The following is a 144,179-nucleotide window of genomic DNA, read 5'->3' as shown; positions in this document are numbered from 1 at the left end:
CTCCCCCGTTGGCACCCGGGACCACCCGTTGGCACCAGAATCCGTGCTTAGTCTCCCTGCAACAGTGAAGCGAAGAGCGAGGCTCGCTCGCTCAGCAAGACGGGGAGAGGGGGGCGCCCTGCACCACGCCCCAAAGCAGCCCCCCAAATAAAGGACGAGGGCAGAGGAGGAATCGCCCACATGCCCCCAGGACCAGAGTGGGTCCTGGGCGGGAACGGGAGCAGAGCGGGTCTCGTGACGCCTTGGCTGCGCATCCTCGCCCCGAGGGGCTCCTCGGCGCCCAAAGCCCACCCAAGCACGACCAGCCTCCCGAGGGCTAGCTGCCTAGCCAACACAGTCTCTTCCTGTGTGTGTGTGTGTGTGTGTGTGTGTGTGTGGTGTGTGTGTCTGTTTCTGTGGTGTGCACCTGTGGCTCTGTCCCTGTCCGCATCCAGGTCAGCTTCCGCGTCTGTCTGTCTTGGGGCCAGAGCGGGTGTGTGTGTTGGATACTCTGTCTGTGTCTCCCTCTGTGTCTGTCTCTTCCTCTCTGTCTGCATCTCCCTCCGTCCGTGCCTCTGTCTTTCCCCGTGTGTCTGTGCGTCTGTCTATGCCAGCCGGCTTCTCGTGTCCCTCAGTCGGGTCCTCTTGTCGGTGGGTGGGCAGGGGACGGGTGGCGGAGGAAGGGCGACGGGGTTGGGCTGATGAGGAGGGTCCCTGGGGCCGCCGGTGGCTCCGGGTTGGCTTGGAGCCAGGCGGGGTGGAGAGGCGGAACGGCCTGGTGGCGGGCCTCGCTTGCCCTAGGGCGGCGGGTGGGGCGCCTGGGGTGGGGGGGGCGCGGAGAACACCGCGCGGGCCACGCCCCCCGCGCCCCGACGCTCCCCTTGGCCATCTCGGGAGCCAGGCGGCGGTGGCTGCGACGGCGGCGGCGGCGGCCCCCGGGTCTGGAGAGTATCCGGCCATGAGAGCGCTCGGACTTCCGCGAGTGCGGGGCGCTGGAGGCGCCACGTCCTCTGGGCGGTTTGGCAGGCAGGCAGGTACAAGGCACAGGGCAGGCGTGGGGCGGTTGGGGGCTGAGGAGGGGCACGGCTGCGGCCGGGAGGCGCAGAGCAGGCTCTTAGGGCGCCCAGCGGCAGCCGCACACGTCTACGGCCATACCACCCTGAACGCGCCCGATCTCGTCTGATCTCGGAAGCTAAGCAGGGTCGGGCCTGGTTAGTACTTGGATGGGAGACCGCCTGGGAATACCGGGTGCTGTAGGCTTTTTTCTTTGCCTTTTCTTTCCGCTTCGGCCTCCCTTCCTCTCCCTTTGCCGCCACCGCCCCCCACCGCCCCTTGCCCAACAAGGCGTCCTCCAGACGCCCCGTGCCCCCCGGCCCCTCGCCACCCGCGCACCGCACCGAGGGTCCCTGTCTCGCAGCTTGTGCCCGCTGCACCGGCAGGCAGCCCCCAGGCCTTCCACCTCACAGCCACCACGCCCACGCACAGCCGATCCAGAGGGGCGGGCTGGGTGGGCGGAGGCGGCGGCTTCGGAGGGAGGGAAAGGGGGAGGGCGGCGAGGACCGCCCGCGGGGTTGGGGCGGGGGCAGCGCGGGCGGGACGGCACCCCGTCTCGGGCAGGCGTGCCCTCCCAAGGTCCTGCGCCTCGGGCCCTCATCCCCGGAGCCCCTAGCCATTCCCTTGGGCCGCCCCGAGTGCACAAGCGCACCGGGCAACCGGCCCCGCCTTAGGCCTGGGCCCGCCTCCACCTTGTCCCCAGCAGCCCTGGGCTGCGCTCCCACGCGCGCGGGCATTCCCTTCCTTCCCGCGGAACACCGTCCCTTTGCCCCCAGGCCGGGGGTCCCCGCTCCGTGTGGGCAGGACACAAGATGGCCCACCGCCCGGGGCCTCCCCCGTTGGCACCTGGGACCACCCGTTGGCACCCGAGTCCGTGCTCAGTCTCCCCGCAACAGCGAAGCGCACAGCGAGGCTCGCTCGCTGGGCAAGGCGGCGGGAGGGGGGCGCCCTGCACCACGCCCCAAAGCGGCCCCCCAAATAAAGGACGAGAGCAGAGGAGGAATCGCCCGCACGCCCCCAGGCCCAGAGTGGGTCCTGGGCGGGAACGGGAGCAGGGCGGGTCTCCTGAGGCCTTGGCTGCGCGTCCTCGGCCCCGAGGGGGCTCCTCGGCGCCCAAAGCCCACCCAAGCACGACCAGCCTCCCGAGGGCTAGCTGCCTAGCCAACACAGTCTCTTCCTGTGTGTGTGTGTGTGTGTGTGTGTGTGTGTGTGTGTGGTGTGTGTCTGTTTCTGTGGTGTGCACCTGTGGCTCTGTCCCTGTCCGCATCCAGGTCAGCTTCCGCGTCTGTCTGTCTTGGGGCCAGAGCGGGTGTGTGTGTTGGATACTCTGTCTGTGTCTCCCTCTGTGTCTGTCTCTTCCTCTCTGTCTACATCTCCCTCCGTCCGTGCCTCTGTCTTTCCCCGTGTGTCTGTGCGTCTGTCTATGCCAGCCGGCTTCTCGTGTCCCTCAGTCGGGTCCTCTTGTCGGTGGGTGGGCAGGGGAAGGGTGGCGGAGGAAGGGCGACGGGGTTGGGCTGATGAGGAGGGTCCCTGGGGGCGCCGGTGGCTCCGGGTTGGCTTGGAGCCAGGCGGGGTGGAGAGGCAGAAAGGCCTGGTGGCCGGCCTGGCTTGCCCTAGGGCGACGGGTGGGGCGCTGGGGCGGGGGGCGCGGAAAACACCTCAGGGGCCGCGCCCACGGCGCCCCGACGCCTCCCTTTGCCATCTCGGTAGCCAGGAGGCGGCGGTGGCGGCGGCGGCGGCGGCGGTGGCGGCGGCGGCCCCCCGGGACTGGAGAGTCCCCGGCAGGGAGAGCGCCCGGACTTCCACGACTGTGGGGCGCCGGAGGGGCCACGTCCCCTGGGCGGCTGGCAGGCAGGCAGGTGCAAGGCGCAGGGCAGGCGGGGTTCGGGTGGGGGCTGAGGAGGGGCACGGCTGGGCCCGGGAGGCGCAGAGCAGGCTCTTAGGGCGCCCAGCGGCAGCCGCACACGTCTACGGCCATACCACCCTGAACGCGCCCGATCTCGTCTGATCTCGGAAGCTAAGCAGGGTCGGGCCTGGTTAGTACTTGGATGGGAGACCGCCTGGGAATACCGGGTGCTGTAGGCTTTTTTCTTTGCCTTTTCTTTCCCCTTCGGCCTCCCTTCCCATACCTTTACCGCCACAGCACCCCACCCCCTTGCCCAACAAGGCTTCCTCCAAACGCCCCGTGCCCCCCGGCCCCTCGCCAGCCGCGCACCGCACCGCGAGTCCCTGGCCCGCAGCAGGGGCCCCCTGCACGGGCAGGCGGTCTCCAGCCAGCCCTTCCGCCTCCAAGCCACCACGCCCACGCACACCGGATCCAGAGGGGCGGGCTGGGGGTCGATGGGGGCGGGCTGGGTGGGCGAAGGCGACGCCTTCGGAGGGAGGGAAAGCGGGAGGGCGGCGATGACCCTGGCACGGATGGGGCGGGGCCAGCGCGGGCCGGACGGCACCCGCTCTGGGCAGGCGTGTCCTCCCATGGTCCTGCGCCTCGGGCCCTCGTCCCCAGATCCCCTAGCCATTCCACTGGGCCGCCCGGAGTGCACAACCGCACTGGGCAACTGGCCCCACCTTAGGCATAGGCCTGGGCCCGCCTCCACCTTGTCCCCAGCAGCCCTGGGCTGCGCTCCCACCCGCGGGCATTCCCTTCCTTCCCTTGGAACACCGTCCCTTTGCCCCCGTGCCGGGGGTCCCCGCTCCGGGTGGGCAGGACACAAGATGGCCGGTCGCCCGGGGCCTCCCCCGTTGGCACCCGGGACCACCCGTTGGCACCAGAATCCGTGCTTAGTCTCCCTGCAACAGTGAAGCGAAGAGCGAGGCTCGCTCGCTCAGCAAGACGGGGAGAGGGGGGCGCCCTGCACCACGCCCCAAAGCAGCCGCCCAAATAAAGGACGAGGGCAGAGGAGGAATCGCCCACATGCCCCCAGGACCAGAGTGGGTCCTGGGCGGGAACGGGAGCAGAGCGGGTCTCGTGACGCCTTGGCTGCGCATCCTCGCCCCGAGGGGCTCCTCGGCGCCCAAAGCCCACCCAAGCACGACCAGCCTCCCGAGGGCTAGCTGCCTAGCCAACACAGTCTCTTCCTGTGTGTGTGTGTGTGTGTGTGTGTGTGTGGTGTGTGTGTCTGTTTCTGTGGTGTGCACCTGTGGCTCTGTCCCTGTCCGCATCCAGGTCAGCTTCCGCGTCTGTCTGTCTTGGGGCCAGAGCGGGTGTGTGTGTTGGATACTCTGTCTGTGTCTCCCTCTGTGTCTGTCTCTTCCTCTCTGTCTGCATCTCCCTCCGTCCGTGCCTCTGTCTTTCCCCGTGTGTCTGTGCGTCTGTCTATGCCAGCCGGCTTCTCGTGTCCCTCAGTCGGGTCCTCTTGTCGGTGGGTGGGCAGGGGAAGGGTGGCGGAGGAAGGGCGACGGGGTTGGGCTGATGAGGAGGGTCCCTGGGGCCGCCGGTGGCTCCGGGTTGGCTTGGAGCCAGGCGGGGTGGAGAGGCGGAACGGCCTGGTGGCGGGCCTCGCTTGCCCTAGGGCGGCGGGTGGGGCGCCTGGGGTGGGGGGGGCGCGGAGAACACCGCGCGGGCCACGCCCCCCGCGCCCCGACGCTCCCCTTGGCCATCTCGGGAGCCAGGCGGCGGTGGCTGCGACGGCGGCGGCGGCGGCCCCCGGGTCTGGAGAGTATCCGGCCATGAGAGCGCTCGGACTTCCGCGAGTGCGGGGCGCTGGAGGCGCCACGTCCTCTGGGCGGTTTGGCAGGCAGGCAGGTGCAAGGCACAGGGCAGGCGTGGGGCGGTTGGGGGCTGAGGAGGGGCACGGCTGCGGCCGGGAGGCGCAGAGCAGGCTCTTAGGGCGCCCAGCGGCAGCCGCACACGTCTACGGCCATACCACCCTGAACGCGCCCGATCTCGTCTGATCTCGGAAGCTAAGCAGGGTCGGGCCTGGTTAGTACTTGGATGGGAGACCGCCTGGGAATACCGGGTGCTGTAGGCTTTTTTCTTTGCCTTTTCTTTCCGCTTCGGCCTCCCTTCCTCTCCCTTTGCCGCCACCGCCCCCCACCGCCCCTTGCCCAACAAGGCGTCCTCCAGACGCCCCGTGCCCCCCGGCCCCTCGCCACCCGCGCACCGCACCGAGGGTCCCTGTCTCGCAGCTTGTGCCCGCTGCACCGGCAGGCAGCCCCCAGGCCTTCCACCTCACAGCCACCACGCCCACGCACAGCCGATCCAGAGGGGCGGGCTGGGGGAGGTGGGGGCGGGCTGGGTGGGCGGAGGCGGCGGCTTCGGAGGGAGGGAAAGGGGGAGGGCGGCGAGGACCGCCCGCGGGGTTGGGGCGGGGGCAGCGCGGGCGGGACGGCACCCCGTCTCGGGCAGGCGTGCCCTCCCAAGGTCCTGCGCCTCGGGCCCTCATCCCCGGAGCCCCTAGCCATTCCCTTGGGCCGCCCCGAGTGCACAAGCGCACCGGGCAACCGGCCCCGCCTTAGGCCTGGGCCCGCCTCCACCTTGTCCCCAGCAGCCCTGGGCTGCGCTCCCACGCGCGCGGGCATTCCCTTCCTTCCCGCGGAACACCGTCCCTTTGCCCCCAGGCCGGGGGTCCCCGCTCCGTGTGGGCAGGACACAAGATGGCCGGTCGCCCGGGGCCTCCCCCGTTGGCACCCGGGACCACCCGTTGGCACCCGAGTCCGTGCTCAGTCTCCCCGCAACAGCGAAGCGCACAGCGAGGCTCGCTCGCTGGGCAAGGCGGCGGGAGGGGGGCGCCCTGCACCACGCCCCAAAGCGGCCCCCCAAATAAAGGACGAGAGCAGAGGAGGAATCGCCCGCACGCCCCCAGGCCCAGAGTGGGTCCTGGGCGGGAACGGGAGCAGGGCGGGTCTCCTGAGGCCTTGGCTGCGCGTCCTCGGCCCCGAGGGGGCTCCTCGGCGCCCAAAGCCCACCCAAGCACGACCAGCCTCCCGAGGGCTAGCTGCCTAGCCAACACAGTCTCTTCCTGTGTGTGTGTGTGTGTGTGTGTGTGTGTGTGTGTGTGTGTGTGTGGTGTGTGTCTGTTTCTGTGGTGTGCACCTGTGGCTCTGTCCCTGTCCGCATCCAGGTCAGGGTCCGCGTCTGTCTGTCTTGGGGCCAGAGCGGGTGTGTGTGTTGGATACTCTGTCTGTGTCTCCCTCTGTGTCTGTCTCTTCCTCTCTGTCTACATCTCCCTCCGTCCGTGCCTCTGTCTTTCCCCGTGTGTCTGTGCGTCTGTCTATGCCAGCCGGCTTCTCGTGTCCCTCAGTCGGGTCCTCTTGTCGGTGGGTGGGCAGGGGAAGGGTGGCGGAGGAAGGGCGACGGGGTTGGGCTGATGAGGAGGGTCCCTGGGGGCGCCGGTGGCTCCGGGTTGGCTTGGAGCCAGGCGGGGTGGAGAGGCAGAAAGGCCTGGTGGCCGGCCTGGCTTGCCCTAGGGCGACGGGTGGGGCGCTGGGGCGGGGGGCGCGGAAAACACCTCAGGGGCCGCGCCCACGGCGCCCCGACGCCTCCCTTTGCCATCTCGGTAGCCAGGAGGCGGCGGTGGCGGCGGCGGCGGCGGCGGCGGTGGCGGCGGCGGCCCCCCGGGACTGGAGAGTCCCCGGCAGGGAGAGCGCCCGGACTTCCACGACTGTGGGGCGCCGGAGGGGCCACGTCCCCTGGGCGGCTGGCAGGCAGGCAGGTGCAAGGCGCAGGGCAGGCGGGGTTCGGGTGGGGGCTGAGGAGGGGCACGGCTGGGCCCGGGAGGCGCAGAGCAGGCTCTTAGGGCGCCCAGCGGCAGCCGCACACGTCTACGGCCATACCACCCTGAACGCGCCCGATCTCGTCTGATCTCGGAAGCTAAGCAGGGTCGGGCCTGGTTAGTACTTGGATGGGAGACCGCCTGGGAATACCGGGTGCTGTAGGCTTTTTTCTTTGCCTTTTCTTTCCCCTTCGGCCTCCCTTCCCATACCTTTACCGCCACAGCACCCCACCCCCTTGCCCAACAAGGCTTCCTCCAAACGCCCCGTGCCCCCCGGCCCCTCGCCAGCCGCGCACCGCACCGCGAGTCCCTGGCCCGCAGCAGGGGCCCCCTGCACGGGCAGGCGGTCTCCAGCCAGCCCTTCCGCCTCCAAGCCACCACGCCCACGCACACCGGATCCAGAGGGGCGGGCTGGGGGTCGATGGGGGCGGGCTGGGTGGGCGAAGGCGACGCCTTCGGAGGGAGGGAAAGCGGGAGGGCGGCGATGACCCTGGCACGGATGGGGCGGGGCCAGCGCGGGCCGGACGGCACCCGCTCTGGGCAGGCGTGTCCTCCCATGGTCCTGCGCCTCGGGCCCTCGTCCCCAGATCCCCTAGCCATTCCACTGGGCCGCCCGGAGTGCACAACCGCACTGGGCAACTGGCCCCACCTTAGGCATAGGCCTGGGCCCGCCTCCACCTTGTCCCCAGCAGCCCTGGGCTGCGCTCCCACCCGCGGGCATTCCCTTCCTTCCCTTGGAACACCGTCCCTTTGCCCCCGTGCCGGGGGTCCCCGCTCCGGGTGGGCAGGACACAAGATGGCCGGTCGCCCGGGGCCTCCCCCGTTGGCACCCGGGACCACCCGTTGGCACCAGAATCCGTGCTTAGTCTCCCTGCAACAGTGAAGCGAAGAGCGAGGCTCGCTCGCTCAGCAAGACGGGGAGGGGGGGCGCCCTGCACCACGCCCCAAAGCAGCCCCCCAAATAAAGGACGAGGGCAGAGGAGGAATCGCCCGCACGCCCCCAGGCCCAGAGTGGGTCCTGGGCGGGAACCGTAGCAGGGCGGGTCTCCTGAGGCCTTGGCTGCGCGTTCTCGGCCCCGAGGGGGCTCCTAGGCGCCCAAAGCCCACCCAAGCACGACCAGCCTCCCGAGGGCTAGCTGCCTAGCCAACCCAGTCTCTTCCTGTGTGTGTGTGTGTGTGTGTGTGTGTGGTGTGTGTCTGTTTCTGTGGTGTGCACCTGTGGCTCTGTCCCTGTCCGCATGTAGGTCAGGGTCTGCGCGTGCCTGTCCTGGGGTTAGAGCGGGTCTGTGTGTTGGATTCTCTGTCTCTCTCTGTGTATCCCACTTGTCTCTCTGTTCCCCTAGTCTACATCTCCCTCCGTCCGTGTCTCTGTCTTTCCCCGTGTGTCTGTGCGTCTGTCTATGCCAGCCGACCTCTTGTGTCTCTCGGACGGGTCCTGGTGTCGCTGGGTGGGCAGGGGAAGGGCGGCGGAGGATGGGCGACGGGGTTGGGTTGATGAGGTCGGTTCCTTGGGACGCCGGTGGCTCCGGGTTGGCTTGGAGCAAGAGGGAGTGCGGAGGTATAAAGACCTGGTGGCAGGCCTTGCAGGCCCTAGGGCGGCGGGTGGTGCGCGCGGGTGTGGAGAACACCGCGCGTTCCGCTCCCCCGAGTCCCGCCGCTCACCTTTGTCATCTCGGGAGCCAGCCTGCGGCTCCCAGGGCTGGATAGTACCCCGCCGGGAGAGCTCCCACACTTTGGCGACTGCGGGGTGCCGGAGGCGCGTGACCCCTGGGCGGGCTGGCAGGCAGGCGGGTGGAAGGCCCAGGGCAGGCGGGGGCGTGTGTGGGGTGAGGTGCGGGACGGCGGGGGTGGGCAGGCGCAGAGTAGGCTCTTTGGGCGCCCAGCGGCAGCGGCCCTCCGACCCTGAGCGCGCCGTATCTTGTCTGATCTCGTAAGCTAAGCAAGGTCGGGCCTGGTTAGTACTTTGATGGGAGACCGCCTGGGAATGCCGGGTGCTGTACGCTTTTTTTCTTGGCTTTTGTCTTTTCCAGTACTTTCCCCTTCAGCCTCCCTCTCCCTTTGCCGCCACAGCCCACCTCCCCCCGCTGCCCAGCAGAGTTCCTCCAAACACCCCCCAGCCCCCCTGGCCCCTCGCCCCCTGCGCACCGCACCGCGGGTCCCGGGGCGCTGCGGGAACTCGCTGCAGGGGCAGGGGGCCGCCAGCCAGCCCTTGCACCTCACAGCCACCGCGCCCAGGCACACCTGATCCAGAGGGGCGGGCTGGGGGGCGGTGGGGGCGGGCTGGTGGGGCGGAGAGGGCGCTTTGAGAGGGAAGGCAACGGGGAGGTAAGGGAGCATTGCGGCGGTGTTGGGTCTGAGGGAGCGCGGGCCGGCCGGCACCCCGCATCGGCAGGCGTGCCCTCCCATGGTCCCGCGCCTCCGGCCCTCATCCCCTGAGCCTCTAGCCATTCCCTTGGGCCACCCCCTCCAATGTCCCAGCGCAACGGACAACCGGCTCCACCTTAGGCCTGGGCTCGCCTCCACCTTCTCCCCACCAGCCCTGGGCTGCGCTCCCACACAGGCGGACAACCCTTCCTTCCCGCGGAACACCGTCCCTTTACCCCCAGCCCGGGGTCTCCGCTCCGTGTGCGCAGGACACAAGATGGCCGACCGCGGGGACCTCAGCTGTTGGCCCACCGGACCACCCGTTGGCACCCGAGTGGGCGGTCAGCGTCCCCGCAACAGCTAAGCGAACAACGAGGCTCGCTGGCCCAGCAAGCGAGGGAGGCGGGCGCCCAGCACCACGCCCAAAAGCGGCCCCCCAAAATAGAGGAGGAGAACAAAGGAAGTTTGCTCTGGCCATTCCCACCCTCAGCGCGCCCGATCTCGTCTGATTTCCCAAGCTAAGGGGGGTCCAGAAGCTAAATAGTGTCCAGCATATTGGCCAGATATCTCACAAATTTTGGCCCTAGATCTTGCTGGCTGGGCCAGAGATCACATGAGATTTTGTTTTTTTAATGTCATGTTAGTCACCATATAGTACATCATTAGTTTTTGATATAGTGTTCAGTGATTCATTTTTGGGTATAACACTCAGCACTCCATGCAATACATGCCCTCCTTAATACCCATTACTGGGCTAAGCCATCCCCACCCCACTCCCCTCTGAAACCCTCAGTCTGTTTCCTGGAGTCCATAGTCTCTCATGGTTCGTCTACCCTCTGATTTCCCACCTTCATTTTTCCCTTCCTTCTCCTAATATCCTCCATGCTATTCCTTATGTTCCACAAATAAGTGAAACCATATGATAATTGTCTTTCTCTGCTTGACTTATTTTACTTAGCATAATCTCCTCCAGTCCCATCCATGTTGATACAAAAGTTGGGTATTCATCCTTTCCGATGGCTGAGTAATATTCCATTGTATATAAGGACCATATCTTCTTTAGCCATTTGTCTGTTGAAGGGCATCTTGGTTCTTTCCACAGTTTGGCTGTTGTGAACATTGCTGCTATGAACATTGGGGTGCATATGGCCCTTCTTTTCACTACATATGTTTTTGGGGTAAATACCAAGTAGGGCAATTGCTGGGCCATAGGGTAGCTCTATTTTTAATTTTTTGAGGAACCTCCATACTGTTTTCCAAAGTGGCTTACCAACTTGCATTCCCACCAATAGTGTAAGAGGGTTCTCCTTTCTCCACATCCTCGCCAACATTTGTTGTTTCCTGCCTTGTTAATTTTTGCCATTCTAACTGATGTAAGGTGGTATCTCAGTGTGGTTTGGATTTGTATTTCCCTGATGGCTAACGATGATGAACATTTTTTCATGTGTCTGTTAGCCATTTGTATATCTTCTTTGGAGAAGTGTCAGTTCATGTCTTCTGCCCATTTTTTGACTTATTTGTTTTTTGGGTGCTGAGTTTGAGAAATTCTTTATAGATCTTAGATACCAGCCTTTTATCTGTAGTGTCATTTGCAAATATCTTCTCCCATTCCGTGGGTTGCCTCTTGGTTTTGTTGACTGTTTCCTTTGCTGTGCAGAACCTTTTTATCGTGATGAAGTCCCCAAAGTTCGTGTTTGCTTTTGTTTCCCTTGCCTTTGGAGACGTGTCTTGAAAGAAGTTGTTGTGGCCGATGTCAAAGTGGTTACTGCCTATGTTCTCCTCTAGGATTTTGATGGATTCCTGTCTCACATTGAGATCTTTCATCCATTTTGAGTTTATCTTTGTGTATGGTATAAGAGAATGGTGGAGTTTCATTCTCTGTATATAGCTGTCCTATTTTCCCAGCACCATTTACTGAACAGACTGTCTTCCACTGGATATTTTTTCCTGCTTTGTCAAAGATTAGTTGACTATAGTGTTGAGGGTCCATATCTGGGCTCTCTATTCTGTTCCATTGGTCTATATGTCTGTTTTTGTGCCAGTACCCTACTCTCTTGGTGATCATAGTTTTGTAATATAGCTTGAAATCAGGCAATGTGATGCCCCCAGGTTTGTTTGTCTTTTTCAACATTTCCTTGGTGATTCGGGGTGTTTTCTGGTTCCATACAAATTTTAGGATTGTTTGTTCCAGCTCTTTGAAAAATGTCATTGGTATTTGACTGGGATGGCATTGAAAGTATAGATTGCTCTGGGCAGCACAGACATTTTAGCAATGTATATTCTTCCAATCCATTAGCATGGAATGCTTCTCCATCTTTTTGTGTCTTCTTCAATTTCTTTCATAAGTGTTCTGTAGTTTCTAGAGTATAGATTCTTTACCTCTTTGGTTAGGTTTAATCCTAGGTATCTTATGGTTTTTGGTGCTATTGTAAATGGAATCGATTCCCTAATTTCTCTTTCTACAGTTACATTGTTAGTGTATAGAAAAGCAACTGATTTCTGTGCATTGATTTTGTATCCTGCCACATTACTGAATTGCTGTATGAGTTCTAGTAATTTGGGGGTGGAATCCTTTGGGTTTTCCACATAAAGCATCATGTCATCTTCAAAGAGAGAGAGTTTGACTACTTCTTTGCCAGTTTGAATACCTTTTATTTTTTTGTTGTCTGATTGCTGGTGCTAGGACTTCTCATACTATGTTGAACAATAGTGGTGAGAGTGGGCATCCTTGTCGTGTTCCTGATCTTAAGGGAAAGGCTCTCAGCTTTTCCGTATTGAGAATGATGTTCACTCTGGGCTTTCATTCATAGATGGTTTTTATTCAATTGAGTAATGTTCCCTCTATCCCTACACTCTAAAGAGTTTTAATCAGGAAAGGATGCTGTATTTTGTCAAATGCTTTTTCTGCATCAATTGAGAGGATGATATGGTTCTTGTCTCTTCTCTTACTAATGTGTTCTATCACATTTATTGATTTGAGAATGTTGAACCTCCCTTCCATCACCGGATAAATCCCACCTGGCTGTGATGGATAATCCTTTTTTTTTTTTTAAGGATTTTATTTATTTATTTGACAGAGAGAGACACAGTGAGAGAGGGAACACAAGCAGGGGGAGTGGGAGAGGGAGAAGCAGGCTTCCCGCAGAGCAGGGAGCCCAATGCGGGACTTGATCCCAGGACCCTGGGACCATGACCTGAGCCTAAGGCAGATGCTTAATGACTGAGCCAGCCAGGCGCCCCTGGATAATCCTTTTAATGTACTCTTGGATCCTATTGGCTAGGATCTTGTTGAGAATTTTGGCATCCATATTCATCAGGGGTATTGGTCTGTAATTCTCCTTTTGGGTGGGGTCTTTGCCTGGTTTTGGGATCAAGGTAATGCTGGCCTCATAGAATGACTTTGGAAGTTTTCTTTCTGTTTCTAGCTTTTGAAACAGCTTCAGGAAAGTAGGTATTATTTCTTCTTTGAATGTTTGGAAGAATTCCCCAGGGAATCCATCAGGCCCTGGACTCTTGTTGTTTAGGAGGTTTTTGATTATTGCTTCAATCTCATTACTGGTTATTGGTCTATTCAGGTTGTCAATTTCTTCCTGTTTCAGTCTTGGTAGTTTATAAGTTTCTGGAAGGCATCCATTTCCTCCAGGTTGCTTAATTTATTGGCATATAGTTGTTGATAATAATTTCTGATAATTGTTTCTATTTCCTTGGTGTTAGTTGTGATCTCTCCCCTTTCATTCATGATTTTATTAATTTGGGTCCTTTCTCTTTTCTTTTGGATAAGTCTGGCCAGTGGTTTGTTGATCTTATTAATTCTTTCAAAGAACCAGCTTCTAGTTTCATTGATCTGCTCTACTGTATTTCTGGTTTCTAATTCATTGATATCTGCTCTAATCTTAATTATTTCTCTTCTCCTGCTTGGCTTAGGCTTTATTTGTTGTTCTTTCTCCAGTTCTTTAAGGTGTAAACTTAGTTGGTGAATTCGGGATTTTTTTTTTTTTTTTTTTTTTTTGAGTGAGGCTTGGATGGCTATGTATTTCCCTCTTAGGACCGCCTTTGCAGTATCCCATAGGTTTTGGACTGATGTGTGTTTGTTCTCATTGGTTTCCATGAATTGTTTAAGTTCTTCTTTGATTTCCTTGTTGATTCTTAAGCGGGATGGTCTTTAGCTTCCAAGTGTTTGAATTCCTTACAACTTTTTTCTTGTGATTGAGTTCCAGTTTCAAAGCATTGTGGTCTGAGAATATGCAGACGATAATCTCAGTCTTTTGGTATTGGTTGAGACCTGCTTTGTGACCCAGTATGTGGTCTATTCTGGAGAAAACTCCACGTGTGCTCAAGAAAATGAGTATTTTGTTGTTTTAGGGTGGAATGTTCTGTATATATCTATGAGGTCCATCTGGTCCAGTGTGGCATTCATAGCTCTTGTTTCTTTGTTGATTTTCTGCTTAGATGGTCTGTCTATTGCTGAGAGTGGAGTATTGAGGTCTCCTACTGTTAAAGTATTATTATCAACATGTTTCTTTATTTTGGTTAACAGTTGGCTTATGTAGTTGGCTGCTCCCATGTTGGGGGCATAGATTTTTATAATTGTTAGATCCTCTTATTGGATAGACCCTTTAAGAATGACATAATGTCCTTCTGTATCTCTTACTACAATCTTTAGCTTAAAATCTAATTTGTCTGATACGAGAATTGTTACCCCAGCTTTCTTTTGAGGTCCATTGGCATGAAAAATTGTTCTCCATCCCCTCACTTTCAGTCTGGATGTCTCTTTAGGTTCAAAATGAGTCTCTTGTAGACAGCATATGGATAGGTCCTGTCTTTTTATCCAATCTGCAACCCTGTGCCATTTCATGGGAGCATTCAGACCATTCACGTTGAGAGTGATTATTGAAAGATATGATTTTATTGTCATCATGTTGCCTGTGAAGTCTCTATTTCTATTGATTGTCTCTGTAAATTTCTATTCTATATCACTCTGGGAGTCTTTCTCCTTCTATAGAATCCCTCCTTAATATTTCTTGCAGGCCCGGCTTAGTGGTCACATATTCTTTCAGTTTCTGCTGGCCTTGAAAGCTCCTTATCTCTCCATCCATTCTGAATGACGTCCTTGCCGGATAAAGTATTCTTGGCTGCATGTTCTTCTCGTTTAGTGCCTTGAATATGTCTTCCCTTTCTGACTTGCCAGGTCTCTGTGGACAGGTCTGATGTTATTGTGATGTTCCTCCCTCTGTATGTAAGGAATCTCTTCCCCCTAACTGTACTTAAGATGGTTTCCTTGGTTCTGAGATTTGCGAGTTTTACTATTACATGCTGGGGCATTGGTCTGTTCTCCTTGATCTTGGGAGGGGTCCTCTCTGCCTCTTGGACACAAATGCTTGTTTCATTCCCCAGATTGGGTAAGTTCTCAGCTATGATTTGCTCAAATATATCTTCTAGTACTCTCTCTCTTCTCTACCCCTTCAGGGATCCCAATAATTCTGACATTGGAACATTTCATGGCATCGTCTATTTCTCTAATTCTGTTTTCATAGATTTTAAGGTGTTTGTTACAGGCTTCCTCCTGTTCCTTCTTTTCTATCAGTTTGTCTTCTAGATCACTAATTCATTCTCCTGCCTCATTTACCCTAGATGTTAGATAATCTAGTTTACACTGCATCTCATTTATAGCATTTTTAAGTTTGGCTTGATTAGCTCTCATTTCTGCCCTTAGAGAATCTATGTTGCTGTTAATGGTTTTCTCCAGTCTAGCTCTTGTCTTCATAACTGTTACCCTGAAGTCTATTTCTGATATCTTGGTTATATCCCTATCCATTATGTTTGCAGGAGAGGCTATTGTTTCTGGGTATTTTCTTTGTTGGGAGTTCCTCCTCCTAGTCATTTTGTTGAGTTGTGGTTGAGGGGATGTACAGTTGAAAATATCAACCACAATCCAGGAAGGGCACCCTGGGAAAGTTCAGCGCAATCGGAAGCCACCACCAAAAAAACCCCAGCCAAAATGAAACCCAAGAATAAGATCTATAAAGTACAAAAGCCAAGCAAACAAAATGCACATCCCCCCAAAAACAACAAAAAGGGGGGGGGGTTGAAGGGAATGTAGCTATAATCCCTCTATGTGGGCAAGGTAGAGTGTTTCAGCTCTTCCTGAGTGTATTTTGTTCACTTTGTTAGAGAACACTACTTCCCAGAGATACAGGGAAATTAAAACTGGTATATATATAAAGGTAGTATTGAGTAGGGAAAAAAGGATTACATTGAAACTTATATCTGTATATATAAAAAAAGAAAAAAAAAGTATATGTGTGAAAAAGTTCAAGTTAAAAAGTTACTATGGAATATGTTGTATTAAACATCTGGCTGAAATGATAAGTAGGTAAAAAAAAAAACAAGAAACATGAGAAAGAATTTTAAAAAAAGAGAGAAGGGGCACCTGGGTGGCTCAGTCATTAAGCGTCTGCCTTCAGCTCAGGTCATGATCCCAGAGTCCTGGGATTGAGCCCTGCATCGGGTTCCCTGCTCTGCGGGAAGCCTGCTTCTCCCTCTCCCATTCCCCCTGCTTGTGTTCCCTCTCTCGCTGTGTCTCTCTCTGTCAAATAAATAAATAAAATCTTAAAAAAAAATAAAATAAAAAAAGAGAGAAAAATTGTATCTAAGAAATACACAGGTTGTGAGGCAACACCAAGAGCTTAATATACTAATTTTCCCCTGGTGTTGGGATTTTACAGCTTTATGGGGACTCTGGGATTGTTGTCCTCTTGTTCTTCCAGCTTGTCTTCTGGGGTAGGGGCCTGCCCCGTTGTTTTTCAGTCAATCCTGCTTGGGCAGATTTGCCCTGCCCCCTATCAAGGGGCTGGGCTCCATCGAAACTTTTTTTTTTTTTTTTGGCTTTTGTTCTCTGGTGGCTTTTCCCGACTTTTAGGGGGGGGGTCAGAGCAAAGGAAAATGTCCGCACCCAGACGTCCACCCCAGAGGAGAGAAACCACAGTCTGCTCCTCTCTGAACCTTCCAGAACACACAATTGCCCCCTCTGTAAGCACAGCTGAAAACCGCAGCCTCCCACAGGCTGCGCCCCCAGTGATCCTCTCAGTGGTGGACCCCGGCCCACTGTCTCTGCCCCCTCTGCCACCCAAATCGCAAGTGATCCAGTCTAGGTGGCCCAGCCCGGCAGCAGCGGTGGCCAGCCCTGGGTCTGCGGGCACAAGTCCATGCTGGGTCCTCTCCAGCGAGGGTGCAGGCCCAGGTGGTGGTGGCAGCCAGGGCGCTGTGGTCGCCCAGTCCCAGCGTTTGCCCCTTAAGCCCCTGTGTTCTGTTTGAGTGCTGTCTTCAGTCCCTTCCCTACCCTCGACCACCACTCTTCAAGCTATCATGGGTCCCCAGGCACAGGATGCTTTCGCACTGAGGTATTACTTTCCAAAGGCTAACTTCTGGTGGTCCCCTCCCCCTTCTGTTTATCCTCTGACATCTGTCCAAGCAATCACAACTCCCGTCCTTCATACCTCTCGACTGATGATCCTCTGCCTCTGTAGACACCCAGACATATAATCTTACATCTCAGGCTGATTTCATGGGTGTTTAGAGTGGCTTGTTAGATAGCCAGCTAAATTCAGGGGACTGGTTGAAACAGAGTACCCCACTCCTCCACCATCTTCAAAATCCTGCTGAGATCTCATGAGATTTGGGTGAGATCTCAGGGGAGTTGGATTGAGATCACATGAGAGTTGTTCCAAGATCATGTGAGATCTGGCAAAGTGAGGAGGTGGCTTATTTCAGCAGGTAGCGAGTTTCAAAGAGACCATCCTGAAATATCAAAAGCACCTGTGTGCTCAGATGTCCAGCTCCAAGGCACATTGCTTCTTCCTTCTCCTCCTGCCCTCCTGTTTCTATCACCTCTGGTTTATATACCACATCTTTATCCATTCATCAGTTGATGAATACTTCGACTGTTTCCATAATTTGGGTATTGTAGAAAATGCTGCTATAAACATCAGGGTACATGTATCCCTTTGAATTAGTATCTTTATATTCTTGGGGTAAATACTTAGTAGTGCAATTACTGGATCAAGGGTAATTCTATTGTTAACTTTTTGAGGAACTTTCATACTGTTTGCCAGAGTGGCTGTACCAGTTTTCCTTCTTTCCAACAGTGCAAGAGGGATCCCCTTTCTCCACATCCTCGCCAACACCTGCTGTTTCTTGTGTTGTTAATTTTAACCATTCTGATAGATGTGATGCAATATCTTATTGCAGTTTTGATTTGGAGTTCCCTAATGATGAGTGATGTTGAGCAGCTTTTTATGTGTCTGTTGGCCATCTGGATGTCTTCTTTGGAGACATGTTTATTCATGTCTTCTGCCCATGTTTTAATTGGTTTATTCTTTTTTGAGGTATTCAGTTTTATAAGTTCTTTATATATTTTGGATACAAACCCTTTATCAGATATGTCATTTGCAAATATATTCTTCCATTCAGTAGGATGCCTTGTAGTTTTCCAAGAAACGGGAAAGAGTAGCAGATTTGAAATTTTCCTGTTGATTATGATTATTAATCTGACTACATAATTTGTGGGGGCCCAGTGCAAAATTTGAAGACAATTATAGCAGAGTATTACAGCAAGCAGACACCCTTTTGAGCAGAGGGTCTTGGGCGGGTGCAGAGGTCACATACCCACGAATCCAGCCCTATTAATGGAACATCAAGATTAAAAATAAAGATTATAGATTAAAAATTTTGATTCTTACACCTAATACACTACTCTCAAAAAATGTTTAGTTTATTTCCATTTAGAAATGACTTACCATATATTTGTTGCAAATAAATATAATATGCATTGATATTTTTTACATAAATGTTTATAGGAGCTTTATTCATAATCACCAAAAAATGGAAACAACCAAAGGATCTTTTACTGGGTGAATGTAAAACAAATTGGTATATCCATATTGGGGAACACCAAAAAGGAACAACATGGATGAATCTCAAAGAAAGACATTATGCCCAAATAATCTCAAAGAAACCAGCCTCTAGCAGTCACATCATGCATGATTACATTTATGTGACACCTTAGAAAAGGCAAGTACACAGGGAAGAACAGATTCCTGTTGGCAGAGGCTTGGGTGGGCCAAGGGCTTGACTACAAAGGGCAAGCATGAGAGAATATTTCAGAGTATGGAACTGCTTTGTGTTCTGATTGTGGAGCTGGTTACCTAAAACCATACATGTTTCAAAACCCTTAGAATAGGGGCTCCTGGGTGGTTCAGTTGGTTAAGCATCTGTCTTCTGCTCAGGTCATGATCCCAGGATCCTGGGATCAAGTCCCGCATTGGGGTCCCTGCTCAGTGGGGAGCCTGCTTCTCCCTCTGCCTGCCGCTCCCCCTGCTTGTGCGCTCTCTCTCCCTCTCTGACAAATAAATGAATAAAATCTTTTTTAAAAAACCCTTAGAACTATTAATTTTGTAGTGTGCTAATTTCATAGTATATTAATTTAGGAATTTTTTAGTGAAAAAATATATATTTCCAAATAAATTACTCTTAAAAAGTACTTTTTTAAAAAAGATCTATTTATTTATTTTTAAAATTTTTAAATTTTATTATGTTATGTTAGTCACCATACAACATCATTAGTTTTTGATGTGGTGATCCAGGATCCATTGTTTTTGTATAACACCCAGTGCTCCATGCAGTACTTGCCCTCCTTAATACCAAGACAGCATGGTACTGGCACAAAAACAGACATATAGACCAATGGAACAGAATAGAGAACCCAGATATGGACCCTCAACTCTATGGTCAAATAATCTTTGACAAAGCAGGAAAAAATATGCAATGGAAAAAAGTCTCTTCAATAAACGGTGCTGGGAAAATTGGATAGCCACATGCAGAAGAATGAAACTCGACCATTCTTTAACACCATACACAAAGATAAACTCAAAATGGATGAAAGACCTCAATGTAAGACAGGAATCCATCAAAATCCTAGAGGAGAACATAGGCAGTAACCTCTTTGACATCGGCCACAGCAACTTCTTTCAAGATACATCTCCAAAGGCTAATGAACCAAAACCAAAAATGAACCTTTGGGACTTTATCAAGATAAAAAGCTTCTGCACAGCAAAGGAAACAGTCAACAAAACAAAGAGGCAACCCACAGAATGGAAGAAGATATTTGCAAAGGACACTACAGGTAAAGGGCTGGTATCCAAGATCTATAAAGAACTTCTCAAATTCAACACCCAAAAAACAAATAATCAAGTCAAAAAATGGGCAGAAGACATGAACAGACACTTCTCCAAAGAAGACTTACAAATGGCTAACAGACACATGAAAAAATGTTCATCATCATTAGCCATCAGGGAAATTCAGATCAAAAACAAATTGAGATACCACCTTATACCAGTTAGAATGGCAAAAATGGACAGGGAAAGAAACAACAAATGTTGGAGAGGTTGTGGAGAAAAGGGAACCCTCTTACACTATTGGTGGGAATGCAAGTTGGTACAGCCACTTTGGAAAACAGTGTGGAGGTGCCTCAAAAAATTAAAAATAGAACAACCCTATGACCCAGCAATTGCACTCCTGGGTATTTACCCCAAAGACACAGATGTAGTGAAAAGAAAGGCCATATGCACCCCACTGTTCATAGCAGCAATGTCCGCAATAGCCAAACTGTGGAAAGAGCCGAGATGCCCTTCAACAAATAAATAGATAAAGAAGATGTGGTCCATATATACAATGGAATATTACTCAGCCATCAGAAAACATGAATACCCAACTTTTGTATCAACATGGATGGGACTGGAGGAGATTATGCTAAGTGAAATAAGTCAAGCAGAGAAAGTCAATTATCATATGGTTTCACTCATATGTGGAACATAAGGAATAGCATGGAAGACATTAGGAGAAGGATGGGTACTATTTATTTTAGAGATGGGGGAGGAGCAGAAGGAGAGGGAGAAAGAATTTTAAGTAGACTCCGCATTGAGCGCAGAGCCCAAGGTGGGGCTCAATCTCACAACCCTGAGATCACAACCTCAGCTGAAACTAAAAGTTGGGCACTTAATCAACTGTGCCACCCAGGCGCCCTTAAAAAGTACTTTAAAAGGCCATGGAATATTACTCAGCCATCAGAAAGGATGAATACCCACCATTTGCATCAACATGGATGGAACTGGAGGGGATTATGCTAAGTGAAATAACTCAAGCAGAGAAAGATAATTATCATATGGTTTCACTTATATGTGGAACATAAGGAATAGCATGGAGGACTTTAGGAGAAGGGAGGGAAAAATGAAGGGGGGGGAGGTGGTGGGGGGGATGGGTTAGCCCAGTGATAGGTATTAAGAAGGTCACGTATTGCATGGAGCACTGGGTGTTATACACAGTGAATCATAGAATATTACATCAAAAACTAATGAAGTACTGTATGGTGACTAACATAACATAATAAACAAACAAACAAACAAACAAACATTAAAAACAATAATAAAATAAAATAAAAGACATTTTTCATCTGGGTTTCTGCCAGAAAGGCAGCATTGGGGGGCTCTGCCATATCAACCCTGATATTCTGTGGGCCTGTTTTCCCATCTATAAAATGAGAAGATCAGTCCAGAGCAGTGATTTTTTTTCATTCATTTTTCTCCCCAGTTGCATCCCTAGGCACTCCCTTTGTAGAAGTGGGGCAGAGGTATGTTTGGAGGGAAAGAATATTCAGCCTCCACTGGGCTCTGGGCCCACAGCACTGCATCAGTTGGAGTAGTTGTACCTTTCTTTGTCTCGGATATTGTTTGTCTGCAGACCTCTTGATTAGAACAGCTGATCCCAAGCCACATCTCCAGGTACCTGGGAGTGTGAACAATCCCAGATTCCAGGGCCTAGTTGGTGGGACCAACTGGTTCGTACCTTAGGCACATGCCTCCATGGATCTTAGTGGTTAGCCAGACTGGTGCACTAATTCTGGTGGTCAGTGATTCTAAACAAGACATTTGAGGGGGAGCCGGAATCATGCTTCTTACCCACAACCCTTGGATATACATGGATTAAACACAATGGGGACTCTGAAAAAGCTGCAGAGTCTAGGCTTCCCCTTCTATAGGGTCTGAAATGACATTAAAATTTTTACCTCCCATGTGATGATTTTCTAGAAGAGTACTTTGTAAACAATAAAGAACCATGCACAGATGGGGGAAACACTGTTATATGGATGAGTATGCTGACCACAGACCAGAAGGGCCTGAGAACATCATTAATTGCAAGAGTCATACGTTATTTTAAGCAAGTGCCTCGTGCCAGGCATGCTGCCAATGATTGCTAATCCTCACAACAACCCTGTGAGGGAAGGGCTGTCATTGCTTTGATTGCTAAGGAAACTATAGCTCCAAAAATCTCCAAATCACATGAAGAGGAGATGACAAAGATGACAGAGCTGGGCCCACAGCTCCAACCTTCTGAGCCAAGGCCTGTGCAAGGAAACCTTGAGGCCTGACATCAAGCCCGCCCTCTCCACACATGCCCCAGAGAAAGGGACTAACACACTTTTCATCAAAGGCTGGTGGGAGGTCACCCAAGTCACCCTGAGATTTTGCCATCTGGAATACCACTCAAAACTTTTTTAAATTTCGTATAAGGAAATACTTTCTTTAAAAACTATTTTTTGCTTAAGTCCATTCTATAAACCCAGAGTTAAGTCACTATGGTTGAAGTTGAGGGCAAGAGTGGCCTGAGGCTCCAAGGGCTCCTGGAGTACCATTTGAAGGTCACTTATGAAGTAAATTGGTGAAAGAAGTAAGCTGTGAGACATAAAGAAGGTGCTGGCTTTAGTTTCCAAAGAATAAGATGGGATTCTTGCTGACTTGCTCCTGCATAGTCAGCCTGGGGGAGGGCTGTGGAATTCCAGGCCTGCCACATGCATTGAACTTTGAAGTGGACAACACCTCCTCTGTGGCTAGGCCCCAGCAGTCATGCCCTGGCACTCACTGGTAGGAAACATTTTCACCATCTTAGGTTTAGTGAGTTTTATTCTTCAAAGAAGTGGATTATAAGGTTAAAAACTGCAGTATCCCTTCCTTTTTTCTTGCCCTTATAAAAGCCATCAGCCGATTTTCTGTATCAACAAAAGTAGAATGCTCAAGTTCAGATCTTGGTGTAGGATCAACGGCAGATCCGCACCTCTGACCCCGGGGGCAGGGGCTAGCCAGGATGGCTCACCGTTTGGCTGCCATCAAACCGACCTCCTTCTCATAGGCGCCAGTGATCATGCCCACCATAGAGGAGCTGACCATGTGCGCAGTGTTCTTGCCAAACTGCTGGAACTGTCCGTGGCTGTTAGTGGCTCAGCTGTTCCTGAAAGCCGTTGTTGGGCAGGAAGCTGGACAGCAGCACCACCTGGTTCAGGCGTGGGAGTCAGCAGGACTGTGGCTGGTAGGCTTCCAGAGGTGCCGGGTGGAGGGCGGCAAAGGAGCAGAGCGGAGATAGTGACCCTGTTTCACCTCCACATGATGGGAGCACTCAGCAACGGGGCCCTCGAAGTCGCAGGGGCATGAGATGAGTGCGTCGGTCACAGGCACCTGCACGTACTGGATGTCCTCGTATGAGGTGTTCTCTGCCTCCACCGAGACGTTGATGACTGTGGTGATCTGGCTGCCGGACAGCTTGAGCTTGTTGCTGCGGCCACACCATTGCTGATGTACGGGCTGCTGGTGATCTGTGAGGGGCCGTTGGCCCAGGCTGCCGGAACCGAACTGGGAGGGCACCCAGGCTGCGGTCACCAGGGCGGAGGGACAGCGGCCAGCAAGGAGCGAGGGCTGCGACTTTCTGTAGGACTGAGTCCTCCAAAAACTCTCAACGGTCAGCGGGGGGCTGATTCAAGGCGTAGTCGTGCCATCAGTTCTCAGGAAAGGGTCCGGGGGAGAGAAGACAGGTCATGACCTTGCAGCCACAGCTCCTACCGGCAGTGCTCTGGTTTCCAGGGTAGGCACAGATAGGCTGTGCCTGGTGGAGGTTGAAACCCCGGCCTCTGCTCCCTGGCCGGCACCACCCTCCCCGGCTCACCTGGTTACACGCCCACGATCCCGCAACCCCACTGCAGCCCTGATGGAAATCGAGACTGAATTTTGTCGGGCATTTTAAATAAAATTAAGTACTTCCTCCAACTTTCTTAAAGAGTTGAAATGCAGGTTGCTGATTCCTCTAAGCACAGAGGAAAACTCATTTAGTCTATGGTATTAGACATTAAATTCGAAACAAAAACTATTGCAAGTAGGAGCGTTTCACTTCGTAATGGATCTTAAAGAGAAATCGCTCTCTGAACTTTAAGATGGGACTTCAGTAAGGTCTATCTAAACAGCTCTATGAGAGTTGGGCCCCAAGAGCCAAATGAAAGACTCCCAAAAAGCAACCCAGAAGTCAGAGAAAATATCCTCAACTACACAGAAAGTTTTACTACTTTTTAAGAGATATCTGTGTCTCCATAAAAGCAAACACCTCCATTAGCTCATTGTTCTCAAGTGCCTGGATAGTTCATCACTGCCTGCTGATGTTACTGATGTCATTCAGGGTTCATGATTCACCAGACTGCAGCCTAGAGGCTTCTGAGGGAATATGACCCTGCCAACAACTTGATTTTGGACGTCTAGCCTCCAGAACTGTGAGAGAATAAATTTCTGTTGTTTTAAGCCATCCAGTTTGTGTGTGATACTTTGGTACAACAGCCCTAGGGAACTCATACACCTTCCAGTCTTTCACTCATGAAAGCATACCTTACTCCAAGCAAATGAGAGGGATAGTAGTAGGAAAAGCTTTGAATTCACTCTTTCAAACCAACATTATTTCCCAAACATCACTATTTTAAGTATAATCTGTAACAAATTACTGTGACACACTTTGCAACCAATTACAATACCCCGGAGCAATTTACTGCCTGAGCTAGGAACTGTTAACCCAACACTTTCATTCTACTGAGGAAATGGAGCACCAAAGAGGCCAAGTGGCTAACCAAAGGTGACATCGCAATTTAACTGTGTTCCTTACCATGCCTGGCCCACCATGTTCTAGCCAAGTTCCTTGAGCACAGGTAGAAAAAGACCACCTAAGGAATGTAGAAGATACCTCACCATTGTTCACATCAGTCTCCAAATTTCACCATCTGACTCCAGTTTAAATCATTTTGTGCAGGATGGGTGAACACTGAGACTTCCGTAAGGAATTGTGCTCTCAACTATGACTCTGAAGGCTGATAAAGTGATTTATTCAGGCTGCCATGGAAACTGAATACCTGCTCAGTGTCTTGAGGATTAGGATGTGATACAATATCTTGTGTCAAGTCATAGACCTTGGGCAAGAGAGGAAGAGCATCACCACTTTGATATTGCTACTGAAAGACTCAATTATTATTAAACCCTCCTTGAATAGAAAGACTAAGAGTGAGTTTATCAATAAGCCTGCTATATAATTTTGAAGTGAGTGATTTCTTTGAACCTCAAATAAGAATCTAATATAGGCCTCAAAAGGTAGCCAAAACAAAATGTCAAAAATCAAAAAAGAGACTTATAAGTGCAGTTAACTAATATTTTTAGCTTCAAAAGATGTCCTTTCTGTTAGGGTGCTTGCCCAACAAGACGACTTTGCTGAACTAGACTTCTCACTGTAATAGTCCTATTTGCTTCCTGCTGATATATAAGTGCTAATTTAGTTCTTATTGATGTTTCACAAAATAATATATCTCTTACTTTTGAGACATAACAGTTATAAGAAACTAACTGCTCTGCCAGTAAAAAGTTCCCATCTACTGTTTCTTAGAAGAAATTGAAGAATTACATAGGTAAACTAAACATTCAAATAACACCTCAAAGGGGAGTCCAAAAGTCATCAAATAATCTAATACGGGAGTTTGGGTCTAAATACCTGAGTTAAAGTGTGATAACACCCACGAGGCACTAGATGGAGAAAGAGTCAGGGGGCAATGCTGAAAGATGTCAAGGGTCCAGAAAAGCCAACAGATCTGCCTTCTAGCCAAATGTGTTGCAGTGGTATCTATATGAGAGAAAAAGTGAGGGCTAGGAACCAAGCAGAAAGAAAGCCAAGAATAAAATAGAGAAACAAGGAGATTCTAGGCAATTTAATAAAACTGAAAATGAAAAACATTCCTAAAATGTCAGTGAGTCAAAGTGGACTAAAGATATGATGAAGTGTTTTTCTTAATGCACACAACTGACTTTATTTCTATATTAAACAAGAAGGGTGATTTGGTCAAAAAAAAGTTGGTCTTCTCAAAACCACTTACCTCCTTAGCTGGTCACATTACTGTGACTTAGTCTAGTCTGTAAATATACCTTCCTTGTCCTCAACCCTGAAACAGTGTTATCCATTGCAGTATCCAGTACATGTTATCCATTATAGAATTGCTGTAATTGACTGGATCAGTAGGAAACAAAAGGACCAAGACCTGGCAATCCATTGTCTAGCCAGCAGCTAATCAAAATACTTCCTCAAGAATTTCGATTAATAGATATCCCAACTGTACTCAGTGGGTAGAACATTAATTCAACTAAAGAGCCATGTGACTTTGAGCTCATTGTTTTGGTACAGACAGATGTGTCAATAGTGGACACTAACCTGCAGGAAAAGAGAATGGATCAACATAAAGAAAGAGGCAAACACTTGAGAGCCTGTGATTTAAGAAATCTTGAAAGGGAAAAATGGGAAGAGTACCTGTCTTGGTAACTGATGGCATAACATTTCTCCATTCTATCACCGTATGTCTTTTGATAGGAGCATTTAGTCCATTTACATTAAGGGTAATTATTTTTAAATTTTATTTAAATTCAATTAATTAACATATACTGTATCATTAATTTCAGAAGTAGAGTTCAGTTATTCATCAGTCGCATATAACACCTAGTGCTCATTACATCACATGCCCCCCCTAATTCCCATCACCCAGTTACCCTATCCCCCCCACCACCCTTCCAGCAACCCTCAGTTTGTTCCCTATAGTTAAGAGTCTCTTATGGTTTGTCTCCCTCTCTGTTTTTATCTTATTTTTCCTTCCCTTCCCCTAAGTTCATCTGTTTTGTTTCTTAAATTCCACATATGAGTGAAATCATATGATATTTGTGTTTCTCTGACTGACTTATTTAACTTAGCATAATACCCTCTAGTTCCAACCATGTCATTGCAAATGACAAGGTTTCATTCTTTTTGATGACTGAGTAATATTCATATATGTATACACACACACACACACACACACACACACACACACACACACACACATCTTCTTTATCCATTCATCTATCAATGGACATCTGAGTTCTTTCCATAGTTTGGCTATTGTGGACATTGCTGTCATAAACATTGCGGTACAAGTGCCCCTTCAGATCACTATGTTTGCATCCTTTGGGAAAATACCTAGTAGTGCAATTGCTAGGTCTCAGGGTAGCTCTATTTTTAACTTCTTGAGGAACCTCCATACTGTTTTCCAGAGTGGCTGTACTACCTTGCATTCCCACCAACAATGTAAGAGGGTTCCCCTTTCTCCACATCCTTGCAAACATCTGTTGTTTCCTGACTTATCAATTTTAGTAATTCTGATGGTGTGAGGTGGAATTTCATTGTGCTTTTGATTTGTATTTCCCTGATGCCAAGTGATGTGGAGCATTTTTTCATGTGTCTGTTAGCCATTTGTATGTCTTCTTTGGAGAAAAGTAGAAAAGTCTGGGGTGCCTGGGTGGCTCAGTCATTAAGCGTCTGCCTCCAGCTCAGGTCATGATCCCAGGGTCCTGGGATCGAGCCCATCAGGCTACCTGCTCAACGGGAAGCCTGCTTCTCCCTCTCCCACTCCCCCTGCTTGTGTTTCCTCTCTCACTGTGTCTCTCTCTGTCAAATAAATAAATAAAATCTTTGAAAAAAAGTAGAAAAGTCTGTTCATGTCTTCTGCCCATTTCTTGACTGGAGTATTTGTTTTTTCGGTGTTGAGTTTGATAAATTCTTTATAGATCTTGGATACTAGCCCTTTATCTGATATGTCATTTGCAAATATCTTCTCCCATTCTGTAGGATGCCTTTTAGTTTTGTTGACTGTTTCTTTTGCTGTGCAGAAGCTTGTTATCCTGATGAAGTCCCAATAGTTCATTTTTGCTTTTGTTTTCCTTGCCTTTGGAGATGTGTCTAGCAAGAAGTTGCTGTGGCAGAGGTCGAAGAGGTTGCTGCCTGTGTTCTCCTCTAGGATTTTGATGAATTCCTGTCTCACATTTAGGTCTTTCATCCATTTTGGGTTTACCTTTGTCTGTGATATGAGAAGATGGTCAAGTTTCATTCTTTTTATGTTCAGTTAGCCACAATATAGTACATCATTAGTTTTTGATATAGTGTTCAGTGATTCATTAGTTGCATATAACACCCAGTGCTCATCACAACATGTGCCCTCCTTAATACCCATCACCCAGCTACCCCCATCCCTTCTCCCCCTTCCCTTCTGAAACCCTCAGTTTGTTTCCTGGAGTCCATAGTCTCTCACGGCTTGTCTCCCTCTCTGGTTAACCCCCTTCAGTTTTCCCTTCCTTCCTCTATTGTCCTCCATGCTATTCCTTATGTTCCACATATGAGTGAAACCATATGATAATTGTCTTTCTCTGCTTGACTTATTTCACTTAGCATAATCCCCTCCAGTTCCATCCATGTTGCTGCAAATGGTGGGTATTCATGCTTTCTGATGGCTGAGTAATATTCCATTGTATATAGGGACCACATCTTCTTTATCCATTCATCTGTTGAAGGGCATCTCAGCTTCTTCCACAGTTCAGCTATGTGGACATTGCTGCTATGGACATTGGGTGCATGTGCCCCTTCTTTTCACTACATCTGTATCTTTACATCATTAGTTTTTGATGTAGTGATCCACACTGTGGGCTTTTCATAGATAGTTTTTATGATTTTGAGGAATGTTCCCTCTATCCCTACACTCTGAAGAGTTTGAATCAGGAAAGGATGCTGTATTTTGTCAAATGCTTTTCCTGCATCAATTGAGAGGATCATATGTTTCTTGTCTTTCTTTTATTAATGTGCTCTATCATGTTGATTGATTTGTGAATGTTGAACCACCCTTGCATCCCAGGAATAAATCCCACCTGGTCGTGGTGAATAATCCTTTTAATGTACTGTTGGATCCTATTGGCTGGGATCTTGGTGAGTATTTTGGCATCCATGTTCGTCAGGAATATTGGTCTGTAATTATCCTTTTTGATATGGTCTTTGTCTGGTTTTGGGATCAGGGTAATGCTGACCTCATAGAACGAGTATGGAATTTTTTCTTGCATTTCTGTTATTTGAAACAGATTCAGTAAGAATAGGTATTATTTCTTCTTAAATGTTTGGTAGAATTCCCCTGGGAAGCCATCTGGCCCTGGACTCTAGTTTCTTGGCAGGTTTTTGATTACTGCTTCAATTTCCTTGCTGGTTATTGGTCGGTTCAGATATTCCACCTCTTTCTGTATCAGTCTTGGTAGTTTATAAGTATCCAGGAATGCACCCATTTCCTCCAGATTGCCTAATTTGTTGGCATATAGTTGCTCATAATAAGTTCTAACAATTACCTGTTTTTACCTGGCATTGGTTGTGATCTCTCCCCTTTCACTCATGATTTAATTAATTTGGGTCCTTTCTCTTTTCTTTTGGATAAATCTGGCCAGAGGTTTATCTTTCTTACTAACTCTTTCAAGGAACAAGCTTCTAGTTTCATTGATCTGCTCTACTATATTTCTGGTTTCTAAATCATTCATCTCTGCTCTAATCTTTTTATTCCTCTTCTCCTGCTTGGTTATTTGCTGTTCTTTCTCCAGGTCATTTAGGTGTAAGGTTAGCTTTTGTATTTGGGATTTTTCCAATTTTTTGAGAGCGCCTTGGATTGCTATGTACTTCCTTCTTAGAACTGCCTTTGTAGTGTCCCATAAGTTTTGAATTGAAGTATTTTCATTTTCATTAGTTTCAATGAATTGTTCAAGTTCTACTTTAATTTCCTGGTTGACCCATTCATTCTTTAGCCTCCAAGTGTTTGAGTTTCTTCCAAATTTTTCCTTGTGGTTGAGTTCCAGTTTCAAAGCACTGTGGTCTGAAAATATGCAGGGAATAATCTCAATCTTTTGGTATCAGTTGAGACCTGATTTGTGATGCAGTATGTGATCTATTCTGGAGAAATTTTCATGTGCACATGAGAAGAATGTGTATTCTGTTGCTTTAGGATGGAATGCTCTATATATATCTGTGAAGTCCTTTTGGTCCAGTGTGTCATTCAAAGCCCTTGTTTCTTTGTTGATGTTCTGCTTAGATGATCTGTCCAATGCTGTGAGTGGGGTGCTGAAGTCCCCTACTATTAATGTATTATTATCAATATGTTTCTTTACTTTGGGCATTAATTGGCTTATATAATTGGCTGCTCCCAAGTTGGAGGCATAGATATTTATAATTGTTAGATGTCCTTGTTGGATAGACCCTTTGAATATAATATAGTGTCCCTCTACATCTCTTACTACAGCTTTGGTTTAAAATATAATTTGTCTGATATAAGTATTGCTACCCCAGCTTTCTTTTCAGGCCCACTAGCATGGTAAATTTTTCTCCATCCCCTCACCTTCAATCTTGAGGTGTCTTTAGGTTCAAAATGAGTCTCTTGTAGACTGCATATGGTTGGATCCAATCTGAGACCCCATGTCTTTTGATTGAAGCATTCAGCCCACTTACGTTTAGAGTAACCATTGAAAGATATGAATTTAGTGCCATTGTATTGCCTGCCAAGTCCTTGTTTCTGTAGATTGTCTCTGTTACTTTCTGGTCTATGTTACTCTTGGGGTCTCTCTTCTCTTACAGTATCCCCCTTAATATTTCTTGCAGGGCTGGCTTGGTGGTCACATATTCTTTCAGTTTCTGTCTGTCCTGGAAGCTCTTTATCTCCCCATCTGTTCTGAATGACAGCCTTGCTGGATAAAGTATTCTTTGCTACATGTTCTCATGTAATACCCTGACTATATCTTGCCAGCCCTTCCTGGCTTTCCAGGTCTCTGTGGATAGGGCTGATGTTATTCTGATGTTCCTCCCTCCATATGTAAGGAATCTCCTCTCCCTGGATAGTTTCTTTGGCTGTAAGATTTGTCGGGGTGTTGATCTGTTTTTATTGATTTTTGGAGGGATCCTCTCCACGTTTTGGCCATGAAAGCCTGTTTCCTTCCCCAGGTTAAGGAAATCCTCAGCCATGATTTGCTCAAATATACTTTCTGACCCCCTCTCTCTCTCCACCCCCTCAGGGATACTAATAATTCTGACCTTGGAATGTTTCATGGCATCATTAATCTCTCCTAGCCTACTAGCTGCCTATCTCTGTTTTCCTCACCTTCCTTCCTTTCCATCAGCTTATCTTCTAGATCACTGATTCTCTCTTCTGCCTCATTTACCCTGGCTGTTAGAGTATCCAGTTTAGTCTCCATCTCATTCATAGAATTTTTAAGTTCGGCCTGATTAGATTTCATTTCTGCCCTTAGAGATTCTACATTGTCACTAATGTTTTTTCAAGCCTAGCTATTGACTTTATGATTGTTATCCTGAATTCTATCTCTGACATCTTGCTTCTATCCATATCCATTAGTTCTGTGGCAGAGGACTTTTTGTTGAGAGTTCCAGCCTAGTCATTCTGTTGAGGGATGGTTGAGCAAATGAACAGAGTCCAAAATATCAACCATGACCCAAGCAAGATGCACCGTAACAAAATCCAGAGTGGTCAGAAGCCACCATCGAAAAACAAAGCCAAAATGAAACACAAGAATAAAATTTAAAAATAAAAAAAAAAAAAAGAAAAGAAAAAAAAAGGGCAGAGGGGAAGAGGGACTATAATCTCTCAATGTGGACAAAGCAGGGTGTTCCATTTGTTCCTCAGTGGATTTTGGTCTCTGTGTTAGAAGATACTACATCCCAAAATTGCAAGGGAAGTAAAACATATATATATATATATATATATATATATATATATATATATATATATATATATGGATAAAATTGAATAGAGTGAAAAAATGACTAAAGTGAAGCATATATCTATAAAAAATATAGGTTTGAAAAAATATGTTAAAAAAGCGACTATGAAATATAAGTTGATATAATAAACATCTAGTTGAAATGAGAAAAAAGTAAAAAGAAAAAAAAACATAAAAAGCATAAGAAAAAGAAAAAAAGAAAAAGAAAGGGAGAATTTTATCTAAGACTAAACAAGTTGTGAGGCAACACCTGGATTTCAGTATACTGTTTTCCCCTGGCTTTGGAATTTTACAGTCATGTGGGATCCATAGGGTTGTAATCCACTTGTTCTTCCAGACTGTCTTCTGGGAGCGGGGCCTGCCACACTGTTTCTCAGGTAACCCTGCCTGTGTGGAGTTGCCCAACCCCCTGTCAGGGGAATGGGCTCCGTGGAAACTCGTCCTCTGTGTGGCTTTTTTTTCCCTGGAGGCTTTCTGCTCCTCTTCAGAGGATCAGAGTAAAAATGTCCACACCCAAACCTCTGTCCCAGAGCAGAAAAACCGCAGTCTGCCCTCTTTAATAAACCCTGTAGCACAAACAGTCTCCTCTTCTGTATGCCCACCAAGAACTGCAGTTCTCCCGAGGTGTGTGCCCACTGCAACTCTCTCAGAGGTAGTCCCAGGGGCCCGGGAGTGCCATGCCCTTTGTTATTCTAAAACCATGAGCGGCCATGGGCTCACATAAACACCTGAAGCTCCTGGATCATATCTGGTGCCACTCCAATGTCTTTTCCAGGCCACTACCGTCCTCCGAGTTTTGCCTGGTTGGGCACATGTTCCAGACTTTTTCAGGTTGCTCAGGAAAAGAGCAATTACCAACCAGCCTGGCTCGTGCTTTATGGCGATCAGAGCTGAGATTCCCTTCCTGGGCTCACTGACCATAACTTGCTTCCTGGCTCCACTGCTCGGGCACTACCATTTCAGGCACCCCCTTTCACTCTGTGGGTCCTCATATCCTGAGACCATAATGCCCTACCTAGAATTCTGCCTTTTCATTTCCAGAGCCCCTTTCAGAGTGGGATGTTTCTTACTAGAGCAGATTTCTAAGGGCTCTGATTTTATATCATTTTCTGGTAGCCGGCTTATGGAGTCTCCCTCTCCCCTCTGTTTATCTTTTGATATTTCCCTGCAGATTCACGATTCTGCACCTCTTACCTTGCAAGAAGCAGTCGTTTTTCTGCTTATAGAGTTCCAGATATATTTTCTTACATCTCAGGCTGAATTTGTGTGTGTTCAGAATGGCTTCATAGATATCCAACTAAATTTGAGGGACCAGATAAAATGAGGTCCACTACTCTGCTGCCATCTTGCCTCCCCCCTAGCATTTCCTTTTGATTCTTTCCTATCCACCTTTCTAATTACATTACCCATCTGTTCTTGCATGTTGTCCACTTTTTCCTTTACAGCCTTTAGTATATTAGTTATAGTTATTTTAAATTCCTGGTCTGATAATTCCAAAATTTCCACCATTTGTGAGTCAGGTTCTGACACTGTTTTGTCTCTTCAGACTGAGTTTTTTTCTTGCCTTTTAGCATACTTTGTAAATTTTTTCTTGAAATCCTGATAAGATATGTTGGGTAATAAGTACTGAGGTAAACCACACTTTAGTGTGAGGTGTTATGTTTATCTGGCAAGGGGTTAGGCTGTGTTTAATGTTTCTTAGAGCTGTGTCAGCAGCTCAATTTTCTCTAGTGTCCTTGCTTTTGCCTTCCCTTTTGTCTTTGAGTTTCCCTAGAAATTCCTTCTTAAATAGAGTCTTGTAGCTCTCTCAGTCGTAATCCCCTTTTATACTGGGGCACTGTTAATGTGTTAGTAAGATATTGAGGAGGGAAACCATTCTATAAAGTTATGATCAAGTCTGTTTTAGTGGACCAGTGTACCTGGGTGTGACCTTCAGAAAGTTTCTTAGCCTTTTTTTCTTGATTTTATGTGCAACAGGAAGGCTAGAAGGGGATGATACTGCTGTCTAATTGCCCCTTCCCTATATCAGATAAGGCTCTGGTAAAGTAGACAGAATATTCTAGGCTTATTTCAAAACGGTTACTTCCTACATTCCCTCCCCCCCCCCCCGCTTCCTACATCCCCCTGTGCAGCTGGGATCAAGAAGCTATTTTTCTTAGACACCTGGTTGGCTCAGTTGGTTAAGCATTTGCCTTTGGCTCAGGTCATGATCCCAGAGTCCTGGGATCCCCTGGGGTCCCTCTGCCCCTCCCCCCACTTATGCTCTCTCTCTTTTGCTCTGCTCTCTCTCTCAAATAAATAAATAAAATATATTTTTAAAAAGAGGCTATTTTTCTTTGTTCTTTCCTGGGAGAGCCTGGTGAGACTCTTGGAAGTAAAGGAGATCCCCTAACAATCCTCAGAGGTTTTTAACCCTCAAGCTAGTCCACACTCAGCCTCCAGCGATTTGTCAACTACTGTTTAAGTGTTCCTACTAGTTGTAGCTTCAGTGGATTTTGCTCCTGATAGGCTGTGACACTCTGTGTTCACATGTCTCCCTAGTTTTCAGGGCAGTGATCTGCCTTGAGACTTCAATTCTCTGATTAATCTAAGAATAGTGTTTATTTTAATTTTGTTCAGCTTTTTTCTTGTAGGAGAACAGGAGAGATGACTTCTATGCCCTTCATATGTTAGAGCTGAAACCAGAAGTCTAGTACATTGATTTTTGAATGTCAAATCTATTTTGAATTCCTGGGAAAGATATCACTTAGTCATGATTTATTAGTATTAGTAGGATTAGTATCAGTATTATTTCTGGACTCAATTTGCTAGCATTTTGCTCAGAACTTTTGTGTTCATAATGAATATTGGTCTGGAGCTTTCTTGTAAATATTCTTTTCAGGTTTTTAAAATCAAGGTGGGGTGCATTCTTTCCTGCTCTGTTTTCTGAAAGGGTTTATGTAAGGTTGGTATTATTTCACTTTAAATATTTAGTTCAATTCACATATGAAGTTCATTATTCTTCTGTTATTCCTTTCCTACCTTCCTTGGGTGAGTTCACATTTTATTATTAAATTTTATTTCATGTTTTGGCCTTTTAGCTATATATTTTTTAATACTTTTAAGGAGTGCTGTATCCCAGAGATTACAATGTGATCTAAGTTATTGTTGTCTGTCTTCAAATAATATCATACTACCTGACAAATAGTATAAGAATTCCAAGTCTTTTTCCACCCCTCTATTTTATTCTTGTTGTCTTATATTTTACTTCTACATATGTGATAATTCCCATAATGCTTGGTTGATATTTTTAAAAGCAATTTATCCTTTAAAAATTAAAAATATGCACATATACACACTCACTTCACTGTGGTCTGTGTTTTTTCTACAGATTTAGTATTATATCTGGTATCATTTCTCTTCAGCTTGAAGAACTTTCAGTATTTCTTATAGCACAATTCTGCTGAAGATTAATTTTGCTTTTGTCACTCTGACAATGTCTTTATTTCACTTTCCTTTTTAAAGGATTTTGTCTCCTGATAGAGAATTCTAGGCTGTGTGTTTCTGTTGTTCATTTATCACTTTAAAGGTGTTGTATTGTCCTATGTCTTTCATTGTTCCAGGTAACATGTTGACTATTATTTATATGGATTTACACTGTACATAATGTGTCTTCTTCTTTTTCGTCTCACTCTGCCTAAAAGCTGAAAATCTACTTTTAAAATTTACTACTTAGCTTTGTTTTTTTCAGCAATCTGGATTTTGTGTTTGAATAGGTGTGATGTTTGTGTTTATCATAGTTGGGGGTCATGGAGCTTAAAAGGTCTGTGGATTGCTACCTTTCATCAATTTTGGAAAGTTTTAACTATCTTTTTGAATACACTTTCAAATAGTTGTTCTGTCATATATATTAAGCCATTAAGTTTTTGGATGGTTTGTTATACAACCAAAAGGAACTGAGAGAGAAATTGGTACCCAGAAATGGGATGTCGTTTCAATAAATGCCTGAAATGTATAGTATTATTTTTAGAGCTGGCTGGTGGTGGGAGGTTGGGAAAATGTTGAGGAAACTACTACAAAGACTGAAAAACTGGCAACCCATTTGGTGGTATTTTGTGGTATTTGGAACGTACTTAAACAAAGTTTGGATTTGGGCAAGGAGATCTCCCAGTGAAAATTTAAAAACACCAGCTGCCTCTAGCTGCATATAAGATAACACAAACAGGAAGAACTCAAAAGAATTGGCCGGTTTGCAATTTGAATCATACCAGATTCAAACCTAATATTGTGTTTGATAAAACTTTTGAGGGTCCTGCGATGGGATGAGCATATGTTTCAAATGGAAGAAGCATGAATAATTCTTGTCTCTTGTGGACTTGTGGTATATTATTTTACTGACTTCAATCTTCACTCCTTCCTATAACTATGCTCTTTGTCATGTAAATTTCAGTACTTTCCCACTCTGACTCTGGGCTTGGTCATGTGACTTTCTTTGACACTATATGGTTGAAATGCCAGCACGCCAGTCCTAGCTTAGCCTTCTAAAGATTTTGTTTAATGCACTTGCACTCCTTCAACTTTGCCATCACCACAGGAAAGTCATGCCCAGGTTAGTTCACTGGCCCCCTGAGAAGCATAAAGTCATATAGTTTAGAGCCAACATAAAAACACATAAATGAATTAGATAAACCACATGAGTGAGTGAGAAGGCCAGCCAAGATCATCCACATTTAGCCTAGATCAGCAGAACACCTCAGAAGTATGAAAAATATGTTTGTTAAATATCATTGAGACTTTGTGGTTGACTAATAGATAGCCATTTTGTAGCAATAGCTAACTGATGAAGGGAGTATCCTGAGAGTTTAGAGAAACCTTCTGTAAATTCTGAGAAACTAACAAATTGTAATGCTCCAGGCATGTGCAGTGCACAACTACCAAGTTTGTGCCTTTGAAAGCAACTCCCCTTCCTTATTTTTTGACTGTTGATTTGCTGATGTGCTTGAAATTTTACCATTTAGGCTAAGGCACTGCCTTCCTATAGTCTGCTATTAAAATAAAAATACCCCATGAAAATTATAACATATTAAGCCATTATTGACAAGTATTGCACATCCATTTATCAGATAACCCAGTTGGAAGAAGGATTATACAGAGTTTGGTCATGGGCAAATCGGTAAGCCAGGAAGAGTTGGGCAGTGGTGGAGAGGTGGGCAGAAGCTAAAAATAAATATTGCTTTTCACAGTTTTGTCTTAAGAACTACCTGTCTTAGGGGGTTAATTTAATGAATCAAATAGTATTAAATATAATTATGTTTACATAATATAATTTAAAGCATTGTTATATATATTTCACTTTATAGACTATGAAACAGTTCTAGCGATCTATAAAGACTGGTAAGGAACAATCAAACTACTGATGCACTTGAAAGTATGATGAGGCATTGGCTTGAAAAATGATGAATTATTGAAATCTATATCTGAAACTAATGATGTATTATATGTTAGCTAATTCAATTTAAAAAAATTTTAAAAGGAATTGGTTTGGATTTGAACACAGCAACTTTGTCCCTCGTTCTCCAGGATATGGCTGCAACATAGATTTGTAGTATTTATTTTATTTTATTTTACTTTATTTTATTTTATTTTATTTCTTACTAAATTTTTCTCTTCTCTTATTTTGGGGGGGCACTGCCAGTGTTTTGTTTTTCTTAACTGTTCAACAATCTATTATCTGGGTGTCTGCTTATTAGCTCAGATCAGAAATGATGTTGTACTCAGTTTGCTCATGGTATGAGACATGAGGTGCTCTGACTGACCCTGCCTTACTTGATCAGTCAAATAAGATGTCATGAGAACTGTTGCCCTTCTGGTATGTCCACTGTCCAGGACTCTTGGTATCTTAAGCCAAAGATCAGGTTAAGGTGCTCCTTGTGGTTTTCTAGATCTTTATGAGTTTATCCTTCAACCTCTCTGAGCAGAGGCAAATGACTGAGCTGTGTATAAAATAAGAATCACTGGGGTACCTGGGTGGCTCAGTTGTTAAGCGTCTGCCTTCAGCTCCGGTCATGATTCTAGGGTCCTGGGATTGAGCCCCTCATCGGGCTCCCTACTCAGAGGGAACCCGCTTCTCCCTTTCCTTCTGCCCTTCCCCTGCTTGTGCTCTCTCTCTGTCAAATAAATAAATAAAATATTAATAAAATAAAATAAAATGAAATAAAATAAAATAAAATAAGAATCACAAACATTGACAAAATAGACAGTGTTTCTTCCCCCAACAAATTCTATTTCTTTTCCTTCTAGGATAATATTAAAGAATACTTGAATTTTACCCACACTATTTTTTCAGTCATCCACTGGTGAAGTCCCTTTCCTTGAATAATTTATACATCAGCAATAGGGACTACATTCATGGTTTGCTCATGGTTAAGCTCCATGAATATGACCTTAGATAATATTCAGAATATTCTTCATTATTTTGAGTGTGAAGGGACAGAAATAAAAAACGATATTATATCAGTGGAATTTGAGATCATTATAAGCAATTGTTATCTGTGGATGAAGCTAGCTACAGTCTTCCCAAGGGGAAGAGTTTAGCTTGTCCCATTTAACACCAATGAATTTACCATATTTTATATGGTTTTACATGCAGATGTGCATATGTACATGCAGTTTATTCAAGAGTACAATTTTGATAATTTGTCCTTAGCATCCTCCCTTTCCCCAGAATTTTCTTTCTCTAGAAGACAGTTCTGCCAACCCAGTGGCCATCTGATAGTAGTAGGAATGTATTTGGGGAATAACTAATTGTGATGTTCTAGCCAAGTTTGTTTTGGATACAAAGGCATTTAACAAAATGATACAGAAATTTCATTGAAACAAAGTACCTACAGATATTTCGCACAAATTGTGACTGAAAAAGTGAGGGGATAGAGAAACATCTATCATACAAGTGGATATCAAAAGAAAGCCAGAGTAGCAATACTGATTTTGGATAAATTAAGCTTTGAAACAAAGACTGTAACAAGAAGCAAAGAAAAACACTGTGTGATAATAAAGAGGACAATCCAAAAAGAAGATATAACAATTGTATTTGTGCACCCAACATAGGAGCACCCAAATACATAAAACAGTTAATAACAAGCATAAAGGAAACTTACTTCAATGGACAGATTACCTAAACAGAAAATCAACAAGGAAAAATTGCTTTGAATGACAAACTGGAAGAGATGGATTTTACGGATATATTCAGGACATTCCATCTTAAAAACAGCAGAAGACACATTCTTTTCTTTTTAGTTTCTTTTCTTAAATATTTTTTTTTTATGTTATGTTAGTCACCATACAACACATCATGGGTTTTTGATGTGGTGATCCACGATCCATTGTTTTCGTATAACACCCAGTGTTCCATGCAGTACGTGCCCTCCTTAATACCCATCACCGGACTAACCAATCCCCACCCCCCCCAAACCCTGTTTGTTTCTCAGAGTCCATAGTCTCTTATGGTTCATCTCTCTCTCCAATTCCCCCCCCCCATTTTTCCCTTCCTTCTCCTAATGTCCTCCATGTTATTCCTTATGTTCCACAAATAAGTGAAACCATATGATAATTGACTTTCTCTGCTTGACTTATTTCACTTAGCATAATCTCCTCCAGACCCAGCCATGCTGATGTAAAAGTTGGGTATTCATCTTTTCTGATGGCTGAGTAATATTCCATTGTATATATGGACCACATGTTCTTTATCCATTCATCTGTTGAAGGGCATCTCGGCTCTTTCCACAGTTTGGCTATTGCGGACATTGCTGCTATGAACAGTGAGGTGCATATGGCCTTTCTTTTCACTACATCTGTGTCTTTGGGGTAAATACCCAGGAGTGCAATTGCTGGGTCATAGGGTAGCTCTATTTTTAAATTTTTGAGGAACCTCCACACTGTTTTCCAAAGTGGCTGTACCAACTTGCATTCCCACCAAAAGTGTAAGAGGGTTCCCTTTTCTCCACAACCTCTCCAACATTTGTTGTTTCTTTCCCTGTCCATTTTTGCCGTTCTAACAGATGTAAGGTGGTATCTCAGTGTGGTTTTGATTTGGATTTCCCTGATAGCTAATGATGATGAACATTTTTTCATGTGTCTGTTAGCCATTTGTATGTCTTCTTCAGAGAAGTGTCTGTTCATCTCTTCTGCCCACTTTTTGACTTGATTATTTGTTTTTTGGGTGTTGAGTTTGAGAAGTTCTTTATAGATTTTGGATACCAGCCCTTTATCTGTAGTGTCATTTGCAAATACCTTCTCCCATTCTGTGGGTTGCCTCTTTGTTTTGTTGACTGTTTCCTTTGCTGTGCAGAAGCTTTTTATCTTGATGAAGTCCCAAAAGTTCATTTTTGTTTTTGGTTCATTAGCCTTTGGAGATGTATCTTGAAAGAAGTTGCTGTGGCCGATGTCAAAGAGGTTACTGCCTATGTTCTCCTCTAGGATTTTGATGGATTCCTGTTTCACATTGAGGTCTTTCATCCACTTTGAGTTTATCTTTGTGAATGGTGTTAGAAAATGGTCGAGTTTCATTCTTCTGCATGTGGCTGTCCAATTTCTCCAGCACCATTTATTGAAGAGACTGTCTTTTTTCCATTGCATGTTTTTTCCTGCTTTGTCAAAGATTATTTGACCATAGAGTTGAGGGTCCATATCTGGGTTCTCTATTCTGTTCCATTGGTCTATATGTCTGTTTTTGTGCCAGTACCATGCTGTCTTGGTGATCATTGTTTTGTAATATAGCTTGAAATCGGGCAACGTGATGCCCCCAGCTTTGTTTTTCTTTTTCAACATTTCCTTGGAGATTTGGGCTCTTTTCTGATTGCCATACAAATTTTAAGATTGTTTGTTCCAGCACTTTGAAAAATGTCATTGGAATTTTGATTGGGATGGCATTGAAGGTATAGATTGCTCTGGGTAGCATAGACATTTTAACAATGTTTATTCTTCCGATCCATGAGCATGGAATATTTTTCCATCTTTTTGTGTCTTCTTCAATTTCTTTCATGAGTGTTTTCTAGTTCCTAGAGTATAGATCCTTTACCTCTTTGGTTAGGTTTATTCCGAGGTATCTTATGGTTTTTGGTGCTATTGTAAATGGAGTCCTTTCTCTAATTTCTCTTTCTACAGTTGCATTGTTAGTGTATAAGAAAGCAACTGATTTCTGTGCATTGATTTTGTATCCTGCCACATTACTGAATTGCTGGATGAGTTCTAGTAATTTGGGGGTGGAGTCTTTTGGGTTTTCCACATAAAGTATCGTGTCGTCTGTGAAAAGAGAGAGTTTGACTTCTTCTTTGCCAATTTGAATACCTTTTATTTCTTTTTGTTGTCTGATGGCTGTTGCTAGGACTTCTAGTACTATGTTGAACAACAGTGGAGAGAGTGGGCATCCTTGACGTGTTCCTGATCTTAAGGGAAAGGCTCTCAGCTTTTCCCCATTGAGGATGATATTTGCTGTGGGTTTTTCATAGATGGATTTTATGAGCTTGAGGAATATTCCCTCTATCCCTATACTCTGGAGAGTTTTAATCAGGAAAGGATGTTGTATTTTGTCAAATGCTTTTTCTGCATCAATTGAGAGGACCATATGGTTCTTCTCCCTCCTCTTATTAATGTGTTCTATCACATTGATTGATTTGCGAATGTTGAACCACCCTTGCATCCCGGGGATAAATCCCACTTGGCCGTGGTGGATGATCCTTTTAATGTATTGTTGGATCCTATTAGCTAGGATTTCGTTAAGGATTTTGGAATCCATATTCATCAGGGATATCGGTCTGAAATTCTCCTTTTTGATGGGGTCTTTGCCTGGTTTGGGGATTAGGGTAATGCTGGCCTCATAGAATGAGTTTGGAAGTTTTCCTTCTGTTTCTATTTTTTGAAAGAGCTTCAGTAGAATAGGTATTATTTCTTCTTTGAATGTTTGGTAGAATTCCCCAGGGAATCCATCAGGCCCTGGACTCTTGTTTTTTGGGAGGTTTTTGATCACTGCTTCAATCTCGTTACTGGTTATTGGCCTATTCAGGTTGTCAATTTCTTCCTGTTTCAGTCTTGGCAGCTTATAGGTTTCCAGGAAGGCCTCCATTTCATCCAGATTGCTCAGTTATATTGGCATATAGTTGTTGATAATAATTTCTAATAATTGTTTCTATTTCCTTGGTGTTAGTTGTGATCTCTCCCCTTTCATTCATAATTTTATTAATTTGGGTCCTTTCTCTCTTCTTTTGGATAAGTCTGGCCAGTGGTTTATCAATCTTATTAATTCTTTCAAAGAACCAACTTCTAGTTTCATTGATCTGATCTACTGTGTTTCTGGTTTCTAATTCATTGATTTCTGCTCTAATTTTAATTATTTCTCTTCTAATGCGTGGCTTAGGCGTCGTTTGTTGCTTTTTCTCTAGTTCTTTCAGGTGTAGAGTTAGTTGGTGAATTCGGGATTTTTCTGTTTTTTTGAGTGAGGCTTGGATGGCTATGTATTTCCCCCTTAGGACCGCCTTTGCAGTATCCCATAGGTTTTGGACCGATGTGTTTTCGTTCTCATTGATTTCCATGAATTGTTTAAGTTGTTCTTTGATTTCTTGGTTGACCCAAACATTCTTGAGCAGAGTGGTCTTTAGCTTCCAAGTGTTTGAATTTCTGCCAAATTTTTTCTTGTGATTGAGTTCCAGTTTTAGAGCCTTGTGGTCTGAGAATATGCAGGGAATAATCTCAATCTTTTGGTATCGGTTGAGACCTGATTTGTGACCCAGTATATGGTCTATTCTGGAGAAAGTTCCATGTGCACTCGAGAAGAATGAGTATTCTGTTGTTTTAGGGTGGAATGTTCTGTAAATATCTATGAGGTCCCTCTGGTCCAATGTATCATTCAAAGCTCTTGTTTCCTTGTTGATTTTCTGCTTAGATGATCTGTCCATTGCTGAGAGTGGAGTATTGAGGTCTCCTACAATTAATGTATTGTTATCAATATGACTCTTTATTTTGGTTAACAGTTGGCTTATGTAGATGGCTGCTCCCCTGTTGGGGGCATAGATGTTTACAATTGTTAGATCTTCTTGTTGGATAGACCCTTTAAGAATGATATAGTGTCCTTCTATGTCTCTTATTACAGACTTTAGTTTAAAATCTAATTTGTCTGATATAAGAATTGCTACCCCAGCTTTCTTTTGAGGTCCGCTGGCATGGAAGATGGATCTCCATCCCTTCACTTTCAGTCTGGATGTCTCTTTAGGTTCCAAATGAGTCTCTTGTAGACAGCATATGGATGGGTCCTGTCTTTTTATCCAATCTGCAACCCTGTGCCATTTTATGGGAGCATTTAGGCCATTCATGTTGACAGTGATTATTGAAAGATATGAATTAATTGTCATCATGTTGCCTGTGAAGACGTTGTTTTTATAGATTGTCCCTGTAAATTTCTGTTGTATATCACTCTTGGGGTCTTTCTCCTTTTATAGAACCCCCCTTAATATTTCTTACAGGGCCGGCTTAGTGGTCACATATTCTTTCAGTTTCTGCTGGTCGTGGAAGCTCTGCATCTCTCCATCCATTCTAAATGACAGCCTTGCCGGATAAAGTATTCTTGGCTGCATGTTCTTCTCATTTAGTACCCTGAATATGTCTTGTCAGGCCTTTCTGGCTTGCCAGGTCTCTGTGGATAGGTCTGACGTTATTCTGATGTTCCTCCCTGTGTACGTAAGGAATCTCTTCCCCCAACTGCCCTTAAGATGGTTTCCTTGGTTCTAAGATTTGCAAGTTTTACTATTACATGCCGGGGTGTTGGCCTGTCTTCCTTGATCTTAGGAGGGGTCCTCTCTGCCTCTAGGACTCGAATGTTTGTTTCATTCCCCAGATTAGGGAAGTTCTCAGCTATGATTTTCTCAAATACATCTTCTAGCCCTCTCTCTCCACTCCCTCCAGGATTCCAATTATTCTGCAACTGGAATGCTTTATGGTGTCACTTATTTCTCTGATTCTATTTTCATGGATTCTGAGTTGTTTTTCCCTGGCTTCCTCTTTTCCCTTTTTGTCTATTATGTTGTCTTCCAGGTCGCTTATTCTGTCTTCTGCCTCGGTTACCCTAGCTGTTAGATTATCTAGATTGGATTGGATCTCATTGATAGCATTTTTAAGTTCTGCTAATTCACCTTTTATTTCTGCCCTTAGAGACTCTATGTTGCCATTAATTGATTTCTCCATTCTAGCCATTGTCTTCACAATTGCTAGCCTGAATTCCATCTCCGACATCTTGGTTATATCTGCATCCATTTGTAAATGCAGCATGTCATAATCTCTGAGTCTTTTCTGTTTTGGGGGCTCCTCCTCCTAGTCAGTCTGTTGATGGGTGTTTGAGGGAATGTATAGAGTCCAAATTATTGACCAGAACCCAAGCAAGATGCACCTGTTTTCTTGGGACCTTAGGGTTGCTGGCCTCTTGTTTTCCCAGCCTGTCTTCTGTGGGAGGGCCCTGCCACGCTGTTACTCAGGCAACCCTGTTTGGGCGGAGTTGCCTTGCTCCCCTGTGGTGGGGGATGGGCTCAGTGGGAATCAGTTTTGGGGGCTTTTGTTCTCTGGCTCCTTTCCCTGGTGGCTTTCCGTGTCTCTTCCACGAGTCAGAACAGAAGAGACGGTTTCCAACCCTCTGCTTCAGAGCAGAGAGATCGCAGTCTGTTTTTCAGTGAGCTCTCCAGGCCACACCGTCTCCGTTTCTGTCCGTGCTGGTATAAACTGCATCGTCCTGGGTTGGGTGCCCCTCTGCAGCGCCCCCAGTCCTGCCTCCAGGTCAGGGCACCTCTCTGCCCTTTGTGCTTCTAAAACCACCAGCCGCACCCAGTTCACGTGCATGACCCCGCTGCTCCGGGTTTCCACTGCTGGGGCTGCAGTTTGCAGGCGCCACCCCGCCGCTCCAGGTTTCCACCCCAGGTGCTGCCCTAAAGTCCTTTCCCAACGCTACCGGTCTGCGAGTCTGTGCCCATCCGCAGCGCTGGAGGCTGTCGCTCACCGGCGGTGTAGGATCCCCACAGCCAGGCTCCCTCCTGCTGCTGTTTATCCTCTGATATCTGCCCGCGGAATCACGGCTCCCTGCTTCCTACCTCAAAACCAACCGCCTGTGATATTCTGTTTGTAGAGATCCAGATCTTCTTACATCTCAGGCTGGTTTTGTGGGTGCTCAGAGTGGCCTGGTAGATATCCAGCTCAATTCCGGGGACCAGTTGAAATAGGATCCCCTACTCCTCAGCCATCTTTCTCCTCCTCTACACATTCTTTTCAAGTGCACACAGAACATTCTCCAGAATAGATCACAAATTAGCCCACAAAACCAGGCTCAACAAATTCAAGATCAAAGTCAACCTATGGATCTTTTCTGACCACACTATGAAACTAGAAGTCAACCACAAGAAAAATTCTGGAAAGACAACAAATACATGGAGGTTAAACAATATGCTACTAAAAATGAATGGCTCAGGGGCGCCTGGGTGGCTCAGTCATCGTGCGTCTGCCTTCAGCTCAGATCATCATCCTAGTGTCCTCAGATCTAGCCCTGTGTTGGGCTCCCTGCTCTACCGGGAGCCTGCTTCTTCCTCTCCCACTCCCCCTGTTTGTGTTCCCTCTCTTATTTTGTCTCTCTCTGTCAAATAAATAAAATCTTAAAAAAAAAGAATGGCTCAACCAGGAAATCAAACAAGGAAATAAAAAAATACATGGAGAGGAGGGAGTAAAGATGGTGAAGTAGGGGGACCCGAAGTTCAGTCCCTGGAATTCAGCTAGATAGTTATCAAATCATCCTGAACACCTGAAAAATCAATTGGAGATCTGAGAAAAGAAATGCTGCAATTCTCCAAACAGAAAAGCGACCACTTTTTGGAAGGTAGCAAGTGGGGAGACTTGAATCCAGGGTGATATAACAGAGGATATGGCAGAGGGAAGGGAGCCTGCTTAAGGAGGTTTCTGCAAAGTATTATAAGCAGCAGAGTGCAGAATCAGAACTTTTAGAAGTCTGCTACAGTGGGGGACAATTCTGGCTTAAAGGTGATCAGGTAGTGAGCTCGGTGGAATCCCAGGTGGGACAGCATGGTCTCAGGATCCCCTGGGTCATCAGAAGAATGGGGGTGCCTCAGTGTGACAAAGTTCCCAGACATAGGAGCAGGGAAGCCAGCTGAAAACAGAGAGTCTAGGTTCCGGCTTTCTGCTTGGTGTTGCCATAAACTGTCAACTGCTACAAAGTCATGCAACTGCTTTCCTGGCAAGGGTCCAATAAAAGGCAGAAGCATGTTGGGGTCCCCCTCCCTCCCTCTGGAGCAACAGTGCAGGTCTGAGCCACAGGAGTCCATAGATTTGGGAGTTTTAAAACTCATGTGCCTGAGATTAAAAACAGTCACAGGCCAGGTGAATACAGAGTTCTGACAGAAACCAAGGAGATGAGTGATGGACTGCTTTTCTCTAAGGGCTCACTGAAGAGTGGGGGGTACCAACATTCAGCTCCTGGGCTAGAGAGTAGGATGTTGCCATTTTCATCCCACCCATCCATGCTGAGAACTTTCAGAGAGCAAAACAGCACCACATAGTGGAATCCAGAGCTGCTTACATTGAACCCAGCCCCTGGCAAGGGAGGTGCATTTCCACTAGAGCAAAGGCACCTGAAAATCAACACAACAGACCCTTCCCCCAGAAGACCAGCAGGAACAACTGACTTTCACCAAGTTTACTGATCACAGAGGGCTGCAAAGCCTCAACAGCTGGGGAAAACAGTATATAGCGTTCTTTGTTTTTTATTCTTTAGTCTTTTGGTATTATTTTTTCAGTTATTTTCTTACTTTTTCAGTTCTTTTTTACTCTTTTTAAATTTTTATTTATATATACATTATATATTTTTTACATTTTGCTTCCTTTCATTGTATTTTATTTTTGTGTATATATATATGTATGTATATGTATATACATGTTTCTTTCTTACTTTTTAGAATCTAGATTTTTTTAACAAGCAGACCAAAACACACCCATGATCTGGTTTTTTGTTTTGTTTTGTTTTATTTCTTGTTTATTTTTTCATGTTTTGCATTTTTTTTTTCTGGTTTGTTCTGGTTTTTTTTTTTTTTTCTGTTTTCTGTTGTCATTGTTGTTTTTACTCCTTTCTTGTATTCTTTTCTGTACAAAATGACAAAATGAAGAAATTCACCCCAAAACAAAGAACAGGAGTTAGTACTCACTGACAGGGATTTCTTTTTTTTTTTTTAAATAAAGACTTTATTTATTTATTTGAGAGAGAGAGAGAACACACAAGCAGGGAAGAGGGGCAGAGGGAGAGGGTGTAGACCCCCTGCCAAAGAGGGAGCCCAATGCTGGGCTCGATCCCAGGACCCTGGGATCATGACCTGAGCCAAAGGCAGATGTCCAACTGACTGGGCCACCCAGGCACCCCCACTGACAGGGATTTAATCAACACAGACATAAGTAAGATGTCTGAACTAGAATTTAAAACAATGATTATAAGGATACTAGCTGGGCTTGAAAAAAAGCATAGAAGACACTAGTGAATCCCTTATTGTAGAAATAAAGGAAATAAAATATACTCAGGTCAAAATTAAAAATGTTATTACCAAGATGCAGTCCCAAATGGAGGCTATAAAAACAAGAACAGATGAGGCAGAAGAGCCAGTGATATAGAAGATAAAATGATGAAAAATAAGGAAGCTGAAAAGAAGAGAGAAAGAGGGAGGAGGAGCAAGATGGCGGAGGAGTAGGAGACCTAAATTTCGTCTGGTCCCAGGAATTCAGTTGGATAGGGACCAAACCATTCTGAACACCTACGACAGGAGATCAAAGAAAAGAATAGCAGCAACTCTCTGAACAGAAAAGCGAACACTTTCTGGAAGGTAGGAGGTGCGGAGAAGTGAATCCGAGGTGATATTCCGGAGGATAGACGGCAGGGGAGGGGCCTCCGTTGGCTGCTTCTGGCAAGTGATAGAGCCGTGGAGCACAAAATTGGAACTTTTAGAAGTTGGCTCCGCTGAGGGACGTCATTCCAGTGGCTAAGCAGGGGGTGGAACACTCGCTGGGACAGTGTGGTCTCAGGACCCTCAGGGTCACAGAAAGACCGGGGGTGCCTGAGTGCGGCAGAGCTCCCAGGTATCGGAGCAGGGAAGCCGGCTGCAGAGACAGGGCCGAGGCGCGGGCTCTCAGCTCGGGGTTGCCATAAACTGTGATTTGCAGCACAGTCGGGCCACTGTTCTTCCAGCAGGGTCCCAACAAGTGGCAGGTCTTGGGAGACTCCCCTCCCTCCCCCAGGAGGAGTGGCGTGGCAGCGCACCGCAGGGATCTGCTGGGTTTGGAGACTCCACATGGGGTCCTGAGCCAGAGATAGAAACGCTCAGTCACAGGCTGGGTGAGTACAGAGTGTGGCCGGAGACCGGGGAGACGGGAGTGATTGACTGCTTTTGTCTGGGGGCTCACTGAGGAGTGGAGCCGAGTTCTCAGCTCCTCTGGGCAGAGATTGGGAGGCTGCCATTTTCACTCTTGTCCTCCAAAGCTGTACGGAAAGCTTGCAGGGAACAAAAGCTCCCAAGAGCAAACCCAAGCAGATTACTTAGCCCGGCCTGGCAAGGGCGGGGCAATTCCGCCTCCTGCAAAGACATTTGGGAACCACGGCAACAGGCCCCTCCCCCAGAAGATCAGCGAGAACAGCCAGCCAAGACCAAGTTTACTGATCAATGAGAATGGCAGAATGCCAGCACTAGGGGAATATTGCACATAGAATTCATGGCTTTCCGCCCCCCTCCGAATCTTTAGTCCTTCTAAGTTAATTTTTTAAATTTTCTTTGCTTTTTTCTTTTTCATTTTTTTAGTTGAATTTTTCTTCTTTCCTTTTTTTTTAAATTTTATTTTATTATGTTATGTTAGTCACCATACAATACATCACCAGTTTTTTATGCAGTGATTCTTTCCTTTTTCAACCAACATCTTATCAATTCCTTTTTAAAAATCTTTTTAATTTTCATTTTTACAGTCATATTCTATCCCTTCATTGTATTTAACCTTATTTTTTTTTTGTATATATATAAGTTTTTCTTTCTTTAAAATTTTGGGATACAGTTTCTTCTAACAGACCAAAATATACCCTAAATCTGGTGTATGGCTTTGTTCTAGTCTCCCACCTGATCACATTCTCTCCTTTTTTTGTTTTTTTTTTTAATTTTTCTTCTTTCTTTTTTGACCAACTTCTTATCAATTCCTTCTTTAAAATCTTTTTTAATTTTCATTTTTATAGTCATATTCCATCCCTTCATTGTATTTACCCTAATTTTTGTATATATATAAGTTTTTCTTTAAAATTTTGGGAGGCAGTTTCTTCTAACAGACCAAAATACACCCAAAATCTAGTGTGTGGTTCTGTTCTATTCACCAGCCTGATCAAATTCTTTTTTTTTCTTCTTTTTTCTTTTCCCCCTGGTTTCAGGTCTCTTCTGATTTGTTTAGTGTATATTTTCTGGGGTCACTGTTATCATTTTAGCATTTTGTTCTCTCATTCATTTATTCTTCTCTGGACAAAATGACAAAATGGGAAAACTCACCTCAAAAAACAAAAAAACAAAAAAACAAAAAACAAGAGTCAGTACTGACTGCCAGGGACCTAATCAATACAGACATTAGTAAGATGTCACAACTAGAGTTCAGAATGACAATGATAAAGATACTAGCTGGGCTTGAAAAAAGCATAGAAGATACTAGAGAATCCCTTTCTGGAGAAATAAAATCTAACCAAGTCGAAATCAAAAAGGCTATTAATGAGGTGCACTAAAAAAATGGAGGCTCTAACTGCTAGAATAAATGAGGCAGAAGAGAGAATTAGTGATATAAAAGACCAAATTATGGAGAATAAAGAACCTGAGTAAAAGAGATAAACAACTACTGGATCATGAGGGGAGAATTCAAGAGATAAGTGATACCATAAAGTGAAAAAACATTAGAATAATTGGGATCCCAGAAGAAGAAGAAAGGGGCAGAAGGTATATTGGAGCAAATTATAGCAGAGAACTTCCCTAATTTGGGGAAGGAAACAGGCATCAAAATCCAGGAGGCACAGAGAAACCCCCTCAAAATCAATAAAAATAAGTCAACACCCTGATATCTTACAAATCTCAGAGACAAAGAGAAAATCCTGGAAGCAGCTCAGGACAAGAGGTCTGTAACCTACATTGGTAGAAACATTAGATTGGCAACAGACTTATCCACAGAGCCCTGGCAGACCAGAAAGGACTGGCATGATACATTCAGGAACCTAAACAAGAAAAATATGCAGTCAAGAATACTATATCCAGCTAGGCTGTCATTGAAAATAGAAGGAGAGATAAAAAGCTTCCAGGACATGGGGAGCCTGGGAGGCTCAGTCGTTAAGAGTATGCCTTCGGCTCAGGTCATGATCCCGGGGTCCTGGGATCGAGCCCCGCATCGGGCTCCCTGCTCCACAGGAGGCCTGCTTCTCCATCTCCCACTCCCCCTGCTTGTGTTCCCTCTCTCGCTATCTCTCTCTCTGTCAAATAAATAAATAAAATCTTTAAAAAAAAAAAAAAGCTTCCAGGACAAACAAAAACTAAAAGAATTTGTGATCACCAAACCAGCCCTACAAGAAATATTGAAAGGGGTCCTCTAAGCAAAGAGAGAGCCTAAAAGCAACATAGACCAGAAAGGAACACAGACAATATAGAGTAACAGTCACCTTACAGGCAATACAATGGCACTAAATTCATATCTTTCAATAGTTACCCTGAATGTAAATGGGCTAAATGCCCCAATCAAAAGACACAGGCTATCAGATTGGATAAAAAAACAAGACCCATCAATACACTGTCTGCAAGAGACTCATTTTAGACCCAAAGACAACCCCAGATTGAAAGTGAGGGGGTGGAAAGACATTTACCATGCTAATGGACATCAAAAGAAAGCTAGGGTGGCAATCCTTATATCAGACAAATTAGATTTTATTTATTTATTTATTTATTTATTTATTTTTAAAGATTTTATTTATTTATTCATGAGAGACAGAGACAGAGAGAGAGAGAGGCAGGCTCCCAAGGAGCAGGGAGCCCGATGTGGGACTTGATCCCAGGACCCTGGGATCATGACCTGAGCCGAAGGCAGACGCTTAACCATCTGAGCCACCCAGGCGCCCTGGACAAATTAGATTTTAAACCAAACACTATAATAAGAGATGAGGAAGGACACTATATCCTACTTAAAGGGTTTATCCAACAAGAAGATCTTACAATTTTAAATATTTATGCTCCTAACATGGGAGCAGCCAATTATATAAGCCAATTAATAACAAAATCAAAGAAACACATAGACAATAAATCAATAATAGTAGGGGACTTTAACACCCCCCTCACTGAAATGGACAGATCATCTAAGCAGAAGATCAACAAGGAAATAAAGACTTTAAATGACACACTGGACCAGATGGACTTCACAGATATATTCAGAACATTCCATACCAGAGGAACAGAATACACATTCTTCTCTAGTGCCCATGGAACATTCTCCAGAATAGATCACATCCTGGATCACAAATCAGGTCTCAACTGGTACCAAAAGATGGATTATTCCCTGCATATTTTCAGACCACAATGTTTTGAAACTAGAACTCAATCACAAGAGGAAAGTCGGAAAGAACCCAAATACATGGAGGCTAAAGAGCATCCTACTAAAGAATGAATGGGTCAACCAGGAAATTAAAGAACAATTTAAAAAATTCATGGAAACAAATGAAAATGAAAACACAGCTGTTCAAAATCTTTGGGATACAGCAAAGGTGGTCCTAAGAGGAAAGTATCTAGCAATACAAGCCTTTCTCAAGAAACAAGAAAGATCTCAAATACACAACCTAACCCTACACCTAAAGGAGCTGGAGAAAGAACAGCAAATAAAGGCTAAACCCAGCAGGAGAAGAGAAATAATAAAGATCAGAGCAGAAATCAATGAAAAGAACAGTAGAACAGATCAACAAAACTAGGAGCTGGTTCTTTGAAAGAATTAACAAGATTGATAAACCCCTTATCAAAAAGAAAGGAGAAACGACCCAAATAAATAAAATCATGAATGAAAGAGGAGAAATCACAACCAACACCAAAGAAATACAAACAATTATAAGAACATATTATGAACAACTATGCCAACAAATTAGACAATGTGGAAGAAATGGATGCATTCCTAGAGACGTATAAACTACCAAAACTGAACCAGGAAGAAATAGAAAACCTGAACAGACCCATAACTAGAAAAGAAATTGAAGCAGTAATAAAAAATCTCCCAACAAACAAGAGCCCAGGGCCAGATGGCCTCCAAGGGGGAATTCTACCAAACATGTAAAGAAGAATTAATACCTATTTTTCTGAAACTGTTCCAAAAAACAGAATGGAAGGAAAACTTCCAAACTCATTTTATGAGGTCAGCATTACGTTGATCCCAAAACCAGACAAAGACTCCATCAAATAGGAGAATTATAGGCCAATATCCTTGATGAACATGGATACAAAAATTCTCACCAAAATACTAGCCAATAAGATCCAACAGTACATTAAAAGGATTATTCACCACGACTAAGTGGGATTTATTCCTGGGCTGCAAGGGTGGTTCAACATGCACAAATCAATCAATGTGATACAATACATTAATAAAAGAAAGAACAAGAACCATATAATACTCTCAATAGATCCAGAAAAAAAGCATTTGACAAAGTACAGCATCCTTTCTTGATCAAAACTCTTCACAGTGTAGGGATAAAGGGAACCTACCTCAATATCATAAAATCCATCTAAGAAAAACCCACAGCAAATATCATTCTCAATGGGGAAAAACTGAGAGCTTTCCCCTAAGATCAGGAACACGGCAGGGATGTCCACTGTCACCACGGCTATTCAGCATAGTACTAGAAGTTCTACCCTCAGCAATCAGACAACAAAAAGAAATAAAATTCGTCTGGATTGGCAAAGAAGTCAAACCCTCACTCTTTGCAGATGAAATGATACTTTATGTGGAAAACCCAAAAGACTCCACCCCAAAACTGCTAGAACTCATACAGGAATTCAGTAAAGTGGCAGGATATAAAATCAATGCACAGTAATCAGTGGCACTTCTATACACCAACAACAAGACAGAAGAAAGAGAAATTAAGGAGTGGATCCCATGTACAATTGCACCCCAAACCATAAGATACCTAGGAATAAATCTAACCAAGGAAGTAGAGAATCTGTACTCAGAAAACTATAGAATACTCATGAAAGAAATTGAGGAAGACATAAAGAAATGGAAAAACATCCATGCTCATGGATTGGAAGAACAAATATTGTGAAAATGTCTATGCTACCCAGAGCAATCTACACATTAAAAGCAATCCCTATCAAAATACCATGAACTTTTTTCAAAGAAATAGAACAAATAATCCTAAAATTTGTACAGAACCAGAAAAGACCCCAAATAGCCGGAGGAATGTTGAAAAAGCAAAGCAAAGCTGGTGGCATCACAATTCCGGACTTCAAATTCTATTACAAAGCTGTAATCATGAGGATAGCATGGTACTGGCACAAAAACAGACACATAGATCAATGGAACAGAATAGAGAGCCCAGAAATGGACCCTCCACTCTATGGTCAACTAATCTTCGACAAAGCAGGAAAGAATGTCCAATGGAAAAAAGACAGCCTCTTCAACAAATGGTGTTGGGAAAATTGGACAGCCACATGCAGAAGAATGAAACTGGACCATTTCCTTACACCACACACAAAAATAAACTGAAAATGGATGAAAGACCTAAATGTGAGACAGGAATCCATCAAAATCCTTGAGGAGAACACAGGCAGCAACCTCTTCAACCTGAGCCGCAGCAACTTCTTCCTAGACACATCTCCAAAGGCAAGGGAAGCAAGGACAAAAATGAACTATTGGGACTTCATCAAGATAAAAAGCTTTTGCACAGCAAAGGAAACAGTCAACAAAACCAAAAGACAACCAACAGAATGGGAGAAGATATTTGCAAATGACACATCAGATAAAGGGCTAGTATCCAAAATTTATAAAGAACTTATCAAACTCAACACCCAAAGAACAAATAATCCAATCAAGAAATGGGCAAAAGACATGAACAGACATTTTTCCAAAGAAGACATCCAAATGGCCAACAGACACATGAGAAAGTGCTCAAGGGGCACCTGCGTGGCTCAGTCGTTAAGCATCTGCCTTTGGCTCAGGTCATGGTCCCAGGGTCCTGGGATCGAGCCCCACATCAGGCTCCCTGCTCAGCGGGGAGCCTGCTTCTCCCTTTCCCACTCCCCCTGCTTGTGCTCTCTCTCTTGCTCGCTGTGTCTCTCTCTGTCAAATAAATAAATAAAATCTTTAAAAAAAAAGTGCTCAACATCACTGGGCATCAGGTGAATACAAATCAAAACCTCAATGAGATACCACCTCACACCAGTCAGAATGGCTAAAATTAATAAGTCAGGATATGACAGATGTTGGCAGGGATGCGGAGAAAGGGGAACTCTACTACACTGTTGGTGGGAATGCAAGCTGGTGCATCCACTCTGGAAAACAGTATGGAGGTTCCTCAAAAAGTTGAAAAGAGAGCTACCCTACAACCCAGCAATTGCACTACTGGGTATTTACCCCAAAGATACAAATATACAAATGTGGTGATCTGAAGGGGCACATGCACCCCAATGTTTATAGCAGCAATGTCCACAATAGCCAAACTATGGAAAGAGCCTAGATGTCCATCAACAGATGAATGGATAAAGAAGACATGGTACACACACACACACACACACACACACTGGAATATTATGCAGCCATCAAAAAATGAAATCTTGCCATTTGCAATGATGTGGATGGAACTAGAGGGTATTATGCTAAGCCAAATAAGTCAATCATAGAAAGACAATTATCATATGATCTCACTGGTATGTGGAACTTGAGAAACAAGGCAGAGGATCATAGGGGAAGTGAGGGAAAAATGAAGCAAAATGAAACCAGAGAGGGAGACAAACCATAAGAGACTCTTAATTTCAGGAAACAAAGTGAGGGTTGCTGGAGTGGAGGGGGTGGGGTGGGAGGGATAGGGTGGCTGGGTGATGGACACTGGGGAGGGTATGTGCTATGGTGAGTGCTGTGAATTGTGGAGGACTGATCACAGACCTGTACCCCTGAAACAAATAATACATTATATGTTAAAAAAAAAAAAAGAAGAAGAAGAAGAAGAGAGAAAGAAAACTACTGGATCATGAAGGGAGACTTAGAGAACTCAGCAATTCCATAAGGCAAAATAATATCTGAGCAATAGGGGTTCTAGAAGATGGAGAGCAGGGGGCGGGGGAGAAGTTTTATTTGAACAAATTATAGCTGAGAACTTCCCTAATCTCGGGAAGGAAACAGGCATTCAAGTCCAGGAGGCTCAGAAAATCCCCCTCAAAATCAACAAAAATAGGTCAACACCTTGACATATAATACTTGCAAATTTCAGAGATAAAGAGAAAATTGTGAAAGCAGCTTGGGCCAACAGGTCTTTAACCTACAAAGGTAAACAAATAAGGCTGGAGCAGACCTAGTCACAGAGACCAGGCAGGCCAGAATGGACTGGCATGATATATTCAATGTGCTAAATGGGAAAAATATGCAGCCAAGAATACTTTATCCAGCAAGGCTGTCATTCTGAATAGAAGGAAAGATAGAGTTTTCAGAACAAACAAAAACTAAACAAATTTGTGGCTATTAAACCAACCCTGTAAGAAATATTAAAGGGGATCCTTTTAGCAGAGAGAGAGCCCCAAAATAACAAAGACCAGAAAGGAACAGACACAATCTACAGGAACAGTGAATTTACAGGTACTACATGGAACTAAATTCATATCTTTCAATAAGCACTCTGAATGTAAATGGACTAAATGCTCCAGTCAAAAGACATAGGATATCAGAATGAATAAAAAAAAAACAAGACCCATCAATATGCTGCTTACAAAAGACTTATTTTATTTTATTATTATTTTTTTTTTACAAGAGATTCATTTTAGACCCAAAGACACTTCCAGATTGAAAGTGAGGGGGTAGAAAACCATTTATCATGCTAATGGACATCAAAAGAAAGCTGGGGTGGCACTCCTTACTTATATATATATTTTTTTTTTTAAAAGATTTTTTTATTTGACAGAGAGAGAGAAAGTACAAGCAGGGGGAGCAGCAGGCAGAGGGAGAGGGAGAGGGAGAAGAAGGCTCCCTGCTTAGTAGGGAGCCCAATGTGGGGCTCGATCCCACAACCCTGGGATCATGACCTGAGCTGAAGGCAGATGCTTAACTGACTGAGCCACCCAGGTGCCACTCAAATTATTTTTTAAACCAAAGACTGTAATAAGAGATGAAGAAGGAAAGGACACTATATCAAAACGAAAAGGTCTATCCAACAAGAAATTCTAACAATTGTAAATATTTATGCCCCTAAATTGGGAGCAGCCAAGAAATACACCAATCAATAACAAAATTAAAGAAACACATTCATAACAATACAATAATAGTGGGGGACTTTAACAACCTACTAATAGCAATAGACAGATCATTTAAGCAGAAGATCAACAAGGAAACAAGGACTTTGAATGACACACTGGACCAGATGGACTTCACAAATACATTCAGAGCATTTCATCCTAAAGCAACAGAATATACATTCTTCTTGAGTGAACATGGAACTTTCTTCAGAATAGGTCACATACTGGGTCACAAATCGGGTCTCAAGTAGTACAAAAAGATGGAGATTATACCCTGAATATTTTCAGACCACAATGCTTTAAAACTTGAAGTCAACCACAAGAAAAAATTTGGAAGGACCACAAATCCACGGACATTAAAGAATATCCTATTACAGAGTGAATGGGTCAACCAGGAAATTAAAGAAGAATAAAAAAAAATACATGGAAGCAAATGAAAATGAAAACATGACAGTTTTCCCTAAACTGTCTTTGGGATGCAGCAAAGGCAGTCCTAAGAGGGAAATATATAGCAATACAAGCCTTTCTCAAGAAACAAGAAAAGTCTCAAATACACAAGCTAACTGTACACTTAAAGGAGCTGGAGAAAGAACAGCAAATAAAGCCTAGAACCAGCAGGATAAGAGAAATAATAAAGATAAGAGCAAAATTCAATGTTATAGAAATAAAACAGCAGCAACAACAGTAGAACAGATCAACAAAGTAGGAGCTGGTTCTTTGACAGAACGAAAATCGAAAACCCCCTAGCCAGACTTACCCAAAAGAAAAGAGAAAGGACCCAAATAAATAAAATCATGAATGAAAGAGGAGAGATCACAACCAACACTGAAGAAATACAAACAATTATAAGAACATATTATGGGTGACTATATGCCAACAAATTAGGCAATCTGGAAGAAATGTATGCATTCCTGGAAACTTATAAGCTACCAAAACTGAAACAAGAAGAAATAGAAAACCTGAACAGATCCATAACCAGCAAAGAAATTGAAGCAGTAATAAAAAATCTCTGAACAAAGAATAGTCCAGGGCCAGATGGCCCCCCAGCAGAATTATACCAAACATTTAAAGAATTAATACCTATTCTTCTGAAACTGTTTCAAAAAATAGACATGGATGGAAAACTTCCAAACTCATTCTATGAGGCCAGCATTACCTTGATCCTAAAGCCAGAGACCTCATCAAAAAGGAGAACTACAGACCAATATCCCTGACGAACATTAAAAGGATTACTCACCACAACCAAGTGGGATTTATTCCTCGGCTGCAAGGGTGGTTCAACATCTGCAAATTTATCAATGTGATACACTACATTAATAAAAGAAAGGACAAGAACCATATGATCCTCTCAATAGATGCAGAAAAAGCATTTGACAAAATACAGCATTCTTTCTTGATAAAAACTCTCCACCATGTAGGGATGGAGGGAACATACCTCAATATCATAAAAGCCATATACTGAAAGCCTACAGTGAATATCATTCTCAACAGGGAAAAACTGAGAGCTTTTCCTCTAAGGTCAAGAACATGTTGTTCAACATAATACTAGAAGTCCTAGCCTCAGCAATCAGATAAAAAAAAGAAATAAAATGCAACCAAATTGGCAAAGAAGAAATCAAACTCACTCTTTGTGGACAACTTGGTACTCTATGTAGAAAACCCAAAGACTTCAAACAAAAATTGGTAGAACTGATACAGGAATTCAGCAAAGTTGCAGGATACAAAATCAATGCACAGAAATCAGTTGTATTTCTATAGACTAACAATGAGACAGAAGAAAGAGAAATCAAGGAATCAATACCATTTACAACTGCACCAAAAACCATAAGACACCAAGGAATAAACATAACTAAAGAGGTAAAGGATCTGTACTCTGAAAACTATAAAACACTTATGAAAGAAATTGAGGAAGACACAAAGAACTGGAAAAATATTTGTGCTCATGGATTAGAAGAAATATTGTTAAAATGTCTACGCTACCCAGAGCAATCTACACATCCAATACAATCCTTATCCAAATACCATCAATATTTTTCACAGAGATGGAACAAATAATCCTAAAATTTGTATGGAACCGGAAGAGACTGTGAATAGCCAAAGGAATGTTGAAAAACAAAACCAAAGCTGGAAACATCACAATTCCATACTTCAAGCTATATTACAAAGCTGTAATCATCAAGACAGTATAGTACTGGCACAAAACCAGACAGATCAATGGAATAGAATAGAGAACCCAGAAATGGACCCTCAACTCTATAGTCAGGTAACCTTCAACAAAGCAGGAAAAATGTCTAATGGAAAAAAGACAGTGACTTCAATAAATGGTATAGGGAAAATTGGACAGCCACATGCAGAAGAATGAATGGGACCACTTTCTAACACCATACACAAAAATAAACTCAAAATGGTTGAAAGACCTCTATGTGAGACAGGAATCCATCAGAATCCTTGAGGAGAACACAGGCAGCAACTTCTTCGACCTTGATCACGGTAACTTCTTGCTAGACACATCTCCAAAGGCAAGGGAAACAAAAGCAAAAATGAACTATTGAGACTTCATCAGGATAAAAAGCTTTTGCACAGCAAAGGAAATAGTCAACAAAACTAAAAGACAACCTACAGAATGGGAGAAGATATTTGCAAATGCTATATCAGATAAAGGGCTAGTATCAAAAATCTATAAAGAATTTATCAAACTCAACACCCAAAACACAAAAAGTCCAGTCAAGAAATGCACAGAAGACATGAACAGATATTTCTTCAAATAAGACATACAAATGGCCAACAGACACATGAAAAAATGTTCAACATCATTCGGCATCAGGGAAATATAAATCAAAACCACAATGAGATACCACCTCCCACCAGTCAAAATGGCTAAAATTAACAAGACAGGAAACAACAATGTTGGCGAGGATGCAGAGAAAGGGGAACCCTCTTACACTGTTGATGGGAATACAAACTGATGCAGCCACTCTGGAGAACAGTGTGGAGGTTCCTCAAAAAGTTAAAAATAGAGCAACCTTAGGACCTAACAATTGCACTACTAGGTATTTATCTAAAGGACATAAATATAGTGATTTGAAGGGGCACATGCACCCCAATGTTTATAGCAGTAATGTCCACAACAGCCAAAATATGAAAAGAGCCGAGATGTCTTTATCCATGTGCGTGTGTGTGCGCGCGTGTGTGTGCGCGCGTGCATGCGCGCGCGCGCGCACACACACACACACACACACACACACACACACTCACGGTGGAATATTACTTAGCCGTCAAAAAGAATGACATCTTGCCATTTGCAATGACGTGGATGGTACTAGAGGGTGTTATGCTAAGCAAAATAAGTAAATCAGAGAAAGACAAATACCATATTATTTCATTCATATGTGGAATTTAAGAAACAAGGCAGATGAACGTAGAGCAAGGGAAGGAAAATTAAAATAAGATGAAAAGAGAGAGGCAAACAGTAAGAGACACTGAATTCTAGGAAACAAACTGAGGGTTGCTGGAGGGGAGGTGGGTGGGGGGTGGGGTAATTGAGTGATGGGCATTAAGGAGGGCACTTGATGTAATGAGCACTGGGTGTTATATGCAACTGATGATTCACTAAATTCTACCCTGGAAACTAATAATACAGTATACATTAACTAAATTGAATTTAAATAAAGATTTTGTTTAAATAAAAGTAAATAAATAAAAGAATCACCAGTATCCTGAGTTTTCCAAACAATCTTACCCTGGTGCATGATGGTGGTTTCAGAACCAAGGACAGCACCCGCACCCCACCTCTCCTATACTGTATTTTATTTTCTAATTTCCTGTCTTTTCCTGTCTATTTTCTATCTACACCTGTAGGAGTGGTGTGATCAGATTTAGCCAGCCACATATCAAGATACACCACTCTAATAATACTACCAGTACAATAATAGTAGCAATACCTTACATTTAGAGCTTAATATATGGTATGCATATATTGTTTAATTTAATTCCCATAACAACCCTATAAGGTATTTTTATTATCCCCAATATATAGTTGAGAAATTCAGGACAAAGATGTCAAGTGGCTTTACCAAGGTCACATGGATAGTAAAAATCAGAGCCAGAACTGGAATCTAAATTAGGTATTTATTATTATTCAATTTGACATCTCTAATTACATAACTCTTTGCCAAAACTATTCTTATCCTGAATAATTTTTTATAATAAAGCACTGTTTTCTAGTAATATTATCAGAAATATGTGCCTTTCACTATAATAACACTGATGATCATTATTTAATTAATCTTGGGACATTGAGGTCCGATGGAGTTCCCAGCAAGGAGTCATACTGAGAGGCGGTAGCAGGTGCTCCCTAGTTAGCCACTGCCTTCAGTCTTAACCTGTGAGTGATGCAGTTACTGCTACCAATAGGGAGGAATTAAGAAAGGGAATAGTCATGGAAAATTACTGTTTTTCAGGGACTTTGTTAGTCATTTTTGCAATATGTTGAAATTTGATATTCACTTTTGAAATTAGGGCTTATTAGTTTTTTCAACTATAAATACATACTCAAGATAAAAATAAAATCAAAGGAAAAATTAACTCATTTTCAAATGCCTAAGTATAACCTCTTTCTATTTTTGTGTATTTCTCTGTAGCCTTTTCTTTATAAAGTTAATTTTATCAATTCAGGGAGTAAGTGGGTTAGGATCCTGGCCCTAGACATCCCTGCTCAAACAAAACTGGTAAGGGGCGCCCGGGTGGCTCAGCAGTTAGGCGTCTGCTTTCGGCTCAGGTCATGATCCCGGGGTCCTGGGATCAAGCCCTGCGTTGGGCTCCCTGCTCGGCGGGAGGCCTGCTTCCCCATCTCCCACTCCCCCTACTTGTGTTCTCTCTCTCGCTGTCTCTCTCTCTGTCAAATAAATAAATAAAATCTTAAAAAACAAAAAACAAAAAACAAAACTGGTAAGCATTTATCAACTAAACCTACTGGGGCCCCAACTAAACTCTCATTCAAAGAAAAGATATTGTTAGTTTTTAAAATTAAATTTCAAAAAATTTATCTAGTAAGGATTTTAGATAAGATTATGGATATTTTTGAGTTGAGTTTCAATTATAAACCACAAACATTTGTAGCTGATGTAGTAATCCCATTGAAGGAATCTCAAATCTGAGGATTTCCTGAACTTCAATATCAACTTGCTATCTACATAAACACCACTAGGTGGTACTAGGTGATTTATCTTTTTAATTCAAGTAATAAAGTTGTGTGTGTGTGTGTGTGTGTGTGTGTGTGTGTGTGTGTTTTCCTACCTCAGGCCTGTTAAAAACAGTGAAAAAAGTGCAAATTGGCTTGAGGAACAGTTTGGGGGTAATGGAAAATTCTAAAACTGAATTGTAGTGATGGCTCACAAATTTAAATCTCAAATTTACTAACAAGTCTTGAATTATACCTCAATAAAATGTAAACGGGTAAAAAAATTTTTCCATACATAGTATATCTTGATAGCATTCATATACATTGTCTATATATTCATGAGAAAGCTCTCTGCTTAGCAGCAACTTAAAATTTTAAATTCATTTATATAATGTGAACATATTCCCACGATGGTACTTTTAACTCCTTTAATCTGCATCCTTTCAAAACTGCCTAACAACATCAGAAAACCATCATAATTCTGCAAATAACTAACCTGTATAATTAAATACATATTTAAAATCTCCATTCCTGTGTTATATTGTACACTAAATAGAGACTATTCAATTTTTAGTTCTGGCCTTTTAACTTCTTTGTTTCTTTTTATTTATTTATTTATTTTTAGATTTTATTTTATTTATTTTAGAGAGAGAGTATGCGTGTGAGCTTTGGGTGGGGAGGAGCAGAGGGAGAGGGAGAGAAAGTCTTAAGCAGACTCCATACTGAGCGCAGAGCTGACATGGGGCTCAATCTCACAACCTGAGCCAAAACCAAGTCAGTCCCTTAAACAACTGTGCCACCTAGGTGCCCCTCTCTATTTCTTTTTAAGTTGTATTTATTATTATTTTTCTTAATAATCTCTATACCCAACCTAGGGCTCAAACTCATGACCCTGAGATCAAGAGTCCCATGCTCCTCTTACTGAGACAGCCAGTTGCCCCTGGCCTTTTAACATCTTTAACATGCAGAATATCTCCATGAAGAGTAAAGTTCATGAACATACATTTTTAATTTGGATAGTATTTTCAGCATTTGATTGTAGGTGTTTTTTTCTACAAGTCAGTACATGGTATAGCATATTCTTACTAATCCAGACATCCCTTATCAGAGAACTTAGAGATTTGGGAAGTAAGCAAATCTAGTGTGGTAGTTAAGCACCTTGGCCTCTTAGATCTAGGTTGAACTTCTTGTAATAAAATCTGAACATTGGTAAGTTGCTTAACCTCTATAGACCTTTTCCTAGTCTATAAATTTGAAATAAATTTTTTGGGGAACATGGAAAAGATGGTGGAGGAGTAGAGGACCCTATATCAACTGGTCCCCTGAATTTAGTTGGATATCTACCAAACCATTCTGAACACCCACAAAATCAGCCTGAGACCTAAGAATTTATATCTGGATCTTTACAAGCAGAAAATCTCCGGGGGTCTCAAGGTATGAAGCAGGGAGCCATGATTCTGCATGCATGTATCCGAAGATAAACAGAAGGGGGAGGGAGCCGCCATAAGCTGGTGCCAGGAAGGTGAAATAACACAGGAGCAAAAAAGTGTCCTGCACTGGGGACCGGGCACAGACTCGCAGAATGGTAGGGGCAGGGAAAGGACTTTAGTGCAGCCCCCAGACAGGATCCAGGAGCTCTAGGTACACTCGTGCGTGGGAGCGAACTGGGGGAAGCTTGCAGTTTTAGAAGCACAATGGGCAGAGATGCCAGGCCCTGGGTTCCACCCCTGGGAGTGTTACTGTGGGGTGCACAACCAGAGAGGCTGTGGTTTTTAGCAGCACAGACAGAAATGGAGGCAGTGTGGCCTGGAGATCTCAGTGAAGAGCAGACTGCAATTTCTCTGTTCTGAGACAGAGGTTTGGATGAGGTCACTTCTGCTCTGACTCTCGAAAGAGACACAGAAAGCCACCAGGGAAAGCTGCCAGAGAATGAAAGCCCCCCAAAAACGGTTTTCACTGAGCCCACCCCCACCACAGGGGCAGGGGAACTCTGCCCAAACAGGGTTGCCTGAGTAACAGCGTGGCAGGCCCCTCCCCCAGAGGAAAGGCTGGAAGAACGAGGAGAAGACAACCTAAGGTCCCTATAAAACAGGTGCATCTTGCTTGAGTCGTGGTTAATACTTTGAAATTCTGTACATTCCCTCAACACCCCCCCCCCCCGCCCCCGGCCCAACAGAATGACTAAGAGGAGGAACCCCAAACAAAGAAAAGAATCAGACACTGTGGCCTCTGCCACAGACCTAATGGATATAGATATAAGCAAGATGTCAGAAATGGACTTCAGAGTAACAATTATGAAGACAATATGTAGGCTTGAGAAAAATATTAGTGGCAATGTAGAATCTCTAAGGGCAGAAATGAGATCTAATCAGGCCAAACTTAAAAATGCTATGAATGAAATGCAGTCTAAACTGGATACTCTGACTGCCAGGGTAAACGAGGCAGAAGAATGAATTAGTGAGCTAGAAGGTAAGATGATAGAAAAGAAGGAAATCGAGGAGGCATGGGAAAAACAGATTAAAGCCCAAGGGATCAGACTGAGAGAGATTAATGATGCAATGAAACGTTCCAAAATCAGAATTATTGGATCCCTGAGGAGGTGGAGAGAGAGAGAGGTCTAGAAGATATATTTGAGCAAATTGTAGCTGAGAACTTCCCTAATCTGGGGAAGGAAACAAGCATTCGTGTCCAAGAGGCAGAGAGGACCCCTCCCAAGATCAAGGAGAACAGACTGGTGCCCCGACATATAATTGCACAATTCGCAAATCTTAGATCCAAGGAAACAATCTTGAAAGTGGCTAGGGGGAAGAGATTTCTTATGTACAGAGAGAGGAACATCAGAATAACGTCAGACCTGGGACGCCTGGGTGGCTCAGTCAGTTAAGCGTCTACCTTCAGCTCAGGTCATGATCCCAGGGTCCTGGGATCAAGTCCCGCATAGGGCTCCCTGCTCAGTGGGGAGCCTGCTTCTCCCTCTGCCTCTGCCCCTTCCCCTGCTTGTACTCGCTCACGTGCTCTCTCTCTCTGACAAATAAATAAATAAATAAAATCTTAAAAAAAAAAAAAAAAGAATAACGTCAGACTTATCCACAGAGACCTGGCAAGCCAGAAAGGGCTGACAAGACATATTCAGGGTACTAAATGAGAAGAACATGCAGCCAAGGATATCTTATCCAGCAAGGCTGTCATTCAGAATGGATGGAGAGACAAGGAGTTTCCAAGACTGGCAGAAACTGAAAGACTATGTGACCAGCAAGCTGGCCCTGCAAGAAATATTAAGGGGAGTTCTATAAAAGAAGGAAGACCCCCAAGAGTAATGTAGACCAGAAATTTACAGAGGACTTCACGGGCAACAGGATGGCAATAAAATCATGTCTTTCAATAATCACACTCAACATGAATGGCCTAAGTGCTCCCATGAAATGGCACAGGGTTGCCGATTGGGTAAAAAGACAGGACCCATCCATATGCTGTCTACAAGTGACTCATTTTGAACCTAAAGATACATCCAGACTGAAAGTGAGGGGATGGAGAATCATTTTTCATGCCAACAGACCTCAAAAGAAAGCTGGGGTAGCAATTCTCATATCAGACAAATTAGATTTTAAGCTAAAGACTGTAGTAAGAGATACAGAAGGACACTATATCATTCAGGAAGATCTAACAATGGTAAACATCTATGCCCCCAACATGGGAGCAACCAACTACATAAGCCAACTGTTAACCAAAATAAAGAAACATATTGATAATAATACTTTAACAGTAGGATTTCCTCAACACTCCACTCTCAGCAACAGACAGATCATCTAAGCAGAAAATCAACAAAGAAACAAGAGCTTTGAATGACACACTGGACCAGATGGACTTCATAGATATATACAGAACATTCCACCCTAAAACAACAGAATACTCATTCTTCTCAAATGCACGTGGAACTTTCTCCAGAATAGACCACATACTGGGTCACAAATCAGGTCTCAACTGATACCAAAAGATTGAGATTATTCCCTGCATATTCTCAGACCACAATGCTTTGAAACTGGAACTCAATCACAAGAAAAAAGTTGTAAGGAATTCAAACACTTGGAAGCTAAAGACCATCCTGCTTAAGAATGTTTGGGTCAACCAAGAAATCAAAGAACAACTTAAACAATTCATGGTAACCAATGAGAATGAAAACACATCGGTCCAAAACTTATGGGATACTGCAAAGGCAGTCCTAGAGGGAAATACACAGCCATCCAAGCCTTACTCAAAATAATAGAAAAATCCTGAATACATAAGCTAACTTACACCTTAAAGAACTGGAGGAAGAACAACAAATAAAGCTTAACCCAAGCAGGAGAGGAGAAATAATTAAGACTAGAGCAGAGATCAATGAATTAGAAACCAGAAATACAGTAGAGCAGATCAGTGAAACTAGAAGCTGGTTCTTTGAAAAAGTTAATAAGATTGATAAACCACTGGCCAGACTTACCCAAAAGAAAAGAGAAAGGACCCAAATTAATAAAATCATGAATGAAAGGGGAGAGATCACGACTAACACCAGGAAATAGAAACAATTATCAGAAATTATTATCAAAACTATATGCCAATAAATTAAGCAACCTGGAAGAAATGGATGCCTTCTTGGAAACCTATAAACTACCAAGACTGAAACAAGAAATTGACAATCTGAATAGACCAATAACCAGTAATGAGATTGAAGCAGTGATCAAAAACCTCCTAAAAAACAAGAGTCCAGGGCCTGATGGATTCCCTGGGGAATTCTTTCAAACATTTAAAGAAGAAATAATACTTATTCTCCTGAAGCTGTTTCAAAAACTAGAAACAGAAGGAAAACTTCCAAACTAGTTCTATGAGGCCAGCATTACCTTGATCCCCAAACCAGGCAAGGTCCCCATCCAAAAGGAGAATTACAGACCAATACCCCTGATGAATATGGATGCCAAAATTCTCAACATGATCCTAGCTAATAGGATCCAAGAGTACATTAAAAGGATTATCCATCACGACCAGGTGGGATTTATTCCTGGGATGCAAGGGTGGTTCAACATTCTCAAATCAGTCAATGTGATAGAATACATTAATAAGAGAAGAGACAAGAACCATATCATCCTCTCAATTGATGCAGAAAAAGCATTTGACAAAATACAGCATCCTTTCCTGATTAAAACTCTTCTGAGTGTAGGGATAGAGGGAACATTATTCAATTGAATAAAAACCATCTATGAATGAAAGAATGAAAGCCCAGAGTAAACATAATTCTCAATGGGGAAAAGCTGAGAGCCTTTCCCTTAAGATCAGGAACACGACAAGGATGCCCACTCTAGCCACTACCGTTCAACATAGTACTAGAAGTCCTAGTATCAGGAACCAGACAACAAAAAGTAATAAAATGTATTCAAATTGGCAAAGAAGAAGTCAAACTCTCTCTCTTTGCAAATGACATGATACTTTATGTGGAAAACCCAAAAGACTCCACCCCCAAATTACTAGAACTCATCCAGCAATTCAGTAATGTGGCAGGATACAAAATCAACGCACAGAAATCAGTTACTTTTCTATACAGTAACAGTGTAACTGTAGAAAGAGAAATTAGGGAATCGATTCCATTTACAACAGCACCAAAAACCATAAGATACCTAGGAATAAACCTAACCAAAGAGATAAAGGATCTATACTCTGGAAACTACAGAACAGTCATGAAAGAAATTGAAGAAGACACAAAAAGATGGAAAAATATTCCATGTTCATGGATTGGAAGAATAAACATCGTTAAAATGTCTGTGTTTCCCAGAGCAATCTATACTTTCACGCCATCCCAATCAAAATACCAATGACATTTTTCAAAGAGCTGGAACAAACAATCCTAAAATTTGTATGGAACCAGAAAACACCCCAAATCACCAAGGAAATGTTGAAAAAGAAAAACAAAGCTGGGGGCATCACGTTGCCTGATTTTAAGCTATATTAAAAGCTGTGATCACCAAGACAGCATGGTACTGGCACAAAAACACATAGATCAAGAGCCCAGATGTGGACCCTCAACTGTATGGTCAAGTAATCTTTGGTAAAGCAGGAAAAAATATCCAGTGAAAAAAAGACAGTCTCTTCAATAAATGGTGCTGGAAAAATTGGACAGCTATATACAGAAGAATGAAACTCCACCATTCTCTTATACCATACACAAAGATAAACTCAAAATGGATGAAAGATCTCAATGTGAGACAGGAATCCATCAAAATCCTAGAGGAGAACATAGGCAGTAACCTCTTTGACATCGCCCACAGCAACTTCTTTCAAGGCACGTCTCCAAAGGCAAGGGAAACAGAAGCAAAAATGAACTTTTGGGACTTCATCAAGATAAAAAGCTTCTGCACAGCAAAGGAAACAGTCAACAAAACTAAGAGGCAACCCACAGAATGGGAGAAGATATTTGCAAATGACACTACAGATAAAGGGCTGATATCCAAGATCTATAAAGAACTTCTCAAACTCAGCACCCAAAAAACAAATAATCAAGTCAAAAAATAGTCAGAACACATGAACTGACACTTCTCCAAAGAAGGAGATACAAATGGCTAACAGACACATGAAAAAAATGTTCAACATCACTAGCCATCAGGGAAATTTAAATCAAAACCACATTGAGATACCACCTTACATCAGTTAGAATGGCAAAGATTAACGAGGCAGGAAACAACAAATGTTGGCAAGGAAGTGGAGAAAGGGGAACCCTCTTACACTATTGGTGGGAATGCAAGTTGGTACAGCCACTTTGGAAAACAGTGTGGAGGTTCCTCAAAAAGTTAAAAATAGAGCTACCCTATGACCCAGCAATTGCACTACTAGTATTTATGCCAAAGATACAGATGTAGTGAAAAGAAGGGGCACATGCACCCAATGTCCATAGCAGCAATGTCCACATAGCTGAACTGTGGAAGGAGCTGAGATGCCCTTCAATAGATAAATGGATAAAGAAGATGTGGTCCCTATATACAATGGAATATTACTCAGCCATCAGAAAGGATGAATACCCACCATTTGCAGCAACATGGATGGAACTGGAGGGGATTATGCTAAGTGAAATAAGTCAACAGAGAAAGACAATTATCATATGGTTTCACTCATATGTGGAACATAAGGAATAGCATGGAGGACATTAGGAGATGGAAGGGAAAACTGAAGGGGGTTAACCAGAGAGGGAGACAAGCCATGAGAGACTATGAACTCTGGGAAACAGACTGAGGGTTTAAGAGGGGAGGGGGGTGGGTTGGCCTGGTGATGGGTATTGAGGGCACGTATTGCAATGAGCACTTGGGTGTTATACACAAACGATGAATCATGGAATACTACATCAAAAACTAATGAAGTACTGTATGGTGACTAACGTAACATAATAAAAAATTAAAAGAAAGAAATTTTTCTTATAAAGATTTTGTGAGGTTTAAATGGGTTTGTCATCGCAACATAAAGGAGGAAAATGGTACTAAAATCATTTGAGTTAAACTAAATCTATGTTCTTCTATTTACAGATAGCGCTAGGAAAGAGGGAAAAAAAAGACTAGTGACTATAGTAACTATTTATTTTTAATAAATTCCAGGAGATGGTGTGGAGTAAAGGGCAATTTAAGGCAAGAATATTTAATATTCTATTCTGTTTGCATTACTGCAACGTAACCAAGTTTTCAATTCCCCAGCCTTCCCTCGCCTGCTATACAAATGCCTTGTGTGAGTAGTTTGAGAGTAAATCAAGAAAAAAGAGCTGAGTCCCACTCCTGGCTTTGTATGGAGCAGAAAGAGCAGTTGTGGAGACAAGATGAAATGCTTGGCGGAATACACACTTGGGGCTAGTTCCTATTAAGCACAAGCCCTGGAGAAGTATATTGAACTTCCTATAGGATGTGGGATAGATTGTTCTAACCAATCATGCTTAGACCCCAAACTAAAAGAATTGAGTTATAAATGGTTATAATATGTAAATTACTTAGTGCAGTGGCTGATATAAACACTCTCATTCTGTGTGTGTGTGTGTGTGTGTGTGTATGTATATATATATATACATACACACACACACAGTTGAGCATAACTATTCATGGATTCCATATTTGCAAATTCACCTACTCAGTAAAATTTACTGTAGCCTCAAATCAATATTCATGTCATTTTTGCAATCATTTGTGGACATGCAGAGTAGCAAAAAATTTGATTTGCCTGATGCACACATTCCCAGCTGAAGTTGAACAAGGTAGTGCTCTGCCTTCATTTCAGTTCTCATATTATAAATGTCTTTTTTGTATTTTATTTTGTGCTATGTTTTTGTATTTTTGTGCCTTTTTTTGGTAATATCATTGTTTAAATGGCCCTTGAGCAGGGCTGAACTGCTATCTAGTGTACCTGAGAAGAAGGCTGTGATGTGTCTGACAAAGAAAATACATGTATTAGATAAGCTTTGTTCAGGGATGAGTTATAGTGCTATTGGCCATGATTTTGATGTTAATGAATCAAATATATATATATATACACACACACACATATATTATATATACTTTTAAATATATATTAAGATGTCTTTAAACAGAAACACACATTAAGATACTGCCACACAATCCTGACACTAACCACTCAGAGTTTAGCATCACACTCCACAGGTTAAAGGACAGTCTCCAATAAGACCGTTCTTACTTCAGACTTCAGCCACAAGTTTGAGTGCGTATACATGGATATCACCTTTAAAAAACTCCACGGAGAGAGTATGACTATAAGCCAGGTCACAGTGATGCATTTGACATCACTGGAGGGCTGTGAGTAGAAGCCACAGTAAGGAGAGAGAGGGGGTACTAAACTGACAATAAAACAGCACATTCAAGTTCAAATAGTATTTTAGAATTAAGTAGCTCTTGCACCTAAAAACTGAACCGAAAGTACTAGTTCAATTAAAAAAAATAGTTTCATCAACTGGAGGACAGTATCTACAATATGTAATAGAAAGTACATGTCCTTTGCATAATTTTTGTCATAGAAACATAACAGTTTATATACACTTGAAAGAAAATCAACTGACATTCAAGTCATCACCAAGGAAGCCCATTAAGACAAGATTGCTTAGGATACCATGTGGTGTATATATACAATGGACTATTACTCAGCCATCAAAAAGAATGAAATCTTGCCATCTGCAATGACATGGACAGAGCTAGAGAGTATTATGCTAAGTGAAATAAGTCAGTCAGAGAAAACAAATATCATGATTTCACTCATAAGTGGAATTTATTTTTTTAAAAGATTTTATTTATTTGAGAGCAGAAAGAGAGAAAGCATGAGTGGGGGGAGGGGTAGAGGGAAAGGGAGAAGCAGATGCCCTGCTCCAGGATCATGACCTGAGCCAAAGGCAGATACTTAACTAATTGAGCCACCCAGGCACCTCCATAGGTGGAATTTAAGAAACAAATGAACATAGGAGGAAAAAGGAGGTAAACCAAGAAACAGTCTCCTAACTATAGAAAACAAACCAATAATTACTGGAGGTGAGATGGTTGGGAGGATGGGTTAAACAGGTGATGGGGATTAAGGAGAGCACTTGTGATGAGCACCAGGTATTGTATGTAAGTGATGAGTCACTGAATTCTCCACCTGAAACTAATATTACACTGTATGTTAATTAACTGGAATTTAAGTAAAAACTTGGAAAAAAAATAAAAGATCGCTTAAAATACCAAACCATTCCCCAAATAACATATTACTACAAATTGAGGATGGCAACACTGTGAGACTACCTAGAGGGTTCTATCTAGGGGAGGTTGGGTGGAAACCTGGGTGAAATTTTTAAAAAAGGGAAAACAAATGAGATTTTAAAATTTGCACATGCTGCTTATCCTGCTGCCTCTGTTCTGATCAACAGAATTAATGCCCACATTGTACACTTGATCTGACATTGCTGCCTGATGAAAACATAGACCATGACAAGCCAAGACTCAATATTTTCGTGCCCTATATGAGTTGGTCTGAGATTGGAGCATGTGGTTGATTGCGTCGTGCCCTTCCTCTGTAGCTGCCCACACTAACTGGATTTGGCAATAATAGCAAACTTGACTCAATCAGCTTGAAACCTGTTTGCATGTTTCATCATCTTCTCTTGGACCCCCACCACCACCACAAGAAAATCCTGGGGCTAGCCTGCTGAAAGGATGTAAGACATGTCATCCCAGCCATCCTAGACTAGCTCACAACCCACCTCCCAGCCCCCAACTCAGCTGACCGGCCAGCTGACTGTAGAAACATGAGTAAATCTAGCCAAGATCAGCAGAATCACCCAACTGACTTGCAAATCCATACAAATAATAAAGGACAGTTGTTAAGCCACTTACATTTTAGGATGTTATGCAGCAATAATTGCTGACAGAGTGGTCAGGCTAGCCCATTACTGAGATTGGTCTCTGTCTCTGGCATAACCTGGATGGGTTAGAGTCGACCATAATAGGGAGTGGCAAATGGAAGTTAAGACTGATGAGAACTAAAAGTTATGGTTTCTTTACAAATCCACAAAAACAAAGATATTCTTTTAACTGGATCAAAGCCCTATAAGCTATAAATTAAGCCTATTTACCACAATCTTTAAAATGTTTGAGGTGATACTGTTTATTCTTCCACAGATAACAAGTGTCCACATGATGCTTCCACATTCACCATCTTTTTTGTGCCCATCCCAAAGCACTTTGTCAAATTACATTAGTTTAACAAATAACAATTTTAAAGATCTTCCTGGACACCTGGGTGGCGCAGTCGGTTGAGCATCCGACTCTTGATATCAGCTCAGGTCATGATCTCAGGATTTTGAGATGGGCCCCACGTTGGCCTCCACCAGAGTCTGTTTAAGATTCTCTCTCCCTGGGGCGCCTGGGTGGCTCAGTCGTTAAGCGTCTGCCTTCGGCTCAGGTCATGATCCCAGGGTCCTGGGATCGAGCCCCACATCGGGCTCCCCGCCCAGCAGGAAGCCTGCTTCTCCCTCTCCCACTCCCCCTGCTTGTGTTTCCTCTCTCGCTGTGTCTCTGTCAAATAAAATCTTAAAAAAAAAAAAAAGATTCTCCCTTTCCCTCTGCCCCTGCACCCCATGCTCTCTAAAAGTAAATAAATACATCTTAAAAAAAAAAAAAGACTTTCTAACTTCTCTTATAGACTTGGGCACCTGGGTGGCTCAGTCGTTAAGCATCTGCCTTCGGCTCAGGTCGTGATCCCAGGGTCCTGCGATCGAGCCCCGCATTGGGCTCCCTGCTCAGCGGGAAGCCTGCTTCTCCCTCTCCCACTCCCACTCCCCCTGCTTGTGTTCCCTCTCTCGCTGTCTCTCTCTGTCAAATAAATACAATCTTTAAAAGGAAAAAAGAAACACATAGACTCAAAACATTTCAGAGTATCCAAACCAATTGTACCACATCATTTCTGCCTAAGGCAAGTACAGTGTAATTAACAAGCATATGCAGACTGTTTTCTTCAGTTGGCAAAGTACGCATTATTCACACACACGAAAAGCTAACAGCGCAAGTAGAAAGAGATTAGTCTATTATTATAGGACCCTTAAGACCTGTAAGAGGAAAGTTTAATGGCCTGACATAGCTGATGAACCTTTCTTCCATTCAAGAATTGGCAGTATTAACTTGAGCCATTGCTGGCTGTATTTTCTTATATTCTTTCTCAGCACTCTCCCTGGCTTTCAAATAGCTCTGGTTGGTTGGATCAAAGTGATCCAAGTTCTACTGCACACTCTACACCCAAAGAACTTTTTAAAATCTTGCTACTAAAAAGTGGTCCATGGGCCAGGAGCATCACAACCCCATCCAGGCCTGCTGAATCAGAATCTGCATTTTTAATGAAATCCTCAAGTGATTATTTTCACTTACTTCATTTCAGCTTTTATTTAGTTCTTACAGTTAGCTATAGCTAACTAGGGGACTATGGCAATGGGATTCCGTTATTCTCAGCAGTTAGGCAGCCAATCTCTTTTTTTTTTTTTTAATTTTATTATGTTATGTTAGTCACCATACAATACATCATTAGTTTTTGATGTGGTGATCCACGATCCATTGTTTGCATATAACACCCAGTGCTCCATGCAGTACGTGCCCTCCTTAATACCCATCACCGGGCCAACCAATCCCCCCTCCCCCTTCCCCTCTAAAACCCTGTTTGTTTCTCAGGTCCATAGTCTCTCATGGTTCATCTGTCCCTCCAATTCCCCCCCCCCCCCCCCGCCCATTTTCCCCTTCCTTCTCCTAATGTCCTCCATGTTATTCCTTATGTTCCACAAATAAGTGAAACCATATGATAATTGACTTTCTCTGCTTGACTTATTTCACTTAGCATAATCTCCTCCAGCCCCATCCATGTTGATGTAAAAGTTGGGTATTCATCTTTTCTGATGGCTGAGTAATATTCCATTGTATATATGGACCACATGTTCTTTATCCATTCATCTGTTGAAGGGCATCTCGGCTCTTTCCACAGTTTGGCTATTGCGGACATTGCTGCTATGAACATTGGGGTGCATATGGCCCTTCTTTTCACTACATCTGTGTCTTTGGGGTAAATACCCAGTAGTGCAATTGCTGGGTCATAGGGTAGCTCTATTTTTAAATTTTTGAGGAACCTCCACACTGTTTTCCAAAGTGGCTGTGCCAACTTGCATTCCCACCAACAGTGTAAGAGGATTCCCCTTTCTCCACAACCTCTCCAACATTTGTTGTTTCTTTCCCTGTCCATTTTTGCCATTCTAACTGGTGTAAGGTGGTATCTCAGTGTGGTTTTGATTTGGATTTCCCTGATGGCTAATGATGATGAACATTTTTTCATGTGTCTGTTAGCCATTTGTATGTCTTCTTCAGAGAAGTGTCTGTTCATCTCTTCTGCCCACTTTTTGACTTGATTATTTGTTTTTTGGGTGTTGAGTTTGAGAAGTTCTTTATAGATTTTGGATACCAGCCCTTTATCTGTAGTGTCATTTGCAAATACCTTCTCCCATTCTGTGGGTTGCCTCTTTGTTTTGTTGACTGTTTCCTTTGCTGTGCAGAAGCTTTCTATCTTGATGAAGTCCCAAAAGTTCATATTTGCTTTTGTTTCACTAGCTTTTGGAGATGTATCTTGAAAGAAGTTGCTGTGGGCGATGTCAAAGAGGTTACTGCCTATGTTCTCCTCTAGGATTTTGATGGATTCCTGTCTCACATTGAGGTCTTTCATCCACTTTGAGTTTATCTTTGTGAATGGTGTTAGAGAATGGTCGAGTTTCATTCTTCTGCATGTGGCTGTCCAATTTTCCCAGCACCATTTATTGAAGAGACTGTCTTTTTTCCATTGCATGTTTTTTCCTGCTTTGTCAAAGATTATTTGACCATAGAGTTGAGGGTCCATATCTGGGTTCTCTATTCTGTTCCATTGGTCTGTATGTCTTTTTTTGTGCCAGTACCATGCTGTCTTGGTGATCACTGTTTTGTAATATAGCTTGAAATCGGGCAACGTGATGCCCCCAGCTTTGTTTTTCTTTTTCAACATCTCCTTGGCAATTCGGGGTCTTTTCTGATTCCATACAAATTTTAGGATTGTTTGTTCCAGCACTTTGAAAAATGTCATTGGAATTTTGATCAGGATGGCATGGAATGTATAGATTGCTCTGGGTAGCATAGACATTTTAACAATGTTTATTCTTCCAATCCATGAGCATGGAATATTTTTCCATCTTTTTGTGTCTTCTTCAATTTCTTTCATGAGTGTTTTGTAGTTCCTAGAGTATAGATCCTTTACCTCTTTGGTTAGGTTTATTCCTAGGTATCTTATGGTTTTTGGTGCTATTGTAAATGGAGTCCTTTCTCTAATTTCTCTTTCTACAGTTGCGTTGTTAGTGTATAAGAAAGCAACTGATTTCTGTGCATTGATTTTGTATCCTGCCACATTACTGAATTGCTGGATGAGTTCTAGTAATTTGGGGGTGGAGTCTTTTGGGTTTTCCACATAATGTATCGTGTCGTCTGTGAAAAGAGAGAGTTTGACTTCTTCTTTGCCAATTTGAATACCTTTTATTTCTTTTTGTTGTCTGATGGCTGTTGCTAGGACTTCTAGTACTATGTTGAACAACAGTGGTGAGAGTGGGCACCCTTGACGTGTTCCTGATCTTAAGGGAAAGGCTCTCAGCTTTTCCCCATTGAGGATGATATTCGCTGTGGGTTTTTCATAGATGGATTTTATGAGCTTGAGGAATATTCCCTCTATCCCTATACTCTGGAGAGTTTTAATCAGGAAAGGATGTTGTATTTTGTCAAATGCTTTTTCTGCATCAATTGAGAGGACCATATGGTTCTTCTCCCTCCTCTTATTAATGTGTTCTATCACATTGATTGATTTGCGAATGTTGAACCACCCTTGCATCCCGGGGATAAATCCCACTTGGTCGTGGTGGATGATCCTTTTAATGTACTGTTGGATCCTATTAGCTAGGATTTTGTTGAGGATTTTGGAATCCATATTCATCAGGGATATCGGTCTGAAATTCTCCTTTTTGATGGGGTCTTTGCCTGGTTTGGGGATTAGGGTAATGCTGGCCTCATAGAATGAGTTTGGAAGTTTTCCTTCTGTTTCTATTTTTTGAAACAGCTTCAGTAGAATAGGTATTATTTCTTCTTTGAATGTTTGGTAGAATTCCCCAGGGAATCCATCAGGCCCTGGACTCTTGTGTTTTGGGAGGTTTTTGATCACTGCTTCAATCTCGTTACTGGTTATTGGCCTATTCAGGTTGTCAATTTCTTCCTGTTTCAGTCTTGGCAGCTTATAGGTTTCCAGGAAGGCCTCCATTTCATCCAGCTTGCTCAGTTTATTGGCTTATAGTTGTTGATAATAATTTCTAATAATTGTTTCTATTTCCTTGGTGTTAGTCGTGATCTCTCCCCTTTCATTCATAATTTTATTAATTTGGGTCCTTTCTCTCTTCTTTTGGATAAGTCTGGCCAGTGGTTTATCAATCTTATTAATTCTTTCAAAGAACCAACTTCTAGTTTCATTGATCTGATCTACTGTGTTTCTGGTTTCTAATTCATTGATTTCTGCTCTAATTTTAATTATTTCTCTTCTAATGCGTGGCTTAGGCGTCATTTGTTGCTTTTTCTCTAGTTCTTTCAGGTGTAGAGTTAGTTGGTGAATTCGGGATTTTTCTGTTTTTTTGAGTGAGGCTTGGATGGCTATGTATTTCCCCCTTAGGACCGCCTTTGCAGTATCCCATAGGTTTTGGACCGATGTGTTTTCGTTCTCATTGATTTCCATGAATTGTTTAAGTTGTTCTTTGATTTCTTGGTTGACCCAAACATTCTTGAGCAGAGTGGTCTTTAGCTTCCAAGTGTTTGAATTTCTGCCAAATTTTTTCTTGTGATTGAGTTCCAGTTTTAGAGCCTTGTGGTCTGAGAATATGCAGGGAATAATCTCAATCTTTTGGTATCGGTTGAGACCTGATTTGTGACCCAGTATGTGGTCTATTCTGGAGAAAGTTCCATGTGCACTCGAGAAGAATGAGTATTCTGTTGTTTTAGGGTGGAATGTTCTGTAAATATCTATGAGGTCCCTCTGGTCCAATGTATCATTCAAAGCTCTTGTTTCCTTGTTGATTTTCTGCTTAGATGATCTGTCCATTGCTGAGAGTGGAGTATTGAGGTCTCCTACAATTAATGTATTGTTATCAATATGACTCTTTATTTTGGTTAACAGTTGGCTTATGTAGATGGCTGCTCCCATGTTGGGGGCATAGATATTTACACTTGTTAGATCTTCTTGTTGGATAGACCCTTTAAGAATTATATAGTGTCCTTCTGTGTCTCTTATTACAGACTTTAGTTTGAAATCTAATTCGTCTGATATGAGAATTGCTACCCCAGCTTTCTTTTGAGGTCCGCTGGCATGGAAGATGGATCTCCATCCCTTCACTTTCAGTCTGGATGTCTCTTTAGGTTCCAAATGAGTCTCTTGTAGACAGCATATGGATGGGTCCTGTCTTTTTATCCAATCTGCAACCCTGTGCCATTTTATGGGAGCATTTAGGCCATTCATGTTGACAGTGATTATTGAAAGATATGAATTAATTGTCATCATGTTGCCTGTGAAGACGTTGTTTTTACAGATTGTCCCTGTAAATTTCTGTTGTAGACCACTCTTGGGGTCTTTCTTCTTTTATAGAACCCCCCTTAATATTTCTTACAGGGCCGGCTTAGTGGTCACATATTCTTTCAACTTCTGCCGGTCGTGGAAGCTCTGCATCTCTCCATCCATTCTAAATGAAAGCCTTGCCAGATAAAGTATTCTTGGCTGCATGTTCTTCTCATTTAGTACCCTGAATATGTCTTGCCAGGCCTTTCTGGCTTGCCAGGTCTCTGTGGATAGGTCTGACATTATTCTGATGTTCCTCCCTGTGTACGTAAGGAATCTCTTCCCCCTAACTGCCCTTAAGATGGTTTCCTTGGTTCTAAGATTTGCAAGTTTTACTATTACATGCCGGGGTGTTGGCCTGTTTTCCTTGATCTTAGGAGGGGTCCTCTCTGCCTCTAGGACTCGAATGTTTGTTTCATTCCCCAGATTAGGGAAGTTCTCAGCTACTATTTGCTCTAATACATCTTCTAGCCCTCTCTCTCTCTCCACTCCCTCCGGGATTCCAATGATTCTGACATTGGAACGCCTCATGGTGTCACTTATTTCTCTGATTCTATTTTCATGGATTCTGAGTTGTTTTTCCCTGGCTTCCTCTTTTCCCTTTTTATCTATTATACTGTCTTCCAGGTCGCTTATTCTGTCTTCTGCCTCGGTTACCCTAGCTGTTAGATTATCTAGATTGGATTGGATCTCATTGATAGCATTTTTAAGTTCTGCCAATTCACCTTTTATTTCTGCCCTTAGAGACTCTATGTTGCCATTAATTGATTTCTCCATTCTAGCCATTGTCTTCACAATTGCTAGCCTGAATTCCATCTCCGACATCTTGGTTATATCTGCAACCATTTGTAAATCTGCAGCATAAGTCATAATCTCTGAGTCTTTTCTGTTTTGGGGGCTCCTCCTCCTAGTCAGTCTGTTGATGGGTGTTTGAGAGAATGTATAGAGTCCAAATTATTGACCAGAACCCAAGCAAGATGCACCTGTTTTCTGGGGACCTTAGGGTTGCTGGCCTCTTGTTTTCCCAGCCTGTCTTCTGGGGGAGGGGCCTGCTGCGCTGTTACTCAGGCAACCCTGTTTGGGCGGAGTTGCCCTGCGCCCCCGTGGCGGGGGATGGGCTGAGTGGGAATCAGTCTTTGGGGCTTTTGTTCTCTGGCACCTTTCCCTGGGGGCTTTCCGCGTCTCTCCCACGAGTCAGAGCAGAAGAGACCGTTTCCAACCCTCTGCCTCAGAGCAGAGAGACCTCAGTCTGTTCTTCAGTGAGCTCTCCAGGCCACACCGTCTCCGTTTCTGTCCGTGCTGCTATAAACTGCAGCGTCCTGGGTTGTGCGCCCCTCCGCAGCGCTCCCAGTCCTGCCTCCAGGTCGGGGCACGTCTCTGCGCTTTGTGCTTCTAAGACCGCCAGCCGCTCCCAGTGCGCGCGCGCGACCCCGCCGCTTGGGGTTTCCACCCCGGGGGTTGCAGTTCACCGGCGGACCCGGGCGCACCGGGTTTGTCTCCGACGCTGCAGTTCGCGCGCGACCGGCGCTCCGGGTTTCTGTCCAGGATGCTGCAGTTCTCGTGCGCACGACCCCGCCGGTCTGGTTTTCCACCCCGGGGGCTGCCCTAAAGTTCTTTCCCGACGCTACCGGTCTGCGAGTCTGTGCCTGTCCGCAGCGCGCGAGGCTGTCACTCACCGGCGGTGCTGGATCCCCACGGCCAGGCTCCCTCCCGCCGCCGTTCATCCTCCGATATCTGCCCGCAGAATCACGGCTCTCCGCTTCGTACTTCAAAACCAACTGCCTGCGATATTCTGTTTGTAGAGATCCAGATCTTCTTACATCTCAGGCTGGTTTCGTGGGTGCTCAGAGTGGTCTGGTAGATATCCAGCTCAATTCCGGGGACCAGTTGAAAGAGGGTCCCCTACTCCTCCGCCATCTTTCCCCCCTCCCTAGGCAGCCAATCTTAAGAAACTACTTCATATAGTATTGCTCCTTCCCACAGTTCACAGTAGCAGGCATAAAAGAGGAATGCCGTATAGCTTTCTGGAGCCTTGACTCACAATTGCAATGAAGCTTCCTCTTGCATTTTATCAGAACTGACTCTTCTCTTTCACAGCCCTGCTGGATATTGGTTAAGTATCAGTCATAGCCCCAGTAATATTTTATCCCATATTTACATAGTTTTTTTTTCTTTCTACCAGAGAGTACGTATCTTGAGAACACGTACTGAATCTCTTATGCAACTTTTCAAAATCTCCAAAGCCAAATATGGTGCCTAATATACGGTATGTGTTTGATAGTACCCTTTTTAATTAATGAATGAAAATAATTAGGTCACTGATTAAGTAGCTGATTCATGAAACTTCAAATACAGGCAAAACTATCTTACCCACTTCTGAAGTTTTACAATTATAGTATATATTTTCACAGCCAAGTCAATTTGTTTCTCCTATAGTCCACTTCTCCTATAAGGTTGATTCCAAAGATTTTAGTATATCTCATAGAAAAACATTCAGGCAAAAAGTTTACACACTTTTTCATTTGCAATGCATGTGTTTTTGTTTTTGTTTTTCTCTGTTAGCAGCTTGTCTTAATCATCCTTGAATCCCTATGATTCCTGTAGTTTCTGGTACATAACATGCACTCAAATGTTTGTTGAATGAGTGATTTTTAAATTACCATGAGTTTGTTAGCATATTACAATTAATGAAGAAAAGCTCCAATGCAAAACATTTTAATAGGTTGTCAAATATACAGTTATTAGAATTATCTAAATATCACTTATAAAAATCAGTATATCACATTAGATGATTCTATAAAATAAAAACACAAATCGCACATTGACAATAACCCCTGCAGTCCAAGAATACCCCCCATCAATACTACAAATTACAAACACATTAAAAAAAAGACATTGTATAGACATTTAAAACCAAAGTAACTTTGACTACACTAAATACATTCATTCATCAAGTACAATAAATTTAGCATAGTCACTAATACAATTTTAGGTGCAATTTCACATGCTTTCATAAATCTTCCAGTACAACTCCCTATAGTAAAGTGTCTTTGTGCACGCCAATTTCATTTATATGCAGGTGCATTACACATCATACTTGAAACTATTTCACTTCATAATTAAACTTGTTAACATTATTATAAGTGAACACCAGGCCAAAATTTAATCCCATGATGACAAAGTTTAACAATTAAAATATAAAATTTTTCAAAGTATACTCTAATTTATTTACTCACACAAATGCTATTTCCTCTTATTGACACTATCAACATAAGTAACAAGAATTAAAACATCAAAAAAACGGAGACTCCATCCCAAAATATTAGCAAGCATTTTAAGTAACAATATAGTCACTCCGTAAGTCAAAAATTTCATATTCATTGCCAAACTTAAAATACCAGTGGTTTGAAGATGAGACTGAGGCCTAAAGTATTTGTACTAAATTGTAAAATCCAATTTTAAAAATGTGCAGTAATTTGCTTGTGAATATGTAATGGAATGTTTTTCACAGTAATGTTCTGTTAAAACACTACTCTAAATGGACAGCCTAAAAATAAACGTACCTTTACCAGCAAGAAAAGTGAAAAATTAAGGCCTTTTTATCCTACCTATAATTACTACCTGAACTCAAGAGTCAAATAGAGGTTATAATGCTGCAAAGTATTATTTTTAACCTAACATATTGTCAGTTGCTTCATCTCAGCTCAATAATCATTTCCTTATCTTTACACAAACTCAAATGCTAGTTAACTTTATTATTGTTAAATGCATATTTTTCTGTATCTCTCCTTTAATTCGGTCCCCAAATCCACCCCATCTAGACAGAATGCAGAAAATGGTTAGGGCTTTGTCTGAACTGTATATTCAGGGGCCAAAAATGCTGGGCACATGGTAGACATCCACTAAATATTTTTAAATGAATTAAGAAGCCTGGCCTATAGGCAACTCTACTTGTCTTCCCAAAGCATTGATAGACAATTGCTATCTCTTTACATGATCAAATTAACATGTCTTTTTAAAAGAAACTGCTGTCTAGGCTATAAAAATATTATAGGATGTAGTGGAATGATAACTGAGGCTACAAACATATCAAATCAAGGTTAAAGGCACTGGATAAGGAAGATTATTACAAAGCATTGTAAACAATTTTAAGAGCAAATCAAGTTTTAAAGTATCAAATGTCTAACTGCTAAGAGAGTATTAAAATGATGACAATGTTTTAAAAACAGTGGACAAAATTTCTGTAATTTCACAAATAAAATTGTTTCATACCATTTTCTTTCATCCTGTATTTTCTACAATATTCCAAATCCTAGAAACAATGTTTTCAGTTGCATGAAATATGAAAATTACAACTGAAATATCTCTGAAAATTAATCCTTTTAAGTTATATTATCAATTTAATACATAGACATTATAGAGATAATATGAACATCGTCTTAGAAATCATAAAATAATAAATTACACTCAAAATCAGAAAAAAAGTTCTTATTCAGTTGAACCCAATCTAAAGCCCCACAATAGCAAATTGTAGTGTAAAGACGCATACTAAGTACGAGCTTTCTAGACACATGAAACAAAGAATAATGAATACTGAGTTGAAAATACCACTAGCTCCATATTAGAGCCACTTAATATACACATTTTCACAACTGTTTCTTGAAAAACTATTTAGATAAAATATTTAGCATTTATCAATTTTTAATTTATTTGAATCTACACAACTTCCATCCATATTAAAATATCAATTAGTGTACTTTATTATAAAACTATTATACAATTTAAATTTTTATTAGAGAAATGTATTATTCACTATCCACAATTTCTTGAAGTCCTTTTCATGAGTGCATTCCATAAGAAATACACTAAAATCATTATTTATGTTTCCTAGGGGAAAAAAATCTATGATAATCCTATTAACCCAAACTATTATCCTTATTATGCTTATTTCTTAAACATGTACATGTTTAAATATGCTTGGTGAATAGTGATCATTCTTCCCCGCAGTGGTAAATATCAGCATAATGTTAAATGACTGGGCTAAACAGTAAAATATTCACATGTAGATTACATAAACAGATACTTATTCTGTGACATGTAAGCTTACTTATAAAGTAACATAAAATGGGCATTGGATAACAGTGATAAAAATGTAAACAAACAGAATTAAATGTTAATCCTTTCCCTGAAAAACAAAAGATAAAAGCGCTTGTTTTATTAAAACAAAACCAAAGATGATCTACTGTATCAAAAAGGTAAGACTGATTTTTACAAAACTGTATTTCCAAATATGGATAAAGAAAATCTAGAAAGCTGATTCACACTTTATTGAGCTAAAATGTGCAAAAAGTCTGGTAATACTTAAATTTATTAAATTCATTGTGCATAGGCTGATACCATCCCATACAAAAAAGCCTCTCGTTAAAAGACTCAAAATTGTTAATTATCTGAGCTTAAAGATTTATTGAACTACTGTCCAAATAACAACAACAACAACAAAAGTCTATATTGTAGGAGAAAAAAAGTAAAATTAAAAAATGACTATTAGGACTTGAAATCCATCCCCACAAAAAAAGCTACAGCCAATACCCATTTAGGCAGTAGAGAAAAATATGAAGTCTCTATGAAAAATACTTATACTGACTCTAAATAAAATTAAAAACAAATTTTGCTATAACAAAATGTATGTTAATTTTTTTAAAAGATTTTATTTATTTATTTGACAGAGAGAGTTATAGCAAGAGCAGGAACACAAGCAGGGGGAGGAGGAGAGGAAGAAGCAGGCTTCCCGCTGAGTAGGGAGCCCAATGCGGGGCTCAATCCCAGGACCCTGGGATTGTGACCTGAGCTGAAGGCAGACACATAACGACTGAGCCACCCAGGTGCCCCAAAATGTATATGAATTTTAAAGTAATTCAGGTTTAATAATTTACTAAGCATAGAATTCATAGAGCATTTGGTACTTCTGTCTGTGCTCAGATATTTGCAAAGTACACTTAGGTTGGGAAGGTGAATAAACCTAAAATTGTGATACTTTCCTCCTCACCAAAAAAAACTGCTTAGATTTAAAACTTTAATTTGTAATTCTAGGGGGAAAAGAGGGGGGAAAAGTCCAACAGGCCACAAATCTACAACATTTTCCAGGAATATGGCAAACTGTTAACTACTTAGATGTGTTATTAGTAAATCAAAGTGCAAGTAATGCTTTCATAAATATCTAACATATTTGTAAATTTAATTTCAAAGTTTTAAATGTTTTCAATAACTAGTTATTTTTTAAAAAAAGGTGGTAAATATGAAACACATAATACTTAAAAATCTAATTTTTCCAGGAAAAATAGCATTCCCCCACCTATCACAAAATTAAATCATAATTTCTCTCTGGAATAGGATATAAAACTGTTTTGAGTAAGAGTGAAATAGAAGCATGGATTTAGATATGCGCCAAACTCATAGAGATGCACTAATTTACACGTAGTATTTTTGATAACACAATACTGGATGGTGTCCTTCACTACTTATTCAATTCTGAGAAACACTTTTTTTTCTTTTTTTTTTTTTAAAGATTTTATTTATTTATTTGAGAGAGAGAGAATGAGAGAGAGCACATGAGAGGGGGGAGGGGCAGAGGGAGAAGCAGACTCCCTGCTGAGCAGGGAGCCCGATGCGGGACTCGATCCTGGAACTCCAGGATCATGACCTGAGCCGAAGGCAGTCGCTTAACCAACTGAGCCACCCAGGCGCCCTCTGAGAAACACTTTTTAGCAACATATATTTATACTACTGCTGAACTAAATGGGGACATATAAATACATGAATTTTAAATGAGAAAATTCTCAAAAGCTATTTAAAGGAGAAATAAGACAAAGCTTCAATCATCTACCTTTTGAAGTTGCAGTTAAGAGGAAAAGGTATTATAGCACTTTATAGCACTTTTCACAATGTAGTAAATATATATTCCAATTTCACATCAATGAAAGATTTTAAAAGAAAACCATTTTGTTCCTCGCAAATAACTTCTCTCTTCTAACCCTGGCAAGAATAATTAGTGACCTTAATTTCAAGATTTTTGTTGTTGTTGTTGTTCAATTATCTTTCTTATGAAGTATAATATATTGAAATATGCATATTAATGGAAATTAAAGAGAAAAATCTGCTTTTGGAATGCAATAATTCTAAATCGCTTTACTAAGAAGCACCTTTTGATACGCTGGTCTGAACTTTTAATATAAAACCTGAACAGTACTTAACTGTTCTGAAGTAGAATTTTCTCCAGTTTTAGTAACTTCATACACACATAGTAATACTAAGGACATCAACCTGTGCTTTCTAGATTTTTAAAAGTGTTCTAATAATGTAATGAGTTTAGATATGGCTCATTGTCAAGGTTGGGTGGACAGAGATTTCATGACAAACTGGCTACAGAAAGCTAAATTAACTCTTAATGGCTGAATAATGGTTTGCATTTTGCTTCAGCCAAACAGATGTTTAAGCCATGTACCACCACATTCCCTGCTTAAGATTCCTCTTTCTTTATTCTTCATAGTTTTCTAATGAACAAATAATTAGTTTTCCTGAGTAAGATTATAAAAAGATAACCCTTCTACCAAAAGTATAAAGACAAAATGTAGACTCACAATATAAATTTTTTTACATAGCTTTACAAGTACAGAGATACTGACTGCTGTTCTTGATTGCTCCTTCCCTTAAGAAGACTGCAGCAAAGGATTCAATTGTCTAAAATACTTTGCAGTACGGTAATTAAATGCCTCAGCCCATAAACATATCCCTCATCTATTGTGTTGCTAGGGAACACATGAGCAAAATCTATCATTCGCACTTCTGCTTCTGAAATCTCTTGGCAACCAGTGGGAAGATGATAAAAAACTTTTTCCAGTTGGGAGAGTACATTTCCATTTAAATGTTCCTGTGACATGCTTTTCCACCCATTGTCTTGCTCTATATTTTCAACTTTCAATGAAGTCTGACTGTGATGCTTTTTTGAACACATTTTTCTGTGACGAGCATACATCTTGGACAAGCTTTTGCCTACTGAAGCATCTATTTTTCCATTCTCTGTGGAATTTAACACATGAAAGTTATTATTGTACTCCAGTACATCTGTGTCTGACAGCTGCCCTTTGGACAAAAACTTTTCTACCAAAGTTCTGTCATTCGATTTTGTAGGAGTTGGCCGAGATGAACCTTCATAAACAAACAGTAATGAACTTGCATAAAAGTTAAGTTGCTTCTGATTTTCAAACCACTGCAGAATATTCTCAATCTTCTGAATACTGGCAGCAACAGCATCTTTTCTTAAGCAGAATCCATTATGAAAAAACCTGGAGACTCCTATAAACAAGAAAATATTAGCATTATAATGAAATTATGAACTAGCTATCATGTGGGAAATAAACTCATCTTAGATACAATTCGTCAATTTCTTCCCTTTACCCCTTACAATTAGCCGAACAGGCAGAATTCTAGTCAGACATAGAAACCTGGGCCGCAACTTAATTTCTAGTGAAGATTCTTTTACTAGAAAATGACACTTATGTAAAGTGAAATATACTACTTAGATTAAAAAAATTATTACACAAAGACTGGTAGTTTAGTTCTCTCTCTCTATATTCTCTTTAGGAATGTGATTCCAAGATTTGCTTCATTTGCCAGTGTGAGGGATTTATTTTTTACTAAGATTACTTGTTAGAAAATCACATTCAAGAGCTAATCTAAAACCTATAGTCAAATCACAACTACGTGTAATGGCATCAACAGCCCATTACCAAAATACCAAATCATAACTATAATAAATTCTTCCTGTTCTTAATAATATTGATTAAATCAGTCTTCACAAAAGTTAAGCTCACTTTGGGGATCAATACTACCCCAGGTTGAATATGTTATTCAAAATTGAGACTTTTACATGTTTTAACCGATCAGATTATTAAGCCTCTTTTAAAGTTATTTATGCCTATTTTATCCTATTTGAGAATTTATGGGCATATATAATTTCATTTCTGCTCTTAAATAGTTTGCTCCCCCACTCTGGGACAGAAATTGCTAAAGACGTATATTCACATTAGCCTGCAAAATATTTTAATAAAGAGCCGATCTGAATATTACCTGCTATTGGTTAAGTAAACCAAGGCAAATACTGTTAAGATCACACTGTGTATATTTGTTTTCTATATATAAAATTCAAATTTTTCGGGGCGCCTGGGTGGCTCAGTCGTTAAGTGTCTGCCTTCGGCTCAGGTCATGATCCCAGGGTCCTGGGATCGAGCCGCACATGGGGCTCCCTGCCAAGCGGGAAGCCGGCTTGTGTTTCTGCTCTTGCTATCTCTCTCTCTCTGTCAAATAAATAAACAAAATCTTTAAAAAAAATTAAAATTTTTCTTCAAACTATTACACTACACATAAGCTCTTTCCCATCTTAGGCAAAGCTAAGAATAAACTTCTTAATAGAATATTATTTCCAGAAATCTATTAAGGTCTCATTGCTTTTGTAATAGCTTGGCTATAACTATTTTAGAGGCATGTATGTTAACTGACTTTAAACTACTTCTAATGCCATTTATTTATTATGTAATTCTAGAAGCTTATAATATACAACTAAACTAGACATGGGAGATTTTGATAAAAATACATGACATACAACAATACATACTTTAAAGTCTCTTATGTAAAAAGCAGTTTTAATACACTATGATTTACATACTAGGATTTGAAAGACAACCTCTAGTTTCAGGACTTGAACTATATGGCTGGTTCACAGATGTTCATTATTTTTTTTATGTATAATAATAAATAAGAAATGTGCTAAAATATAAAAGAAGGCATTCACGGATCCCTGGTTTTGGTGTATTATAAACCAGGGATTATGAATAATTCAATTGTGTAAATTTAAGGATTTATGTTTATTTATTATGGATTGAGTCATTATACTATCATTATACCAAAGAATTAAGATTGAAATTACTTTAGAATTGTTTTGATAACTGTGCAGTAATAAAAGTATTGAAATAGGTTTTTCAATCCTTACCATCCTTTAGAGTTTCTTTTGTTAAGCTTCTTCCATAGTGCTGGTTTTGTGTCTCATAGCTGTCAGAATGAACATGGTAAACCTGTGAGAAAAAGCACTGAATATTAAAAACTAATCATCCTTGACCATGTGGGGTTTACCCAGCAATGCAAGGATAGTTAAAGATGGGAAGATCTACTCATATTTCATTCTAATAGATTTAAGAAGAAAAAAATCATATATCAATGGATGCTGAAAAGGCATTTAAAAATTTTACATCCTCTATTGATGAAAACTCTTTAAAAAGACTGATGAATATTTCCAATATGAAAGAATTAGCGACATCAATCCACCAAAAGTTATCAGGTTTAAAAAGGAAATAAGGAAACATCTGTCCTAAAATACAAGAAGCTTTCAGAAAAAGTATTCTACCACAATGTTTTTTTATCATCCATCTAATATTGTTCTGGAATTTCTAGCAAATATAAATAGACAAGAGAAAGGGTATAATAACTTGGAATGAAGGAGATAAAAATATTACTCTTTCTAGATAATGGTTGTGTATTGGAAAATCAACTGAAAAATACAAACAATAAGAACTTGAAATGGTGACCGAGTACAAATTGGTATACAGAAATAAGCTTTCATATTTACAAATAATCAGAATATGTAATGCAAGACCCCATTTACAAGTGCAACAACAAAAAAATAAAACATAGAAATAAACTAAATAAGTGTAAGTCTATATAAAGATATCTTTAAAACATTCCTAAGAACACCCATTGTTCTCAGAGAGGAAACTCAACATCATAAAAGATATCAATTCTACTTAAATTAATCAACAACTAAAATGAGATTATAATAAAACAAATTTTTTTAATCATACAAGCTAATTCTGAAGTTCATATTAAGAAAAACAAGAACAGGCAGGAAAAATCCAAGTAAGAATAATGAGGGAATAGCCTTGCCATTCTACTAGATATTAAAACATATTTTATTTATATTTTCCAACTTTATTGAGGCACATATGAGAAATACAATTATATATAGTATACAACATGATTATTTGCTATACATACATACTGTATAATGATTACTAAGATCAAGATAATTAACACATGCATTACCTCACAGTTGACTCATTTTTTGTGCATGTGTGGTGAGAAGGCTTAAGAGCTACTCTCAGCCAATTTCAAGTATACAGTACTGTATTATTAACTATAGTCACCATGCTGTACATCAGGTCCTCAGAACTTATTCATCCTGTAACTGAAAGTTTGTACCCTTTGACCTACATCTCCCCATTTCCCCCTCCCCCAAGCTCCTAGGAGCCACCATTCTGTTTCCATGAAATTGGGTTTTTTTTTTTTTTGGTTCACATATAAATGGTACCACACATTTGTCTTTCTTTGTCTGGTTTATTGCACTTAGCAAAATACCCTCCAGGTTCATCCATACTGTTGCACAGCAGAATTTCCTTCTTTCTTGTGGCTGAATAATATTCCACTGTGTGTGTGTGTAGACACAAACCACATCTTTATCTATTCATCTGTAGGTGATACTTAGATTGTTTCCATATCTTGGCTATCATTAATAATGCTACAATAAACATAGAAGTGCAGATATCTCCAAGATATTGATTTCATTAAAACGTATCTTTAGACTCAAATACATGAGAAGTTTGTATGTGAGAACAGTATTTTAAATCAGTACAAAAAGACAGATAATTTATTAAATAGTGATAGTGTCTTTAGGTAGTGATCTGGAAAAAAGTAAGTTGTATTTATACCTTATACCAGGATAAATTCCAAATACATCAAATATCAAAATGCACAAAATGAAATGATAAAAGTGTTCCCACAAAGATGGAAGAATCCTTGAATAACTGATACTAAGGAAGGCATTTCCAACCAAAACTCTGAAATTTCCTTCATATACAATATGTTTTTAAAAATGTTCATAGTGGGTGCCTGGGTGGCTCAGTCATTGGGCGTCTGCCTTCAGCTCAGGTCATCATCCTAGGATCCTCGGGATCTAGCCCTGCATTGGGCTCCCTGCTCAGCGGGAAGCCTGCTTCTCCCTCTCCCACTCCCCCTGCTTGTGTTCCCTCTCTCACTGTGTCTCTCAGATAAATAAAATCTTTAAAAAAAAAAAATGTTCATAGTGTTTTTGCCAAGCAGAAATCAAAAGACAAACAGACACAGAGAAAAGGTATTCAAAATTTATATAATGAACAAAGGGCATGATTACTCTTACTGGAAAATGAATAAAGGACCTAACAGTTCACATAAATCAAACAGCTCTCAAACATACCAGGAGCATGGCCCTCCCCCAAATAGTGAAAAATCAGTGTCCCGGACTTTGCCAAATGTCTCCCTGGAACAAAACTGCCCCTGGTTCAAAACCACTGCTCTGTATCAGGCAGACTGCCAATATCTACCAAAATTATAAATGCATATAAGCCCAGCAATTCCCCTCTAGGAACTTGTCCCATAAATACACTTGCATACTGGTGAAATGAGGTAGGTCTCGTTTACTCATTTTTAACATTATTTGTAATAGCAAAAGACTGGAAACAATCAAAGGGAGCTGGTGAAATTGTGGTATAATAACAGTGTGCCACTGTGGAGAGATCTTTATGATACATTAAATGGAAAAAAAAAAAAAGCAAGATACAAAACCGTGTTCAAAGGAGGTTTTATGATAAAATAACACATATATGCAGTATTTGTATATGTTAAAAATATCTGTGGAAGGATACACTGGGGAAAAAATATAACATCCTGTGTGGAAGGTGAATTCTCACTGTGTATGTTTCTATACTCTCTGGAGTTTGAAGCATACAACAATGTACCTTCTCAAGTTTTAATATATATATATTTTTTAAAGATTTATTATTTTTGAGAGAGAGAGAGAGCACATGCATGAGTGGGTGGAGGGGCACAGGGAGAGAATCTCAAGCAGACTCCCCAGTGAGTGCAGAGCCCCACTTGGGGCTCATTCTCATGACCCATGAGATTATGACCTGAGCCAAAACCAGAGTCACACGCTTAACCGGCTGAACCATCCAGGCACCCCTTAAATAAGTATTTTTAAGAAGCATTAAGAATATATTGATTTAGGAATTGATATTTTAAACCTTTTAGTCTGTTATAGCTAATTTCCATCTATTTCAAATGCTATACTTAACTGAAAAAGTTCAGTTACAACCATGTTCTTAAACATACACATACATATTGCCTATTGAAGAAATACAGTTTATCACTGGGCAAAGTGTTACTATGAATGGAAGAAGGCACTTTATAAACATCAAAAATTACATTTGGCTACAGGAAAATTATTTTTGTAAGAACAGTTAAGTATATCCAAAATGTGTTTTAAAAAAACCACTCATGTTCTCTATACACATAAATAGGTTTAAAAGAGGATTCTTGAAAAATATAAACAAATTAATTAAATAAAAGAGAATTTCCAATATGATAGAGGTGTTAGCTAACCTAATGCTAAGGTGGTAACCATACTGTAATATATAAATGTATCAAATCAACATGTTGTACATCTTAAAGTTACACAATATTATATGTCAATTATATTGCAATAAAAAAGGATGAAATTGAGAAAATTAATAATCTGAATAAATTAATACAAAAATATGAGAAGAATTTTCAAATACACAGTTATGTGAACATAAACTAGAAAATGTACAAAAAAACCATCATTTTCAAAATAAAACCTATTCTACTAATTCAGGGGTGTAATTATCTGAGCTAAATTATATTTCACATATGAGAATCTAAATTTCACATACAGACTAAAGTTAAATAGTTTTAGTGGAACTCCTTTATTGATATTCTCTCTTCCTCTATTTCTACTTCACAGTTAACACTGGAATGGGAAGAGATAGGAGAATTTCTCCATCTCTACTGACTGCCCAGTCTTGGTCAGCAGCAAAGATATTTGTAAATCAAAAGTTACACACCAACCTTGAAAACATCTAAATATGTAGCAAAAAAAAAAAAATTTTTTTTTTAATGGAAAGGAAAGCTGGGAGACATGAGTAGGGCAGAATAACGAGCAAAAACTGGGGAGCCTGGCTGGCTCTGTCAGTGGAGCCTACTTAAAAACAAAAACAAAAAACAAAACAACAACAAAAAACAAGCAAAAGGAAGTTCTAGCACTTCCTGGATTATATTTCACCACAGGAGTTGCTCATTTTATATGAACTTACGTCTGAGGCAAACAAATACAAATATCTTTAGCAAAACACCTTTCCTATTAAGTCAATTCAAATTTGAAAGGTTACTCTCATCCATTACTATAAAGAAAAAAAGATATACAGAGTCTGATCTTTAGACGATGTGATCAATAAATACCAAAAGAGAAGAATCTTTTCCCCAAGTAACTAGGAACCAGTGATTAAGAAAAGGTACTTCTCTCCAAAAAGTATGTCAAAACTTTAAGCTGTTGCCAAAAATATACTGGAACATCTGAGAATTAAATCATTTAAAGTCTTGAATTATATGTTTTATTTATTTATTTTTTTGATTTTATTTATTTATCTGACAGAGAAAGACACAGTGAAAGAGGGAACACAAGCAGGGGGAGTGGGGGAGGGAGAAGCAGGCTTCCCGCGGAGCAGGGAGCCTGAGGCGGGGCTTGATCCCAGGACACCAGGATCATGACCTGAGCCTAAGGCAGACACGTAACAACTGAGCCACCCAGGAGCCCCGAATTATGTTTTAAAGAAATTTTAGGTAAATTTCTACAAACTACATTTTAATTACTTTTAGCTAATAAATATAATAAATCCCTGTAATTACATAGCTCTTGTTTTCAGAATACAAAACTGGAAAATTAAACAAGAATGTATACAATAGTCAATCCATAAGGACACTATTTCAAAAACCAGTAAGTCCTAAAGCAGGTTGCTGATATACTAACTTCTCTTAAGTCTGATACTTTAATATACACCCCACCTACCTATATACAATATGTTTCAGTCACCTTACATAAACTCCTCTTTCACAATATGCTCTACTTCTCAATTTTCTACCTGTTACTTTCCCTTGTTGCCAGTTCAAAAGACAGGTATCACCTGCTTTTCAAGTTTGTGTGACGCCACTTTACTTTTACGAAAGAACTACATTAGTATCCGTTTTTGCTAACCAAAAGAGGTCCGAAGAGGATTTTCACTTCTATAAAGAAAGACAAAAAGTGAAAATAGTGTTCAGCCTTTGTTTTGTAGTAACTGTTAACAGAGGCAACAGGAACCCCAGCAGCAAGAACAGCACCACCAAACTCCTTCCCAGGAACTGCACTCAGCATTCCAGCATCACGCTGCCATACCTTTGAACTGTCTGTGAGTATCTGTGCTTTATCTTGATGAATTTTGTGCATCCATTAGCAAGATGTAGCCTAAGGTATCAGAAAAGCCTGAGGGGTTATTTTTTGGGTGTGGGAACACTCAAAATTTTTCCATATAAATTATGGTAACTGAGTTTTCACTTGATGCCATTTCAGATTACAAAAAGTTTCATGGGAACACTACTTTCAGAGAGCAGGGAAAAACTGTACCATCTTTTCTAAAGTCACTCTATAACCTTCCTCTCTTGACTCCCTTGCTCTTATAGGCCCTACTCTGTTTCTATGTCTTTTGTAACACATATCTCAATAAATCTTGTTATTAAATCAATGATGAGTCTTTTATTTTTTAAAGATTTTTTTTCATTTTTTAAGTCATCTCTACACCCAGCATGAGGCTCAAACTCACAATCCTGAAACCAAGAGTTGTATGCTCCACTAACTGAGCCAGCCAGGCGCCTGAAAATTAATCTTTTTTTTTTTTTAAAGATTTTCTTTTCTTTTTTAATTTAAATTTTAGTTAGTTAACATAAAATGCAATATTGGTTTCTGGAGTAGAATTCAGTGATTCATCACTTACATACAATACCCAGTGCTCATCACATCAAGTGCCCTCTTTAATACCCATCTAGCCCATCCCCCACCCTTCTCCCTCCATCAACCCTCAGTTTGTTCTCTACCATTAAGAGTCTCTATGGCTTCTTTCCCTCTCTCCTTTATTTCTTTTTCCCCTTCCCATATGTTCATCTATTTTCTTTCTTAAATTTCACATGAATGAGCTCATATGGTATTTGTCTTTCTCTGACTTATTTCACTTAGCATACTACATTCTAGCTCCATCCATGTTGTTGCAAATGGCAAGATTTCATTTTTCTTTGAGTCTTATCATCTACACCATCTTGGGATCAATGAAATATAGTATAATTACTGAAAGTAATTAAATATAAAGAATTCCTAGAGGCACCTGGGTGGCTCAGTAGGTTAAGCATCCAACTCTTGATTTTGGTTCAGGTCATGATCTCAGGGCCGTGAGACTGAGCCCCGTGTCAGGCTTTGCGCTGGGCATGGAGCCTGCTTAAGATTCTCTCTCTCTTCCTCTGCCCCTCCCCCTGCTTGCACACCCTCTCTCTCTCAAAAAAAAAAAAAAAAATTAAATAAGTAAATAAATACAAAAAAATAAAGAAAGATCCTAAATCAGCACAGAGAATTGGCAAGTTATTCTACCCACAAAACCTCTTCTACTACTGGCTGAACACAATAGAAAAATATTTAAATATATTTTAAACATTTGATATATTTGATAAACTTCAGTCTAGTCAGTGATATCAAGGGATTTTTTTTGTTTAGAGGCATGATTTTCCTGGGGGGAAATTTTAAACTTTAGAGTATTAATTCTAAAATTACCCAACTCTGGGGTGCCTGGGTGGCTCAGTCGTTAAGCATCTGCCTTCCGCTCAGGTCATGATCCCAGGGTCCTGGGATCGAGCCCCACATCAGGCTCCCTGCTCTGCAGGGGGCCTACTTCTCCCTCTCCCACTCCCCCTGCTTGTATTCCCTCTCTCTCCGTGTCTCTCTTTGTCAAATAAATAAATAAAATCTTTAAAAAAAAATAAGATCAAATTATCCAACTCTATTATTAGTTTATAAATCCACTATGACTAAAGAGTTCAATGAATTTACCACCTTCCAAAGAAATAAACTATGAAAAATTTAACCTTAATATTATTCCTATTAAAATTCAAGGTTTATCTCCTAATTTTAATATCCTAGAATTGTATAAGTAAATCTATATTCACATCATTTTCATTTATTATCTCATACTTCAATCATATCCTTTCTCAGATAATTAAACAATATGTTAACTATTGTATAAAGGAAGTTATGAGTACAAAAATAATAGGAACACAAATTGATCCAGTATGATTGCCACCAAAATCCGAACTGGCATTTTTTTGCAGGAACTGACAATTACAACTTAATCCTAAAATTCATGTGTAAATTTAAGGAGGACCCAGAATTAGTCAAAACAATCTTGAAAAAAGGAAGAATAAAATTAGAGCTGTCACGATTTCTGATTTCAAAGCTTACTCCAAGGCTACAATAGTGTGGTTCCAAAACATATTTGCAAATCATATATTTGATAAGGGATTAATATCTAAAATATAAAAGTACTCATACAATTTAATAGAAAAAAATCTAATTAAAAAAATGGGCAGAGGAACTAAATAGACATTTTTTCCAAGGAAAATATCCAAATAGCCAACAGGAACATCAAAAGGTTCTCAACATCACTAATCTCAGGGAAACACAAATCAAGACCACAGTGACATTACCTCACACCTGTTAGAATGGCTATCATCAAAAAGACAAGCGATAATAAGGACTGGCCAGAATATGGAAAAAGGAATTACACTTCTTCCCTGGGAATTATACTCAGCATCTCAGCATCAAGCCACCAGAGCTTTTACGGAAAACAGTATGGAGGTTCCTCAAAAAATTAAAAATAGAACTACCACATGATCCAGCAATTCTACTTCTGGGTATATATTCAAGGAAATGAAAACAGAATTATCAGAGAGATAATTTTCATAGAACTAGGGGGAGTTGAAAGACTGGAAGAAAAAGAGGGGTGACTGCTAGTAGGTATGGCATTTCTTTTGAGGGTGATAAAAATATTCTGAAGTTGAATGTGGTGATGGTTGCCCAACTCCACAAATATACTAAAACCAATGAACCATATATTTAAATGAGTGAATTGAAGGATATGTAAATTATATCTCAATAAAGTTATTATTAAAAAAATACAAACAGAAGAACTACTTCTCTGGGTAAACCACATACCCCAAGAATGCCAAATCACACAATGTCTTATTTATCCTCTGTATATGTACCCTAAAGGTAATGGAAACCCATTGAAGAATTTTTAAATAGGGTAATGTCCTAATTAGATATACCTTTTGCAATGTTTGATGAACAGACTGGAAGAGAGCAAAACTGAACTTGAGAGATCAGTTAAGACTAGAGTCTGGAAAGGGATAATGGGATTCAAGAGATGTTTGGGAATTAAGATCAACAGAACTGATGGATGGTTCTGAGATGTGATAGTACTACAAGTTTTCTCCTTTGTAAAACTGTATGTATGGTGATGCCATTTACTGGGATAGGGAATAATAGAGATGTTACTATTGTTGTGGTTGTTAGTTTGCAAAAAGGATGTGTGGCAGTTTTTAATGTATTCATTCTAGATGTCTTTATATTATCCAAGTAAAGGTCAGATTAGGAGAGCAGAGAAAAACCAGAGGCAGAAGATATACATTTGGGTGTTACCAGTGTAAGTGAAAATGAACCAATTAAGAACAAAAGACACTGCTTAGGAAGAAACAGAAAGAAAAAAGAAGGAGTAAAATGGAACTGAGCAGAATACCTCAACATTTAAAGAATAAACAGAAAGAAATGAGCTGGTAAAGAAGACTGCAAAGTGGTCTTAGGAAACACCCAGGAGAGGGTGTCATGAACACTAAGAGAAAAAGTTTTAAGGAGGACTTAGCTTTGAAAGCTGCTTTTCAAAGTAAAGTGAGTAATGAAAAATGTCATTTGGACCTAGTAACAGTGAAGATTGTTAAGGTCTTTAGGGACCTCAGTAAGGAGCAAATCTGGAGGGATGATCAAACAGAAGCCAGACTGGAATAAGTTTAAGAATATTGAATGGAGGGGTGCCTAGGTGGCTCAGTCCGTTAAGCGTCCGACTCTTGATTTTGGCTCAGGTCATGATCTCAGGGTCATGAGATCGAGCCCTGTGTCAGGCTCCGAGTTCAGCACAGAGTCAGCTTGAGATTCTCTCTCTCCCTCTCTCTTTCCCTCTGCCCTTCCCCCCACTTGCAGGATGCACACGCGCGCTCTTTCTTTCAAATAAATAAATAAAATCTTTTTTTAAAAAAATAAAAGAACACTGAGTGGAAACGCAATAGAAATAACTAGTTCAGTTGTGAAGGGGAGGCAAGTCAAGTCCACTGCTGGAGAGCAGAGCACAGTAAAGGCAGGTTTTGAGGTTTTGTTACTGAAAACATTGAGTAATTTGAACATATTCAAAACAAAGTTAAAGAGTCAGTAGATAGAGACAGAAGTTGAAGATATAAGAAAAACAAGAGAGAATCAATAGTATTAGGTTCCTGAAGAGGTGGTAGGACTGAGGTCCAGAGGACACAGGGAAGGGCTACGCTTAGACTAGAGGATGAAAAATTCTTCAATGTGACAGGAAGAAATAAGAGGGAATGAACGTACTTGCAGGTTAGGTATGTACATCTGTTAGCAGAAAATTAAAGGAAATCCTGTCTGATAGCTTTTATTTTTTCTGAAGCGGAAGGCAAATTCATCTGCTAAGAGTGAGAAGGAAAGTGGGAGGGTGAGAGATCTGACAACAGTGAAGGTTTAAATAGTTGCCCAGTTATAGTCCTGTGGGATATTTATTCCTTGTTTAACATGATTCCATTATCCTTTTTTTTCTTACCATATACCCACAATTAATTATAGTTTTCTAAAATGAAATAACTGTACAACATTTCTTTGGTTTTATTTATAATCAGAATACCAAATTCAACTGTGCTGTTATTACCATCACATTAACAATTCATCTATAATACTTCTGTATTACAGTTTAAAAGTCAAAAGGAACACCTATATATATCATCTTACATGATGAATTTCAAAACTGGCCATTATGCTTATATAGGTAAGCAATCATTTATCATATATACAAATTTTACCTCCATACATCTAGAAGGCATACCATTTATTCAGAGGATTTTATTCCACATTACTTAACTGTGGCATACTGTTTGCAAAGACGGCCTCAACAAGCCTTCCCATCCTTGTGTGCACTGCCATTTATATTGTGACTTCCCTATTCCCACCATCAGAAGCAGAGTCTATTTCTCTTCCCTATCAATATGGGCTGGCCCTGTGATATACTTTGTCCTACAGATGTGACATCAAATGACTTCCTAATGTAGATTTCAAGAGACCTTATAGCTCTCAATCTTGCCTTCTTGGAATATTAAGAAGCTCCAGCTAGCTTTCTGGAACATGAGAGATCACAGGGAAAAAGGCCCAGGCAACAGTACGATCTCCCAGACATGACAGTGAGGTCATTTTAGACCATCTAGCACTAGCTGAGTCATCAAATGAGCATAGCCATATGAGGGACCCTAAGTGAGATCAGCAAATTGTCTACTTGAGCCCAACTCAAACTGTCAACCTACAGAATCATGAGCAAATAAAACAACTGTTTTAAAATAAAGTCTGAAGAAATAACCTAATTTTAAATTTCCCTTTTCTATTTTAAAAATACAGAAAAAACTGAATATATAAACTTAATTACTTTTCTCATGGAAAAATCATAAATAATATCACATTTACTTATCACATTATTTTGCACCTAAACTAAAGCTTCTTTAAAACAAAATTACCAGAGTCACGGTCTTGTGGTTCAGCCATTCATTCATTAATTATATACTATGTGTCAGAATAACTCCAGACACTGACCATATATTAGTGAACAAAGGAGACTAAAATCCCTGCCTGCATTGGGGAGATATGGACAACCCAAATCCAAAATATATTATCTTCTAATATGTAAGTATTATAATAACATCTATATTTTTCAAGGGAGGAACATGTAAAGAGAAATGTTACCAATAATCACTCTTACCCTCATGCCAAGCACCAAGAACCCAATCTCTTCCATTAATGGGTACTTGCTGACCTGTTGCTTAATCTTCTCAGATGAGGCAAAAGGATCATAACTCTTTCGCCCTATCTTTACATCCATTATACAGGGCTTATTAAATTTATGGGTCACATCTTCCAGTTTTAAGTATAAATCTGTTATTAAAGAAAAACCTTAATTAGTAATAAGCAAACATATTACTACCCAAATAACTGCCAGGGGAAAACAAAATGAGGAATCTTAAAACTTAGAAAAAAATTAAAATAAATCCAGAGTCAATAATTATTATTACTCCATCTGAAAAAACAAAATGACCAACAAATTTATAACAAGTATAAATATCACAGAGAAACTCTTGCAGGAAGTGATTAAATAATATTCAATCATAAGCAAAAGGATGAGATAGATATAAGGTTTCTAAGGACATTAAAATGAGATTATTTCAAAAGCTGTTTCAGAATGCATTCCCCTTTTGAATACATTTTATGTCATCTGTGCCTTAGCAGATCTCTTAGTATTTTAATAATTCTTAAAAATCTTCATTTAAAATTAGTAATAGGAATAAATCCTTCCCACAGAGTACACAACAGAAGTATAGTTTAAGAAATGTAAATCAATCTAAATTATGGTCACTGCCAAATATATATTCTAGTCTTACTAGTCGCAAAAGAAAAATAAATATCTTGCTTAGAATATAAGCATTCATCAAAAGCTCATCTGTAAACTACTTTGGCATCCTGCATACATCTTCCCACAGAAAACTATTATAAATGGAGATTCAAGTAAAAGATTATAAAAGTTCCAGTTATTATATACTGAAGCTGAACTAATTACAGCTTAGCTTGAAAGTAAAGTCTAGGTACACTGACAGAAATTCTCTCTTTACTTGATGGAAGGAAGGAAGGAAAGGAAGAAGGAAATTCTCTCTTTACTTGATGAAAGAATCTTCCCAAAGTTCTGATTGAGATCATAACTTTCAGTTATGAATATGTGAAGCATTTCTCTCAAAAACTTTTTCTCAAAAACAGAAAAGATTTTATCTGCTTTTTACCAAAGTAGCAAAGTTAGAGAAGGTATGTATTTTCTATGAATTAAAAAAAAGGCCACCAGAGAAAAAAGAAGACTTACCCTCTTTTCCTTTACCTTGACCCACCAAGCATAGTTATTAAATTACAACAAAGAAGTCTGTGTTGAACTAAAAGTGAGAACAAACCTGGTAGAGCTTATGAAAGTTTTAAGCCCCTCAGATTTAAGGGGCATAAATCTTTTCCTTGAGATAAGAAATAAAGAGGTAAGTTTTATTCCTTAATCAAGAAGATGGGGGCAAGGTCATGATTTTGTAGAACTAGGTGAAGTCAAGCCCAAATATGACAAAAAACTACACCCTAAGAAACCAGCACTGGCACACAGGAAGAAGTATGACACATTTTAAAAAAGGACTCTCACAAACAGACATGTTCAACAAGAGAAAACAAAAGGTCTGGACACAGACATAGGACTGTTGACAGTGAAAGGTAATGGCACAGTGGGAATATCCTGATCAAGAAATTGGAACCCACCCAAGCTTCTGTGCTTTAAAAGATAACCACAGGATGGGGTGAGAAGATGGGGAAGAAAGCAGCACAGAACAGTCCCCTTCATATTCTCTCCTCCCATCTCCAGCTACCTTGAGCGAAAGTAAAGGAAACAGATCCATCATTTTCCTATAGCTGTGTAAAAATTTCAGTAACAAGGTTTATATTTCAAATATCAGAAAAGACTAATTAGAACCTAGTACAGTAAATCACTGACATTCACAAGTGTATCATTAATTTCTATAACTCAAGAGACCCCAAAAGTCTTCCTGAGGTGAGGCGATGTATGGGAGTATAAAGACAGTGAGTGAACTTAGCTAAGTATCATAGCATCTTTACCTCAGCGTAGGGTTATTATTTTCTACTTGCCAATGTGGTAGTGATTAAAAACAAACAATAAACTGTTTTTTGGTAATAAGATAGAGATGCCAGAAGTGAGAGTAGATTACAAATCTTAATATAAAATCTCTATTTCCTCCTCCCCTCTTGGGAAGGAGGAAAATACAAATGCAAGTCCCATATATAGTAGGAATACAATAAATGTTTGCTGAATGAATGAATGTTTGCTTTTCTCATTTCTACTGCCCAGCGGGACTTTGGGTTTGGCCTCACTAACACTATAAGAACTGAGTCGTTCCTTCAGTAAACAGGCCTGAGCTTCTTGGCTTTTATTTGACATTTATTTCAACTAGCCAAATGTGTTTTTCTTTACTTTACCTTACTTTCAGGTTCTTGATATGTGATATATGACTTGAATTACCAAATAACTGCTAAATTATTAATAGCTTTAAGTAAATACCCCTTAAATTAAGGCCTACTGAGTTGGCTTAGTGTTTTTCTTTTAGTCCCCTGGCCTTGATATTTTTTTTAAGTGAAATTAAGAATTTGAGACTATAATTTCTATCCTTCCCTCTAAGTTGTAAAAATAAACATCAAAACCTGCTTTAGAGATGCAGACTTTTAAGGCTATAATGTCATATATCTAGCAGTTTGCCACAAGTGCTTTTGAATGAAATAGGTAAATAGGAAAATGGGGCATGATCTGAGCACTGAAACCTTTACTGATTTTTTTTTTTTACAGGTTGTTATCACTAGATATAAGTCTGAATACTAATTCTCTCTGAAAAATGCTATTAGCAAATTATTTCGCTAGCATAGAGCTTCATTCAAAGTAGGTCAATCTTGAGATTCAGTAATTTAAATGCTCAAAGGCATTTTACTACAGGGGAGTTTCAATTGTAAGGCAATGCCGCAGACTGGATAACAAAGGACACTTTTTCAGCGAGGCCCCTCTGGGTATAGAATGGAGCAGTATTTTTAATTTTCAGGTAAACAGAAAATATATTCTAAAACTCATCCAAAAAATCGGATGGACTAAGAGTAAGATAAATATTCTATGTGGAATAGTTTTAAGTCTCTTCTGACCAAGGTCAAGGAAATAAACTACTTTAATATGATGTTTGGAAAATAATTACGATATGATTATTTAATATGATGTAACTTGCAAGATATGACTTTGAATGAAGAGAGGTGATTTTTACATATATATGCATATACATGTGTATATTTGTATGTTGTATACATCATAAATACTGAAAGAATAATAACTAGATTTACTTTTTTAAATTCTGAAAAGTTCTATTTAGGACAACAGATTCTGATAAAGCCAGTCTGCTAGAGGTCAAAGGACTGGCATTTGTGAAACTCAGATCTAAGGAGATATTCTGTAAAGGCTACTCTTGGTTTTTGTATAATAAATAAAAGGACATCTACTTTTCATAAATACGTGGAGCTCATTACAAGAGGTCACACTGACTAGACATATAGTTAAGTTTAAGAGGCTTTGGCTATAAGAGATAAATCTATTGTTTATTAATTTATGAGAAGTATACACAGAATTTCTATAGTTCATTAATTTTTTGAGGTAAAGATCATGAAAATAACTACCAGGTATTCAGAAATACACCACTTCATGCTGTTCTAAGCAGATTACTAAGTAAGATTTCTCAGTGGCTTTACCAATGACATGGTTAGCGTGCTCAAAATATTTATATACTTCATGCTGTTGATGACCGTGTAAGATTACCCAAGGTTATTACGGCTGAAGGAAGCTTTCTATTTTAAATATATTTTCTAATTAAATATGTATAATTAAATATAATTACCTTTAATATAAATTAAATATAATACTTACATTGTTTTGTAATACATTAAGCACAAAAAATTCCTATAGCAAATTTTCTACTGCTGGAATATATTCCTGACACTCTAAGAAAGAGGCGGAAAATTCCCAGTATCAAAAGAGAAAAAAATAGAAACATTTGAAATACTGTGGAAAAACTGAAAGACCTACATATAACTAAACAGTAAAGATAATTAGTTCCTTAGACTTATTTAGATGCTCTTACTGAATATTACTGATTGTATAAATTATGAGACTATAGGTTCCAAGTTTCATCAAATTCTTCCTCACCATCTCTAGAAAGTCTACTAGGTATTGATTACCGTCTTCATTTCTGAACCTCTCAAAAAAGAGAAAAGGCCAGATGAGGAGCCCCATTCCAACTATGAAGCCATATGGAAAAACAGACAAGGCCTTGCTTCTGCTTTCCACTGCAATCATCGGTCATTTCTAAAAGCAAGATAAACTGAAAGTAGAAAGAATTATAGGTAGAGACCTTGAGCCTCCAAATTTGACATAAGTGTGAAGGAGAGAACAGACATGTATGACAGCTTATTTCAGTGCATGCTTCCTAAAATTTGACTAGTAGCTAGATCCAGAAACCTAACAATTAACAGGCTGCCGGAGATTACATTTAAAAACTCTAAATTTGCTCAAACCCACTTGAAGATATACCTTTCTATCTCCCTAAATAACTATCAATAAAAGGCTTTTGATAGTACATGTACTGGGCATCTATGTTTATACAGATACAGATGAGATTTAATATATATAACTAACTCAAAATCTTCAAAGATAATTCACAAATGTTTTAACTTAAAAAAAAATCCATTGGTCATGTTCTAAAATTAGTTAATAGTGATGATTGTACAACTCTATGAATATACTAAAAAATACTGAATTGTATACTTTAAATGAGTGGCTTTTATGATACATCACATATCTTAAAGCTATCATAAAAAAATCAAAAGAAAAAACCTTATTGGTCAGGACATTCTTATGCTTCACTGAAGTTACAATAATTTGCTAAGCAAATTTGCAGTACTTTCTACATTTTACTACTCTGGGTTATAAGAACTATGTCAAGCTTTATAAGACTACCGTGAGCACCTAAAAAACATGCCCGGGGTGGGGGTGGGGGGGTGGGGAAGGCCAGTTATTCCTATGTAAAATACAGTAATGCAAATCACAGTGTTCTAAAATCTAAGAAAATATTTGGTTTCATGATATATTTATATTTATTTCATTATCAAAAGGATAAAAATAGAAAAATGATCCCATGAATTCTCTAGTAAAATCAAAGCTAAACACGTGCATAGTGCAACAATTTTTGTCTAATTTCCTCCAGAGCTAAAAAATTGAAAAGGAATTAGGAAATCCCCTGAGGCAATTGTTGGTATTACTGAACCATTCTGTACACATATACTTTTTTATTCCTGTCCTTTTCCCCCTTTTATTTACATTTTCTCCTCTCTCCTCTCATTTTCCTCACTTCATCTTCTTATCCCAGTAGCACCAATTTCTCCATTTATAGTCAAATAAGAATATTAGAATTTTCAAGGCCTTCTTAAGTAACATGCATCCTCTCAAATCTATATGGTATTATTTTCAATTTTTGGAAGAAAAGGTAGAGTTCAAGAAGGTTAATGAGTTAACCAACTTCATAAAATTCGGAAAAAATCAAGGTAAAAAGCAAGTCTTTTGACTTCAAACTTACTGCTCTTTCTGTTTTAGCATAGATGTCCCTCTATTTAGTACTGAAAACCAAAAAGGTTGTCGATTGCTAGCAGGTCCTTGATTTTTAAATCATATGCTAGTAATTCCAAACTATAAAATGTTATTTTTAATTGAAATACTTCTCTCACCTAGATTCTTTCTGTATACTCTACTTTTCAAAATAATGATGCTGTTTGAGTATGGAGGTTCCTCAAAAAGTTGAAAATAGAGCTACCCTACGACCCAGCAATTGCCCTACTGGATATTTACCCCAAAGATACAAATGTAGGGATCCGAAGCGGCACATGCACCCCAATGTTTATAGCAGCGATGTCCACAATAGCCAAACTATGGAAAGAGCCTAGATGTCCATCAACAGACGAATGGATAAAGAAGATGTGGTATATATATACAATGGAATAAAATCTTGCCATTTGCAACGACATGGATGGAACTAGAGAGTATATGCTAAGCGAAATAAGTCAATCAGAGAAAGATAAGTATCATATGATCTCACTGAAATGAAGAATTTGAGAAACAAGACAGAGGATAAAAGGGAAGGGAGGGAAAAATGAAACAAGATGAAACCAGAGAGGAAGACAAACCATAAGAGACTCTTAATCTCAGGAAACAAACTGAGGGTTGCTGGAGTGGAGGGGGGTGGGAGGGATGGGGTGGCTGGGTGATGGACACTGGGGAGGGTATGTGCTATGGCGAGCGCTGTGAATTGTGTAAGACTGTTGAATCACAGACCTGTACCCCTGAAACAAATAATACATTATATGTTAATAAAAAAATTAAAAGAAAAATAATGATACTGTTTGCTTATTCTACCCCTTCCTAACAATGTTTTTAAACTGAGTATTTACTTATCTAGATGTCTAATCTAGTACCATCCTCAGCAACCTTCATTAATCTTTCACTGTCACTTTACTGATAAGTATTGATCTGCTCAAAATTAAACAGCAACCAGTAGCAAAATTTAATGGAATCCAGTTATCTTATGTTACAATGGAAACCTCTACAAAGTAAAGGTGATCATAAAGATTTGTGAAATAATTTAAGTAATGTGCTGATCTGAATCAGGGATATACTGTATATTTGGGATGAAAAGACAAAGAAAGAAAAAGAAGGAAGGGAAAGAGAAAGGAAAGAAAGGAAAAAGAAGAAAGAAAGAAGGAGGGAGGAAGAAAAGAGAAAAGCTCACTCTTTTTTTTTTTTTTCATATTACTGAAATACAGGAGAATCCTAAATACCCGGGGAATCATAGATTTACTATTACTTAACTGAGGATACTCAGGGAGATACCATGATTCCCTACAAATGACAGTTCCACACCTAGTAAGTGAGTATTAGAAAAACAACTGATGAACAAGCCCAAGCTGGAGCCCCTTCTCTCCCTGTTCTCAAAATGCAGTTCAAGTACCATCTACAGCAAAAAAAGTGTAGCTTTTTTTTTTTAACAAGCAAATCACTAAACTCCAACATTGATCTGCATAATAAAAAAACTGGGAGTTGAGCCTAATAATTTACATTTTAACAAGCCTCTGGGTTATTCTCAAACTCAGTCAAGTTTGAAACTCTTCACCCATTCATGAACCTTCTTCAATCATTAAGTAGTCATGCTACTTGTTTACTTAATCCTGTCTGCTCTGTCAAAGGCTTTGAAAAGGCAAATACTCCTTCAAGTATTCATTAAGAAAGAGATGCTGTGCCCTTACATAGATCATTTTGTCCTTTAACCATGAAACTTAGCGGTATTTTTTTAAAAGATTGCAATTTTTTTTTTAAGGGGGAGGGGAGCAGAGGCAGAAGGAGAGAGAATCTTAAGCAGGCTCCAAGCCCAGCACGGAGCTCAATCTCACAACCCTGAGATCATGACCTGAAATCAAGAGTCAGATGCTTAACCAACTGAACCACCCAGACACCCCTAAAAGATTGCAATTTAAAGCAAGGAGATACAGAGGGAGTTACGTAAAGAAAATATTTTTCTTGATTTTCCTACTCAAAATGGAAAAAGAAATTGCCCAATAAATTAGGAAAAAAGAACATCTATAAATTAACACAGTATTAAGTACATAGATTTTTGTATTCAATTATAACAAATTGGTCATTAATTTTTTTTAAGACATTTATTTTAAAGAGAGAGAAAGAGTGTGCACATGTGAATGGAGGATGGGGGGGAAAGGGCAGAGGGAGAGGAAGGGAGAGAGGGAGAGAAGCAGACTTCCTGCTGACCACAGAGCCAACAGGGGGCCGGATCTTATGATCCTGAGATCATGACCTAAGCCCATATCAAGAGTTGGACGCTCAACTGACTGAGCCACCCAGGTGCTCCATGGGTCATTAATGTTATACACCATTTAAGAAACTGGGTATGAAAAACAAAAGTAGGGGTGCCTGGGTGGCTCAGCCAGTTAAACATCTGCCTTCAGCTCAGGTCATGATCTCAGGTGTCTGGGATGGAGCTCCCTGCTCAATGGGGAGTCTGCTTCTCCCTCTCCCACTGCTGCCCCCTCCAACCGCTCATGCTCGCTCTCTCACTTTCTCTCTCTCTCTCTCAAATAAAATCTTAAAAAAAAAAAAAAGTATTAGTAAAATTTCCTTAATGAAGTAGAGAAAAGACTAGAAAGAAAAACACATATATTCTGTCTGTATAAAACTAGGCTTAATTTTATATAAAGCCTTTTAAAGATTTTATTTATTTATTTGAGAGAGAGAGAATGAGAGAGAGAGCACATAAGAGGGGGGAGGGTCAGAGGGAGAAGCAGACTCCCTGCTGAGCAGGGAGCCCGATGCGGGACTTGATCCAGGGACTCCAGGATCATGACCTGAGCCGAAGGCAGTCGCTTAATGAACTGAGCCACCCAGGCGCCCTATATAAAGCCTTTTAAACAGCCACTCTCAGGTCATGATCTCAGGGTCCTGGAATCGAGTCCCGCGTCAGGCTCCCCTGCTCAGTGGGGAGTCTGTTTCTCCCTCTGCCTGCCGCTTCCCCTGCTTGTGAACTGTCTCTCTCTCAAAAAAAAAAAGTAAATAAAATCTTAAAAAAAAGTAAAAAAATAAAATAAAAAGCCACTCTCATGAATTAATAGTAAAGGATGAATTTTTAAGAAAAGATTACCGTTCGGTGCTGTGGGAGGCGACCAAATGCCATAATATTTTGGCAAATATTTTCGTAGCTCTAAAAGAATTCCATCAGTACAGTCAGCAGCATAAACCTGAAACAAAGAGAAATATAACATTTGCATGATAGTTTCTTATAATGCTTTACAATTGCCCGACACATTTCTCAAATAAAACAATACTGTTGAATCATAATTTATCTCGTGTGAGTTTCAATTGGAAATACATTTGGAAGCAAAAAAAAAAGATTATTGTGTGTCTCCAACAAAAAAGTATGTATTGTTTAGAGCACATTTTTCTTGGTTATCTAATTCTAGCCTTTCACTGTCCTTGAACTATTTTACAACTAAGTAAGTTGTAGATAAAACTTTCAGCAAATGCAAAATAACTCTTGTCCATAGAAATGTAAATAAATTCTGTCCAGAAGAGGTGCAACTCACTTCCTTCCACCTTCCACCACCCCTCATGGGAGGGCAGAATATATATATTTATTTCAACTTCCCTTTATTCCTTATAAATTTGTGCTTCTTTGGCTTCTCTTTTGAACCAGTTTCAATATCTGCTTGGTTCCCTCATTATACAATGAGTTTAACAAAATCTTTAACATATATTTATTTTATATCTGTAAGGGAGTTATGATTTTTTTTAAAGATTTTATTTATTTGACAGAGAGAGAGAGAACAAGTAGGGGGGGTAGCAGAGGGAGAGGGAGAAGCAGGCTCCCCGCTGAGCAGGGAGCCCAATGCGGGGCTCGATCTCAGGACCCTAGGATCACGACCTGAGCTGAAGGCAGATGCTTAACCAACTGAGCCACCTAGGCACTTGGGAGTTAGGATTTTACCTTTAAAAAATTATCCTTTAACTCAATGTAAGTCTAATTATTGCTCATTTAATTCCTTGATTTATAACCAGTAATAATTCTAGAAAATACTAGAAATGTTCACATATCCTGAACTAGATTCTCAGTTTTTTTCCTAGAAGAGGGCAAGAAAATATTTTTGGTTTAAAAACAACTTGTAAGGCATGTTATCCAATGAATTCTCACAATATGGTCTACCTAATTATCCAAAATCATTAAAGTTCACTGGTATAAAATGCTTACGAAATCTTAGTGTTACAATTCTATTTGTCAAGCCATATTCATGTCAAGTAGTTACACATAAAACAGAATTCTACAGAATAAACTCAAGTGTGACAGAATCTATGTGATACACTGTATTTCCCAGCTTTCACTATTGAAATGTGAGAAGTGATATTTATTAGTCACTTCTAGACTTAAGAGAAGGGTATACCTTATCATCCCTTTGTTCCTGGCATAACATCAGTGACGGCAGAGTGTTCATGATGACATAAGAACAGGATGGAGGAACCAAGTATATCTCTATGTACTTGAAGTCCATGATATATTTGTAAGTAAAAAAGATAAAAGAACTGGAAGAGTATATATAAGAGGGAAACTTTCTCTTCTTACTTTAAATATTTTTTGGGGGGGTGATAAAAAAAAACCTTTCTAACTAGAGAAATGTAGGATAAAATATAATAAACATTTTCTTAAATGCTTAGCTGAGCTCCCAAGGAAGAGAAAAGGAAACTCATAGGGTTCTAAAATAAAGAGGGAACCAAAAGAGTTAAACTGAGCAGTGAAGTTTGGGCTTCATAAAGGTCCACTCTGAAGACTTGAACCAAAGGATCTCTGAATTTAGGGACTCAGCATAGATGAAGAGAGAGTTACTATACTGAAACAGGGAGAGTAAATGAAAATCTAACTACTGAAAAGTAAAAACCCTGTCATCCTCTCCCTTCCCCTACCATTACACTCTAAAAATGCTGGGGGCCAAATTGATCAAGAAAAAGATAGAAGCAGCAAATAAACAAGTAATATTAGGAATATAAAAAAAGTCATATATAATCCAACTATATTTTATTATCACATTGACAAAAGATATTAAAAAACTGAATCAGTGGTTAAAAATATATCCCTTCCCAGGGGCACACCGGTAGCTCAGTAGGTTAAGCATCTGACTCTTAGATTCAGCTCAGGTCCTGATCTCATGCCTCATGAGATCAAGCCCTGTGTCCGGCTCCATGTTCAGCAGGAGTCTGCTTTGATAGTCTCTCCCTCTGCCCCTTCTCCTGCTCACACTTTCTCTCTCTCTCAGATAAATAAATAAATCTTAAGAAAAAAATCCTTTTCCAGGAAAGAAGGAACGAAATGAAAAAAAAAAAAGGATAGGGCAGAAGACATGAACAGACACTTCTCAAAAGAAGACATACAAATGGCTAACAGACACATGAAAAAATGTTCATCATCATTAGCCGTCAGGGAAATTCAAATCAAAACCACATTGAGATACCACCTTACACCAATTAGAATGGCAAAAATTGACAAGGCAAGAAAACAATTGTTGGAGAGGTTGTGGAGAAAGGGGAACCCTCTTACACTATTGGTGGGAATGCAAGTTGGTACAGCCACTTTGGAAAAAAGTGTGGAGGTTCCTCAAAAAACTAAAAACAGAGCTACCCTATGACCCAGCAATTGCACTACTGGGTATTTACCCCAAAGACACAGAGGTAAGAAGGGCCATATGCACCCCAATGTTCATAGCAGCAATGTCCACAATAGCCAAACTGTGGAAAGAGCCAAGATGCCCTTCAACAGACAAATGGATAAAGATGTGGCCCATATATAAAATGGAATATTACTGAGCCATCAGAAAGAATGAATACCCAACTTTTGCATCAACATGGATGGGACTGGAAGAGATCATGTTAAGTGAAATAAGTCAAGCAGAGAAGAGTCAATTATCATATGGTTTCACTTATTTGTGGCATATAAGGAATAGCATGGAGGACATTAGGAGAAGGAAGGGAAAAATGAAGGGGGGGAATCGGAGGGGGAGACAAACCATGAGAGACTATGGACTCCAAGAAACAAATTGAGGGTTTTAGAGGGGAGGGGGGTGATGGGGTGGGTTAGCCTGGTGATGGGTATTAGGGAGGGCATGTATTGTGTGGAGCACGGGGTGTTATACACAAACAATGAATTATGGAACACTACATAAAAAACTAATGATGTACTGTATGGTGACTAACATAACATAATAAAATAAAAAAAGAAAAAAAGAAAGGAAAAAAGACAGACAGCTGGCTACACTGATGATTTACAGTTAAGTTCTATCAAGCCCTTAAGGAACAAATCCTTATCTGATACAAATTCTTCCATGAAATAGAAAAAGAAATGCCCCTCGGCTCATTTTATGAAGATATAAGAAACCTGATATCAAAACCAGACAAGGAAAATATGTGAAGAAAATAATAATTCAATCTCATTTTTGAGAATAGGTGGAAAAAATATTAAATAAAACACTAGCAAACAAAATTCAGTAATGCATATTATTAAAAAAATTAGGGGCGCCTGGGTGGCTCAGTCGTTAAGCGTCTGCCTTCAGCTCAGGTCATGATCTCAGAGTCCTGGAATCCGGCCCCGCGTCGGGCTCTCTGCTCAGCGGAAAGCCTGCTTCTCCCTCTCCCACTCCCCCTGCTTGTGTTCCCTCTCTCACTGTGTCTCTCTCTGTCAAATAAATAAATAAAATCTTTAAAAAAAAAAAAAAATTAAAAGGACATGTAAAAGTAGGTTTTACTCCAAAAATGAAAGGTGATAATAGATTAGAAATCTATTATGGTATTTACATCAACAGATTAAAAGAGGAAACTCATAAAATTATTTCAATAGATACAGAAAAGATAGCCGAAAAATATTCAATACCCATTCATGTCTTAAAAAGTTTCTTGAAATAAAAATAGAAAGGATGCTGTGTATCTTTCCCTTTTTCCAAGAAGCTAACTTTAATCAACTGCATCAGTGGTCATCTCTTGTCCTCCTGCCATTGTCTCTTAATGGTACAAGACAGTGGAGGGTAGGAAAAGGGTTAAGGTCAGGTTATTTACTTCTCTAATTCCCTCCTTCTCAGTTCATACCTTCTTGTAAAGTTACCTTCCCTGAGTTCTAGTTACCACTCCCTTTCTTTGCCCTTTCAGGCCCAGGGATGGTATAGCATTATCTCTTGCAGGTGGCCTTAAACTGTGACCACACCTTTGTAAACAGTCCTTTTATTAAACTGACACAGGGCACCATTTGTTTCTTGACAGAGTCTTGACTCACACAGAAGGCAATTTCCTTAACCTGGGAAGAAGTATCTATCAAAGAAACAAGAGAGAAAGCCATACTTAAAAGGAGAAATATTAGAAGCACTTCGTGAAATGAGAGGAAGATACCCTCCCTCCCATCATTGCTTCTATTCATCAATGAACTGGAAGTACTTGAAAGAAATATATGGATTCAAAAGGAACAACAACAACAAAAAACCCTTCCAATCACAGTAGCTTTAACTGTCTACATAGGAAACAATTAGAACTGTTAGAGTTCAATAAGATAAAAGAAATACAAATATCTATTTCATTCCTGTATATTAGCAATCATTGGGAAACTTAATTCAAAAAAATATTATTTACAATAGAAACAAAAAATGAGGTACCAAGAATAAATTGAACAAATTACGTACAAGACTTTTACAGAATATAAAATACATTCTTCAAAAAAGAGGCTATGTGTAGCAGTTAAAAGCACATATTCAAGAGCTAGACTGCATACATTCAAATCCAGGGACCATCATTAACTATCTGAATGATCTTGATCAGATTATTTCAACTAATCATGCCTTCATATGCACATATATAAAATGAGGATAATATAGTACCTAACTCACAGGTTTTTGTGAAGATCAAACAAGTTAATACTGGAAAAGCATTTATAGTAGTACTTGTTTTTTGTTTTGGCTTGTACTTGTTGTCTCTAAAATAAGTAAATAAATCTTTAAAAGAAAAAAGAACACTATGCTAAACAAAACAAGCTAGCATATTGTATAACTCCATTTATACGAAATATCCTGAATAGGTAAATCCATAGAAAGCAGATTAATGGTTGCCAGGGATGGCTTAACAGGTACAAGGTTTTCTTTTGTGTGATGAAAATGTTTTGTAACTAGACAGAGTTGATGGGTTGAAAACACTGTGAATGTACTAAAAAGTATTCCTAGTCATAGAGTTAATTAGATGTTAAGTATGCCCTTTCCCCCTCCCCAAATTTGGAGATTCACAGTACACATTAGCATATTTAAGGTTCCAAAACAATCCTGTAGTAAAAATAAAAACACTTATTTAAACTCAGCACTTCTGAGAAATACAAATGGGCTCTCAGTTAAGGGGGGTTTTTAAACTGTAGGTCAAAATCCATTAATTAAAATCAATTTAGCAGCTCAGAATAAGGATCTTTCAAAAATGAAGTAGAGGAGCGTCTGGGTGGCTCAGTCGTTAAGCGTCTGCCTTCGGCTCAGATCATGATCCCGGGGTCCTGGGATCGAGCCCCGCATCAGGCTCCCTGCTCTGCGGGAGGCCTGCTTCTCCCTCTCCCACTCCCCCTGCTTGTGTTCCCTCTCTTGCTATGTCTCTGTCAAATAAATAATAATAATAAAAAAAAATGAAGTAGAGTAGGGGCACCTGGATGGCTTAGTCAGTTGGGCTGCTGACTCTTGATTTCAGCTCAGGTCATGATCTCAGGGTCATGATGGAGCCCCAAGTTGGGCTCCTCACTCACGGGAGTCTGTTAGAGATCCTCTCCCTCTGCCCTTCCCTCTCCCCCTGCTCATGTGCACGTGCTCTCTAAAATAAATAAATAAAATTTAAAAAATGAAGTACAGTGGGAAAATACTAGACTGTATCAATAAAGATAAGCACTGTATTCCATAAAGCTTTTGTTTCAGTCACATAAACAATACACCAGGACATGCTGTCAAATGTATTTCTTACCTACTCATCAGAAACTATGAAAAACTCTTTGAATACAATGAAACAAATCTTATCTTACTTACCATATTATAGAATTCCAGCTCCCTTGGACCCCTTGGAGGTGGCTGTAACTGTTTCAAAACTGTGCCATCTGGATGTTGCAGGATGCCTACAAAACAAAAATCAGCTATTTTTTAATGCGTCGATAATAGTATACCTTGCATCACAGGGTTAGATGTGTTCCTAAAGTTACAGATAAACCACTTTCATAAAAATTTTAACATTTAACCAATATATTTCAGTGCTTGTTATACGCAAAGCACCAGAAAACAAACTCTGAAGTGTGGTTTTATTGTCTCAAACTACTATTCCCCTTAGAGCCCGCTCAGACTTTCTAATAAATTTAGAATGTATTTCTAAATTTTATAGAAATTCTTCAGTAATGGTCTTCAGGGAGAAAGTAATTTATAGTTAAACAAGAAGTTAAAAGCAGTAGTGTAAACTGATTCCACTCTTGTAAACAGAAAAAAACATACATGTTAAAAGTGGTACTATATGAACTTCCTATTTTGTAACTTTTTTATAAGTTTCTCTCATTTACTACAAGAAAGCACCTAAAATTTTTCCTGATTCAAATGCATAGCCACTGGGAAAAGTGGGGACTGAAATCAGACACCAAGCCTGAAGCAGGAAGGGGCAACTTCTCATAATCAGCCCACTCAAAGGAGCAGCCTTTTCCTAAAGCCATCACATATGTACTAGCACTGGCTGTGTCCCTACACCATGAAGACTGATTACCAAATTTATATGTTAAAACCTTAAATTTTCAAATACTGAGATTTCACAAAATCATGTGTTAGAACACAATAGGACTCAAATAAGTATCATAAGGAGAAAAGAGAATAGGTCAGAAAAAATTTCTGGACTTCTACTTTCACCTAAGATACAGAAACCTAAAAACCCCATCCTAAGACTCAGGGTCATAGGGCCTACCTAATATTGAAGCTGGACCAAGACAACAAGAAACACCTCCTACAGCCTTGCATCAGGCTAGTAATCACCAAGTAATAAGCAACAGTAATCTACATTTGGAGAAAAGGCATGAACATGGAGAAAAACTATCTCTGAAGCATGAGTGCACGAGGAAGACATAAAGCAGAGGGTTAAACAGGAATGTTGAGAAAAATCCTCTGGCAAATCAACCCCACTCTAAACAAAAGATTACAAAAGAAAAATTTCAAGCCTGTGGTGCACTGAAGGTGTTATTAGTCTGCTCCAGCTTCCATAACAAAATACTGTAGACCAAGTGGCTTAAACAACAAAAATTTATTTTCTCACAATTCTAGAGGCTAGAAGTCACAGATCAAGATGACAGCCTATTCAGCTCCTGGTGCGAGTTTTCTTCCGGGCTTGTAGACAGCTGCCTTCTCATTTTGTCCACACATGGTGGAGACAGTGACAGAGAAAAGATATTCTCTCATGTCTCTTTTTATAAGGACACTCATCCTTTTGGATCAGGCCCACCCTTATGCCCTCATTAATCTTAATTACTTCCATAAAGACCCTCTCCAAATACAATCATATTGAAGGTTGTTCTTTCAGTGTATGAATTTGGGGCAACACAACATACAGTTCGTAACAGAAAGTAAGTATAACAACAAAATTCAAACTTGGCTCTATTCCTGACTAGATTGGCTGAATCACCAACACTAACTGCCTAGCAGAAGAGGTGCATTCATTTTGGTCATAAATACTGTTTGCCTTCAGTCTCACATGTGATGTCCAGAATTTAATACAAAATTACAAGACATATGAAAAGGCAAGGGAAAAAAACACTACCAAAAGAAGATGCAACATACAGAACAGTTTCAGAGATGACACAAATGTCAAAATTATCAAAGGAACTTAAAATAACCACAACTAACATGTTAAAGATTATAATAGAAAAGGTAAATAACATACAAGCAATGATGGGGAATTTTAGCACAGAAATTATAAGGGTCAAACGGAATGTTAGAAGTGAAAAAGGGAGTGGCACCTGGGTGGCTTAGTCCGTTAAGTGTCTGCCTTCAGCTCAGGTCATGATCCCAGTGTCCTGGGATCCAGTCCCACACCAGGCTCCCTGCTCAGTGGGGAGTCTGCTCCCCTCTCTCCCTCTGCCCCTCCCCTGGCTTGTGCTCTCTCCTCTCTTGCTCACTCTCTCTCTCAAAGAAATAAATTAATTAAATTTTAAAAAAAGAAATGAAAAAGAGAGTTAAGAGACAAAAACATGCTTTCTATGCGCTAATCAGTAGACAAAATATAGAAGAGGAAGGAATCAGGGAATTTGATGACAGGTTAACAGAAATTACCCAAACTGAAACACAAACAGGAAAAAAAAAAAGAGTGGAAAAAATTAGAAGAGAGCATCTAAGATCTGTGGAATAATATCAAACATTTAAGATAACTATTAGAATCCTAGAAAAAATAAAAGGCACACTCATGTTCACTGCAGCCATTATTCACAATAGCTAATAAGTGGAAGTAACCTAAATGTCCATCAACAGATGAAAAATTTAAAAAATGTAGTATATACGTATAATGGAATATTTTTCAGCCTTAAAAAAAATTCTTCATTCGGAACCTTGAGGGCATATGTTACGTGAAATGAGACAGTCACAGAAGTACAAATACTGCATGATTCCACTTATATAAGGTATCTAAAGTAGTCAAACTCTTAGAAACAGCAATTACAATGCTGGTTTCCAGGTCCTACAGGGAGGGAGAGGGGGATTTGTTGTTCAAGAAATATAGAGTTTCACTTTTGCAAGATGAAAAAGTTCTAAGAGATACGTTGCACAAAAATGTTTGTATAGTTAACACTACTACAAAGTATACTTAAAATAATTACTATGGTAAATTTAATGTTGTGTGTTTTACCACAATGAAAAAATTATGTAGTTAGTGGGATTACAACTATGTAAAATAAATCATGTTAAAATTTCTATCTGTGGTTTGAACATTCTAGGTAATTTTTACTTCTTTTGTAACTTTTTCCAGAAGTTTCTATGATAAACACACTGCTTTTACTATTAGAAAAAATACATGACATGAGAAATTCAAATATGTTAAAATGATTACATATTCTATATAATCTCAATTATGTAAACAAGTTATTGAAAAAGATGAAGGGAAAAAATTTTTAAATGACAGAAAGGGTAGGAGGAAATACTTGACAAGACAATGTCTAAAATGTTCTAAAACTAATGAAAAACCTAAAAACACAGAGCCAGGGAATTCTAAATAGGATAGAAAATACAAACTCCTAGACATTTTAAATATAAAGACACAGATGAGTTAAAAATAAAAGGATGGGAAAAAAGACTACACTAGCAAGTACCATTCATAAGAAAGTTAACATATTACCATATATCAGACTATGTTAATATTAGACATAGAACTCAAGAAAAAGGAATGTTATCTTATGTAAAAAGGGACATTTCATAATGATAAGTCAATTCATTTAGACACAGCAATCCTAAATGTGTGTACCTAATAAGAGCTGCAAAATACATGAAATAAAAACTGACAGAACTGAGAAGACAGACAAACACGCACTCTCTCAATAATTGATAAAACAAGCATACAAAACATTAATAGTGACACATAAAACCAAACAACAGTATCAAACAACTTAACCACACTGACACTTACAGAATGCTCTATCTAACAGAATATACATTTTTTCATGTACAAATGGAACATTTACCAAGATTGACCATGTACTGAATAAATTTAAAAGGATTGAATATTCTCTGCCCATAATGGAAATAACAAGATATTTGGGAAAATACCAAATAGATGAGAAGTAAACACACTTGTAATTAATCCATGGATCAAAATTCACAAGGGAAATTAAAAAATAGTTTTAACTAAATGATAATGAAAACTAACATAACAAAATTTGTGAAATGCACCTGAAGTACTGCTTAGTACTTACAGGAAAATGAGTAGTTTTAAATGCTTGTATTAGAAAAAAGAAAAAAAAAAGGTTCCAACTTAAGATGCTAGGAAAAAGTAATATATTAACCCAAAATAAGTGGAAAGACTGGAGCGAATAAAAACAAAAACAGTAAGAATGGACACCAGAAAAAAAAAAAAATCAATGAAAAAGTTTCTCTGAGATCAATAAAACTGATAAAACTCTAGCTAGATGGATCAAGAAAAAAACATAAATTCATTATTAAGAATAAATGAAAGATGGGATATCACTATAAATGCTATAATAAGCATTAAAGGCATAAGACCATTATGAACTTCATACCAATAAATCCAACTTAAATAAAACGAATAAATTCCTTTACACATAAATTATTAAAACACAAAAAGTAGAAAATCTGAGTTGCCCCATGTCCATGAAGAACACTAAATTCATAATTTTAAATATCTTGAGATAATTGAGATAATTGTAGATAATAATCCAACTTAAATAAAACGAATAAATTCCTTTACACATAAATTATTAAAACACAAGAAGTAGAAAATCTGAGTTGCCCTATGTCCATGAAGAACACTAAATTCATAATTTTAAATATCTTGAGATAATTGTAGAAAATGGGTTCAACAGTAAATTCTATGAAACATTTACAGAAAAAGGTAACAGCACTCTTACCAAATTTTTTCAGAAAACAGGAAAGTGGGGAACATTTCCCCACTAATTTTATGAAACCAGCATATTTTTTTAAAAAACCCCAACAAAGACTTAAACAAAAATTATAGACAATTATCTCAAATGAACATAGTCATAAAAATATTTAATGAAACATCAGTAAACCTAATCCAGCAATATATACAGGATAATTTATCATGACCATGTGGACTAATTCCAGGAAAGCAAAGTTGGTTTAAATATTTCAATATGAGTAAATATATTGATGTTTTGGGTAAGACAGAATTCTCAATGAGAAAGAAGAGATGTATAAATATAGAACAGGGGAAGGTAAAGAACAACCCTGTGGTATTAGGTTTAAATTATAGGTATAAGTATGAACTCAACTTTTAAAAAATGTGAAATTCTGTATATTTTTTTTTTTTTTAGATTTTATTTATTTGTCAGAGAGATAGAGAGAGCACAAGCAGGGGGAGCGGCAGGCAGAGGAAGAGGGAGAAGCAGACTCCCCGCTGAGCAGGGAGCCTGATGTGGGACCTCGATCCCAGGACCCTGAGATCATGACCTGAGCCTAAGGTAGACACTTAACCAACTGAGCCACCCAGGTGTCCCTGAAATTACAGATTTCTTAGTCTAATCTGCTGAAAGGACAAACAGCAACCACACCCAAGGAGCAATGAGTATACCTGGTGCCCATACTTTGGTTTTTAAATACCATTTATCCCTAAAGGAACCAGGTTCTTGAAGAAAAATAAGCTTGTTCCAGGGCTGGAACAGAGAAAGTACAAGATAAACACAGAACATCTTTTTATGCTGAAACTGAGAAAACGCTTTAAAAGAAAAATGGGAAATGCTGAAAAGATCAAGGAGCCAGCTTAAAGAAGCTCCCACTGCCCAAATTTGGGACAATCTGAGCATCAAAATAAGCAGTAACAATAATGGATAAGACCCATCGACTGAAGTCTTCAAAATCCTTATGATGAAAGAAAGCAAGAGAGAGAAGGGAAATCTACAATTCCCTAAAGTAGAATGCCAACTAACAAATTTAACAGGAATGACAGAGTTAGAAATCAGTAGTTTCAATTCATACAGTGAACTGAACTACCATTTTGCAACTACCATAGTAGTAGGTTGGTCAAATACTGTCAATGGATGTTTGTAATGCTGGGTGAAAACTCTGATGAGGAGCAGGATTTTAACAGTGTCAAATAGTCTCTTTATTCCTCTCAAATTACTTAATTATAATAGGAAAAATGAAAACTTTACAGTGGAAAACTTGGAACGTATCACCTAACCAGGTGATCAAAGTCATGTAACCAGTAATGCAACTGACATCCTGTGCTTAATGATATGATGCTTCAAGAACACAATACAACGCATACAGTATTCTGACCAAAAATGCATTAATCTGAATCTAATCATAGGAATCTGACAAATATAAAAGATATTCTAAAAAAGCCATGCTTATACTCTTCAAATATTTCATAGTTATGAAATATAAAGAAAAAAATGAAAAACTGCTCCAAATGACAGGTAACTAAAGAGTCCTAACAACTAAATGCAGCGTGCAGTCTTGGATGGGGGGGTTATTGCTATGAAGGATATTACAGAAAAAAATAACAAAAGCCTAATGTTAAATATTCTCAATTTGATCATTTTACCATGGTTAGGTAAGAAAATGTTCTCATTTTTAGGAGTTACTTAATTATTTAGAGGAAAAGGGGTCATGATGTCTGCAATTTAATCTTAAGTGGTTCTGCAAAATCATTATCAAGTATAGAGAGTGATAAAGCAAATGTGGCAAAATATTAATAACAGGTAAACCTGGGTGAATGGTGTACATTAGTTGATTATACTATTCTTGCAACTTTTAAGTTTGAAATTTTTCCAAAATAAAATAAAAATTCTTTTAAAAAAGGCAGTACAATTTACAGTAGCATCAAATACTTAGGGAAAATCTAGTGATTGCTGTGTAAGATCTCTACACTGAAAACTATGACTAAGAGAAATTTAAGAAGGCCTAAATAAATGGAAAGATCTACTAGGTTCATGTATTGGAAGACACAAGTATTATAGAGAAATCAATTTTCACTGAAGCACCCTAAAGACTCAAAGCAGACACAAAAATCTCAATTTTCTTGGGAAAAATTACAAGTTGATTTAAAATCTATATGGAAATGCAAAGGACCAGAAATCATCTCAAAAAAGAGAACAGGATGCTTACATTACCATACATCAAGATTCAAGTCCTCACTGAATTAAGACAATGAGATATTACTGCTATGATAAACAAATCAATGAAAATAAATACAAGTCCAAAAGCAAATCCAGGAAACTGAAAAAACTGGGGTATATATGCACATTGGAGTACAACTGAGCTGTTAAAAAGGATGAGGAAGCACTCTATGAATTGAAACCACTGATTTCTAAGATAAGTTTAAAATGTGAAGTGCAAAACAGTATATATAGCATACTACTTTTTGTGTCAGAAAGAAAGAAAAATATGAAAATTTATTTAGATCTGCTTATTTTTGCAACAAGTAACTTAGCAAGGATAAATCAGAAAACAATGAAATTGGTTACCTACAGGGGATGTTGAGAAATGGGTAAAGTGACAGAGAATGGCGTGACACTTCTGATACACCTCTCTGTAAAGTTTTGAGTTTTGGAAGCATGTTAATTTTATAAGCATTCAAAAATATATAATTAAATAAAAATGAAAGGAGGGAACTGAACTTAAACAGAAATGAATCCAACTGCTTTTCAAATAAATAATATTACCTTACAGAAGAGGGGGTAAAAATAACCAAACCAAACCAAACCAAACCAAACGAAATCCAAAAAACCGTAATCCAATAGCTTTTGAAGAGTTCCCAACCACATACCCTTAGTATAAGGGAATCTCTCTTGAATTCTTTATTCTAGGTTTGTTTTCTGCAGTAGCACGGGTATAGAAATTCTGAAAATTACAGGAACAAGCAAAACAAACAAGCAAACCAAAAAACCCACACACACAAAAAACATTAACAATGTTGGGAGCCAGGGTTCTCACTGAGGTAGATGGGAAATACAAATTTAGAATCAGGAAAGGAAAGGAAAGGAAGAACTCTGTGGTGCTGGAATGAAATCGGAAATATCAGTATGAAATTATGATTTCTAAATATTTATACATTCTTCTCAGTTATGTTCTTTGAAAAGGCCAGGAAGCAATAACACTCCAATGGTAATAAGCACATCTAGCACCCAGATCTTGGTTTCAAAATACCATTTTCCACTGAAAATGAACCAGGGCTTCTGGGAGCAATTGCTGGTTCTAGAATTGGGAAAGGAAAGTGTAAGTCTAAAATAACTTGTGACAGAAAGGAAGGAAGTGCTCCCACTCACCAAATCTGGGACAATTTGAACACCAAAATAAATATGTTCTATAATGGGTCATAACACTTTATAAAATAAGAATCCATGGGTCCAAACTATTAATAAAAAAGGAAATATATAGGAGTAAAGGGAGGGCTATTTCTTAGAATGCTGACTGTTAAATAGAGGTAGTGATAGAACTGGGGAGAAAAATCACAATTTTTCAACTTTCAGAGTAAAGACTGCTTCAGGCAAAAATTATCAATAAATGCCAAATCTAGGGGTAAAGTGTGATGAGGATCTGGATATATCCATGATCTCAAAGTGTCTCTCCACAAACAGCTTATTAGTTGCAAAGTGAAAAATATTAACTACATACTGGAGAAGCCAGGCCACAACTGGACCAGATGATCAAAATTAATATCACTAATAATGGGCAGATGGACACTGTAGGCCTCCAGATGTGATACCTTGAGGAGAACACACTTGTATAATCCAGTCAGAAATGCATCACCAGAATCTTACCATAACAACCCATCAGAAATCCAAATTAAAGAATATTTCATAAAATAACTAGCCTGTACTCTTAAAAAATGACAATGTCATAGAAGATAAAGGCTGAGGAGCTGTCACAAATTAAAGGATTCTAAGAGACATGACAACTAAATGCAATAAATGATCCTGAACTAAATCCTGGACTGAGAAAAACAAATATGACAAAAGCCATTATTGGAACAGCTGACAAAATTAGAATATGGATTATAGATTAGATAAAAGCATTGTATCACTGTTAAATTTCCTATATTTGATAAATGTGCCATGGTTACAGAAATACACACTGACGTATTACTGTGTAAAGGGACAAGATATATGCAACCTATCCTCAAATAGTTCCCCCAAAATAAATAATATGCATAGAGAAAGAAATTCCACAAAATGTTAAGTTCTCTGTATTGTCCTTGCAACTTTTCTGTAAGTCTGAAATTATTTTAAGTCAATTAGTTTCAGAACATATTTAATAAAATAGACCACAGCCAAAATAGACAATACCAGTTTAAATCCTTCTTTTACCCAGACTACCTCATTTCTATATACTTAGTTAGATCAGGAAACACACACCAGATTCCAACTATTTGTTTGAAACTTTAAGGAATTTTGAAAGAAATTAATGGTACATGTTAAATAATAAAACAAAAAAAGGATTTCATGCTAACTTTGGTGAGCTTTGGGAATTTAAATCGACCGCAACCACACTTTTGTGAAACCTCCCTATAGAAAATGTTGCACAATGTGTAAGGTATACTATAATGTAAAAAAATGTTTAATACATTTATAATAGCAAAAAAATAGTGAAAATATAAAAATCTACCACTAGAGGAATAGTTAAATTGTGACAGATTCACACTATGGAATACAACAGTTTTTTAAAAATTGAAGTGTATTATGAATACAAAAATATGGATATACTACATAATATAGAATGAAAACAAAAAGTTGCTGATATACCTATTTGTACAAAAAATTAGAGTTCTGTTATATGTGCCCAGAAACAAAAACCTGAGAGGATGCACCAGGAATAGTTACCAGTGACTATCTTTGGGAGAGGGAGAGTAGGTGGATGGGTACTATTATACTGTTTGAATTTTTTTCCTAAAAGATTATGTACTACTTTTACAATTAAAAAAAAACCAAACTTTGTATTCTTAGAACTAAAACTGAAATCATATTTCAGTGAAGAAAACAAAATATAACACTCATAGCAGAATATTCTTATTACTCAACTATAACAAGATCTATTTTTATGTTCAAGCACCTTTGTGCAATTGGTTCCATGTTTTTAATTTTTAATTTAACAAAGCCAACAACTCCTTTTTGGAAACAGTATGATAGATATCAATCCGAAATTGAAAAACTCTTACTTAATGACAGTAAGAAAAAATTTAAAAAGCAAAACAAATAACCACACAATGTCTCTAAGAAAATTTATTCTGAGAATTTCAGTTGACAGCCAAACCAAAGTATATTCTACATAATGTACTTTACAACTGTAAGTGATTTATGATAGACATAATAAATTTCTGAACTTTGAATTACTGACCATTTGTTATCCATTTTATGAATAGGTAAGATTATCATCATTCAGGTGTCCTTTCATTAACAATTATGCTAGGTTGTGTAAATAACTATGAATTAAATTCAACAAAGTATGTATTAGGTTGCTAGCACAATATGTTTGAGGCATTGTGCAGTAGTGATACAAAGACAATCCCTAGTCAAGAGTCTCTTACAAAATTTTTAAAAAAAGCTTATTTTAAATTGAATGCAATAATAAATAAAATTAAGGACTTTGTTTAGAATCTCAACTACTCCTTCAATTAGGTAATTTGGGTGAGAAATTAACACTTTCAGCCACTGTTGCAATGTGGTATAGTCACATTTAGAGTACATTTGTGAATAGGCTCACTATTACATATTTTGATAAGCAGTGGTTACACTCTCAAATGACAATCACCATTGAGATTGTGTTTATGCTGGGATTTTTTGTTTATGAGTCGATCTCTAGGAACCCTTAGGGAAATTTTTTTTAAGCTTCTAGAATATTATTAGGAATATTATCATTACAATTCATTAAAATAAATCAATAGGTATGCAATATAAATCTACTAACAGTAAGTCCACTACTCTCTCAAACTTTCATTACCAGAAGAGACACACACAAGAATGTGTCTATGTTAAGCATCTTAAGAACGCTGGTTCCTTACATCTAGGCTAAGCACCTTGAGAACTATATTTGTTTCCTTGCCTGTGTGTACTAAAAGAACTGTCAATTTTCACTCTTTCAACATTTCCCAGTTTAACTAAGCCCCAACCCCTGTACAAGGCTATGAGGATAAACAGATTTGGTCTCTAACTTAAAGGAACTCACAATTCGGTGGGGACAAAGGCACACAGTCTTCATGACATCATCATTAACACCTAACTTTCACCATGAGAAAAGAAAGGTAAAGATAAAAGCAGTGAGAAATGTTGCTCTTTGAGAAATAACATACATACACAGATTCAAACAAATACTCATCCATTTTGAAAAATCCTTGTTCGATGAGTTATCTGCAAGAACAATACACGGTGGAAAAATACAGTGGTCTGAGGCAGGACCCTTGGTTTCCTGATTCTAACACAGTAGCGGTGGGAGTTCAGGCTTGTCACTTTAACCGGGCTTGGCCTCAGTTACTCTTCTAAAAATACCAGTATTATCTTACTACCCTAAGCCCGAATCATTTTACTAGCATAAGCCAAACTGTATCTAGTGGTTTCCAAGTCTAAGATCTGTACTACTCACATACTCGTACATCAGATTCCCCAAGTAAAAATCATGGCCCGGAGAACCAGTGTGAGTAAGCTAGGTGAATTACGGTTCCTAAACTCAACTTTTACATCACCAAGAGAATCAACTGCGATAGGTCCTGTATTGTGCTTTGAACGTGGTAGGCTCACAAAGTGTGTTACACAGGCCATGACACAGTCTTAAAAAGATAATCAAGAATAACTGAATGTCTTAACCGTGTACCTTCCTAGTATAACAGCAGGGTATATTTCCTACCATGAATTCGAGTTTCTGCACTACCGGAACCACGCCTCCTGAAAAACCCAGGAGATGCCAGAAAAACCTCTCAAGGGAATAGGGAGAAAGATCCTGGATAAGCCAAGACTAGCGTTCCCAATAAATAAATAAGTGAAATAAGCCCTATGTCTTTTCTTCCCCTCCAGCTATGCAGCTGCACACAGAAGAGAAGCACTAGATTAGCATCATCTGCATTTCATTCCTTTCCTTGTGCAATAGCTACCCGCCTATAATAAACAGACCTTGTGCTCAAGGGAGAATTTACTTCCCCGTCCAGTAAGTTCCTATTTTTCACTAACAACGCAGTCTGCAATCAACAACCACTCTCCTGGGGAGACCAGGCACTCCTCTCCCCGCCACCTCCTGCTGCTGGCCTGACGCCCCCCACCCTAGAAATCTCCCCCCTTTCGAGCCTCTGCTGCATGGGTCGCGAGGCTCTGGGGGACAGCGGAAGAGGCCTGGGTGCTGTGCGCAAACCAGAGGGGAGTCCAGCCCAGCCCAGCCCGTGAGCGCCAAGCTGCCTCGGCCGGCCGGGGGCTCCCAAAGGCGGAAGGGGAGCCGCGAGCCCCACGCCACCCCCACTTACCCACTTTGTCCTTCCCGTACATGTGCCCGGCCACCTGATGCGAGAGGGGCACGCAGCCGTTGAGGAAGCAGAGCCTGCCGCCTGCCGGCTTCGGGGTGCCCTCGGGGGGGGCTTCGCTCACCGGTGGGGTCCGCATTTCTGGGGGCCCGGGCGCCTCGAGTCGGAGGGGGGATGGCGGCTCCGTTGCCATAACGGAGAGCTGAAGCTGAAGCTGTAGCCGCAGCGAGAGCAGGAAAAAAAATAAGGCGGAGGGAGGGGGAGCCGGAGAACCCGAGGGTCGCTCAGGCTCGGCCGCAAGGAGGCCCGGGGGTTCCCGCGGCTGGTGCCCGTTGAGGCCCGGGAAGGGGGCCCATGACGCCGCGGAGGCGCGGGCGCTCCCCTACCCAACTCTCGGCGGAGCGCGGCTCCCGACTCCCGCTGCTCTGCCGAGGCGGCTACCGTTGCCGGCGCAGCCCTGGAGACGGAACCGAGCCGAGGAGCGGCGGCGGCGGCGCCCCGCGCTCCCAGGGGCCCTGACGGCGACGGCGGCCCCACCTCCTGCGCCCCCGCCCCCTCCCGCCGTCCTCCAGTCCCCTCAGCTGCCGGGCGCGTTAGCGCCGCCTGCACCGCCGCAGCAGCCGCGAGCTTCCGACTGCGCGACCCACGGCCGCCGCGCTACTGAGCATGCCCAGAGGCTGCCCGACGGGACCCCCTGCAGCGGGGCGGGAGCTTGGCGCAGTCAGCGGGAGCTGAAGGCTACCGGATGGGGCAAGCGCACTCGCGGTCTTTCTCACCCCAGCCCTGAGCTGGCTTTACAATGCCAGCAGGGCTGTTGTAGCTTCATTCATTCAGAGGGCGTTTCAGCTCTTCCTGGGGTGCGGCTCAGAGACTCCAGGGGCTTCCAGTTGTGAGGAGCAATCAGTCACGTGTTGAGAGTTGGGAGGCCGTAGTGCCAAGCATGGCTTGGGAGGCTTCCCTGCAATCAACTCCCTCCAACTCCCACCCCGCATAGAAACAATAAGAGTAAAAACAAGAAGCTTCTTAGAAAATACACCTTCCAAAACACCCTTTGAGTTAATTCTAACCCCCCTCCCCAAATTCGGGCCCCTAAACCGCTTTTATAAAATATTTTGTAACTGACACTAATTTCAGACTGTAGAAGATAGAGAATAATCTTAGTATCTTTTTTGAGTACATATTTTGAAGAAATGAGCCGTTTGTTTCTCTCTCCTACTCAGCCCTTAGCGCAGGTTCCAGGGTCCTCAGTAGATAACTGGCTCAAAAGCAGAAGAAAGTGACGTACACCGAGGGCGAGGTGAGGTTCTGAAATAGGACTCCACAATTAATACCTGTGTGTCTGCCACTGGCATTTTATATGAAAACTGGACGTGGCCTTGCAGGTGCCGAACTGAACAAGAAAACTGTAGATAAAATCTTAGATACCTGATTATGTCAAGTGTTATACCAGCACCTGTCATTTGCCCTGTGAAGCCCGCATACCTGGAAAAGACTTAAATCTGGCCTGGAATCTCTATTCTCAAAGCCCTGCCCCAGGCTCCAGGACTCCGCCCCTTACGACTGCGCACACTCAGTTGCTACCTTTCTAGGTCTCTTCCTCCTCCCCACTTTTCCGGCTGTCAAAATCCCGACTCAAGACTTCTTTAGACTGGGACGCAGCTCCGCGCATGCTCAGCATTAACTAGGGTGGCAATACACACGTGCTTACGGCCAGCCGCGGCGCCTGCGCCGTAGCGGCCTGGAGTCGGTACGCGTAGACGTTTCTCGCACCTTGACTCCGGCCCTCCGCAAGAGCCTCTTTGTGCTTAGTGTCCTGTGCACACGCCTTGCAAGCGACGGCGCCATGAGTCTGACTTCCAGCGTACGAGGTGAAGTGGGGCCTGGGAGCGGGTGAGGTTGGAGGCCTGCGCACCGGTTGCAGCTTCCTCTGCTCCTCTCTGGGCTGTTAGTTACCGCTGCCCTGCGAACCCGCCAGTCCTGTAACCTTGAGATGTAGAAGGGCAAGCGCAGGGCTGGCCTGCGGGCTCCCTGGGCCAAACGGGGAAGGGGGGCGATGTCCGTATGGATTGGTGATCTCTCCAGGCATAAGTGGCATGGGGGCTATGGAGGCATTCACCCAAGTCTGGATCACGTTTTCCTTAACCAGCCATGACCTAAAACCTAATGATTCCGTCGCTAGCTTTTTTTCTTGTTCTCCCCTGAGGCACCTCTGTGTTAAGTCACAGAGCTTGGAAAAGAGGAAAGGTTTTAAAAAAAAAGAACTGCTCCGCCTTCTCAAGTTTAAATCACCGTGGAGACAGACCATCAATTTCCTGCAACTCTGAAGCAGTGCGTGACTAATCACATCTCAGTTTTGCACATTTTTTTAAAGGAACGAACCCAATCCGAGATCTTCAGTTTTCCCAGGTTTTTTTTTTGTTTTTTTTGGGGGGGTTTTTTGTTTTGTTTTTAATCCCTCTGGCATCTGGAACTCCGTGGCAGTGGTCCAGGAGAGAGGATAGAAAACGGAGCTCTTTGAGCTCTCCGCTTTCTCAGCCTTGCTTCCTTTGCGCTAGTCTGGCGTTTGGAAACAGGTCCAATTAAAATGAAGAGATTTTCTAGAATTCGATTAATGTAGAGCTTCACATTATAACAGTTCTTGGTGGTGGTATAACTGTTAATATAATACTGTGCACCAGCTACGTGACACATGCGATCTCTCTGCCCAGGTATAAAACGCCACACCTCCTGGTTTGGTTACCTGTAACAGTAGTTAAGTAAAAGTAAAGAGATTGTCCAGAAGTTAATTAAAAAGAGCCCTGTTGATTCATTTAGTAAATACTGAGCAACTAGAGTGCCAGGTTCTGTAAAAGCTTCCTGTTAACATGAGACCTAATTTTGTAATCCATTCTTTAAATTGGAGAATTCCACGTCTGTTGCCAAAAGTTACCTGGCAGAGTTGGGGGGGGATAACCCATGACTTTTTTAGTTACTAATGAAGTATATAGGAGGTGATTATTTATAAAACTTATTTCAAAGGATGCTCATCTTGAGAGTCCTTTAAATAGAGGTACCTTGGGGCACTTAAAATACAGAGCGATTTTTGTTTCAGTTTTTTAAAAAACCCAAACCTGTATTTTCTCAGGAATAAGACTGTTGTGTAAAATCAGATACTCATATGACTTGAGCCACTGATAATTTTATAGAAAGACAGTTTGCACTTTTGTGATATGGGCTGAAAGATTCCAACACGTGTTTTTAAAATGTGGAGTCATTTTGTGTGTTTTGAACCTAGGGTTTAGTGCCCATTGAAATGTGAAGTAGGTGAACCCTGGGACTTCTTAGCATTACCTGCTGGCTAATCTTTCTTGCAATCAAGATAAGTTTGTGTGTGTGTGTGTGTGTGTTTTTGTTTTTGTTTTAATCTAGCCATAGGGGAGTCCAAAGGTGACTTCCCCATTAGCTTGCTGTTTTCTAAGGGATAGGAAATTGCTTGGTGAAGAGGGTTATCAGCTTAAACTTGAAGTACTCAACTTTGTTATGAGAAGTAACTACTTTTTATTTCACCTAAAAGTGTAAAGGTTGTTATGAGGACTATGGGAAAAGGTCCAAAACCCTTGTAAATCTCTTCATCCAGCACCTTCTTACTTTCTTCTTCAAACATTGTAGTGTGGCTGGGAAGGGACAGATAATGTATTGAGAATCCACCTTGTAATGTTTAGACCTCAAATTGTTCTCAATTTTTAAACCACACTAAAAAATCTATATTTTTGATTTTTGAATTTGGGGAAGATGAATTGAGATGTCTCTTCTCAACTAAGTAGATTAATAATTATAAAGGGCTTAAAATAGTATGCACTTTGTAAGTATATGTTAAATAAAAAATAAAAGGGTATGTCTATACATGCAGAATTCTTGTTTATATTCAGAAGAAGAATAATGGGTTGTGGGTTATAAATAAAATTAATGGGGATCAGGCCAGGACATGAATCTGGGAGAGGCAATGAAGATAAATGATTGGAATCCAGAGACCCTATTCAGTGAGATGGTTCTTGATACCCTTTGGGTGGGTGATACCAACCTTTTTTTTTTTCCCTTATTGAGGTATAATCAACATACTTATGCCGAACTTATTTTTATTTAATTCTAGTTTATTATAATTTCTAACATTAAGCATCTTTCACTATTATGGAGTCCCCCATCTTTAGTGACCCCTCCTCATACCCAGTATATGACTTTTAGGAAGTTTACTATATGTCTTGCTCCTTGATACCTCCAAAACTCATTGAATCTGCTCCTTTAGATTATAAACAATAAGTAAATATTGGGGGGCATTAGGGATTATAGATGAAACAGGATTGGCAGTGAGTTGATCCTTGTTGGAGCTGAGTGAGGGTAAATGGGAGTTCATTATAGTAATTCCTGTATATGTCTGAAGTGTTCCATACTAAAGTTTTATTTTTTTTTTAAGATTTTATTTATTTAGTTGTCAGAGAGCGCGAGCACACAAGCAGGGGGAGCGGCAGGCAGAGGGAGAAGCAGGCTCCCCGCTGAGCAAGGAACCTGATGCAGGGCTCCATCCCAGGACCTGAGCTGAAGGCAGATACTTAACTCACTGAGTGACCCAGGCATTCCTAAAATTTTTTTTTTTAATCTGAAGAAATGTTTTAAGTCCCACACTTGATACAGTAGATTAAGATGAGGCCAAAGATAAGTCATTTGGTATAAGAGCAATGTGATGGTAAAATGGACAGATGGAGTTGCAAATTCAAATTAGTAATCTGTTATTTCTTTATACTCAGCTAACATTGAACACTACCTGTATGCCAGGCCTTTTTTTTTTTTTTAAGATTTTATTTATTTATTTGACAGAGAGAGAGCAAGAGAGGGAACACAAGCAGGGGGAGTGGGAGAGGGAGAAGCAGGCTTCCCGCGGAGCAGGGAGCCCGCTGCGGGCTCGATCCCAGGGCCCTGGGATCATGACCTGAGCCAAAGACAGACGCTTAATGACTGAGCCACCCAGGCGCCCCTGTATGCCAGGCCTTAAGAAAAAAACATTACCAGACACAGCCTGCCAATCTGGGGGAACGACCTAAGGGAGGGAAAGATTTAAACATAGCTCCCCTCCCCCTCTCCTGAGAAGAAAAGAACATTCTGATTCTGTGGCAGTTGATCCTGGGCAGGAGAGGACCGTTTTAGACAGAAAAGGGACTAAAGGAACAGAAACGGTGAGATTTCTGTCTAAGTTGAAACAAAATAATTCCCACAGTAGAGAAAAGCTGAGGAATGGATTATAAACAAGAGATTGTTTTCAATCTCTGAATAATTCTGAGAGAAAACCAGTATTATGTTATACAAACCAATATTATACAATAGTAGACCAAGGGAAGAGTAAGAATGGGAAGGATTATTTAGAAATGTATTTTCTGTATTTTCTTTATATTGGTTTATTCATTGTATTTGTATAGATAGAAAGCACTGTTAAGCAAGATTGGGCAGGGTGGGGTTTCATCTAACTGTAAGAATACTGTGCCTTGAGAAATGTCTATAGAGAAGGGAAGTGAGGATAAAACCGTAAGAGTCAGAAGTAGTGCTCAGGGTTTTTCTGGACCCCAGTTATGAAAGAGTGTCTGAAAGGTGCCAACTGAAATGTCTTTAAAAATGGGTTTTGGTAAAGTCTCTTTTTGCCTCTGAGATTGTGTTTATTCTTAATAGAATATATCCACTGTCAAGAACTAAATAGTTACTTAGGTTTTATTGTTTTTGTTTATTGTCTTGGGTTTTCAATTCTTTCTCTATTCTAATTGTTGACTTTTCAATCCATCATCATTCTTGCCTATCTCTACACAGTTTCCTTTTCCTTCTTTTCCCTAGAGTTGCCAGTGGCATCCACAGCTTTTTGCCAGAAAAAAACTGATTCAGGCTGCAATAATGAAATGATAAAACAGCAACATATTTCTTATTCTGGGAACTTTTACATTTGTGTCTAATGAGATTAGGGAATTAGGTTTTGGGAAGAGGAGAAAGTGGAAATTCTAAAGAATTTGTCTAGCTCTGTGATTCTAAAAAAACCCATTGGAGCACATGCGAAGCCATTTTCCCAGCACACATATGGTCCTATGACATTTATATAGGGTCATAAGTGACCTTTGTTAGGGGGTAGGGTAACAGTGCATGTTTTGATTCCCCATGGGGCAGCTACTTTTCAGTAGTATCCAGAGTCAGTTCCCATTTCTTTCATTTGCTTTTGCCTCTTTTGTGTGTCAGTTATTCTGTCATTTATCCCGCTGTCAAAAATTCCAGGGAGGTAAAGGTTTAAAAAAAAAAAAAAGTCACCATATGGATTCAGTGGCTAATATGAGAAAAGAGAATAGAAGACTGTTTTGATGACTAAGAAAGATTCTTTTGGCTTATCATGAGTTTCAGGTAGGATTCCCATTTTATGTTGTGAGACAAATTAATCTTAACCAATTTTAGTAGTTATTTGGGTTTCGGGCCTTTTTGATATAAGTAGGCACTATTAAAGCAAATCTGCTAGAGATTACTTCATAATTCACCTAAAAAGTAGGATGTAACTAAGATTAACAGTTTCTATTGTGTTAATTTATTCTTTTGGGATATTTCGTCATTTTAAGTTTATACTAAAGATAATATTTAGCAAACATAATTGAACATATACTATGCAAAGCAATATTTTAGCCCATTTTGTGATAGGTACATTAGCTATTCAGAGTGGCTTTCCATTAGCTTAGAAGCGGATTGCTATAGCTCCTGACACATAGAGTCCTTTCTCAAGGGAGTTCCATGGTAAATAATACATCAAAAAGGAATATCATGAACCCAGCTAGAAATCAGAGCAAAGTTTCAGCCCTACTTGGAATTGCTACAGGATAATATCATGAAGCTGCACTAAAATTCAAGACAAATCTACACAAAATGTGAAGTTAAAAACATTCTTCAATGAGTCCAAAGGTTTGAAGATGTCAAATAACTTATTAACTTGTCTCAGTCATGCAGCACCTGGGAAGGACATAATGTTAATGTTTATTTTAGAGGATTTTAGCAAGGAGGAATGGAAATATTGTGGGAAGGAAAATAAACTGTTTTGTAGAGAAAAATACTGTGGTTGAAAATAGAATCCAAGGAATGAGTTAAAAGAGAAGACCCAAGATAAAAGGAACTAAGTGTGAGAATGATTGTTCCTTCCCATTATAGTTTTGTAAGAATGACCTCCAATTTAATGTAGGGCACTATTAGGAAGGGTGATTAATCACATTAGTGCAATAAGAAATTTGGCTCAAGGGGCGCCTGGGTGGCTCAGTTGGTTAAGCGACTGCCTTCGGCTCAGGTCATGATCCTGGAGTTGTGGGATTGAGTCCAGCATCAGGCTCCCTGCTCAGCAGGGAGTCTGCTTCTCCCTCCGACCCTCCCCCCTCTCTCGTGCTCTCTCTCTCATTCTCTCTCTCTCAAATAAATAAATAAAATCTTAAAAAAAAAAAAAAAGAAATTTGACTCAATAGTGCAAATAAGCCATACAGTTAATTATTCAATATATGTTTTTATTTGTCCTTGGATTGTATTTTTTGTACTTATCTCTCTAGGGCTTTATTTGATAGTCTGGGAACTTATTTCAAACACTGTGAAGATCTGACTGAGGAAGTGCTGGGAAGCAGTCCAGTGTGTTTATCCTGACCCCTGTTCAACTTCTTCCTGCAGTTCACTCCATGCTGGGAATAGACAACTCTCCTCTGAGGCTGAGGCTAACCAGACTATGCAGAACTTTCTTCTCTCCAACATTCTGTGGAACTGGGGTAGTTAAGTGCTTGGGTTTCTAAGGACTCCTTGAAAAGCTACATGAAAAGAATAAATAGATGGTCTGTTAGTCAAGCAAATAATTGAGTAGAAAAATGTCATTAAATTTAAAATGAAGTTTGTAGGGAATTCAAATCATCATCCACTGGTGGATAATGGAAATTTAGAATTTATTGAGAATATAACTGTAATTATATTCATGTTTTCTATGAAATAAGAAATTAATACATTCTGATTTTTATTCTAATGAGAAAGCACTTTGAAATTTAAAAAACAAAAACAAAAACTTTTGGATGACTTTGAAGCCCAGAATCCTGCTGGATATATTTCTTTGAGTGTTTAGTATTAAGGGTGGCTTTGTTTTATTTGTCCTTTTTTTGTTTTTTTCTTCGGATACCAATTCTCTTTGTGGTTATGCACTTTAAAATCACTAAAGGACCTACTATTTAAATGAACTCTGATGAGTCAGTTTGTTTACATAATCACCTCCTGATTTTTTGGGTGGGGGTAGTCTTTATAATCTGAATTTTTTTATGTATCAGATTTTTTTTTAAACAATAGGTATCAGCAGGCTTACATGTTCTTTTAAATCTATTTATGAACACTTTAAGAATTATTAAACATTGTTTTTCCTTCTCCATCTATAAAATAATTTTAAAGTTTTCCTCTATCTCAATTTAGCTATCATCATTCAGTAGAAAATATGCAATTGCCTCAGTAAACGCTGGGGAAAGTCTTAACAAGAATTGTTACACCATTGTGTTGTGATTATTTTGTTAACAGTAAAAACTTTTGACTATTGGAATGCTTAACTCAAAAACTGGATTTCCTGAACATTAATGTTAGTAAAAATACACATTATTAGTGTATATTTTGCTTTTGATGATTATTCCTGTTTTCCTTCCCTGCTCTAGTTGAATGGATCGCAGCAGTTACTATTGCTGCTGGGACAGCTGCAGTTGGTTATCTAGCTTACAAAAGATTTTATGTTAAAGATCATCGCAACAAATCTATGGTAAACCTTCACATCCAGAAAGACAACCCCAAGATAGTACATGCTTATGACATGGAGGATTTGGGAGATAAAGCTGTGTACTGCCGTTGTTGGAGGTCCAAAAAGGTGAGGAAAACAAGTCTTTTATGTTAATGCCATCTTTAATGTAACAGTTCTTTTTAAACTGTTCTATCAAACATGTATCACCAGATATTATTAGCATATCTCTTCTTCTTTTTTTTTTTTTTTTTAAGTAATCTCTGTGTCCAACATGGGGCTTAAACTCACAACCCTGAGCTCAAGAGTCACATGCTCCACTGACTGAGCCAGCCAGGCTCCCCTTTTCTTTCTTTCCTTTTTAATGCATCCTGTTCTTCTCTGTTTTCCATGTACTCTCCAGGATTATATTTCCTAAAATGTGTACCTACTATGCAGTAAAATTCCATTATTCCCTTATTGAGTTCAGGTGAATGTAACTGTATTCTTGACCAAGAAGAGAAAAAAATCCCTTTATTCTTAGGGTTTCCTCCCCAAGTGGATCTTTGCCTCCACTATCCCAGGAAAGAGAGTGTGCAGCCTAAAACACAAAGAGGAACAGAAAGGGTAGATTCTTTTCTTGAACTTTCAAGCTCCTGGATTCTAGGACAAGTTTTAGAAAATTCAGGAGAAACTTGGAAAACTACCCTTGAAAATTTCTTATCTGCTAAATATATTGACCCTGTATCTAAGCTTTCTTTAAGCTATAGCTCCTATAGTTAAATACTAACAGGATTTTTTAAATCTTCTTTTGTGATAATTACATTTCATCAAGTTCCATTTGGAACTCTCATCTGTGATACCTGCAGCTTTTAGACAGTGATGACAGCTAGTGACCTAAAGATGGTAAATCTTTCCTAAGGTCATCTTGAAAAGCTTCATACATTGAATGTGATGTATTGTGAGGAATATGGTGAGTGTACCGCCACCATTAGCATTTAAATAAGATGGATTTCACTAAAGATGACACTATAACACATAAGAAAATAGACAATAAAAATGATTTATCTGTTTCTGAAAGCACATGTCAGGCACCACCTCTTCCCACAGTGGAAAGCCATTGTCACAAATCACGCATCACAAATAAGGAAGAAGTCACATACTAGGTACTGGAAAGTGTATTCTAACTCTCTCCCCCGATACAATCTGAAACTGCTTGATGAACATACGGAATGGGAATCAAAATAATAGTCAGTTGTACCTTAAAAAGAACACTGTTCATTTGGTATGTGGGATTATTTGTAAGTACTAGTGAGGTTGCTAGAAAATAATCCTAAATAATATTCTGTAGACCAGACCTGGTTTGTTTTTTAAGAATTATGCCCATGATAAGTTTTATTCTCCTGTTGCTCACCAAAATATGCAAAATAATACCTTTAGAAATTCAAGAATTTCTAAGTCAGTGTAGTAGTTCTTTAGTCAATAATCATTTAATGTCTATATATGCATGAAAAAAGTTAAATAGTAAAACAGCGGGTATAGATGTGTACAGTAGACTTAGTACAGGTGCTTTAAATAAAAGAAAGAGCTTACACTGTGGGCTAGAATTTTCTGGGAAAGCATAGTGATATACATGGGAGTTAAATTGCCCCTGGAAAGTTTGGTGGTATTTGAATAAACTAGCAGTTTTGGGGGACTCTTTCTTAAAATCTGTAGGAAAGAACTCATGTGAGCAAAGGTGGTGGGATCAATGAAGAATCTAGTCTGGTTATTGCATTTCCATCCCCCCCAGGAATAAGTCCAAATTGAGGAGAGTCTTCAGTACCTGTTTGAGGAGTTTGTGCCTCCAGACATGGGGAGCTTCTTGTCAGGAATTTCCAGATAAAGTTATGATACTTATACCAGAGTGACAGCTCTAGGAATGGAGAAAAATGAACAGATACAGGAGACATTTTGAGGGAAGGATAAGCCAAATGCACTGACTGATTTGTAAGGGAGATTGGTGGAAAAAAACGGAAACTCATTAAAGTCTCTATACCTATAGTATTAGAAGAGATGGTGCTGCCAACAGAAATAGGACTTCCAAGAAGAAAAGCTGATTTTCTAGAACGGTGACAAGGAATTTAATTCCAAAGTGAATTTTGAGGTGACATTTGAATGGAAATGTCCAGCAGATAATCTGAAATGTGGGTCTAAGGCTGAGACATCAGGATTGGAGATAGAAATCAGCAAAACTGATGAGTCAAACATAAGAATACAACAGATCCTTGATGCAGATAAAAATCAAGGGCTAAGTATGAAATCTTAGGGAATTTTTTGCATTTTGGAAAGAAGAATAAGAGCCCAAAAGATGAAATGGGCCAGAGTTAGAAGAGAACTAAGAATATCATGGCTTCACAGTGGAAAGGAGAAAGTTTCAAAGATTTGGCTGTGAACATTGGCTTGTGCAAAGATGGCTAGGTGAATATTATAGTATGAGTTGCATTAAACAGTTAGGCAATTAACCTTTTGGTGTCATTTCAACAGAATAATTAGAATAGAAGCTGTGTCTAAGTGGGTTAAAGAGTGAATTACTAATAAAGAAATGCTAGAAGTCTTAGTATATGTCAAAACTTCAGTAAATGTGACAGTGAATGGAAAGGAAAAGAAAGATGACTGCTTGAGTGAACTCTAAAGCATAGATTTGGGGTCAAGTAAAGGGTATTTGCTTTGGTTGGTTTTTCCCAGAGGGTAAAGAAAGGGTCAATAAAGCAAATAGGAACTTATAAGGACTAAGATCTTAAATATTTCAGGAAGAATCATAAATGGACACAAGCTAGTGGTTTAAACGGTTTATTAGACTTTATAATTCAACAAAACATTCTGGGATTATTTTTTCATCACACAGTTTAGAGTTTCCAGATGGTTAAACTAGAGATGGTCATTTCCCATAGGTAGACTTTAAGGAGAGGAATGCCAGACCAGTCATTTTATTTCCCATTTTCTCTTTTTTTAAGCTTATCTTTTATGCTGTTAGTGATCCTCTTTGCATCTAGGATTTGTCAGTTCTGAATTTTCACTGAATCTTGGGAACTTTTTATTCCCACATGAATCAATTAAGAGTTCACTTTGAATATTATTCTTGTTAATGGATGTTCTTATTCTTCAGATAGCTTTGGAAACTCCCCACATTCCTGAGGTACCTAAGGTTATCACAGAGGTGCCAACTCACACATTTACCTGCCAGTGCACAGAAGACTTGTAATTAATACCTTTGGCTCTATTGAGTTCATAGTCAATAATTTTTTTCCTCATATAAACCAGTTGTGTTTATAATATAACAAAATGAAAACACGTTTCTACTTATCTCAAAAAAGTTACATGTGATAGAAAGTTTAATTCTGTTCTAATTCATTCTTAAGTTACAATCACTAGTAGCCCATTGTGTGGGTCTAACATTTTTTTTTTTTTTTTTTAAAGATTTTATTTATTTGAGAGAGAGAGAATGAGAGAGAGCGAGTACATGAGAGGGGGGAGGGTCAGAGGGAGAAGCAGACTCCCTGCCGAGCAGGGAGCCCGATGCGGGACTCGATCCAGGGACTCCAAGATCATGACCTGAGCCGAAGACAGTCGCTTAACCAACTGAGCCACCCAGGTGCCCTGGGTCTAACATTTTTGAGTGGTTTTCCCAGGCCTAATGAATCATCTCTTAGCAGTGTGCAGAAATTACTTTTTTAAATATGCCTCATTCGTCTCCCCCCCCTCCCCCCAGGATTGATATGCCCTCTGCTGTTTCAGAAATAGGCCTATTTCATAGTATTTCACAAAAGGGCTATCCATATGTGACAGGAGAAAGAAAGGAGGCAATAGAGAAGTGACTGTAGGGAAAAATACTATTTGAGACAGTGCTGTCTTGAAAGAGGTGGAAGGAAATGAGAGTGGGAGCACAAATGTGAAACTCAGGAAGGAAGGGAGAGCCTTATTTTCGAAATAAGAAAGTGAGAGAACTTTGATTTCAGAGGAAAGAGTATGCAACATAGTCTTTCTTGCCAGATTGCCACCCTACCCCCACTCCCCTGAGTTGTATTTTGGCCATCTAGGAGGCAGGAGAGAGTTTGAACAAGGACAGTAGAAGGATGCACACAGACTAAGAAATAAGAATAGAGGAAAAGCGTGCTAATTACTGTCAGGAGCTCAACTGAAGTTGAATGCAACTGAACATACTATGTAGAATCATTTTGTTTCATTTACAACTTCAGGATTTGAATTGGGTTTTTTGTTAGTGGTGTGCTTGTTTCTGTTTTAGGGTGTGTGTGTGGTGTGTGTGTGTGTGTGTGTGTTACCGAAGTCTCCATCCTATTAATGGTTTGGAGGTGGGTGCATGGAGTCCATCTCTTCATAGAAACAAAATTCTGTATGTTGGTTACATAGCTTGTCCAATCCACATAAGGAGAGTCTTGTAAAATCCTAATTTCTCTTAATATATTTTACTTCTATCTTACATTTTTTTTTTTTTAAGATTTTATTTATTTATTTGACAAAGAGAGACACAGCCAGGGAGGGAACACAAGCAGGGGGAGTGGGAGAGGGAGAAGCAGGCTTCCTGCCAAGCAGGGAGCCTGATGTGGGGCCTGATCCCAGGATCCCGGGATCATGACCCGAGCCGAAGGCAGATGCTCCACGACTGAGCCACCCAGGCACCCCTCTATCTTACATTTTACTAAAGCAAGTACCTAAGAATGGAATAAAATGTCATATCTTCTCAGGTAATGTCAGATCTTACTGCTTTTCTTTCTCAACCAAAGCAAGACTTTCTCAGAGCAGTTTATTATAGTGAGTCAAAATGGCCCCATGCAACTTCCTTGGGAAATAGAATCCAAACTCATTAAAAATACAAAGTTTAGAGAAGGAAGATAATTTTTTTTTAAATTGTTGTAGATACAGGAGATAAGAAGGAGCATTTATTTATTTTTATCTTGAAATACCCAAAAAACAGAAACATCATTAACTTGAGATTAGAGCCATTAAAAAGAAACAAATCTTGTGTATTTTATGAAGACCAATGATGTTGCTATCTTTCCAAATGAAAAGCAAGAATCTCTAGGGTGGTTTTTTTTTCAATCCTAATCATTTATTAAGCCTCTTCTCTAAACCCTCTCTTCTCTAATTTTAAAAATATGTGGGATTTCTAGTTTACTAATTGGGTTAACAAACATGATATTTTCTGGACATACAGGAAATTCAGCCAATTCAGTTTGCAAGCTTTTATCCAGAATTTGTTAATAACAAACACTGGCATGTTAGAACAGATTTTAAAATCCTTTAAAAGCTAAACTTTTTTCCATCAGTTATTTGATCCTTTAGGTTTTACTTTTAAATATTGATAACTATATGAATTAAATTAAATATACCCTTTGTGGGTTTTTTTGTAATTTCAGCTCTTTGCTTGACAATTTAACAAATTTCAAAATCTTCAATGAAAGAGGGTAATTTTTGTTTTTGACATATAATTGCATTATTAATACAAAGACTACTTCCTAGATTACATTTGAAAGTATACACACATTTTCTTTCCCTTGCATAGAAAAGTTGAAAAATTGAACAAGACACTTCCTGAAAAACATAAGTATTATTTATGTTTTTGAATTTTAATGCCAAGTAATTGACATTCATTCATTTATATTATATTGAGAATCATGAATTAATTTCAATAAATATATCCCATGAATATGTACAGTGTAGTCTTAAGAAATTGCTAATCCAATCCAAATAGAAATAACTCATCTCGGTCCTTGTTGAAAAAAAAAGTTTTGTTTTTTCATTAACTTAAAGTGAGAACTATAATGAATAAATATAATGAGAATACCTAATCTTCACATGAAGTTTGGGAGAGGATTCTGCCTTAAGTCAGTAATTCCTGGGATTAATAAAGTACTATTAAAAGATATCTGTGTGCCTGAACAAAATGATTTTTAATGCTTCGTTAACATTTTAAAGTCATAAAAGCTTTACATATTATGAAAACATGAAAATTTATTAAACAAATAGGATCTACTATTCGCTGCTTTTTAAAGAAATATTCTTTCTTTTAAAACAGGAAACAGGCAAATTTCTGTTTTTAGGCAGACCTAGATTATCATATAAAAAGTATATTCTCATTTTAGATGTATGGCTTTCTTAATCTTTTTATAAGATGTTCTTTGTATATTTCTCTATAGATTTCTCTTCTTCTCTTGATTCTATATATAGAGGGAAATAATTTTTAAAAATGTATTATTTTTCTAGTATTTTTAAAATGAGATTTAAGAAGAAAAGTTAAACATGCTATTTCAGTAAGTTATTTAAAGCTTTTTAATTTATAAATATTTCACATTTTAGAAATACATTTTATAACCTATATCTTAAAACTGTACAGTAACATGTTTTGTGTCTGCTATTTCTAAAAAATGGAGTCTTTTGCAATGTAAATTTGTATTCTCACTGTAAAATCATCTGTTTGTTTATTAGACATATGTCACCTTGATATGCTGTTCTTTGATACGGGGTACATTTTAGTTTGATTTTTGTGGATTGTTATAGCCTCTTTCTTATCCATGCCAAGAAAAAACTGAAAGCTTAGGTTGATGTTTTTGTTGTAAGAACTTGTTTTTAACATGAATATACTGTGTACCATATCTTATTGACAAAAAAAAAAAAAAAAGAAAGAAAGCTTTATATACATTGCATTGACATTGCCATCTACCCCAAGGTAGAATTTTTACTTTGAAATATTAGATATGCTGGTACCTTGACTTTTTCTGTAATTTTTAACTAATTTACTGTATCTTGGAATTATATACAAATAGTAAAATTAAAATTAAGTTTCTTTAACATCAACCAAGTATTATTTTAATCTTAGACACTTCTAATGTCATAGTTTAAAGATTTATACCCTTATTGCCTATTTTCAGGTATCTAAAATTATATTGCCTTCACTGTGAGTAATGAAGCAATTTTAATCTTAAGGCTAAGATTCCTGTTACTTTACCCTTCTAAATAGGCCTCTTCAATGCAATAGTGTACCTTATACCAAACAGTGACTCTAGATTCTAGAGTGTTAGGTACATTTCAGACATCAAGAATAAAATGAAGATGCTATCATCGTTTGACGTGAAATAGAAATAAAAGTTATAAATATAGAAAGAAAGAAAAAAATAATTAACTAGTAATTGGACCTTGTAAATGTAAAATCCTGAGGACACAAGTAAAACATTGTAGAATTCCTATCTTTATCATTTAACAGTAGGAAGGCTATACTTGCAAAAACCATTGATAATATATAGAATAAGTAGTTAGGTATGAAAATATACCTAATTATGATAACTATAAAACATATAAGGCAGAAATAATGTTTTCAGAGTATGCATGAGACCTGAAGATGAGAATTCCAAGAGAAATTTAAAAATTCTCGTTCATCTGGAAGAATAAATAGGTAAAGTTTAATAAAGGTAGGTAGAGAATAAATAGGAAAAGTCTAACAAGAATAATGTGACAGAAACCTAGCTCTACCAAATATTGAAGCATATTTTAAACCTTATTATTATCTCAGCAGAGTAGGTTGATGAATATGATAATGTAAAACCTGTAAATAGGCATTTTTATAGGTAGAACTTTATAAAATTAGGAATAAAGATATAACAATTTGGAAAAGTGTCACAGTTCAGTCAGCCTGGTAAATTTTGAGTTAAAATAGCATTTTTTAATAGCAGGACTTCTTTTAAATAATAATGTATGCTACAAATCAAGAGAATTATGTGATATGTTTTTATTTTTTTTATTTTTTTAAAGATTTTATTTATTTATTTGAGAGAGAGAGAATGAGAGACAGAGAGCATGAGAGGGAGGAGGGTCAGAGGGAGAAGCAGACTCCCTGCCGAGCAGGGAGCCCGATGCGGGACTCGATCCCGGGACTCCAGGATCATGACCTGAGCTGAAGGCAGTCGCTTAACCAACTGAGCCACCCAGGCGCCCTGTGATATGTTTTTAAAACATAATGAAACCAAATCAGAACATCTTTTAGGACTTCTTTGGAGCACACTGTGACAAGCACTGTTAGAAATTTACTTCTGTCACTTCTTCTACCACTGAACCCAAAATGTCAGTTATATTTAAAATGTGAAATCATGGAAAGTAATAAATATTTACCACATCCCTAGGAGAAAGATGTCTCCATGAAGAATATTAAAAAGGGAAATACTGGCATGCTTGTATGAAACGAATATAAAAAATTAGCAGAATAAAAAGGTTTGGGAAAAATTGCTACAAAGCTGATCAACAAAGGGATAATACACAAATTGATTTTAAACAAATGGACTAAGGCTCTAAATGGACATAGATCACTAGAAGGGAAATGTAACTGTAACTAGCATATAAACATGGAGAAGATATTCAGCATCCACAATCAAATATCACAAATGGAAATGCATTTAATCATTGTGTATTATGCACAAGTTGATTTCTTCCTTCTACTTGCTGTTTATACTTCAAATATGCTCTTTAAGAACACCTATATAAGGTAGTCTAAGAAAATCTTTTTATTAAGAGTTATCATGTGTGTTATATATGTAAATTAAGCATCACCCCCACTCTGCCAGGCTAATACTGATTTTGCAGTTAGACATTGACATTCTCTCTTTTCCTAGTTCCCATTCTGTGATGGATCTCACACAAAACACAATGAAGAGACTGGAGACAACGTGGGACCTCTGATCATTAAGAGAAAGGAAACTTAGACAGTTTTGATACTGCAAACCAACTTGTCATGATGTTATCTGATTGTTTAATTAGAATGACTACGACTTCTGTCTAATTCACCTCCACTGGGTTCTAGATGTGGTATATTGGAAACTGCGGCTTTCATACTCACGGCATTTGCCTTACTTGTTGAACCATCGTGGTGCACATTTGTTTAAACAAAAAAAGGAAAAAGTAAAAACCAACTTCATGGCCTGTGGGTTATTTTGGTCTTGTAAGGATCCGTTTCTTTACGTTTAAAATAATTATATTAAGATATAGTTGTATGTTAAAGTTAACATTAAATTATTCTCAAAATCCTGTATATGCAGGTTGTACTTATAAGTTTCAAAGAAAATTATCACCTTTTAATATTACTTAGTTAACCTAGAAAGTAAATTGGGTGTGATCAAGCTATATTAATCTCTTAATATAGGAAAAACCTGTGATGACCTTGATTCTCTTCTTGACCTAGGTGATGACGCTGAGAAAATATAGCTTCTATGTTTTCATAGTTTTCAATCAAAATGAACTTGGAATGTTATTCTGCTTAATTATAAGTGGGCCAGGTCTAAAATAAAAGGGCACAGTAGCTTCTTTATTCATTTTCATGGATATTTAATTGACCCATTAAAGGAACCAACACTGGAAATTTGGATCAAAGTGATATTAAAGTAGTCATGAAGAAAGTCTTAAAATGGTAATGTTCCAGAATTCTATTCCAAGAAGTGGCAAGCACTTGAAGCGGGAACACTGAAGGAATTGGAGCACATGATGTCAAGCCTCTTGAACAGAAAGCTGTACATCCATGACAGGAATAGTAGTCACAAAGCTAGATGAAAGGCACAGGAGGATTTTATTTCCCACCCTTGATAATCAGGCACATGGCTATTTCTATTAAAGAAACTATTTGAGGGAGAAAAATAATTACATTCTCTTAAATTGTATGATCTTAAAAGCAAAAATTTGAAGACAAGTTTTTGTTTATATAATCTTCGAAGACTCAGAAACATTGCATTCATTCCTGATTCAGAAAAAAAAGAAAATGTAATGAATCGTGGATCACTACATCAAAAACTAATGATGTATGGTGACTAACATAACATAATAAAATAAAATTTAAAAAAAGAAAATGTGAAAACAAAATAATTAGCAATAAAAATAGTAAGACAGGAGTAGTTAATATGTGAATTTTTAAAGAGAGATTAGTTCTTTGGGCTTTATGGGTTAGAAGGAAAAGTCGGGACAGAATATATACAATTGTAATACAAACAATTTGACATAGGTAACAAAAATATTCTCATCATTTCTTTTAGTATACTTGAATTCTCAGTAGTAGTGAATAATAAGTTTCTGTGTGCTAAAATCCAGGATTACCATGGAAGTCACAGGAATCAAACCGAATATCAGCATTCCTGTATTATGTACAATCACTGATATTTTTTAAATGTACAATTTTGTGTATTACAGTAGGGAAAGTTTATACCAAAATTGTGTATACTGGTTTTAAGCAGCCTATGTGACTTATTTGGATATGTCTTTAAGGCATATCTTCAATACAAAATCTAAAATACTACAAACCCTGATTCTACCTATCAGTTTCTTAAGGTGAATTTCTTTCTGTGCCTCTGCCTTCTGTTTTAAGTAAGTATGGGTGGGTCTGCAAAAGAAGCATCATGCTTTTAAAGGTTAATTGTTTTAAGGAAAAATGAATCCATGAACTCCCAGGTTCTGATAAAGGGACATCCTTTTAACAGACTAAACTGTATTCTTATTTTGAATTTGAAATTAGACTATTGGTCATGCATTTTTATAGCTAGTGGAAAGGGGGGAAGAAATTACTGCCAACTGTCAAAACTATTTTTCAAAGGAATAAGATTATGTGTATGTTTATGGTGGA

The 144,179-nt window shown here is 40.0% G+C and overlaps 2 protein-coding genes, 4 non-coding genes and 1 pseudogene across 8 annotated transcripts; 5 read left to right on the top strand and 2 right to left on the bottom strand.

The window, feature by feature from the left end:
- The first annotated feature begins 1,120 nt into the window (after positions 1–1,120).
- Positions 1,121–1,239, top strand: LOC118527739 (5S ribosomal RNA). Its single transcript, XR_004913246.1, has one exon. It is a non-coding gene; the product is annotated as a 5S ribosomal RNA (ribosomal RNA).
- Positions 1,240–2,998: 1,759 nt separating this feature from the next.
- LOC118527740 (5S ribosomal RNA) lies at positions 2,999–3,117 on the top strand. Its single transcript, XR_004913247.2, has one exon. It is a non-coding gene; the product is annotated as a 5S ribosomal RNA (ribosomal RNA).
- A 1,767-nt stretch (positions 3,118–4,884) lies between these two features.
- On the top strand, positions 4,885–5,003 carry LOC118527741 (5S ribosomal RNA). The gene has a single exon (XR_013450075.1). It is a non-coding gene; the product is annotated as a 5S ribosomal RNA (ribosomal RNA).
- A 1,790-nt stretch (positions 5,004–6,793) lies between these two features.
- LOC118527738 (5S ribosomal RNA) lies at positions 6,794–6,912 on the top strand. The gene has a single exon (XR_004913245.2). It is a non-coding gene; the product is annotated as a 5S ribosomal RNA (ribosomal RNA).
- A 15,209-nt stretch (positions 6,913–22,121) lies between these two features.
- Positions 22,122–32,632, bottom strand: LOC144382523 (dual specificity protein phosphatase 18-like; annotated as a pseudogene).
- Positions 32,633–79,707: 47,075 nt separating this feature from the next.
- On the bottom strand, positions 79,708–125,294 carry IPMK (inositol polyphosphate multikinase). Its single transcript, XM_036078145.2, has 7 exons — positions 125,154–125,294; positions 124,771–124,981; positions 112,644–112,729; positions 106,715–106,811; positions 98,101–98,273; positions 87,054–87,135; positions 79,708–85,360 (listed from the first exon to the last, which is right to left on the bottom strand). Exons 2-7 carry the CDS (start codon positions 124,958–124,960, stop codon positions 84,738–84,740), a joined length of 1,251 nt encoding a protein of 416 aa, XP_035934038.1. The 5' UTR covers positions 124,961–124,981; positions 125,154–125,294; the 3' UTR covers positions 79,708–84,737.
- Positions 125,295–126,419: 1,125 nt separating this feature from the next.
- Positions 126,420–142,884, top strand: CISD1 (CDGSH iron sulfur domain 1). Of its 3 annotated transcripts, none has more exons than XM_036078147.2 (4): positions 126,420–126,635; positions 132,463–132,557; positions 133,473–133,678; positions 142,189–142,884. In XM_036078147.2, exons 2-4 carry the CDS (start codon positions 132,518–132,520, stop codon positions 142,276–142,278), a joined length of 336 nt encoding a protein of 111 aa, XP_035934040.1. In that variant the 5' UTR covers positions 126,420–126,635; positions 132,463–132,517; the 3' UTR covers positions 142,279–142,884. The 3 variants fall into 3 exon arrangements, with proteins under 3 accessions (XP_035934040.1, XP_035934039.1, XP_035934041.1); XM_036078146.2 differs by having other exon boundaries at positions 132,348–132,557; XM_036078148.2 differs by lacking the exon at positions 132,463–132,557 and having other exon boundaries at positions 126,430–126,635.
- The last annotated feature ends 1,295 nt before the right edge of the window (positions 142,885–144,179 follow it).

Source organism: Halichoerus grypus, chromosome 7 (genome assembly GCF_964656455.1).
Source record: "Halichoerus grypus chromosome 7, mHalGry1.hap1.1, whole genome shotgun sequence".
Lineage (NCBI taxonomy): Eukaryota > Metazoa > Chordata > Mammalia > Carnivora > Phocidae > Halichoerus > Halichoerus grypus.
This window is presented reverse-complemented; position numbering and strand designations above follow the sequence as displayed.

Bases quoted from the DNA above. Each gene is read 5' to 3' on its own strand.
- CISD1 (XM_036078147.2), top strand. From the start codon at position 132,518: ATGCAGAACTTTCTTCTCTCCAACATTCTGTGGAACTGGG. The intron at 132,558-133,472 runs GTAGTTAAGTGC...TCCCTGCTCTAG, and splicing joins CAACATTCTGTGGAACTGGG to TTGAATGGATCGCAGCAGTT. The intron at 133,679-142,188 runs GTGAGGAAAACA...CTCTTTTCCTAG, and splicing joins GTTGTTGGAGGTCCAAAAAG to TTCCCATTCTGTGATGGATC.
- IPMK (XM_036078145.2), bottom strand. From the start codon at position 124,960: ATGGCAACGGAGCCGCCATCCCCCCTCCGACTCGAGGCGCCCGGGCCC. The intron at 112,730-124,770 runs GTAAGTGGGGGT...TTTGTTTTGTAG, and splicing joins GTACGGGAAGGACAAAGTGG to GCATCCTGCAACATCCAGAT. The intron at 98,274-106,714 runs GTAATCTTTTCT...CTTTAATAACAG, and splicing joins GCCTCCCACAGCACCGAACG to ATTTATACTTAAAACTGGAA.